Source organism: Halichoerus grypus, chromosome 9, assembly GCF_964656455.1.
Source record: "Halichoerus grypus chromosome 9, mHalGry1.hap1.1, whole genome shotgun sequence".
NCBI classification, from domain to species: Eukaryota; Metazoa; Chordata; class Mammalia; order Carnivora; family Phocidae; genus Halichoerus; species Halichoerus grypus.
In genome coordinates, this window is record NC_135720.1 from 35,909,206 (window position 1) to 36,053,384 (window position 144,179).

At 37.0% G+C, this 144,179-nt stretch overlaps 2 protein-coding genes and 2 long non-coding RNA genes across 14 annotated transcripts; 2 read left to right on the forward strand and 2 right to left on the reverse strand.

The window, feature by feature from the left end:
- Positions 1-21,181: 21,181 nt before the first annotated feature.
- Positions 21,182-23,105, forward strand: LOC144379045 (uncharacterized). The gene is made up of 2 exons (XR_013441122.1): positions 21,182-21,234; positions 22,013-23,105. It is a non-coding gene; the product is annotated as an uncharacterized LOC144379045 (long non-coding RNA).
- LOC144379044 (uncharacterized) lies at positions 22,029-31,320 on the reverse strand. The gene is made up of 2 exons (XR_013441120.1): positions 31,183-31,320; positions 22,029-22,379 (listed from the first exon to the last, which is right to left on the reverse strand). It is a non-coding gene; the product is annotated as an uncharacterized LOC144379044 (long non-coding RNA).
- A 373-nt stretch (positions 31,321-31,693) lies between these two features.
- Positions 31,694-99,786, forward strand: ECHDC1 (ethylmalonyl-CoA decarboxylase 1). Of its 8 annotated transcripts, none has more exons than XM_078054770.1 (6): positions 31,694-31,822; positions 44,228-44,449; positions 47,755-47,897; positions 53,895-53,947; positions 55,451-55,531; positions 85,924-86,873. In XM_078054770.1, the coding sequence occupies exons 2-6, from the start codon at positions 44,230-44,232 to the stop codon at positions 86,330-86,332; spliced, it is 906 nt and encodes a 301-aa protein (XP_077910896.1). In that variant the 5' UTR covers positions 31,694-31,822; positions 44,228-44,229; the 3' UTR covers positions 86,333-86,873. The 8 variants fall into 8 exon arrangements, 7 of the variants coding, with proteins under 7 accessions (XP_077910896.1, XP_035941378.1, XP_035941379.1 ...); XM_036085485.2 differs by lacking the exon at positions 31,694-31,822 and adding an exon at positions 31,993-32,139; XM_036085486.2 differs by lacking the exon at positions 31,694-31,822 and adding an exon at positions 32,042-32,174.
- Positions 87,361-106,745, reverse strand: RNF146 (ring finger protein 146). Of its 4 annotated transcripts, none has more exons than XM_036085483.2 (4): positions 106,628-106,733; positions 104,385-104,496; positions 97,179-97,281; positions 87,361-89,670 (listed from the first exon to the last, which is right to left on the reverse strand). In XM_036085483.2, coding segments are annotated over exons 3-4 (1,083 nt in total). In that variant the 5' UTR covers positions 97,181-97,281; positions 104,385-104,496; positions 106,628-106,733; the 3' UTR covers positions 87,361-88,589. The 4 variants fall into 4 exon arrangements, with proteins under 4 accessions (XP_035941376.1, XP_035941375.1, XP_035941372.1 ...); XM_036085482.2 differs by having other exon boundaries at positions 97,179-97,286; XM_036085479.2 differs by lacking the exon at positions 104,385-104,496 and having other exon boundaries at positions 97,179-97,286; positions 106,628-106,745.
- Between the last annotated feature and the right edge of the window lie 37,434 nt (positions 106,746-144,179).

Consider the following 144,179-nt stretch of genomic DNA (forward strand, 5'->3'; position numbering starts at 1 on the left):
GCTGTTATGCACTTTGTCACGTTGCCTTTGTTGTATTATCTGCTCAAAGGGTTGATGGCCATAGTAACCCAGCAATTTCCCCCAGAGCAGTGTGATATATGCTACATGGTCTAATGAGACTATTAGACCACTAATTAGAAAAGCTTTAATTGATGATTAATTAAATGTGCATGAGAGTCTTCCATGCTTCAAAGCCAAGGACAGCTAAGGAGGGTAGACTGGATTGCTAGTCTGGTGTCACCACCGATGAAAAGGCTCATTTCCTCCAAGATATCAGAGCTCTTCAATTCCCTCCACTTTCCTTTGAAAGGGGCAGAGCTAAGCAACATGCCTCAAGAAGTGTCCCAGCCACCAAGGGAAAAGCTGGCAGGATTATTGAGGATCTCTAGGGGAGAAGAAGGAAATGGAAAGGCAAAGGGCCCTAGGGCAATACTTGTACCAGCCCCCCGCCACCCTTTCCTCACTTGGATATTTAATGCCTGGCACTGTGCCCATCCTTCTATCACAGTCACTGCTAAGGCTCACAATGCGTGGAAGACATTAAGATGAGAGCCATCTCTTGTGGCACAAAATTGGCACAGTCCAATGGCACATTTCCATGACCAGTGACCCAAAGGACACATTCTTCATTTCTAACTCCAAAAAGATCCCATCTGGCCCCGAGTCTAGAAAACTATTTTCACAGACTGTTCCTCCTAATTACAGGGCAGCACTATTACATTTTATGGGGACTGACGAAACCAACCGAGAGGCACTAAGACTCCTAGAGAAAACTCACATTCTTTTTCTCTCTCTTAAATATGTAAATCTTACCAAGTCTTCGAAATGTCAACATCCCAGGAGCAAACTAAAACACTGCCCTCAATCTCCTGAGACTAAAGAGAGAAAAGGGGGGTGGGAAGAGGCCTGTTAAAATACAAAGGGCTGTAAAAACTCTAGTCCAGACTCCTTAAGATTATTGGTCAGGGGCAGGGGCGTCTGGGTGGCTCAGTGGTTAAGCTTTCTGCCTTTGGTTCAGGTAATGATCTCAGCGTCCTGGGACAGAGCCCTGGGTTGGGCTCCCTGTGCCTATGTTTCTCCCTTCCCTCTGTCCTCCCCTCCCCTCTCGTTCTCTTTCCTTCTCCCAGAGAAATAAATAAAATCCTTTTTTTTTTTTTTTTTAAAGATTAGTTGTCAAGGACAGATACAAAAGTCTTCTCCACAGATATTTCTTAAAAGCTCTAGCCATTGGAGCAGGTAACCTTAACTTGTTCCATCTGCCAGAGACAAAATTTCAATTCAACTGTTATTTATAAACTAGTGAATTTTATGTCATTATACCTCATTCCTGGCTAAAATTTGGAGGTGAAAGCTAAGTCTCTGTGTCTGTCTGTGTGTTTATGTATGTCTGTAGATGTATGTTATATATATGTGCCTTTTTTCCCCCCTTCTCTACCTCTGGATGGTATTGCCAAAACGAATTTATGAAAAAGCTCTATTTAATTGGCTTAAAGAAAAATAAGCACTTATCAAATTAAATATTTCTAAACTCTCAGACATATAATAGAAACTAATCCAAATGTGTCTCATGTTCATGTGATCCTAGATAATCTTTGGTAAATAAAAGCTAGTTTAAGTTTGTTAGTTTAATTAAAGTAAGCATGTCTTCAGAGTTATCAGCATTAAATATAATGCAGACATACAACTTTTATTCTATCTGGGTTTATTAGTCAAATAAACTCATTGATACCTGTTATAAAATTCTGGCTAGCTATGTTAATGTCTCATAAAAATTTTCATAAGTAACCCAGATAGGATTTTAGGAACAAGTAAATAAATGTAAGCGTGATAAATGTTTTTAAGTGAAATTTTCAACAATTATGTTTTATGATACATCTACTTAAATTGTTTCCCAAACCTCTTTGGTGATTTACATCCTTAGAGTTCTGCTGGGTTAAATTAAATGATAAAAACTTACTACCTAGATGATCTCTAAATAAGAAAATATTGAAACAGTTATTGTCAAACAAGTCTAACTTGACCTCTTACTACTGAGGGAATAAAGATATTTGGGTCTGACAGTAATAATATGTATGCCATCTTGACAAATTGTGCTATGAAGAAATGTACATTTCTGGAAATTGTGAAATGTATTCATAAATTTGCCAATCTAAAGAGTGCTGGTGCAACAGGTTACAGTTGCTTACTGTGGTGGCCAAGGTCAGGCTGCCCCAAGAGGGGCCACTATGACAAGAGTCAAATTGACTCTTAGTCCAGCTAGAAGGACTTTGAAGAGCAGAGGAAATTCTTCCTCCTCAACAGTTATTTTAAATAAATTTACTTAAGAGACAACCTATGCAAGAAGGCCACTGAGACCTTCTTTTGTCCCCCTGAAAGTAGGAAATATATCTCCCATGTAAAAGGTATCCTCTCTATACTAAGAAGTAAAAAGGCATCCTTATCACCAGAGATAGAGACTTTAAAGTTGAGAAAGCTTTAAAAACAAACCTTGTTACATATTTTTAATCTACTACATCAGCCCAGATTCCACTTAAAATTTCTTACTAATTAAAGCTCCCAAACACCTGTTTTCGTTATCCTATAAATTCCTCACAAATCTATTGTCTCTTTGTCTGAAATGTATAAAACTGTCTGCCTTGGTCCAATTTCATTATTGGGTCCAATTCATTATTGGGCCTCTGTGCTCCTGTTACTAATAAAATGTAAAAGGTTTTTATTTATCTTTAAAGTAATCTGCCTCGAAAACAAAGATTCTGTTTTATCAAAATAATTTTTGTGTATCACTGTCTTTATCAGTTTTACTTATGAAAACTGAGTTTTCCCTATTAAGAGCTAAAGTTTTTTTTTTTGTTTTTTTTTTTACAAACCTCCTTTGTTTTACAGATCTCGGCTGATTTCAGGAACTATCCATCTGGGCCACTTGTTTTTCTCTTCTCATGCTTTAAATTCTCCACTCTTAATTTTTATTTTCACCAATAAAGAGTGAGTCAGTGAAACCCTAGTCTTCCACCCTTGATGACTGTAAAACCAGAACCCCAGGCCTGTGCACTCTCTCTTTCTCGCTATCTCTTTCTCTCTCTCTCTCTCCCCGCCAAAAACCTCACTGTGTGGCCCAGGTATGCCATGTGCTTTCCAGGATTTATGAGTAATAAACTTTTGTTTCCCCAAAGTTTCCTGATGGTTATTGTTGACGGGCATCTCACAACGGTAGTAAGAAACACAGGCCTGGTCCAGCCACACATTGGTTATTGATAGGCTGGGACCAACACCGGACAATTGGTCAATCAGAAGAGGGGAGAGGATCCTGGGAGTTAGTTCAGCTGAATGCTTTAAATGGCAGGGAATATCTAGATAAAAATGTCAATGGTCTCCTACTACTGGATCCCTGGATCTGCCTTCTTCCCTCCTTTCTTGTATTCTGATTTTTTTCTTTTGATTTTCTGAGATATGTTCATTGTCTTCCAACAGATTCCCTGGTTTGCTTATGCTAGTCACAATTGGTTCCTACTGCTCTCAACCAAAAGAATTCTATGAATGATATTACAATTGAGATAACTTGAAGTGAAATAAAAGCACATTCCTTGGAGGTTGCATGGAGGAATTAACATTCTGTTTTTCAGTGAAAGCTTGAACTAGTCATTGTGTACTACTCCATCAGAGCACCTAACCACACACAATATTTTAATTGTTTCACTATCAGATCCCCCACAAGATTGTAAGCTTTATGAAGAAATGAAACATTACTGATTTGCACACTAATGAATCCCATGCACTTAGCACAAGGCCTGACATTTAGGAGTTGTGCCAATATTATTGAGTAAAGCAGTTAATGAGATAGACATCTTGTCATCCTTACCATGTTACATTGGCAATTTTGGCTAAGTTCATTTTGTATTACTACCACATAACTAATATTTTATCTTTATTTATTATAGGGCTTCCATTTATATTGTCTTAACAATTTTCTTCTACTAAACCTTAAACCTAAGTAAATTCCTTTGTTTTATAAGGGTAAATTCATTCTGAACCCATATTGTGAGCATAAGATGATGGCTTTCCTCAGAAGCTGAGTTTTAAACATGAAAAATTAAGAAAATAAAGTATAGACTAACAAAAAACAAATAATGTAACTTGGAAGGAACTATAAACAGCTTACCCGACAAATTATTCCTTCTGGTCTATTCCTTTATGTGAGAAAGAGGGAAGAAGCCTTTCCATCTGAACCTCTTGGTCAGTGGAAAATCAGTTTTCTTTTGAAAGGCATCTGGTGTAGCAAATGCAGTTTGCAAAGCATTTGAATCAGTAATCTCACATCATGGGCTTGGCTGAAAGGCATGACCAAGGTTATTGTCTGGTGAGTGATTTGGATCTGTATTAAAACAGCTGTGGATTGACTGGATCCTGCCTTGCCTATGCATAAATGTCTCTTTCCTTCCAAGATATAACATGTGTAAACATCTGAGCTAAGGATAAGGGTTATGAAAGAGTTCTAGTCAAAGTCCCCTCCCTAGCCAAACTAACAGACAAAACTCACACGTGTCTGTACGTGGCCCTAATTCTTTGTTTTTCTAGGTCATAGTGCCCCACATTCTCAGAAAATAGAGCACAAGTACAAAATAGATTCTTCTCTAGCCAGACCACAACCCACATCCCAGACGAGCACCGGACAGAGTCCCTTGAGAAACCTGTTACCTTCTGCTCTACCTGGCCAAGAGTCCACCCCCTCACCACACGCCCTCGCCATGGGCACAGCTGCAACTCTCTGACATCCTTACAGCCCCTTTAAAGGCCCAGCCTGACGAAACTCAGGGCCAACATCTCTCTTGACGTCTGGCCCCTCTCCTGCCTTAGAGAGTGAATAAGCTCTGTTCTGTTTGTTGTCCTACTTTTGGTGCAATTCTTTACCACCCATGTCACCAGCCACCCTAACAGAAGTTCTGAATCTGAGCACAGGTAAATGTTCACAACTGGTTTTTGGTGGGTGAAGGAAGAGACAAAATCGAACACCCTGATTGTAATAGTTGCTGATTTCCATTTTATACATTTTTTTCCATCATGGACATTTTTCAGATAGGATATCAACTGGCTCCCAAAACTGCTGAATATTTATCAATTTGTCTCATAAATAAACTCCAGCACACCACCGATTTTCCTCTTTGCAGGATGTTCATCGCATATCTCAGGCCATTATGGAGTTTGGTTTCATTTACCAACACAGGCATACATCCCTTCATTTACAAAACTAACGTTTATGAAGTGTCTTGTGATAGGAATAGCCACAAAAAGGTTAACCTTACCCTCTATGGGTTAATAGTCTAATAGAGACACATGTTGTGGGTGTGTGTATGTGTCTGTGTGTTTGATTCCAGTATAATTAACATATGGTGGTATATTAGTTTCAGGTGTATAACATAGTGATTCAACAACTCTATACATGACTCAGTGCTCTTCACAATGCATGTAACCTTAATCCCCTTCACCTGTTTCACTCATTCCTCCCATCTCCCGTCTGGTGACCACCAGTTTGTTCTCTGTATTTAAAAGTTTGGGTGCCAAGTATGCGGAAGTAGAAGTGTATAAATTGCCCCCTTTGTGCTCAGGGCTCAGACCTTTGGAGATCACACTCCTCTGAGTCTGCCGGCGTTAAATAAACCTCCTGTCCTCCAAGATCTCCGAGTGCCGCTTGGTTCTTCCATGGGGCGATCCAGTCCAGGTTCCGTAACAGTGCCAGTAGAATACTCACTTTTGATCTAATGCAATAATTTGATCACGTAATCCCAACTCTCTTTGCCCAGGGAAAGTTTGCATAGTATATCTCAGTGTGGAATAGCAATAAATATTTTGGGTCACTGATTTACTTATTTAAATAACTTACTGAAAAACATTAGCAAATGTAGCTTCAGTTTTCCCACCACATAACAATGTAATTCTGTATTAAGTAAAATTTATATTGCAACCTCAATACCTCCAAAGTTTAAAAAATAAAAACATTTAAATTCTAAAGATGATAGTCTCTGACCTTTAATAAACATCATTTCTTCGTTATCAAGGACTTCATGCTATTGTAGGAAGAGAAAATGTCATATGAGAAGGAATCTAAAATGGATTTACTTTTAGATTCTGTGTCTATTGCCGCAAAAGGTAGTTACAGTTGGCATCTAAAACAAAGGGCCTATTATGTCCAGATTTGTATTAGATATTATGAAATTGAATAAAGCAATTAATAAACAAGCAATTAATGGTAGTAACAGTTGGCATCTAAAACCATGAGGGTTTCAAACATATACCATATGGAACTATCAGTAGACTCCTTTAGGCAAAAGAAACAAAGGGACTGTTCAACAGAGGCAGTGGAAGGAAGATATGACAAGTCATTACAACCATAATATCTGAATAGCCATCAATTTGGCACCTGTTTATCATTACAAATCTGGTGTATAATTTATGAGCAACACTTGTAGTTTAAGTGAGATCCTGGTTTTAAAATTGTAGTAAATACACCCAGAAAAGAAATTACAGAAATGAGACAAACACGATCATGAGCTGCTAGTGGAGTATAAATTGGTCTAACTGCTCTAGAAAACAAGTTGGAAAACAAATATTAAATCCATTTAAAACTTATTCATGACCTTTGGACACTTTTAGCAATGTATCTAAGGAATTTATCAGAGATCTTTTAAAAAGATGGTATGGAACTCTGGAAAACAGTATGGAGGTTCCTCAAAAAGTTGAAAATAGAGCTACCATATGATCCAGCAATTGCACTACTGGGTATTTACCCCAAAGATACAAAAGTAGGGACCCGAAAGGCTACGTGCACCCCGATGTTTATAGCAGCAATGTCCACAATAGCCAAACTGTGGAAAGAGCCAAGATGTCCATCAACAGATGAATGGATAAAGAAGATGTGGTATATATATACAATGGAATATTATGCAGCCATCAAAAGGAATAAGATCTTGCCATTTGCAACGACGTGGATGGAACTGGAGGGTATTATGCTGAGCGAAATAAGTCAAACAGAGAAAGACATGTATCATATGACCTCACTGATATGAGGAATTCTTAATCTCAGGAAACAAACTGAGGGTTGCTGGAGTGGGGGGTGGGGTGGGAGGGATGGGGTGACTGGGTGATGGACACTGGGGAGGGTATGTGTTCTGGTAAGCGCTGTGAATTGTGCAAGACTGTTGAATCTCAGATCTGTACCTCTGAAACAAATAATGCAATATATGTTAAGAAAGAAAAAAAGAAGAAGAAGAATGTAGCAGGAGGGGAAGAATGAAGGGGGGGAAATCGGAGGGGGAGAAGAACCATGAGAGACGATGGACTCTGAAAAACAAACTGAGGGTTCTAGAGGGGAGGGGGTTGGGAGGATGGGTTAGCCTGGTGATGGGTATTGAGGAGGGCACGTTCTGCATGGAGCACTGGGTGTTATGCACAAACAATGAATCATGGAACACTATATCTAAAACTAATGATGTAATGTATGGGGATTAACATAACAATAAAAAAATTTAAAACTAAAAAAAAAATAAATAAAATAAAAAAAAGATGGTATGGATGTTTTTTACAGTACTCTTGAGAGCAAAAATTAACTCTACAAGAGAATGATTACATAAATCATGCCATTTCCACATTACAAGTTATTGTGGAGCCAATAACCATGTTTTGAAAACTTTCAATTATTTTTAAAGTTTTATGATTTAATGTTAAATTTTTGAAAAATGAGTAAGAAAACAAATCAAATGATGGTATTTCAGTTCTTTATGGTTTCCCGTGCCAGACAACAATGGTTGCTATATTTATTGATGGATCAATCTTAATACAATACTATTCTTTTAGGTGATACAGGGCAAATCTATTTCAACTTCTCTACCATTTGAATATTTGAAACAAGTACTAAGAGCTACCAAATGATCTGCGCACTCATCCTCAACCCTAGCAAAATGTCACAACTTGTCCAAGTTAAACATTCCTGGTCCCACCAACCATTTCTTTCTTTCTTTCTTTCTTTCTTTCTTTCTTTCTTTCTTTCTTTCTTTCTTTCTTTCTCTTTCTTTCTTTCTTTCTTTCTTTCTTTCTTTCTTTCTTCTTTTCTTTCTTTCCTTCTTTCTTCCTTCCTTTCTTTCTTTCTTTTTCTTTCCTTCTTCCTTCCTTTCTTTCCTTCTTCCTTCCTTTCTTTCTTTCTTTCTTTCTTTCTTTCTTTCTTTCTTTCTTTCTTTCTCTCTCTCTCTTTTTTTCTCTCCCTCTCTCTTTCTTTCAAGATTTATTTATTTATTTATTTGACAGAGAGAGAGAGAGAGAGAGAGAAAGAGAGCACAAGCAGGGGGAGTGGGGGAGGGAGAAGCAGGCTCTCGCTGAGCAGAGAGCCCAATGCAGGACTCTGTCCAAGGATCCTAGGATCATGACCTGAGCGGAAGGCAGACGACTGAGCCACCCAGGTGCCCCACCAACCATTTCCTATGTGACATTTTCTATTATTTATTTAATGTGTATTTATACATAATGCTTTCTACCTGCAGATCACTATCCTTTGTGCTTTACATTGGTGAGTTGAAGTAGCCCTCAGGGTATTTGCTGATCTGAGTTGTCTAGAGGCTCAGGTTTTAAGGACAGAACAGAAAAAACAAATAAGGCCTGGAAGCATTCCGGGTAGAGTTAAAATTGAGTCCAGCCCTCCCACCCCCACAAAAAGCTGTGGTCTTTGGAGGCCTCTGCCTTCTGTAAAATGATAAATAAGGCAAAATCTGTACATTCAGAAATTGTATCTGACTTAATTTGTGCTGTGAGTGAGGAAAAATTCTCCCTTGATTTGGGCAGCTTTAGGGATTTAATTTAAACTACTTGTACGGCATGGGAAGTGCCAAGCTGAGAAATAAATTTGCGGCTGTCCTCATTGGCAGAATTCTGGGTACCTGGCAGAACATTCTCATTAAAGGATTTACACTTAATCTAAGCTCTCAGAAGTCTAAAAGTCAAGCAGATAAAATCAGGCCAAACATGACCTCACATCTCAGAATTATGAAAGTCACAAAATTAAAATGTTTAAATGTTTGAAGAAGTAGAAATAAAAACGAATCAATTAACCAGATATTTTGCTTCCAAATATTGGCAGATTTGAAAAGTAAACAAATAGAAGTTGTAGAAAAAAATGCAATGATTGAATTAAAACATTCAATGTGTTTTAAATAATGGACTACATGTAGCTTATAAGAAAATTGGGGAACTGGAAGACAGATCCAAATTAACTTCCTAAAAAATTGCACACAAAAATAAAGAACAAATATGAGCCAGATTAAGACACATGAAGGATAAAATGAGAAAAAATATATGTATGTATATTCACATACATATATGTGTGTGTGTATATGTATGTGTACATATATAATATACATATACACACACATATATGTATGTATTTATATGGTGTTCCAGAAGAAAGAAACAAATAGAAAAAAGTAGAGGCAATATTTCAAGAGATAATAGTTAATAAATGTTTATAATTAATTTATAATTAATAAAGGATAAATCCTCATAATCAGAATAAACAAAGGAAAATTCTTCCACAACATATCATAGTAAAAATAAAGAAAAGCAAAGACAAAGAGATGATATTAAAAGCAGTCAGAAGAAAAAGATTACCTACAAAGAAATAATTAGATTCACTACAGACTTCTCAATCTCAACAATGGAAACCAGAACATTTCAAAGTACTAATACAGGTTAATTTCAACCTATCATTATATACACAGATAAATTATTATTCAGGGATATGAACAAAATAAAAACATATTAGAACAACAACAAAAATAGACTCATTCTCCTCCAATAAACTCTCAATAAAGGAAATTCCAAAGTATATTTCAAAAAAGAGAAAACAGTCCCAGAAAAATGAGAAAGAATAATGATGAAGAAATTGATAAAAATAAAGAAGAGGATAAATTTTTCTTAAAAATTTGCATAAAACAATAATATTAATGTCTACCTCTGGGAGCAAGAAAAGAAGATCTAACAAAAAATAGTGGACAATTACATAGTAAGATGGAATTAATCAGAATTATGTGTAATATTTATTATAATTTTCAAAGGAAAAACCAAGAGAAATAGAATTTGTAATTTCCAAGTCAGTGTGAGGGGCATGGAGAGACAGTAGGAGTGTTTTTAAAAACTACAGCAATTCAAAAGAAATTCAGAATGGTGAAAAAAGAGAAACATAAAAATCAAGATATACAGAAAGGAGAAAATAGGAAAAATTTAATATGAAAACTAGTTAAGGACAGAACAAGAAAGGAAATCTTCTGGCCTTTCCTGAGTCATAGATGCAAAAATCATTGTAGAAGTATCAGGAAACTGGGGCACCTGGGTGGCTCAGTGGGTTAAGCAGCTGCCTTTAGCTTGGGTCATGATCCCAAGGTCCTGGGATCAAGCCCCTTGTGGGGCTCCTTGCTCAGCAGGGAGTCTGCTTCTCCCTCTCCCTCTGCTTGCTGCTCCACCTGCTTGTGTGTTCTCTATCTCTCTCTCTCAAATAAATAAAATCTTTTTTTTTTTCAAAGTTAGAACAGGGTGATTTTATTTTTCGGATTCAGGCTAGTAATTAACTTAATAATAACTACCAACACAACAGTAATAGCTACCACTTTTAGAGCCAAAACAATATTCTAAGCATTAACCTGAACACGTACATGTGCACATACACATGCATACATGCACACATACATATACACGCACACTCATGTAAACCTCCCAACAAATACATGAAGCAGGTACTGTTGTTTTTTCTATCTTACAGATGAGGTTACTAAGACACAAATGAGTTAAGAGACTTGCCCAAGTTTACACAGCTGTCAGAGGCAGGGTTCACATCAGTTACTCTGGCTGTAGTGTCTTCCCTATTCATCTTTAGTTTAAAATTGCTCTATAATAATTTTTCCTTTATCCTGAGAAACATGCTTCAGTGAATATTTTCAAGACAGAAGTGCCATTACATCTGGCATTAAATATAATTTAATCTCGAAATCTCGAAAACCTTTGAGCCTTTCATATGGCAGCTTCCATTTCTGTTGTTAAGACCCACTCCTAAAACCACCAATACGTATATGCCCTTTGACCCAGCAAACCTATTTCTACAAACACATCCTGAGAAAAATATCTTTCTGTGATGCCATTCAAAGAATTGCTTATAATAGCAAATAATCATAAAAATCTATAATTGCATAGAACGGTAAGAAATAGGTTAATAATTTCAGTTATAGTCATGTCATAGAATACTAGGCAGCCATTACAAATACCTTCTAAAGCATACTTAATGAAATGTGAAATTCAAACAAATAAATAAAATCTTAAATAAAAAAGAAGTATCAGGAAACTGAATTAATGATGCATTTAAAAAGTATACATCATGAGCAAATTGGATTAATCTCAGGCAGGAATGCAAGAACACTTTAGCATTTGAAAGTTTACTATGAGTTCAGCATGTTAATACATTGAAGGAGAAAAGTTGTCTGATCATCTCATTAAATGGAGAAGAAAGCATTAGTAAAATTCAGCATTTACTATCACAATTCATAGCAACTTAGGAATAGGAGAAAACTTCTTTACTCATAAAGGGAATCTACCATAAACTTACGGAAATTTACCACACCTGCTAGCGAAATGTCTGGTTAAATCACATTAAGATCAGGGTTGAGACAACAATGCTCACTATCATCAGCGTATTGAATAACATAAAGAAAACCATAGGAATCAAAGAAAGAGAGACAAAATTAACCAAATCATCATATTTGAAAATAATGTTTGTATAAGAAAAGAATCCATAGAAAAGTATCTGATTTAATCAGATAAAAGCACAGTAACTGGATATGAAATTATATATATATATATATATATATAGCTCCATTAAAAAGACATATAGCATTCATAACACTGACTGAAAAAATAAAAATACCAAAGAGAAATAAATATAATAAAATGAATTTTTAAAAAAACCTAATAAAATGAATGTATAACCTTAGTGGAGAAAATAAGAACACTTTATTGGAAGATATTAAAGAAATAGATCAAGTACATGCAGAAGAGACTCTGTTACAGTAAAAATGTTTATTTTATTTTTAAGTAAACTCTACCCCCAACATGGGGCTTGAACTCACGAACCTGAGATCAAGAGTTGCATGCTCTACCGACTGAGCGGGCCAGGCATTCCAGTAAAGATGTTTATTATCATATCTTAACCTATACATTTCCTTTCAAAATCATATCCAAGTTTGTTATGCAACTTGACAAAATGGCTTGAAAATGTATATACAGCAGCTAATGGCCAAGAACAGCTACAACAAATTTGAAAAAGAACAGGATTGAAGGATTTGCCCAAATATAAACAATGCTTATTATAAAACAATAATAATTGAAATATTCTGTGGGCTCAGAAGGAAACAAAAGACCAGAGGAACAGGATAGTAAGCCTAGAAACAGAACCACACATAAACAGAAAGTTCTTAAATGACAAATGTCATTTCTAATCGACAGAGAGAATACGGACAATCTAATAAATGGTGCTATATAATTGGTTATAAATATGGAAAAATAAGCTATATCCATATGTCATACCATACACAAAAATCAGTATCATATTAGAACTCCTAAATATGATAAGGAAATGTGTAAGAATTATGACTTTGGGACAAAAAAAAAAGAATAAATAAGGAAGTTTGGCTTATTTAAGGAGTTAAAAAATAAACCACACACAGGGACAAGATATCTGCAGCAGAAGAGGAGTCCAGCTCCTGGTTAAAACCCTATGTGTGATTTTTCAGGCCTGACAAAGGCTCTACCCGACAGGCCTCATGGAGAAAACTGCCTTCCCCATACCAGATGTGTGCAGAACTGTGCATCGTGGCCTCAGTGGCCTCCAAAGGGAGCTGCAGTTGAGCTCTCAGGCCCCGCTGGGTGGTGCTCTTTGAATATTTGCTTTCATTCCTAGTTCTCTGTATCTGAGGCCTTGGGTGGAGGTCTTCGGGTACCTTTGCTGAGACCACCTTGTCAGGGAGAGGAGGGGAAACCGAGAAGACACTTGTCTCCACCCTGCCTTGTACTTTCCTACTCCTAGCCCTTCCCCCTAAGCCTCTGCCCATCCAAGGTTCATAAAACTGATGGAGTCTTTTGTTTGGTTCTCCCTCCACGGGAAGACAACTCTCATGTCTAGGCTGATCTATCTGACCCTTAACTGATGCACCTTTCCACGGGGCAAAACAGAAGGGAAGTAAGGAGTCAGTGCTTTCTCTAGTTGTCACCTCTTGCTCATACCATGGCAGTAAGTCATTAAATGCCCATCTTTCTCATTTTGGGGTTCTTGTTTTAATTGGCTACTCTGATACACGATAGCTCAGCTCACTCTCCTAGCTCCGTTGAGCTCCTGACAATACATAATTGATAAATGGTTAATACCCAGAATATAAAATGTTTTCCTACAAATCAATAAAAGAAAAAATTTTGGAAATGGGGAAAGAATACAGATAGACAGTTCACAGAAAGGAGAAGAATGGGCCATAAGCACATCAAAGATGCTTAAATTTTTCACACCTATGAGATAGACAAAAGTTGAAATTTGATAATGTAAAGTGTTGGCAAGGATGTGAATAAATAAGAACCCCAATATGCTGGTGGTTGAAGTGCAAATTTGTACTCTGACTTTGGAGGACAAGAATCCTAACTGGTACAAGGTACAACATATGCACCAACCCACATCATGAATCTTGTAAAAAGTGTACTCTCCGTTATGTGGCATTTTGGAGGAGTCATTTATGATTAATCAAAAGAAAACATGATAAATGCTAGGCTTGTGCTGTCAGGAAATTTTTTTTTTTTAAGATTTTATTTATCCATTTGTCAGAAAGAGAAAGAGAGAGAGAGCACAAGCAGGGGAAGCGGCAGGCAGAAGGAGAAGCAGGCTCCCCACTGAGCAAGGAGCCTGATGCTGGACTCAATCCCAGGACCCTGGAATCATGACCCGAGCCGGAGGCAGATGCCCAACCCACCAAGCCACCCAGGCGTCCCACTGCCAGGAAATCTTATCACTCCTTGTTTGTTTAGGTTTTATTTTATTTTTTCTCTTCCACGTAAGGCATTGTGGTCATCAGTTTAATTTGCTAGAAAACCCAATTAATGTTACTATGCTTAAACTTTGTTTAAATCTAAGTAGAGGTAATCAGAGATTTTTTATATTTTATTGTAATTTTAAAGAAACCTAAAATTATTGCTCAGAATTCTTTATCTTTTAATAAAGACCATCCTAAAATCATCTACATGTTTAGAGTCACCACTAGTTTTTTTTAATTTATCATAAAGACATGCTTCTTAGATACGGATTTCAAATTTGTTCATCAATATATCACCTAACTTTTGGTGTTCCAGTTTTCAAAGTGTGGGAATGAGCATTACAAGTCTAATAAAAAATACTTTAATTCCTACTGAATAGAATGAAATTTGAGCTACAAAGAATCTATATTCAGAGTTTTTTCCAACTTTTTTTATAAACACCTCAAACAGGTTTTTCATAAACAATATACTAGATGGATATAATTTTAAAAACAGAATTGATGATATAATTAGCAAGGAGGAAAGAATTCAAGGAAATTGCATTTAATAGGATGAAGGAAGTCATTTTTTTATTGAAAAAATTTACAAGGAACAGCATGTGTGTTTATCAGTTAGGGAGTAATCTGAATGTATTAAAAATATTGCATCGAAATATATGATATCAAAACTATTTTTTTAAGATTTTATTTATTTATTTGACAGAAAGAGAGAGAGCACAAGCAGGGGAAGGAGCAGAGGGAGAGGGAGAAACAGACTCTTCGCTGAGCAGGGAGCCCGATGTGGGACTCAATCCCAGGACCCTGAGATCATGACCTTAGCGGAAGGCAGATGCTTAACTAACTGAGCCACCCAGGGGCTGTCCCCAAAACAAACAAACAAACAACAAAACCTCAAAACTATTTTAATTGAAAGGAAAACCACCCAAAACACTATATTAATAGAAAATATAAACATACTTTTCAGTCCTTGATAGACAAAGTAGGCAGAAATTATACCTCTAGATAATCTTATGATATAATTAATAAAATTTATTAATTTCCACAAATTTGTACCCTATAAATGATGCAACTTATTTCTTAATAACAATGGAAAATTTACAAAAATTGATCATTGGGCCACAAAAGAAGTTTCAAATTACAAAAAATATTAATGGCATAGACCATATTCTCTGAATATAATGTAATAAAACTAATGTAATAATAAAAGTATGAACAAAAAAATCACTTAAAAATTTAAAACTCAGGGGGATTTCATCACATTTTCATCCAAGAAGAAATCCTACTTGCACTTAAAAATTAAAGCAGTGATTCTTTATAAACATACATTCTTAAACCCCTAAATAAAAATTAAGCAAAATTAATTCGGTCATATACCAAAAGTAATACAGTTATTTTAAGTGGCTCTAATTAAGAAATACTAGAATAGTTTAATATCAGAATATATATTCATATAATTAACTCAATCAATAAGTCAAAGCCAAAAATATATAATTATCTCACTAGAAACCAAAACAAAATTCAATAAAGTTTAATATCCATTCCTGCTGAAAGTCTCTTCACAATTAAAAGTTATTTTTTGTCCATATTTATTAATATCTATATAGCATTCCCATTTCTGGTACTGGCAAATTATTTTATTGTAGACTACTCCTCTTACCAAGAACAGCTAGAAAGCTGATTAAAATTCCAAAGTGCATCAGATGCGCACTACAACAGTATTGCTGAGTTATTTGGCTCTGAGCTAGGAGGTGAGCTCCTCTGAATTCCCTTCTGAATCCCACCTGGATACTCTTGCATGATGGCTCCAAGTGTTTCTATTCAAACAAGAGGAAATGGAAGGCATGTACTTCATTGAAATAAAGCAGTGCACACTTCTTTCCCTCCATCACTGTGCTCAAGAGAGGGGCAAGAAAAACGTTTACCCCATGATCTGAAGCCATATGAGGATGCAAGAATAACCCAAGCCTGCCACACGGATCAGAAACAGATCACATCACAAGTCCCATACGATGGAAATTAATATTCACTACTGTCAGAAGTACATTAAAAAAAAAAAAAAAAAACTACTTAAATAGTCCAGAAAAAACATCTGGAAAGTTTCCTCTGATCTGGCTAAAATGCACACTATATCCAAATTTCTTTCTTTTTTACCTTTAGGCATTGCTACATAAACCTGCCAGTGTTATTAATGCATCTTCCTCTGTTATTCCTTGCTTTACTAAATATGGGAAGATCAGAGAAGCAGGTCCTTAAAAGAAGCAAGTGTTATTGCTTTTGAAGGAGGAACAGCTCATGCGTTTCCCTTTTCTAATGCTTAGGGTGCTGCAGGCCTTCCACAGGGGAATATGTGCAAAAAAAAAAAAAAAAAGCTAGGTCTATTGAATGTTCAAAAAAACTAATCTATAGAACAGAAATATACTTTCCCCAAATCTTAGGAAATATTTGGTGCTAATAAAGAGCTCTCAAAATCTGTGTTGATAGTAGACTGAAATCTTCATACTGTTCAACTGTGTCCTTTGTCTTCCTAAACCATTTCAGTATGTCAAGTTTTTAAGTTATTTATGTTTTTCCTCACGTCATTGTCTTTCATGTCCAAAGGCCATAAATAAGTTGGAAATGACAAGTGTAGATGGATTCAGAAGTTCTATATTTGTCATCTTCACACAGACTGTCTAATTGGTGGACCCAAATGTTGTTTGTACCCCTGCCCCCATCACACTGTAGGCTGTCCTTACCTGTGCTCCTGTTTCTCGCTCATGGTTCTGAGGCAAGGGGGACTGGTGCCTCTTTGTTTTCTCATAACAGTTCTGTACACTTCTTTCAGTGTACAGTACCCTGGCAAGTAACAGTTTTTAAATTTATTCTTTTTTTTCTTCTTTCTTCCCTCTTTTCTTCCTTCCTTCCTTCCTTCCTTCCTTCCTTCCTTCCTTCCTTCCCTACCCTTTTCCCTTCCCTTCCCTTTTCCCTTTCCTTTCCTTTCCTTTCCTTTCCTTTCCTTTCCTTTCCTTTCCTTTCCTTTCCTTTCCTTTCCTTTCCTTTCCTTTCCTTTCCTCCCCTCCTGCCTGCCTGTCTGCCTGCCACTAACTACATCACCTAGGTCCAATGCTGAGCTTTTTCATTTTTCTTTGGTGTAAGTTCCTCAACATCAATGTTTAAATTCCACCAAAAAAAAAAAAAAAATGATGAACATTGAAAATGGAGACACAACAGGGTTGTTTAGTGACCTCCATATTGCTCCAGTACATAATCTGAAAAGATTTGAAATTGAAAGCATGATAAACTCAGGCACATATTAAATTAGTATAAGTGTGTTCTTTATAAAACCTAACCACAAGTGAAAAATAGAAAACCTGTAAGAAATTTGACAGTAACATACTGAGGAGATGGAAGTTTTTATAGTTAAGACCAAATGACCCCATAAAGATCAGTTGAATATCCAAACCAATTTTTGAAAGGAATTTAATTTAGTTTGATCTATGTTTATAGAAGGAAATATATGTTTTTTTTATACATGAAGTTTGTAAATTAAGGAACATGTAGTTGGTAAAATACAACACAGTATACAGTATCATTAATTTAGAGTTGAATTGGAAAGATGGAGGGACAGGAAGAAAATCAAAAGGAAGAGGAAAAAAATAGATAAACAAAGACAAAAAAAGGCAAGAGAGCAAGAATGTGAGCAAGTAAGTTTGTTGAGCAGTCTAAATCAGGCACTTTATTGAGCTTTATTTTTTTTTTTTAATTTAACTCTCATATAACCCTGAGAAGTGGCATTAACTAGGCACTTTTATAGATATAAATGATCTTATGGGTAAACCTGAGAGTGGGCTCTGGATATGGATATTTCACCCTTCCCATCCTTCTGCCTTTGGGATCTGTCTGCCAAATACAGCCATTCTGCTTTTCTTGGCCTGGCAGAGTTTCAAGAAAAAGGCTCAGCCTCTGTGTACAAAATGTGCTGTAGCTGGATCAGGAGAACCGTGTGATTCTAGGGTCTGTATCAGGAAGCCAGTGTTCAAATACCCCTAAGCCTCATCCTCCAAGGTAGGATTTTCATAATAAAGGAGATATTTGCTCTCTGTCTGCCCCCTTTGCTCTTTCCCTACCCCCTTCCCTCTCTCACTCCCTGTCTCTCGCCCACTTTCTCTCCTGCCCTCCTTCTCTCTCAATTGATTCTGAAATTAGGCTGCAAAAAGAGGTGTTACATGCTCGGGGTCAGCTCACTACTGCAACAACACTGCATAAGAAGAACCACAAGATCTCAGTGGCATACAGCAATCAGTACTTATCGCACTCCTGGATCCTTGGTCAGATGGCGTGGCTCTGCTGTGTGTTCATTTTGAAGTCCAGGCAAAAGAGGCAGCAGCTACACACAGGAAGCTCTCACCATAGTAGAATAGAAGAGCAAAAATTCAAAAAGGCAAACCCCTCCTTCTCAAGGGCATTTCAAGCTCCTGCCTGGTTTACATCTACTCTTACTACATTGGCCAAGGTAAAGGAGCTGGGAAAGGCATTGCTTTTGAATAAGTTTTTTAAGCAAATAGCAAAGAGGTGGGTACAGGGAGAAATAAAGAAGGTCAGTAATCCAATCTACCACCCTCTAAAATCCTCAACAACTGCAGTCAAGAATGATAGAGACATGCAGGCAGCTCAGTAGGCATTGAGGGGTCCTGAAATTTTCCCTACTTCAGCTGTAGAGCTTCATTTCCAATTCTCTGCATGAACCATACTACTGGATCCTTCCATGTCTTTGCATGTCCCCTTCCTTATCTGAAATGCCTTTTTCTCCACTCTTTAGCCTAGTAATATACTACTTCCCTTTAAGACTCAGACTCACAGGATACCCCAATTTTAAGTGTTCTATGATTTCCTACCTTGGGATAATTTGTAATTATAAATCTAATTCCTTTACCACATTTGTAGTTCCTCAAGGCTAAGGACTGTACAAGTAAATCATGTTTTTGCCTGTATCTAGCATAGTGACTTTTTAGAAGAAAACAAAATGTGTAATCAAGAGTTTGTGAAATTACTAAATGCTCTTCATTTTGACTGTGGGCCTCAAAGTTGGTTAGTCTGGAAACTAGGGAATTTTGAAACAGCTTTTTTATTCATGTGACAAATATTTATTCGGTCCTCAAGATGCCCAGTTCTGTTGGGAGAAATAGCCATCAGGATAATACATGACCTTGGGGTACCTGGCTGGATCAGTCGGTAGAGCAGGTGACTTTTGATCTCAGGGTGGTGAATTTGAGCCCCATGCTGGGTGGAGAGATTACTTAAAAATAAAATCTTTTTTTAAAAAAAAAGGATATCACACACCCTTGAGGAGAGGGATGGACAAAGTACTGCACAACCGCAGATGAGGGAACATCCTGCTGCTTAGTGGGTCAGGGGATAAATATAAGCCATCATTTAAAAATGAAATCTTGGTTCTCCCCCCTCTTTTCCACTGCTCTGCTGCTACCTCTCACCCATACATGTTGCACAAATTCCCTCTTCCCTCTCCAGAGCCACGTGACTGAGATACGTGATGCAATCAGATGGGTTAAGAAACACAGAGATTAAATAGTTGAAATGATTCCAACTCCTAGAGTTCAAGAGGTCCCCTTTCTGGAGAACAATGTGTGGCCTGCTCCCCACTCACAGCTCAGGGCCCAAGTTAATCTTTTATAATACCTGGGAAGACACTTCTGGTTCACAAGGCAATTTTTACATACCTTATTCCACCTAATCCTTACAACCACTCTGTGGGAAATCTTTAAGATAAAAGGGATCACAAAGATGCCAACATCTTCGATTGTTGCTGTCATGTAGCTTAATGAACTCACTGGTGAGAATTTTTCCTGTAACATATTTACCATGTCTTAATCTGAAAGATACTTATTTTTTAAACCCCTTCTATGTGTGGTATATATATACCAGCCAAAAAAGTTGAATTGCCATTTCCTACTATGCTCTAGATATTCAAAAGTTGTTTGATTACTTTGGAAGTTAAAGCAGAGCCAGCAATTATTATATGACTGAAACTTTCTTTAAACCTGTTCATGTTTGTCTCTTTGAGTTTTATGATAAAATGTAGTGGAAATTCTTTAAAAATGGAACTTAAACAACAAAATATTAAATATTTTTTTTGCCATTCTTCCATTGCCTCATGCCTCCTGTTTTAAATGGATCCACTGTGGCTATATACCAAGGCTGTTTGTATATGCCATGCTGTAGGTATGCTATTCTCTGGGCTATATGTAGTGCACCTATTTTAATTTTGTATTTAAATTAAAAGAGCTGGAAGTCCTCTGTCCCTTAAGCTGATCATAAGAACACTCCAGAGTAGCATTTAAGACACGTTACATAAGAGAATTTGGATTCCAGAAAAATATTTAATATTGGGCAATTTCGTTACACAAAGAGATCATTTTCAGCTCATTGTTTTTTGGTGCTGGCTAAATGATTTTGGCCTCCTTCAAGTATTGATTCACTTTCTTCCACTTTCTTTTTGCAGGAATTGAGTTATTTTCTCAAAACCATGGCAAGCAAAAGACTGAACTCATAACTCCCTCCTTCCCCCTCCCCACCCCTGTCATGTGGCCCTCTTGCTGTCCTCATAAAGAAGGAAAAGAAAGAAGGCTAGAAGGTAGTCCATAAAAGTCAGGAAGATACACAGCTGGCTCTGCTTCCATGAAAACAGATCTGAAAAATCTACAGGAGCTGTCCAAATTGTGACTTCTAGAGAGTGCACACATGACTTTGCACTCTTACAAATTAATACATCTTTTAAGATTTCTGAAATCTCAAAATAAATTCTCCCTTCTCTCCTACTGACTTTGATAAATAGTAATGCCTTCCAAAACATTTGAGTCATTGCTATGATTCACTCAAATTCAAACCATTTGGCAGAAAAAGATGACAGAAAAGAACAAGTTTCCAGTTAAAGCTGGTTTAGTGCTCACTTGGTTTTCTCTGGTTCTATAAAGCCACATCAGGTTTAACTTCCCACTATCGGCTTCTCAAGTTGGTTTCACAAAGTTTTTCTCTTGTTCTTTGGTACTTAAAAGTGTTCCACTTTTATTTTAATCATTTGGGCAGATGTTACTTGATTTTTGTGGGTGAGTTGACTTTTCCTGAATGACATGAGGATGTGTCAGTAAGTACAGAAGAACTAGTTTGTTTTGTTGTTATTTTACCTTGTTATTTCAGGGCAAGAATAAGAAGTGAGGAGGTGACAGGTGCTTTGAGGAAAGAAAAACTTTATGACTCATCTTATTCATCCATTCATTCATCCCACAAATAAGTATTAAATACCTCTCACCTGGCAATTACTGTAATACAGGGGTGAAGGAGACAGGCATGGTCTCTGCCCTCATGAAACACAGAGTTTGGCTAAGGAGACATTTATTAAATATACACTCACAAGTGCATGAAGTATATTTATTAAATGTGTATTTATTAAATATATAATCACAAGTGCACAGATCTTTATAATGAAGTATAAAGTGTTTTGGGTAAATGTCAAGATCCAATCAGGAAAACAAAAACTACCTGAATTATTTATTTATTTTTTAAAATTGAAATAGAGTTGACACACAATGTTTCATCAGTTTCGGGTGTACAGCATAGTGATTCAACAACTCTGTTATGCTACGCTCACCCCAAGTGTAGTAGCTACCGTCAGTTACCATACAATACTATTATAATACCATGGACTATATTATAGTACCATGGACTATGCTGTGCATTTAGCCCTTGCCTTACTCATTCCATAACTGGAAGCCTATATCTCCCACTCCCCTTCACCTGTTTTGCCCACCCTCCCCTTCCCCTTTGCCCACCATCAGCTGGTTCTCTGTATTTATGAGTCTGTTTCTGCTTTTTCTTTGTTTATTCATTTGTTTTTTTTTTAATGTTCCACATAAAAATGATAGCATATGAAAAACCACCTGAATTTTTAAAACAGCAGGACTTTATTGCGGGGGAATGGTTACACAGGAGATGAAAAACTAAGAAGCCCAACAGGACAGCCAGGCCATCCGGAGGCTAGCAACAATGGCCAACCACTAGTTCCCCCATCTCAGCCTGAAGGGACAAAAGGTAGAGGCAGCACTGTCAGAGCACAGGGGCCAGGTCACCCTTCCGGAGCTGGAGTGCCATTAAGAAACACAACTGCTGCCAGTCAAGGCGCCGCCATCAGGGAGATGGAGCAGAGCACGTCTAGCCACTTCCTCTCAGACTGCAGTTTCTCTCTGCTGTCCCACGCTGGCAATGCACCAACTGGCAGTGGAGTTCATTCGTCTGCAAAACAGAGCCAGACGAAGAAAGGAATTTGAGGACCAACTGGCCCGGGACCTGCACGGGGAATATAAAACAGGAATTAAGAATACTGAACCTAACACTGGGAATATCAGTTTTGAACACTCTGCTCTCTCACTCCTCACCTCTACATCAGCCTGACTGTGTAGCCACGCAGTCAGAAATGTTTGCTGGCTGTCTTAAAATACCCTTTCTTCTTTTTCACTCAGACATAAATCTGAGTAAAGAAAAAAAATGAGGTAGAAGAAGCTCTAAAAATGGTATAAGAAACCAAATGGAGGAAGTTTTTTTTTTTTTTTTAAATATAGCTCAGTATTCAGTATAGATACAAAAGAGAAACGTAATTATTGAAGCACTGTAAAGAAGATAACCCACAGGATTTGGGTTCAAGTTATAACTTTTGCATTTAGAAGCTGTGAGGCCTTTGGCAATTTATTTAACCACCTAATCTCAGTTTCCTCATCTATAAAATGAAATCAGTGACACCTCCCTTGAGATGTGCTGAGATGATTTCCATACAGTGGAGACTCCGAGGTGGCAAGGTGATTGGGGGTGGGGGAGTGAAGGCTGAAACTCAAGTTTGTATGAAAAACAGCAATTGCCCACTTTGGTCCTGTCACCAATTAGAGTTCATGTATGTCACTTTGGTATATAGTAGGTGCTCAGTAAACAGTTACTTTTCTTATGTTTATAAATCATTAAGTAAAACTTTGTGTGTAGTTTATTCATTGGGAATTCAGGTAGATGTTGAAAGGAAAATTATTTGTTTTGTCATCCTAACCTTCATGTTCATCTATTTACTGACAATTAAAATAAACTAAAATGTACAGGGAAAAAATCCCTCTCTATTTCTTCTTTCTCCACAGTAATCATATTTTGACTATTTGCTTCAGTTTGTCATGCCCTCCTCCTAGACAACTGCAATCATATCTTTGTCCACCATTGAATTCTCAGTGCCCAGGACAGGGCCTCTTAGGACCTGAAAGACCCTAAAATCATATTGAAATAAGGCTTCGCTTTAGTAGTTGATTGCTCAACAGGTAATTCTGAAATAATTAACTTGTTGACAGCTACAGTTTAAAATTTAAAGATTGATTCCCAACATGTCTTTATAGATAAAATATTGACCCTACTGTTTCCATACTGGAGCAAATGCTTTATGCAAACAGAATGTTCATTGAGTGAGTAGTCAACTCTCAACTAAATTTCTCAGGTGACAGTCTAATTCTATTGAATGGGAGCTTACTATAAAATTTAAAAAGTTATCATCCCAGTAGGCAAATCTTAAAATTATGGTTAAAACTGAAGAAGAATTTCTTCTTGGTTGAGTTTCTTCTGTATGAATCAGAAAGACCAAAGTTGTAACACTAAATAAAACATTACATTTCTGCTGTAAAAAGTTACCATTTAGATGTGGTGTGCATGTGTGCTAAAACTTTGGATACATTAGCAGTCATCTGGGATATATACACAACATAGTCTCAATATTAGCATAATAACTTTTTCTTTGACTTGCAGTTAGGATATCAAGGGTCATTAGGTTTTAGAGGGCCACTTTTCGAATTTGTGGGTGACTTCATTTTGGGTTTGGTTAAAGGTGGCCACTGTATGCTTGGCTAAAGCCTCTACTTGTAATTTTACATCGATAGACAGTGACTCCCAGGACAAATATGGCTAAGGGATAAAACCATTAAGAAGCCTTCTTTGTGTGATGTCTAATCTTAATATCTTAATTACAAGGAATCACAGGCAAGTGGGAGATGATTTGTCCCAGGAGAAAAGGGCATCCCCAAGTGTATTATCCAATCCAATTATAAGGAGGGTGGGGCCAACTATTATTTCCGTAAGTCCATAGTTAACCCCACGGAGTGGGGTATGTTCTGGATTTTAAGGAGCAACTTTTTATTCCAGCCACATAGAATTGATCAAGGTGACAGCTGAGTTACACAATTGTTGGGGAGTCCATCTCATTGTCCAGCTGTTTAAAACTTTTTTTTTAAAGATTTTATTTATTTATTTGACAGAGAGAGACACAGAGGGATAGGGACCACAAGCAGGGGGACTGGGAGAGGGAGAAGCAGGTTTCCCACGGAGCAGGGAGCCCGATGCGGGGCTCGATCCCAGGACCCTGGGATCATGACCTGAGCGGAAGGCAGACGCTTAACCGACTGAGCCACCCAGGAGCCCCTGTCCAGCTGTTTAAATAATCATGTCCATGGGGTTCCTTTTATTATCTCCACAGAGTAACAAGCAGGAAGATTGTCTATATATGAGTTATTATGGCAATCTCTCTGAAGTTTACCTCAAGTTGTCTAGCTTAGGCAAACATTTATGACAATTAATCAAAACTAGAATCTAACATTCATAAGAATACATTATTGAAAAATAATTTTTCTTTCTAAATTTACCTTTATTTCCAAAGATAGCCAAATCAAGACTAATTTGTCTGTAAAACAAGTCCAGTTTTAACAAACTTGGCCTAATTATTTACATAAGGTCAGCAAGAATAGTGGTTGATCATATAGATCCTTTAAAATCTGCTTTGCTGGAAATTTGTATTGACTGAACTTTCAATAGCCTCTCAAGGCCAGAGCCAAGCCAAATACTTGTCGTTAGACTTGTCGGCAATACCAGTAGATTTGGGTGTATTGCTCTTTTCCAGGTCCCCCAAATATCCTGAGGTTCCTGCACTTGCCAGGAAGTGACATTCTTTACTCACCTGGTAAGGCTGCTGGGAACTCTGTAAGCAAGGTATCAGGCTAACATTTCCAAGGGGGCTCTATTGGCTCCATAAAGTCAACCCTAATTCCTTAAAGCTGTCTGGTCATATCTGAGTCTATGCATGTCCCTCTCAAATATGACATTCCAGTCAAAGTAATATAACCAATGTTTCCAAATGGTGTCCTGTTACAAGGAGAATAGGTTCTCATCAAAATTACGCAAATAATTATAATTGCCACGGAAACCTACTGAGAGTTTCTGAATTCTGGAGGGTTCAGGTAGGGAGAAAGGTTAGATGTTTCGATTTGTTTGCAAAGGAATATTTTATCATATTTGCATAAGTCACAGATATCTTAAGAGAAAACTTCCTTAATCTGAAAGAACATACATTAGAGAACGAGCAATGTTTCAAACAAGAGTCATAAAAACTATAATCATCTTTCTCAATTCATTTAGTCCCATGTTATTAATTTTTGTTCAGCTTAAATGCAGCTTTCCCATTAGTTCTGGAAATTTTTATCCAGTTCAGTTTTATGAGCTTAAAGATATCAAATACCTGTATTTGTCAATAAAAAGTCCTTTGCATGAATCTCCTTGAAGACAAAATTCATTTTGTAAGAGCATCAGAACAATAAGTATAAATGACAAAAAACCTTGGAAGTGGACATGGTTAAAGATCTGATATGAGAGTTCATTATAATGTAGCTGACAAGGAAATCCAGTTATTTCTATGATACATAACACTTCAATAATCAGAATATTAAGTGATGACCTTATATTAGGACATATTAAAACTTCAAAAATTTCATATATTTTCTTGAATAGTTATAGCATTTACCCATACAATATAACCCAAGGGATATCATCACTGGTTTGACAGTGCTTTCCAAGTAACTTTACATACCAAATAAACAAGCCTAATTAGTCACAAAGACTTCATTTGCCATTTAAATCTCAGGAAATTCGTTAAAAACGTCAGAAAGTTTTAAAGCACATGCCTAAATAGAATTACAGATCATTATAAATTTAATATTAGTATTTAACCAAGATGGCAATAAGGAATTCTACAGGAAGTTATATAGTTGTTAGTAAAACTTAGCTCCTTTAACATTGAGAAGTTTTAACTTTCTTAAGTAATCAAAGACCTGATAAAAACAAAATACAGAAGCTTTGGTTTTCTGGGCAGAAAGAAAAGAGAAAAAAAAAAAGAACCCCAAACTTTGTTTACGTTTTCTTATGAAGAGCAGACCAATAATCCAAGAAAAACTTTTGTCTTTTTAACAGAGAGAGAAAAGCAGAATCTCAATCTTATACCAGTGTACTTTTAAAATCCATTCATTTCAACCTTAGTCCTGACCATACATAAAATTCTTTTCTAAAGCTTTCCTTCACAAACTTGCTACAACTTTCTTTTGCATTCAGATTTTGTCCTAAGCCCTTTCTTTCCAAACAACCAGTCTCATTCTAGGACAAAATTACTTTTTTTCCTTCAACAAAATATATTGTAATTTCTTATATCTTTCTTATGTATCTCCTACTGTCCTACATACAGAGTGCTTTCCTTATTTCCATCAGTCTTAATTACATTTACCAGAATTTTAACTCTTAGAATCCTTAGTCTCCAGTGAAAATTAAATAGTAACCAATTGTGAACTGAAAATAACGCCAGAATTCTTTAGATTGGCAAATTTATAAATACATTTAATAATTTCTAAAAACATGTTTTTCCATAGTATAATCTTTTAATAAAGCATAAAGCATGTTTACCAACAGACCCAAGTAGCCTCAGTTTCTCTTCAATAAGAAGCCAAAAACAGATAAACCTTATGTTCAATAATCAGTGTTTCAGTATCTTATCTCATTTGGAAGAGTGAGACAGCCAGTGAGTTCAATCCAATCCATCATCCAAGTAAAACTGCCAAGTTTCAGGCCACTGAAGATTTTGAAAGCTATTTTAACAATTACCCATGAAAACTTTGAGACAGACAAAATTAACCACCATTTTACGTCATATTTTGTTGACAAATTTTAAGAGATAGCACAAGCCTATTTGACCTTTAGTAAACCTTGATGAAAGTTTTATACTTAATGTTGACAACTCCAAAGATATGTCTATCTTAATGAAACCAACAAACTCAAATTAGCTTTAATATAGAATATGTTGCACCTGTATCTGCCAAAATTCAATTAATTTATTCCCCACTGTCAATTTTTACCTGGGGCATTGATGGGGAAATCTGAAGTGGTCAGTTTAAGTCTAAGGAGGGGTGCTTCTCACTCCTTGATAGTGAGGGTAGGAAGAGTAGGAGCTGATGGTGCTGGAGGCACTGAGGATGGTCTAGGAGCCGTTATACGGGCCATACCCATGGTGGTGCAGAAACAGGAGGAGGAACCCGAGGCAGAAGAGGTGAGGTGTGGCCAGCAAGGCTGCAAGTGGATGAAAGGCCACAGGGCGGATAAAGAGGACTCATCATCCTAAAGCTTATCAGCTCAGACAGATGAACAGATAAGTTTGTTTTTTTCCCCACCAACAAAAGGTGAAAATAGGCATTCCATGTCAGACCAGAAGAGACAGGGAACTTCCCTGAAACCAAAGGAGTTTCAACAGCTGCTTGGGAATATTCCTTAAGGTCCCTGTCCTGAGGTAGCCTAACCACAGACAACTGACTCCAATTATCATAGCCATTAACCTGGGAAAAGAATGAGGGAGAAGCCCCCACATACAACAAGAGTTACCTGGGTCTATTAGGAGAAGGAACAGTGAGAAAGTCAGCATCCCCTTCATTAGGGATGGCCTGTGATTCCTTTGGCAACCTGGGTCTATTAGGAGGAGGAGGAGGCCTATTTAGATAATCATCATCCAATGTTGGAAGGGGGTTTAGTAGCTTGGTAGTGGCCAAACACATTCGGCAAGAGGCCCATAGGTCGGGATCCTGATTTAGGGTCATGAATGCCTGCATACAGAGTACCTCAGTCCATTTGCCCTGTTTCCTGTAGAAGAAATCTAACTGATAGATCATACTGAAGCTTAATGGGCCATTGTTCCTTGTCTCCTAAGGAGTATTGAGGTCATACAGTGCTATAGAAGATGAGTCTTATTTTTCCTTAAATCTAGCAATCTGACTTGTTTCCAGCAGGTTAAAAGGCATCCCAAGAGAGAATCCTTGGGGACTGAGAGAGGAAGGTGCTTTACCAAGAAAATCCCCCACCCCCAATTCCCAGGTGGCATCCCACGCAGGGTATGTCAGAGGTTTCTAGTGTCAAAGGGACCAGAGGCATTCCTTGGATGAAAATCGCTATGAACAAACTATCAGTGAGATGTTCAGGTAGTCATGAGGCCTTTTAAGAATGTAGCAACCAGTAAGTATTTGATCCTTATGAGAACTATGCAGACTATAGGTCAACCTTCTGGGCTAAAGGTGAACATTTTTCTGCTCCTATCCCTCATCATGTGCTTTATCTTAATTTATTTTGTGCATCTGTTAATAAGATGTATTCTAGGTATCAAAAAAGCCCAAGAGAGGTTACTTTTTGGGTCTGGGGTTGCTCAAAAAATTTCCCATAAATTAATAGTAATTTCTTCTTTGCTTTATGCCATTTTGGCTTATGAAAGGTTTAATGGTAACTTTTATTATTTTTTTTAAAGATTTTATTTATTTATTTGACAGAGACACAGTGAGAGAGGGAACACAAGCAGGGGGAGTGGGAGAGGGAGAAGCAGGCTTCCCACGGAGAAGGGAGCCCAATGCGGGGCTCGATCCCAGGACCCTCGGATCATGACCTGAGCTGAAGGCAGATGCTTAACGACTGAGCCACCCAGGTGCCCCTAATGGTAACTTTTAGATAGTGGGTGATATCTGTATTGAAAAGTTTTCACTATAACATGATATGGAGTAAAAGGAAGAAAGCAGTTTAACAGTCAAGTGAAGGAGGCGGAGAATACCTGGATATGTATTTTATGAAAAAGCAAATGTTTAAAGAAATTGTCATCCAATATTTGTTTATTGAGCCAGCAGTTAAAAAATAACTAGGTACGACCTGCTAATATTACAGTGCACTACCTTTTAGTTTGTGGTTTGGCACAACCATTATTATAGTAAAAGGTATTTTGACACTAGGTTGTATGTGCAAGTGCACTGAAATGCTATACATACAGATGAGTAATCAGAATGCTACTAGAAAAGAAATGAGAAAGACTAGGTCTTGAAATAGAAAAACTTTCCCTCTTTCTACAGGATATGGGAAGCAAGTACCAGATATTTTGGTCTCAGCCCTCCCAGCTCCCACCTGCTTGTACTCACTAAACTTTAACTTCTTTTTTTGTAGTTTAACCTCAAAATAGGTTCCAATATATGGGCTTGGCCCCAAAACCTGGCCTTTACTGCCCACTTGCTCATACTTACTTACTTTTGTCTTATATTTTCCCCTAAGCTCTTCTTTCCAGCTTTATTTTTGACTCAGGCAAAGGAAACCCAACACTACTCCCCAGGGGATGGGGACTGCCCAGACAAGACCTCCTGCCATCCCACTTGCCCAGACCCCCCAGACCATCTAAGCTAAATCTGACTTGTGCCTACACAGATGCACCATGGAGTGGCCTCTAGAATGACCTACAATGATCTTTACCTCATTATAATACTAAAATCTCCACCCAAGGAGGAGCCTCAGCCTCCTCTGCATAACACATAATGTATACATAGGCATGTTTCCTTAGGCTATGCATGACCGTATGCCTGCCTGTACATAGGATGACAAGGCTTCCGTATCTAAATATTCCTTCTAACCCTAAACAAAAGGAATTCATTCAGCCGCTCTCAGGGAGTCACGGTTTTGGAAGCCATTCCCCACGATCTCATTTGCTGTAAATAAAAGTTTTCTTTGTCAACCTGTGCAGTTTCTGATTCACCAAAGAGAGAACTCATGTTGGTTCCGTTACACTACCTGACACCAGACACCTCATTGCAAATTCCCATTCTCTCCTATTACACTCGCATAGCTATGGGTAAAAAGGCACTACTTAAGCACAATTATAAAAAAGAAATGCTGTTTTATCTGTTAGCATATTAGTCATAGTACTGAAAATGCATAAATGCCCTCTTTTGGGGCCACCTTCCTTGAGTTTTCACTAGTTGCCAACCTCTTTTCCCTCCTCCAAATCCCTAAGGTGCTTTGGACCTCTTTTGATAGCGTGTGTATTCTAAAAACTTTTAAAACATTGTATCTCTGGGGCGCCTGGGTGGCTCAGTCGTTAAGCGTCTGCCTTCGGCTCAGGTCATGATCCCAGGGTCCTGGGATCGAGCCCCGCATCGGACTCCCTGCTCCGCGGGAAGCCTGCTTCTCCCTCTCCCTCTCCCACTCCCCCAGCTTGTGTTCCCTCTCTCGCTGTGTCTCTCTCTGTCAAAAAATAAATAAAAATCCTTAAAAAAAAACAAAACATTGTATCTCCTCAACTTGTTGGTAAATTCTGAGAACTAGCAAGTAACTAAGTAACTTTCTGCTTGGCAGAAAGATAAGGCATGAGATAGTATCATCCGTAAACACACACTTTGTTTGAACTTAAGAAAATCATGAGACTATGGACTCTGAGAAACAAACTGAGGGTTCTAGAGGGGAGGGGGGTGGGGGGATGGGGGAAAAAAAAGATACATACCATCAGGGAATCTACACAAAAATGTTAAAGGCCAAACCTCTTAGCCACAGCTGCCAACCTTGGAAAGCCACAGTCCCATACACCCAATACACAGAACTTGTGCAGTACCATATAACCACGTACAAATTTATGGCATAAACAATACATCTAGTTACCCCCACTCTACAAACTAATTCTCCCAAATCATCATTTAATCAAGTGAATTTCCTGCTCAACAGTGTAATGGCTGCTCATTTCATATTAAATTGGAATTAAATACTTTCAATATTTGGACTTCTTCTCATCGGTCCAAACTTGGTTCCCAATTCTTCCCTACTATCCACATCTCCATAGCCTAAAACTTGCTTATCATCTCCCTTTCTTGGCACTTTCTGTTCCTCCCACCAGACTATTCCCTTATTTACTAAGATCTACCTTCTGTTCCCCCTTTTTGACAAAGCGATCCCAATCCTAGTGGAAAATGGCATTCCTTTCCAGTTGTCTTCCGAAGAGAGTCCTGTTGGCTCCATAGGATAGCTATTGGCACAGAATTCTAAGCCTGCTAAGCTTTATAAAAATCGTATCACACGCAGGGCATATGTTGAGCACTCGTTAGGAAAAAAAAAAAAAGACAAATACTTTCCCCGTTCAATAACGCAGAAAAGATGTTCAAGAAGTAACAGCTTTTGGTACCTTCCTCTCCCCTTCTCTTTCAAAATTCCCTAACCTGGCTTTCTTCTCCCTCCACTCTTCCCACGTACAGAGGGAGCCTGAAAAATAAATGGAGTCTATAAGCTTCGCTGGACCAGCCAGTCCTTAACGCCCTTAACGCGAAGCAGGTCCATTCATCCCGGGTTCGCTCACGACCCAAGGGCAGGCCCGCACAGGCCCGCCACAGCGCGGGAGAACCGGGGCGCTCGGCGACGGGGCAGGATTTCCGGAATCAGGCGTGCCCGCTGGAGAACTGGAAAGGGCGCCGGGAGAAGAGGAGATGCGGGCGACGTAAAGAGGCCGGGAAAGGGGACGAGGACCCGAGACGGGGGAACGCACGGGCGGAACGAAAGGGAGGCCCCGGGTAAGAGGAAGAGAGCCCAGGGGGAGCGGAAGAAGGCAGCGGAAAGCGGAAGAAGGTCTGGGGGGGAGCGGAAGGGGATGCTGCCCGGCTTGAGGTCGGCGGGACTGAGTGGCCGTAGGGACTGTACTCTAAGTGTCATATGAGCGAGGACTCTAGCTTGTCGCTGTGTAATAGACTTTAGCGCTTCTCCACACGAATTCCGAGCGGAGACCCGCCCGGGCTCAGCGGCGCGTTCCGTGTGAGGCCATCGCGGAGGCCCACTGCCCTCTGCTGGGTGTGGGGACGCAGTGCCGAGCGCCGCGGGCGGCCTTTGCGAGGTGAATGAAGGCGGCGGGAAAAGAGTAAAACTTTTGTAAGGAATGTGGCGAACCGCCAGGATTACTATGTTTTTAGAATAGGGAGGCATGACTTCAACGCACTAATTTAAATTCTAAATACTTTCCAGGCCCTGTGCTGGGTAGGTGGGGTTTCCTAGGACTTCTGAATTTGTCCTTCTCACTATTACTTCGCTTAATTAAAACTTACACTATTTGTTTCGTGCAGTCGACTTTTCAACAACAACAAAATGTCCAAATCATTTTTGGTATGGGTTCTTTACTTCCTGAAATTCTTTTGAGCCTCGATAATCCTCTTAATGCCACACACACACACACACACACGTCACAGATATACGGGTTTAAAACCACAGATTACTTAAATTACTTGTTGAAAGGGCTGATAAGTTCCTTGAGGAAAACAATCTATATCGACCCCATTCCCCCCTCCTTTCCTTTCCCCACTTTTGAGAACCTCCTGTTTATCAGCTGTTGCTCTAGGTGCTGTAGGTATAGAGATAAACTGGACGTTGGCAAGTAGAACAGAAGATCCCTTCTGTGAAGACCTGGCACTCTATTGGAGGAAACAACAGCGAAAGACGTAATTATGAAATCTCCTGGGAGTGGGAGGAGTAATAAGTCAATTGATCTTTTCCTGACATCTTATTGCCTGACCTGAAAGAGAAGTAGATAATAGTCGGTTCCATTCCGGGAAGAGAAACCAGCTTGCAGAGAGCTATGGAGTTGAAACTGGGTGAGTAATAGGAGTAAGGAATAGGGTAGGTGGAGAGTTGGTTTGTGGACAGAGTCTTAATACTTGTAGCCAGATTATTATTGATTTATATTATTTGTCGGGCAGTCTTCTAGGCATTGTAAAAACTTTCTTACTTTCCAAAATGCAGTGGGGATCTTCTGTTAAAAAAATTATTACATGAGGCTTAATAAAAATACTGTGCAAGCGGACAGAGTATTTTATGCAGTCTAAGGTATTAACGGAGATGATGTGGAGTTACTCTGAGGAAGAGATAAGTGTAATAGGTGAGGGATCACATATGTAGAAGTGTTGAATGAAGACCAAAAACCTGAAGGATTTGAGAAACTAAAAAGTTCATTTTGGCTATATGAGGAAGAGGGGTGTGTATGGTGGCATGTAAATGAAGCTTGAAAGGTAGGTTACATAATGACAAGCTAAAACGAAATCAAAACTTGAAAAACAAGTGATGTAGTGACAGTCTAGAATATTTCTGACTTTTTTGTTGTTTTCCACCTGCCTCAGGCTAATTGTTTTCTTATTAAGTATGCATCTGTGTTAATTTTCTGGATTTAGTAATTCTGGCATACGGGTTATGTATGGCTTTTAAAAGAAAAGCTAGCTTATTACCTGTGCAAGGAGGGGAACTGTTTGAAAACCTTTGCAGAATTTTAACAAAAATGGGAGAGAGTAACACATGTGATCTCAGATGTCCGTAGGGCTCTCTTCTCTTTCCCTTTTCCAGTGGCTTGGCTAAGAGCTCACTCAGCTGATGTGAGTGTGGCAGGACAGCAAAGCATCCTGCATGACAAATTTTAAACATGTTTTGTCCTGAAGAAAGTTTATAAAATTGTAAATACCTCAGAACTTTTTCATTGCCTTGTCATTCTGGAACAATCCAAAATGCTGATTGTTTAACCTCATGCTTGCATAGAACCTGAATCTCAGCCCCGTTTGTTCACATGTACTTTCAGATACTATAGTAGTTTATTAGTGGCTAATAACTTTGTCATCTCCTTAGCACTGAACTCTTGTCTAATTTGGTCTTTGAATTTAGAATTGGGATGAAAGTATACATAATAGGTGATTACCAAATTTCTAGAATTGGATTTCTAAACTTGAGGTCAGCAAACCTAGGAGGCTTAAGCAGTGCCCTCGAGTTTCTGTGGTACTCTTCTGCGGCACAGACAAGGGAACATGAAGAGAGGAGAGAAAAGAAGGGAGAGTTAGTAGTGGAAGGGGGATAGGAATGGGAAAGGAGAGAAAAAATGGAATTAATATAAGGATACGTGAAGTATTTGTTATAAGATTTATTTAGAAAAATAAGCATATCAAAGATGTCTAACGAGGCAAAAATATTAGTTATATGTTTATTTCATTTTGTAATGATTTAAAGATATGCAGATAATAGATCTGATGGCATCTATACTAATTGCCCTTGTGTTGTTGGATATTGGAGAGGTAATATATGAGGACGGAATAGTCTCCTTACAAGAGAGAAGATATAATAATGATTGAAATAATAATGATTAAAAATGCTAATGATTTTGAAAGCCTTATTCCTTATTTTCTAGCTTAGCTTTTTCTTTTCCTTAAATAGAATATTGTGAAAAACAGGCAAATTTAATTTTTGAAAATAGCCATCAAAGTCCTTACCAAGTTTTTTTTGGCACTTTTTTTTAATGTTGAAGTCATGGTAAATATGGAAAAGATCAGGACCTCAGTTGAATTTTCCACTGAGTTTCTATTCTGTATCTGACATCTCCAGGGGCACAACATGCATAGAGAATATCCAGGCAAAAGCTTGGATGTATTGCCTTTGGCTCTGGCTGTATATACACCTTTCAGTTTTGTGAACTGACCTGATAAGTGATCTTGAGAGCGCATTTTCGCTAGACTAGAAGCAGGCCTAAGGAACCCTGAGCCCTGCTATTTGATCTTCTTCAAATGGGACGGGATAAAGGCAGCCCCAGGTTGCTTTTACCACATAAGCCTCTTAGAGAGACAGACACACAGACAGAAAGAAGGGAGAACAAAACTAAGAAAATCCAAAATAGCAGCAGTTCCAGGGCAGATAGTTTCACTTTGTGGCCTAGTACACAAAGCTACACACTGAATTACTTGTTTTTGGCTCAAAACCAGTATCCTCCTTTGGAAGATGAAGAAGAGAAGGTGAGGCAAAGTAGGTCAAATCTCAGGTTTCCTCTTTAAGTTTGCCACTAATAGTTACTAGGTATTAACCTCGGTATCTACCACTGGGTAAATTGCCTCTCATCCAGAGAAAGTTAGAGAATATAACAGGCTAGACCTGACCTAAGGTTCCTCTTGTGAGAGAAATCTTATATTAAAGAACAAAGAATATTACTAAGCAGATCCTTGTAAAATATGTATTGCCAACTACACATATTATAGATAGGTAGAGTGATGTCTTATTATTTATTACTTCATTTCTTAAAAAGTATTAATATTTTTATTAATGAAACAGTAGAGATTGTGTTGTATGCAAACCCATTTTGTAAACATGAAAAGAAAATCATACCCTTGCACATTTGTAGCCACATATCCTGGACTTGCATTTCATTGAAACCCAACAGTGAAATAATTTTTCCTATTTTGCAAATAGAGATCTTACATTTAGTTTAGAAAATGATGGGTAGGTACTGTAGTCCCTACACAGTAATAACCACATTAGGGGTCATTTAGTTCCACAAATATTAAGTGTGAAACTGTGTGCTAAAGGCTGTGAATAAGATGCAGTCCTGCCCTTAAGAATTTTTTAATATACTGGAGGCAGGAGCTTCATGTCTAATTCTCTATTATCTAGTTTCTGGTTGTACATTGATTTTTAAGAAATATCACTACCTTTAATAAGGACTCTTTAACAGTTGTCAGACCTGCCAGACTATGTGGCCACTGTGTTCTTTGTTTAGTATCTTTACGGCTGTGTGTTTTTTATTTAATATCTTCTATGTAAAGAAATAGAGTATTTAAGAAACTAGTTTTGAAATTGGCCATTTGGAAGATTGAGAGAGATTACTGGTAAAGGCAGAGACAGCCCCCAAAGTTTGGAACTATATCCTTCAGTTTAAAAAAAAAGTTCATTGAGAAATGTACCATACATACATATAGTGAAAAATGCATAAGAAGAATTTAAAGAACAACAACAGAAAATACCTGTGTATCCCTTACCTAGGTTAAGAAAAAACACACCCACATTCTGAAACCTAACTTTTTTAGTATGTGTTAGGTGACTCAGGCAATAGCTTTCTTCATTTTTAATATCTTCATTTATTTTCATTCTGGCCAACTGTAATACAACCTGAATTTCAAATCAGGAAATAAAAAAGTATTATTATACTTTATGGAAGTAGCATATGAACAATAGTGTATAATTATAACCATCTCATAAATATTTTGATTTAATCAGATAGCCTATGTACAAAAATGTTCTTGTCCGTTCAGAAGGCTCATGGTTCTAGCTATGGAGTTACATGAAATAATGTCTAAAGTTTTAAAGGTTTTTATAAATTGATAATTTATTTAAAAATAAATATGTATTTATTTGGAGAAAAAGAGAGTGAGAACTTTGAGAGCATTTCTTTTGTTTTAAAATTTGACAAAAGGTAACCTTTAATTGTAAAAAGGAAATGTGGACCTTATTTTTTTTTTTCCTAGATTTGTTTCATGGAGGGGAGTGGATCTATACAATTTTTATGCTAATAAGTGAGCAGTAACATAATCTTTTGGAGAAATGATACTCTGAAAATATATGAGAGTATTTTAAGGGCGGCTCCCTCTGCCAGTATTTTGGCCACAAGGCACTACAAAGAAAAGCAAACCTGAGTTTATGTTTTCTTTTGGTTACTCTCCAGGAGACCTGGAATATTGCCTGATTTTTGTTGTGTTTCTGCTTAGAATTTTTTTACACTTATCATGCCATGAATTCATAGGGAATAGGTTCCAACAGCTCAGGTTCCTGTCCATTCGTTCTTACAAAATGTGCTTTTCTGGGTGGAGCAGACTGATGCTTCAATTGAACCCAAATACCTTTCTCTTTGGCTTCCTTCTTTTTCTGATCATTTTCCTTCACACGCTTCAAGAAGCTATTTTGGCTCTTCGAATGTTTAATATGCTCAATACATGAATTCTCTTGGCAAGAATCTTGCCCTTATTTGTTTACAGCAATGCCAACAGCATTCTGGGTAATACTGTCAACTCTTCCAGTTTTGCCATGGTAACATCTGTGGGGGCTTTCCTTTTTGAACAGTTCCCATCCCCTTGATGTTTACAATGTCACCTTTCTTATAGATTTGCATGTATGTCGCCAAAGGAAGAACTCCATGTTTTCTAAAAGGCTAGAGAACATAACAGTGGGTGTCTTTCCTTTTTCCCTTTGTTTGATCATTTTGGCGAATTACTGGAAGATGGCTGTTCCCATCACAACTCATTTTGAATGGTACATTTTGGTATATTTCGGTATTTTTCCCATGGACTTTGACTCCTGAACTTGGGTCTAGGGGTGGTGAAAGGGGAGTGAAAAAGAACAGTGGTTGATTTGCATGGTGGTGGAGCATAATGGTCAAGAAAGAATTCTTGAGCCTTGTATGGTGCAACTTAGTTTATTTAACTAGCACAGTCTCAGGACCCTTGGGCAGAAAGAGCTACACTTTTGCTGTATGAAGTTGGTGGTTATATGCTTAGTGCTCAAGAGGGAGGAGACATGCGGAGTGGGCATATTAGATCATAAATGTTTTCTTCGAATTTCCACTGGTAGTCATGAAACTACTGTTGCAAGATTTCTCTGGTGTTTGTCATTCAGTTCAGTATTAACTATCAGTGAGAGATACAGGCAGTCCTGAGACCCTGTAAGAATGTAGCAACCAGTGCAGATTTGATCCTTGTCACAACTATGAAGGCTATAGGTCAACTTTCTGGGCTAAAGATGAACATTTTTCTGCTTCTATCCCTCATCAGTTGGGGATGAGAAAGTTATTCACATAGCTGAAGCTTATGAACATAAATACATCTTGTTGTGAAGATATTGGTTTTGTTAAATTTGTTTCAAGCCCCATTGCTTGTCATTCTCAATAACTCCTGAGATTTTTAGTGTAGGCTTCTTTTGCCAGCTCAAGAGATCTTGAGGCAACTTGATATTTACATATGGGTGATAATCTAGGAAAGCTCCAAAATCCTTGTGTTTTTTCATAACCACTTCATACTTAGTAATAACATTTTATTTTTTAAGTTTTTGTCCCCACTCCCACTTCCCATATACCTAAATTTTCTACCTTTTTTACTTTATTTCCCCTTCAATTTCATGCTCATCATGAGAAGCCACCTTATTTTAAATTTTTTCAATCTTTTTGAAAATAGATACATAGATTTGTACTTCTATGGGTGTACATTTGAGGTATATGATTAGGAATGTGAAATACCTAAAAATAAATTGAAATATCTTGAAATTAATTGAAATATTTAACATTATAGTTCTATGTACTTGAGATCAAGAATGCTTTCAACGAAAGGATTTGTCCTTGTCCAGAACAGTTTTGCTTTCAGTTAAAGGGTTATTAGTTTATTTGACCAGAATAGTTCATTTTCTAGTGATGCTAGATAACTAATGACCATAATTATAGAGGCACTTTCTTTCCATAGACAGAACTTTTACTCTCCTTCAGCAAAGCAGGGAACTATGCCTTTGAATCGGGCTTAAGTTTTGAGAACTGGGGGTATACAAGGGAAAGAAATAAGGTAGATATGGGGAATAACATGCAGTAATATTTGCAGGAAAATTATTTATTTCAAATGAATCATTGTTTACAGCAATACCAATAGCATGTGGTAATAATTGTCAACATTTAGAGATTGCCTCATTTTCTTCAGTTTTACAGTATCCTGTAATTTTCCTCTCTGCCCAATAATTTTATGTAGTACCAATAAAGTACCTTTTATTGCACTAATACAGGGAGTGGGAACATCTATAATATAAATTTCTTGCATTTATTGTGTGTCATTATACATTTCTGTGTTATAATTGGATTCTTTTGTTCATTTTGAAATTTATTTTAAAAATCTTGCAGTGTCTCTTGAGTTAACTGAAAATGTCCTGTAATGTTACAGAATTATGTTTGATAAGCATTCCTTCTAGCTTTCAAGATCTTCAAGAGGCTTTAGATACCTTAAAACCAGTTAATACCATAGAATCTATCATCTTAATTATATCATTTCCTAATCTGATAGGACTGGCAGTGGGATGGGAGAATGGTATACAGGTAAGCATATTACATGAGTTTTGGAAAAGGAGTATAAAATGGGCAAGGTAAAGATATTAAAGGTGATTTTAAGTACTTAGATATTTTATTTTGCAACTGGTAACATTTGACTACTTTGCTTGGTTGCTTATTAGGTCTGTTTATCACCTTGACCCATGAGTATACTATGCATGTTACTCAGAGTCCATAAGTGGGTCCCTTGTGCTTTTATTACTTTTTTGTTTTTAAGATTTTATTTATTTATTTGACAGAGAGAGACACAATGAGAGAGGGAACACAAGCAGGGGGAGTGGGAGAGGGAGAAGCAGGCTTCCACCCAGCAGGGAACCCGATGCGGGGCTCTATCCCAGGACCCTGGGATCATGACCTGAGCCAAAGGCAGATGCTTAACGACTGAGCTACCCAGGTGCCCCTTATTACTCTTTACTTACAGATTAATATCAATAACTATAGCCACAGGCAAATAGTGACATTTTGGAGGGGGAAGAAAGGAGCATGGATGTGTCTGGGTTTTTTTGAGAGAGAGGAGGAGAAAGAAAGAGAATGAGCGAGGGAGTGGGGGGAGGGGCAGAGGGATAGAATCTTTCAAGCAGACTCCTTGCTCCCAACCTGGGACTCAGTCCCACAGTCCATGAGATCATGAGATCATGAGATCATGACCTGAGCCGAAACCAAGAGTCTGAAGCTTAACTGACTGAGCCACACAGGCGCCCCGGACATGTTCTGTTCTAAATAAACACTGGTCTGCTTACTTCCATGCATGTGAGCACTTTGCATCCTTTCTACTTATCCTGCATATTTTCTTTTTGATTTCTAGTCATTTTTATTCCAGAATGGGGAGACAATGCCTAGATCTGTAGCCTAAACTACAATAAGTAGAGCCTCTTTCCCTGGTCCTCTTTTCCCATAAGTTTTAGGAATGAATTGATAAGAACCTAAAAGAATTTACTTCTGGATAGAATCCTTGAAATCTTAACCCTGTTAGGAATAACCCCAGTAGTTGTTAGAAATAATTCTGAAAGCTGTTACATGGACGGATGAATGTCCAAGTTGAATATTGATGAGAGATTCTAAGAACAAATTTTACTAAGTTCCAGAGTGCCAAGCTCCACCTCTAGGTTAAGTAACTTCTGGGTTCAAAGAACTTGTTATAGTTAAGGTGTTCTTAATGTCTTTTAGGGAGTGCGTCAGAGGGCTTCTTACTTAGATTGCCAGTGGTCCAAGATCTCAGCTTTTGTGTTCAGACACTTGAGAGCTTTCCTGTAAATTTTCTTTAAAATACTCAGGGGAAGCAGAAGTGGGTTGTATGTGTTGTGAGATGGTGATTAGATGAAACAAGTTTTCAAAAATGTTGATAATTTTCAAGCTCTCAGATGAAAATTCTCTATACTATTCTCTCTACTTTTGTGAATGTTGGAAAATAAAAAGTGAGCTGGGGGTGTCTGGGTGGCTCAGTCGATTAAGTGTCTGACTCTTGATTTCAGATCAAGTCATGATCTTAGGCTCTTGGGATCGAGCCCTGCGTTGGGCTTCATGCTCAGCACAGAGTCTGCTTGAGAGTCTCTCTCTCCCTCTCCTTTTGCCCCTCCCCCACCACTCAGGCTCTCTCTGTCTTTCAAATAAATAAATGAATAAAATCTTTAAAAAATAAAAAAAAAGAATGAGCTGAAGGAAATATGAGAAAAATGTTAACATTTACTAAAAATGAGGAATGGGTATTTGTTAAATTATTTTTTCTATTTTTTTAAAAATAATCTTGGAACACTTCAGAATTAAATTAAAAAAAAAATTGCCTCTCCATCCATGAGTATTAAAATACAAGAGACTGTTTTCTGATAAACTAAGCAGTTTGTTGGCCTTGATATATAATAGTTAGTGCCCTTCCAGTAGGAAAGAAAGAGGGTTAACTGTTAAGACCGTAAGGAGTTTGATAGTAAGAATACAGTTATGGCAGTTGAAAGCCACAGCACTTATGATAGCAAGTTAGGGCCCCTTTTTGCTTGGGAAAATAGCATTAAGGTCTTATTCTTGGATATTGTTTTCAAAGACAGCAAGCACCTCACTCACTACCATTCTTTTTTGTTAAACCCTCTACCATGTATCACAGTGCATTAGGTCATACTGTATCTAATATGAATTACATTTTATTTAGTTTTTTTAGATAAGATTTAAGGAACATCTTGGTCTCCTCCATATTGTATTCAAAATCACCTTAATGAAGAAATTTTGAAATACTGTTCCCAAGTTCTTAAAGTATATCTGTTTAGGAGATTGCATTCCAATGTGTAATATTTTTAGATACTTACACAGTTACAAGTACTCTGTTGAGACACTTTAACAAAAATGTCCTTTTGAAGGTGAAACAATTTAAAGTGGAAGGGAGATCATATTGTAATCTTTTTTAGATGACCTGTTCTCCATCTGCTTCTGATACCATTTTATAACTCACATATTAGAGATGGCATTCCATTTGGCAACCTGATGATTTATTTTCTTCATTAAGCATCTAAGTACCTTGTTTGTGTTGAGCACTATACTAGGCCGTAGTGACAGAGCGTAAGTACCTCAGAGAACTGTTCTCAGGAAGCTTCCTGTCTGGTGAGAAAGACAAATGAAAAATACAATAAAAATGATGTGTAAAATGTGTTAAAATGTAATCATATAATATATTGCGATGGGATAAATAAAAGGAATAATTTGCTTAGGAAATCACTTATAGGAGGAAATTTAGGAATTTAGATTTTAAAGATGATTAGGTACTTACCAGGTCAGTGAGGAAGGAAAGACATTATATGGGGATGTAATAATATAAAATAGCAAGGTAAATTTGTGGAATTCTCGTTGTTTGGTGTCCATATAGTCTGTGTGTAGAGATGTTATGAGAGACCCAAGATATCAATAAGGGCCCAATCAAAGTGAGCTTTGGCCTTGATCCTTTTGTTAGTAGAAAGCTACTGAAAAAAAACTTACATTTGGAATAACTTGATTGGATTACAGAGATAGCTCCGATTTTAAGGAGTAGTGTGAAACTAATTGGTGACATGTATGTTATGTAATGAGGTTTGAACTATGGTTGGTAGTAGAAAGAATAAGGATGGGAAAGATAAGAAAGAAGCAAGACATTTTACAGGTAGGTTGCATATGAGAGATGAAAGAGGGGAAGGGGATTTGGTTTTCTGTGGCCTACAGGGTTGATGATATCATAGATAGTTAAGGGAAGGAATAAAGAATGAGCGACAGGTTTTAGGAGAAGTATGACTTCAGGTTTAGGCAATGATTTTGAGAAGCCTGTGGTCTATCTACAGGTAAGGAATAAGGAATTAGATTTCTGTTTGAGTTAGGAGTACACAGGTATAAGGTTTCTGTTGGAGATGGAAATGTGGGATTTGTTGTTTTATGGGTTTTAATAAAAGCTACAGGCAAACAAAAGAACTCCAACAAATCAATCATAAAAAGGCAAATAACAGAAAAAATGGGCAAAAAGCTTTAACAGGCACTTTAGAAAATATATGCAAATAACCAATAAGCATATGAAAATGGAGCTTGACTTCATTAGAGGTCATAGAAATGCAAAGTGGAACCACAATGACATACCACTCTTTAGATTGCCTAAAATGAAAAGAAAGTAGAAAAAGATGTTAGCAGGTGATGGCAAAATTGTGAAACAACTAGAACATTCACTGGCTGTGGAAATACCAGTTTATATTGGTACAGCCATTTTGGAAAACTCTTTGGTATCTTTCCAAGTTGAACAAATGAACAGATGCAGTAATGGGAATCCGGCTGTGGTGTGTGTGTGTGTGTGTGTGTGTGTGAGAGAGAGAGAGAGAGAGAGGGAGAGAGGAAAGGAGGGTGTGGGGGAGAGAGAGACAGGTGAATATTGATATGTAGAGTTTGCTGATACTCCCACCATGCTTAATTTCAAGCCACCAATGGTTTGAAAAACCAACTTGCAAAATTCTTCAATGTTTAACAATCAGTATGTCAGCTGCAGCCCAACCAAATAATTCCATTCTTAGATCTAGCCAACACAAATATATCTATCTATTACAATAAATTTGGCGTATTCATATAATAAAATACAACAATGGGAGGAATAGACTATTTAGACTGTAATTATACATAATAACCATAATGGATGTCACAAACAGTTGAAACCAGGCACAGAAGAATATATACTATTCAATTTGTATAAAATTCAAAAACAAACTGATGTAGGATATTAGAAGTCAGAGTAGTTATTATCCTTATTTGGACTTGTGACTGAGAGAGGACACAACAGACCTTTGAGCTTCATGGTTTTTTTGTTTTGTTTTCACGTTCTGTTTCTTGATCTGGGTGTTACTGACTTGAGTGTATTTACCTTGTGAAATTCATTGAGCTATAACTTATGATTTGTATACTGTTTTGAATGTACGTTTTATGTCAACAAAAATGCTTACAGAGGGCAAAAACCCTTATGGGCAGAGATGAGATTATCTGGGATGTATATATAAAGTGAGAAGAGGTGACAAAATCCTGGGGAACACAAGAAACCATGCACACATTCCTGCTTCTTTCCTCATATTCCTCAGGGTTTCCTATCAGAGCATTGCATAAGGTAAGAATAATGCTGAGAATGAAATTTCTGTTAGAGAGTAGGATTCCTCCTGTAGCATTCCTGCATAGAGATGGTTTCCAAGGGGACATTGGACTGAATTTATTCTTAGATTTTGCAACAGTTAGAGTTGGAGGAAGAAGAGCTACTATCATGAGAAAGACTTGCCAGGAGGCAGGAGATGGTGCTAAATACAGAACAGCAACATTTTTCTAAACCTTTCCCATGTATTGGATCCCAGTAAATGCACTGTAACTACATCATCATCTCTCAGTGGTATACTGAAATGGTATACTTTGTGAATTATTTGGTTTGAGAAGGAGGGAAAAGGGAAGGATTTCCATACCTACCGTCTCCTCAGAGTGCTTTTAGAAGTGGGGAGGTAGTCCCAATTAAACAGAAAAGTCTATAAACGTATAATATTAGAAAAGTGTTCATCTGGACTACTGCATATTTCTCTCTGTTTTCCAGAAATGGCAAAAAATCTTTTGACGACATCATCTTTGTCTGTAAGGACAAAATTACTACATCAAACAGGAGCGTCACTTTATAATACATCTCATGGCTTCCATGAGGAAGAAGTAAAAAAAAAACTTCAGCAGTTTCCTGGTGGATCCATTGACCTTCAGAAGGAAGACAGTGGCATTGGCATTCTTACTCTGAACAATCCAAGTAAAATGAATGCCTTCTCAGGTATAGAGATCTTTCTTTTGCTAAAGAATGACACTAAATCTAAGCTGCTATCACATGATTTTTATCTCTGGTGACAGAATTCTTGAAAGTTGTGGTACTCTTAGAACACACATACTCACACAGAATACCCAAAACCATCACTTGAACCAGGAACATTTTTTACTAATTATATTTTAATCTTTTTATTTTTTTAAGATTTATTTAATTGACAGAGAGAGAGACAGCGAGAGAGGGAACACAAGCAGGGGGAGTGGGAGAGGGAGAAGCAGGCTTCCCGCTGAGCAGGGAGCCCGATGCGGGGCTCGATCCTGGGACCCTGGGACCATGACCTGAGCCGAAGGCAGTTGCTTAACCAACTGAGCCACCCAGGCGCTCCTTGATTTTTTTTTAAAATCCATAAATATGGATGTTGATAGAAAGGAAACTTTCAAATTAACCTTATTTTTTCCATTGACATTTACTGTTTAATGACTTCATTTGTTTAAGTTTAGCTAATGTCACTGGGAGACAAGGGGAAGGAGCTTTCAAAGATTTTTGAAAACTAAAGAGAAAAACCTATAAATGAAAAAAGAAATTACTTAGTTAAATTTTTTTTTTCTGTGACTTGAAATAAGACTCATTTTAACCGTGTAATTCCAATAATTGGTGAAAACACTGTGCTTGCCTATGTGTTGCCTCTTTCCTGACACTTAGATACTGGTAAATACCTTCTATTTGCTAGGTAGCATTCTTGGGCATGTATAAATTTCATATTTAAGGAACCCAAAAGTCCAGGACATGTGGTACTTTGTAATTTTGTGCCAAAGTTCAGATTTGAATTACGCTACTATGATGTTATGGAAGAGCTAATGAGTAACACTGCTGACTGTCTAGCACTCCTGCATATTTCAGGGTGATTTTGGCAATTTCTGTTTGTCAGTGATGTACCTCATGGGTAGTTGATAATATTATGCAAGAGCTAAGGAGTAACCTTGCTGACTACCCAGTCAGGATGACTCTGACAATTTCTGTTTGTCAGTTATGTACTTCATGGGGGGTAAATTATATTTTGTAATATTTGAAATACTGGGCTCAAAAATGTCTCAGTAAATTTTCATACCCATAGACAAAATTCAATAGACTTAAACTTTGTAAATTATCAGTGGTGGGTCGTTAAAACACAAGATAACTTTTCTTTCCTCTCAGCATAATTCAGAGATGTCTCTCTCTCTCCATTAGTGTTACCCAATAGCAGTATAATGCAAACACAAATGTGACCCACATATGTAAATTAAAATTTTCTAGTAACCATATTTTTAAAAGTAAAATAAAAAAAAGTAAAAGGGAGCAGTTGAAATTAATTTTAATATACTTTATTTAACCCAGTATATTAAAAAATATTTCAACATTGACTCATATGAAAAATTATTTATAAGGTATTTTCCTTTTTTTCATACGAAATCTTTGAAATCTGGTATTTTACACTTAACTGCACATCTTAGTTTGGACTAGCCACATTTCAAGTGTTTAAAAGCTCCATACCTTAATTGGTTCAGAGAATAAAAGCCAATTTTAATATTAGCCTAGGGTAAGTAAAATTAGAAAAGTAATACTGCTCTCAAAAATTAGACTAGATTAATAGTTTTAATTTATTACTGAATAGCTATAAATAATTTACATTAGTAAAGATTATTATTCAAATGGAAACAAATATTAATTTCATGGCTAATATTTAAAACAAATATGAGCAGAGATGCTTTGATTTGGGTAATGGTGTTTGATTGAGTTAGTCTGGGAGAAGATGAGTGAGCCCCACACGCCAGACAACCCCAAGGCCCTGGTTTGAAAATTACCCAACCAGTTACTCCTTTAAGGTTCCTTCCAACTCTTACACTTAGTTTACAAAGTCAAAAAGATGAGTTCAAGATTAACTACTGGTATAGATGTCTCATACTCAAAACCAGCATTACTTTTTTAGAAGCTTAAATATTAGGGATGACTGAAGGTCCATATTTACTTATACAGATTTATTCTTAGCCTAAATGAATGTTTTTGTTTGTTTGTTTTTTGTAAAAAGCTACTAGACTGTATAAATCTTTGGAGAGCAAGAACTATATTTCTAAAACACCTAGGACATCCTTGGGTAGGGCTACTATTTTAATTAGGTCATAATTAGCAATTAGAAAGGATAGCTGCATTAGTTACTTATGAATCAATAACACTAACATTTATTGTGGAACCACTTCATTATTGGTTACTTCAGAAAATGGCAAGAAGAATAATAGTTCTTGACATCATGGGGTTTATATTCCAAAGTAGTGTACATAGTTTAATGGGGCTTATATAGTAAGTTTTGGAACCTTGTGGTACAGATTCTTTGCCGGTTTTAATCCTCTGTCATGATCTTTATATTGGCTTCTAAAGCATTTTCTTAAGCAGAGGAAAGAGTAAACTTAATCATTGATAGCATTATGAACTTTATGAACTTGGAAGATCACCACTGATAAGAATTATAGTCTCTGCTGTTTCCATTTTAAATTTGTCCGTTATAAAGAAGCTCTAATAGAATTTTGGAATGATACTAAGGTAAAAATTTAATCTATAAATCATAGAATTGATAGTTGGTAAGTATCTGATTAGCAGCCTATGAAGTACTTTCATAGTATGCCTTGGGTTAGAGCATAGTTTGTCAACTGTGGAACAAGATGATATGTACTATCCCTTTCCTGAACGAACATCCTATTATAATAGTTCTCATGTGGGTGAAGTAGGAATCTTACCTTTGTTTTGTGTACCATATACCCAATAGATTGTTAAGATCTCAGTCTCATGGGGCAGTACTATATTTGAGTTAGGAATACAGGCATAACTCTTGTTATGAGCTTGTTGATTTTATAATCCTTGTTGAGCTTGTTGACTAAGACAATGTGTACTACTGTGAAGTCAGGTCTATATTTGACTTTTACCCTAAGAAATAATTTTTTCTTACCACTATACCCCTTATTCATTCCAATTTTCTAATTCCTAGGACATGTATGATATATTCTCATTTTCTACTTAGCCATGTATTTGTATGATTTCTTAATTAAGACAGTGAGAAAGAGAGAGAGATTACTAACATATTGTAAACTTCTAAAGCGGGGACTACAAGTATACCTCTTTTATTTATACCCCATGGTACCAACATAATAGACATTTAATAAACATTCAGGTAATATTTGTAAAATGTAGGATCTAAGAGTCCTATTTGGCTCCTGATAGTTTCTAAATTATTTCTCTTTTTCCAGTATCTTATGTGCTTTGATTTCCCCTCATCTCTTTGGCAGGTGTTATGATGCTACAACTTCTGGAAAAAGTGATTGAATTGGAAAATTGGACAGAGGGGAAAGGTCTCATTGTCCGTGGGGCAAAAAATACTTTCTCCTCAGGATCCGATCTGAATGCTGTGAAATCACTGGGGACTCCAGAGGCAAGTATTATATGAATTATGCACTAGATTCCACATGTTTATCAGAGATCTGTGGCTGAGATATTTATATTTTACATATGGTTATTATGACAGCTACTCTTTAAGAGCTTTCCAAGGATCAGAGGTTTTGGCTTTCTTCTTAAAGATGGGTTTGCAAATAGTGTGAAATAGTGGGGCAAGGGGAGGGGAGGAAGGAAGGACCAGAAGATTAACAATCACTAAAGCCCATTAAAACTAGCAAGAGTTTGAATTCTTTTTTTTTTTTTTTTTTAAAGATTTTATTTATTTATTTGACAGAGAGAGACACAGCGAGAGAGGGAACACAAGCAGGGGGAGTGGGAGAAGGAAAAGTGGGCTTCCCGCGGAGCAGGGAGCCCGATGTGGGGCTCAATCCCAGGACCCTGAGATCATGACCTGAGCCGAAGGCAGACGCTTAACAACTGAGCCACCCAGGCGCCCCCAAGAGTTTGAATTCTTTTAAGTGGAAGACCCTTAGTATCTCATGATGAGGAATTTTATATGAGGTACATATATAAAGTACCCAGCAAAGCTTTGGCACATAGTAAGCTTCAACAGATGGTAACAATTAAAACATTTGCTTCTGAATTACCCTGATAGAAAAGGAATCCTAATCATTTTCCGTTATTAGTCGTCTTCCATTATCCTCCAAGGAACCTAGGAACTTCCACCCATATTCCCTAGGCCAAAAAAAAGGAAGGAAAAGGAAAAAAATATAAGTATTCATAGCCATTTAATTATAGGTGTAGGCTGTATGTAGGTAATAACATTTAAATGATATTCCATAAGTCATACCGTTCTATGTAGTATGTGATCTGTATTTGCATAAAATTGTGAGGAAAGAGCTCTCTTTTGGTAATTTTGAAAGATTTGGATTTGAATGCTGGTTTCAATACCTTCTGGGTAAGTGATTGAGCAGATCACTTAATCTTTCTAATCTTATTTTCCTAATCTAGAAATGAGAATTCTGTATTTCACATAGCTATTGTGAGGATTGAAGATAATGTATATAAAATGCATACTAGGATAGTGTCTGAAAAAGGTAGCTATTATTTTTATTTCAAAGATCTAAGTATTAATAAACACTATTATCCATGAAATGATCCATAATTTGTAGCACCACTAGACTTAAATTTGCTCTGTGTTCAAATGATTAGAGCACTAAGCTGGAGATTTGACTATATGGATTTTTCCAAAGTCATCTCATGATTAACTATATGACCTGCAAGTTATTTGATTATAATTTTTCATCTCTGAAATGATTGAATTCCTAGGCACCTTACTTTGCTCATAAAAGACACTGGATAGATAGAATGAGATAATAGATTATTTTGGGTCTGATATAAGTCGGGTAGGAAAACATCCCTAAAAAAGTGAAAGGTTATTTTGCTTTCTTCTAGTTAAAAGGTTGTTCCTGTCTCTTTAGATCATATGGCCAGGATTTTTTATTTTGTATACGTGTAAAAGCGAAAATTAGAATCATGCTGATTTCTATATGCCTGAGAAAGAACTATGAATATGTGTGAAACTGAGATTTAAAATGGCCTCAGGACTTTTGAGCTTCACACATCTGTATGAGTTGCAGCTGCATGTATAAATGCATCTGCCCCTCACAGCTGAGATACTCTGAGACTCTTAACATTCAGTTATGAACAGCCTTTCTCTAAGTGAAGCTTTTCTTTATCTAATATACTTACTCTTTGTTGTTGCAGATGTATCACTAGCATTTGCTTATCTGGTGAATTTGCTTTTCTGAGGATGATGAGATAACTAGAATAGATGATGATTTTAGTAATTGGATTATAGTCCCTTTTAATTATAATAAGATACTTGAAAGTGATTATTAAATGGCTTTTTTTTTTTAAAGAAAAAAGATAATTATGTTGATGTTTTTGCCAGTGTATTTTTTCAAAGTTTAAAAACTATTTTATTAGTGAAAATTACCTAATATGAGTAGAAGTAGACTAATCCAGTAAAACCCTCATGTCCCTTTTAGGCAGTTAATCCTTGGTTGAAAAAAGTTGAGGCAGGGAGATGGATTAGCATAACACACACATTAGCCCTGAAAGGTTATGGGGCAGAGAAAAGAATAAAATAAGAAAAAAATCTAATGTATTAACCCAATTGTAAGAGTTGGATTTGATGCCACAGATGTTCTGTAGACTATCAAAAGTCTTTTTTCAGAAGGCAGAAATCATCAAATCCAATTATAATCTTCAAGATATGGGAAAACAAACCTACTTATTCTGCAGTGAATGGGTATAATTCCTCAAGGAAAAGTCTGGCATTTTAGAAACCTTTATACTCTTACTCTAGCTTAAAGGTAGTATTTTCCTTTGTTCCCTGACCTTTCAGTTACTTTTCTGCCAATCCATCATCCTTATTTTTCACTGTTGCTTAAATTTCTACAGTGACCTCAAACAGAGTGCTCATCTGTCTTCTTTGCTTTTGCTAAATTTTTGCTTTTGCTGTTGTTCAGTTTTAGCCTCATTAATTTATAGACAAATTATTCTAATTTTCTCTAAACCCTCCCTGTATTTTGAAGAAATTAATAAATCCATACAACAAGCACTTAGAGAAAAAAAGAGAAAGTCTCATTTATGGTTCTAGGATAAGATACTTTTATAGGCTGAGCACTTTTCCACTCAGGATAAATGTGGCTCAGAGTAAATAAGACCTTAATAGTTCCTTTTGGCACTTTGGCTGAGCATTGTGCTTCTCATCTTTGTTACACAAGTAAGAACTGAAGGAGTAGGTTTGGGCCTCAGGGTATCATTTAGCTGGATGAAAATATCACTGTCTGCAGCAGCTCTTAAAACCTTTTTTTTTGTTACTTTCCAGCTTCTAGGCTTCATTCATCAGAGCAGGTATAGCTTTTCATTGGTTCCTTTTTTTTCAACTTATTCTATCACAAGCTGGATTTTATCTCTCATTGACTTATTTTCTTCTTACAGCCCGGGAAAGGGCTTGAGCATTTAACCATTTTTGGCCCAATGGCTTTGGGGGACAGATCTAATCTTTTTTCTCCCTAGGTCTTGTTGGCTAGTACAGTGTAATCTTTACTTTATGATACATTTAAAGCCAAAGCTTATTCATTATCCAATGGCCAATGCTATTACTGATATTAATAATAGCAGTGCTAGATAACATTTCTTATTCTATTACTATATATCAGGCACTAAGTTCTTTACATGTCAGATTTATTTAATCATTACTAACTACCCTAATGAGATAGGTACTGTTATTATAGGTGAGGAGACTGAAGCACAGAGGTTAGGTATCATGCCCAAAGCCAGACTAGCTGGTAAGTAGTAGAGCCTAGATTCAACCTAGACGTTTTAGCTCTAGCGTCTGTGTTGTAACCATTGTTCTATACTGCTTTTAAACATTTTTAATATGACTTATCTTTTGAATGAGAATTATAACAGTATACAGTCTAATACCTGCTTCACTTTCATTTCTATCAATTCTAGATGGTTCTGCCAGAATTTTAAGTACTCTAAGTCTAGCATAATAGAAAATAGGCCTATTAAGATTAATTTATTGAGATAATTTAACAGGCTTCATTGCACAGATTTTTTTTTTTAAGATTTTATTTATTTATTTTAGAGCGAGCATGAGCAGGAGGAGGGGTAGAGGGAGAGGAGAGAGAATCTTAAGCAGAGCTTAGCCCTGCTTAGCACAGAGCCTGATGCAGGACTTCATCTCAAGACCCAGGAAATCATGACCTGAGCCAAATCACGAGTTGGCTGCTCAACTGACTGAGCCACCCAGGCACCCCTATTGCATAGATTTTAATGGAATGTAAATCAGTCTAGTTTTAAACCTTCTAGCTCTTTGTGCTTGTGTTAATTTTCTTATCAATTTATAATATAGAATGATCTTTTGATAAAGGCTTTCAGTTAGGAAATTTATATTTAATTTATGTTGGTTTTTACCTTTCATTGACTGCATTTGTTTTCTAGAATAACATAGTTTTCCATCTAAAATTCATCTGATTCAGTTAACTTCAAAAGCAAATATTATATGCAAAACATTGTATTAGCTTCTGAGGATAAAGAAGGCATTTTGTCAACCTCAAAAGGCTTATTGTGTAGGCCTAGCAAATGCCATCTTCCTTTCTCTGTAAAGCTTTCCCAACTACCCTGACCCAATTGAAATGAATTGCTTCTTATTTGGCACTCATCTCAGTTTATTCAAGCATTTCTTAAAATACTTTGTATAGTATAATGTACTTTGATGCAATATAGTTAGGAAATGCATTCCTAGTTAGGAAACAAGGCTGTTGTCATGATCTAAGTATGAGTAACATAAGTCTGAGCCAGTGTAGCAGCAGTGCAAATAGAAAAAGAAGGGATTTATACTGGAAATATTTCAAAGGACATACTTGGTAACTAATTGTGGGTGAACTGTGAAATGGAAGAATCAAAGAAAATGCCAAAATTCTGAGCCTTAATGACCAGAAGACCTTTTTTTTTTTAATTAACTCAGAACTCACATTTATGTGATCTTTTACAGAGTATCTAGGTACATTTTCATCTTTCCAACCATCCTTTAAGTCAAATAGAACAAGTATTTTTTTTTTTATTCATCATTCCTTCCTTTCAGATGAGGAAACTCAGTTAAGACTTGCTCCAGTTCATGTTATTATTAAGCAGTAGCACTAGGACCCAAACTCAGCTCTTCCCACTCCCAGTTGGTTTTGCCATGCTGAATTTGAAGTCTTGGCAGAATGTCAAATTTCTGGGAGGTTTTGGGAGTCTACATGAGAACAAGAGTTGAAGCAATGGGGGTGGATGAGATTTCCAAGGAAGAAATTGTAGATAAAGAAGAGAAAGAGAATCATGGGTTGGATTTTTGGGGAATACATGCATTTACAGGTATTAAATTACTTATTTAGCTGAATAAGGAGAGACAAAGAAGAAAACTGGAAGGGAAATATCAAAGAAATAGGAAGGGAATCAAGAGTGGAAAGTATTGGTAGAAACTATTAGAGGCTTTTAAAATACAGAAACTGGTCAAAGCAAGATACCTATGTTTTAGAGACAGGAAGATAAGGATAAGGAAAAGTCATTTAACAAATAGAAGATTATTAGAAACCTTTGAGGGGAGTCTTTTGAGAGAAGGCTGAAGACTAGATTACACTAGGTTGAAGGAAGTATGTGAGTTAAAAAAGAAGCAGTGAGTTTAGACTACATTTAGGTGGCAGTTTAGACTACTAGGCAGTTTAGTGTAGTTTAGAGTACAGTTAGGTTAACTACAGGACAATGCAGGGGTTAGAGCCCTGACCCCTGTGCAGTTGAAAATCTGCATATAACTTTTGACTTCCCAATAACTTAACTTCTAATAGTTTACCACTGAGTAGAAGCCTAACTGATAACATAAACAGTTGATTAACACATATTTTGTATGTTATATGTATTATATACTGTATTCTTAGAATAAAGTAAGCTACAGAAAAAAAATGTCAAGAAAATCATAAGGAAGAGAATACACATTTACACATTCACAGTCCTGTACTATAAAAAATCCACATGTAAGTGGATCCATACCATCCAAACCTGTGTTGTTCAAGGGTCAACTGTACTTTTAAGAAATTTGTTTTTATATGTTTATATTCTTAGGGGATCAGAATTTGAGATAATAGGTGGGTACATCTTATGTCTCTTTCTCCCAGATTACCCTGAGTAGAACTTCACACTCTTCTGGGATATGTGATCTGACTCTCATGCCTAAGGCTTTGCTAATACCTCATGTAGATCTGAGCTCAAGGAGCCCTATATGGTCAACAAAATTTAATACTGCATCATTTGCATTTCTGACAGCATCAAAGAGTTTTAAGTGAAAACCTCATTTAAAAAAAAAAAGTTGGGTATATTTTTGGCTTCATTACTTTCTAAATCCTGAAAAAAATTGAAAAATTTCTTACATAATACATTTACATTATACCTTTGTGTTTATGCTTATTCTTCTTTAAAGGATGGAATGGCCTTATGTATGTTCATGCAAAACACCTTAACAAGATTTATGAGGTAATGTATCTTTCATTTTAAAATATGAAATCTAAAAAAACCAAAAAGAGCTCTTCATTGTTCTGTTTTGCACCAGTTAAAAAATTCCTGATTTTCGAATTATATTTATTTTAATGATAACCTATTTATTTGTGCTATCAAAGACAGTCATTTAATTAAACGTTAGTGAAGTACGCATAGGTATTTAAGAGAAAGATAAAAAAAATTTTAAGACATGGCATTTTTCCTAAAGAGCTTATAAAATTATAAAAACTAAGGATTCATATTATTTAGCATACTTACTAGTTGGACATCACTCTATTTTTGGTGCTCTTCATATGTAAGAGCCTAGAAAGAATAATGGAATCAAAACATTATTCTAAAATACTTTTTTTCATTGTTTTAGTTCCTCTTCACCTTCCTTTCCCTATTTACTTGACTTTTTCTTAGATAAATCTTAAAAGTTTTTTTAATCCTTTTTATTTGGAAGCAGAAGGTGTTAATACATTTTTCCATTACTTTAGGCGTGCAGCTTTGCATTTGATTACAACCTACAAAATATTCCATACTTTCAAAGCATATGTATTTACCTTGTGATACTTACATACTTCTTTCAAAGTGGGTCTTTGCAGTCAGGAAAGGTGAAGAGATTTATTTTTACCACAGACCCAATCCTTTATATAGTGTTACTTTATCAATCATTTCAATAGGCAATAAGACTTTTGATAGGAATCTTTATAATAACACTGTTTTGGAGCTCAGTCTTCCTTTGGAGATAGCCTTAGTTTTGCCACCTAACGTGACATCAATAAAAATGGAGTAAAATAAGATCACATTTAATTATTCTTGATTGCCAGTGGCTGAGGAGTTGTAGGAGCTGTATATTATATAAAAAACATTCATTTATTTAGAAGAAAGTTACAATATATAGTTAAAAAATACAGTTAGTAATATATAAAAATATACATAAGGTATTTTTATCAGCTAGTATTTATAATATATACTTTATATATTTTATGTATATTATTCATATATAAGTTTAAAAATAGATGATTTCAGGGAGGTTGTTTGATAAACTTACACAGCATTTAGTATGAGTTACTATATCTTAAGAATTACACTGTTTTTTTTTTTTAAAGATTTTTTATTTATTTATTTGAGAGAGAGAGAATGAGAGAGAGCAAGCACATGAGAGGGGGGAGGGTCAGAGGGAGAAGCAGACTCCCTGCCGAGCAGGGAGCCCGATGCGGGACTCGATCCAGGGACTCCAGGATCATGACCTGAGCCGAAGGCAGTCGCTTAACCAACTGAGCCACCCAGGTGCCCAAGAATTACACTGTTTTATTCCTCATGATACACACGGTCAGGGTTCCACGATCCTTTGAGGTATGTTTGTTATTATGAACATAGTTCAATAATTTTGTTTCTGCTCTGTCTCAAGTTTTTTTAAAGTAATATTTGTAAATTAATATTGAAATGAAAAATATTAACATCCATATTTTCCTTTTTTCCTTCAATAAACAGACTCCCTTTAATAAGTGTTGCGCTGATTCAAGGTCGGGCATTGGGTGGAGGAGCAGAATTTACTACAGCATGTGATTTCAGGTAAGATAAAAATTGCTTTACTCCCTCCATAAATATAATCAATATGCTCAAACTTATTTTTTGCTCGAATATAAATGTTATTTGTATTCTTAAACAAATGATCAATTAGTGAATATTTTCTTCTTGTCAGTTGTTTTATTTTTTTAATTTAAATTCAATTAATTAACAAATAATGTATTATTTGTTTGAGGGGTACAGGCCTGTGATTCATCAGTTTTATATAATATCCAGTGCTCATTACAACACATACCCTCCCCAGTGTCCATCACCCAGTTACCCCATCCCCAAACCTCCCCCACCAGCAACCCTCAGTTTGTTTCCTGAGATTAAGAGTCTCTTATGGTTTGTCTCCCTCTCTGATTTGTCTTGTTTTATTTTTCCCTCCCTTCCCCTATGATCCTGTTTTATTTTGATTAAAACTCTTCACAGTGTAGGGTTTGAGGGAACATACCTTAATATCATAAAAGCCATTGAGTTCCAGTTTCAAAGCATTGTGGTCCAAAAATACGCAGGGAATGATCCCAATCTTTTGGTACCAGTTGAGACCTGATTTGTAACCCAGGATGTGATCTATTCTGGAGAATGTGTATTCTGTTGCTTTAGGATGGAATATTCTGAATATATCTGTGAAGTCCATCTGGTCCAGTGTGTCATTTAAAGCCCATATTTCCTTATTGATATTCTGCTTAGATGATCTGTCCATTGCAGTGAGGGGGTTGGTAAAGTCCCCTACTATTATTGTATTATCGATGTGTTTCTTTGATTTTTTTATTAATTGGCTTATATAATTGGCTGCCCCATGTTAGGGGCATAAATATTTACAATTGTTAGATCTTCTTGTTAAATAGACCCTTTAATTATGATAGTGTCCTTCCTCATCTCTTCCAGTCCTTGGTTTAAAATCTAATTTATCTGATATAAGGATTGCCACCCCAGCTTTCTTTTGATGTCCATTAGCATGATAAATGGTTTTCCATCCCCTCACTTTAAATATGGAGGTGTCTTTGGGTCTAAAATGAGTCTCTTGCAGACAGCATATTGATGGGTCTTGCTTTTTTATTCTGTCTAATACCCTGTGTCTTTTGATTGGGGCATTTAGCCCATTTACATTCAGGGTAACTATTGAAAGATATGAATTGAGTGCCATTGTATTGCCTGTAAGGTGACTGTTACTGTATATTGTCTGTGTTCCTTTCTGGTCTATGTTACTTTTAGGCTCTCTCTTTGCTTAGAGGATCCATTTCAATATTTCTGGTTTGGTGATCACAAATTCTTTTAGTTTCTGTTTGTCCTGGAAGCTTTTTATCTCCTATTTTGAATTACATCCTAGCTGGATAAAGTATTCTTGGCTGCATATTTTTCTTGTTTAGCATCCTGAATTATATATCATGCCAGTCCTTTCTGGCCTGCCAGGTCTCCGTGGATAGGTCTGCTGCTAATCTAATGTTTCTACCCTTGTAGGTTACAGACCTCTTGTTCCGAGCTGCTTTCAGGATTTTCTCTATGTCTCTGAGATTTCTTCTTGTCAGTTATTAAAGTAGATAAATTTTAATCAATCTAGTATAATAACTCTACCATTACTTTATTACTATGCATTTCAAAAAGTTAACAAAGTAAAATGATTTTGAACAAATTAAATCCATGTTAGCAAAATTCCTGGAGAAGGAAGTCAAGTAAATATATGAAACTTTAATATTCAAAAGAATTATACAGAGAAAAATAAAAAACTAAAGAAAAAAAAAAGAGAGAGAGAGTGGAGAAAGAGGCACTGCTATAATTGTCCTCTTACCAGTAAAAGTAGGTTCTCTGAGGTCCATTTCTTATCTTTACTGTGATTGGTGTTAACTCTGTGGAGCTTTTGGGCTGGTTAGGGAATAAAATTAGAGAAAATTATTTGGGACCTATAGCCCTCAGTCCCCAGAATTCTTTTTAATATTGGATAGCTGTACTTTATAGGAATGATATTTTGTAGAATATAATGCTTTACATGTGCTTGAAACTACATTCTTAGTTACCATTCCTAAGACTTCCTAGCTCAGATATAAGGAGAACCAGTATAGTGTTCTTTGATCTGTACAGACTTACACACTTGAGCCTCTTTATAATACGGAAGGTGGTATACATAGCATAATTGGAGATAAAATGGCAGAACAGTAAAAAGCCCAAAAACTGGAGTTAGATACACTTAGATTCAATCCCAATTTGCCACTTTTATCTACAGTTGATCATCAAATAACCTGAGTTTGACTGTGCTGGTCCACTTATACATGGGTTTTTCTCTATAAATACAGAACAGTATTGTAAATGTATTTTCTCTTCCTTATGGTTTCTTTTTTTTTTTTAAGATTTTATTTATTCATTTTAGAGAGAGAGCACGAGCAGGGGTAGGGGCAGAGGGAGAGGGAGAAAGAGAATCCCAAGCAGACTATGCACTAAGTGCAGAGCATGAAGCAGTGCTCGATCCTAGGATCCTAGGACCCTAGAGATCATGACCTGAGCCAAAATCAAGAGTCTGATGCTTAATCGACTGAGCCACCCAGGCGCCCCTCTTCCTTATGGTTTTCTTAATAACATTTCTTTTCCCTCTGGCTTACTTTATTGTAAGAATACAGTACATAATACATATAACATACAAAATATGTGTTAATTGACTGTTATCAATAAGGCTTTCAGTCGACAGTAGGCCATTAGTAGTTACGTTTTGGGACAGTCAAAAGTTCTACACAGATTTTTGACTGCATGGGGGGTGGTAAGTGCCCCTAAACCTGACACCGTTCAAGGGTCAGCTGTATTTGACTTTTAATAACTATTTTATCTAAGTCTCAATTTCTTTATAAAATATAAATAATCTCTGCTGGATGTTTATAGATTTAAGTGATTCAATGAACATGTAGATGCTTAGCATAACACTTAACCAAGGTACACATTGATGTACACATGATACTGATTAGAGTCTTAAGATTACCTTACTGCTCTTATACTTTTACAGAAATGCTAGTATGGTAATATTTTGGAAGAGTTTTAAATTTATTTTTATTTTTTAGAGAGAGAGAGAGCACACAAGTAGGGGGGAGGGGCAGATGGAGAGGGAGAGAGAGAATCTCAAGCAGGCTCCACGCCAGGGCGGAGCCTGACTTGGGACTCAATCTCAGGACTCTGAGATCATGACCTGAGCTAAATCAAGAGTTAGATGTTTAACCAACTGAGCCACCCAGGCGACCTGGTATAGTTTTAAACTTATTAATTCTCCTTTCACTGGGGATGATTTTCAACCTTAAGGCTAATCCTGGCCTCACTCCTTTTTTCCTATTCATTATACACTTGATCCTGGAAGGAGAATGTTGGAGCATACACTAAGAGGAGACTTTCAGTGTTTAAAATTTTGACTCTCCTTTTCAGACACTAAAGAGAAATCCATTCCTCTCTGGCATGTAGGGCAGTAGACTAGAGGAGAAATATTTGATAATTAATTCAGCTTTTTCATTCTCTTTCAGCTATGTTTCTTTGAATCACAAACTTTCATGTTTTTCAAAGTTCAGATTATCAAAGTATATAAGCTAAATCTTGTAATCTACCCACTGTACTAAAATGCTATGAAAATAGTCATGGTGTTATAAAAGATATCCATCAAAAAGAAAAAGAGAAACCTATAATTAAGAATGCTTAAAGGTGTGTATTATTTAATCAAAGGCTTCTCTCTTCTAGCCTTCATTTTAACAAGTCTTAAATCACTTTTATTGTAGTATAATTTGCATTCTACACCGTGTAACCACTTCCACAATCAAGATATAGAACATTTTTATCAGCTCCACATGTTTGCATGTACTGTTGCCCAATCAATTCCCACCTTAGTCCAAGGCAAACACCAGTCACTTTTTCACTCTAAGTTAGATTTGTTTTTTTGGTTTATTTTTAGCATTTTATATAAATAGATTCATTCAGTATATATTTGTGTGTGTGTGCCTGGCTTCTTTCATTCAGTGTAATTATTTTGAGATTCATCAATGATGTACCATGTATCACTACGTCATTCCTTTTTAATGTTGAGTTTTTTTATTGCGTGGATATACTACAGTTTGTTTTCAAGATTCATATGTGTTATTCCATATATCAGTGGTTTGTTCATTTTGTTGCTTAGTAGTATGCCTTTCTATGCATATTATATATTATTATATATTATGGATAAAAGTCCTTTTACATAAGTCAATTATATAGCATTTTTTTTGTAAATATAAGTATTGTGAATGTTCTCTCAGCCTTTTTATTTTGTGTCTTTTGAAGAGCAGAGATTTTTTTTTTTTAAAGATTTTATTTATTCATTTGAGACACAGAGATAGAGAGAGAGAGCATGAGCAGGGGGAGAGGTAGAGGGAGAGGGAGAAGCAGGCTCCCTGCTGAGCCAGGAGCCCAGTGTGGGGCATGTGGGGCTCGATCCCAGGACCCTGGGATCATGACCTGAGCCGAAGGCAGATGCTTAACCATTGAGCCACCCAGACGCCCCTGAAGAGCAGAGACTTTTTATTTCTTATTTTTTTTAAGATTTTATTTATTTATTTGACGGAGAGAGACACAGTGAGAGAGGGAACACAAGCAGGGGAAGTGGGAGAGGGAGAAGCAGGCTTCCTGCTGAGCAGGGAGCCTGATGCGGGGCTTGATCCCAGGACCCTGGGACCATGACCTGAACTGAAGGCAGACGCTTAACGACTGAGCCACGCAGGCACCCCGAGCAGAGATTTTTTTAAAAAACATTTTTAGCTTCTCCATTTGTATTAATTACGGAGTTATGGAAAACTTTTACACAGATAATTCCTATATACCTTTCACTCAGTTTCCCCAAATGTTAATATCATACATAACCACAGTACAGTTATCAAATCAAGAAATTAATATTGTTACAAAACTTTTAACTAATCTAAAGACCTCATTCAGATTTTTTCAGTTGTTATACTAATGTCTTTTTTTCTAGTCCAGGATCTAATCAGGAATCTCTTTTGTTTATATAGTCATCCAGCTTTCTTATGATTAATATTTCTGTGGTATATCTTTCTCTGTCCTTTCATTTTAACCTATGCTGTATTTTTTAAATGTAATGCTAGTTAGTAGACAATATATATTTGGGTGTGCTTTTTTAATCAAGTCTCACAATCTCTGCCTTTTAATTGGAGTGTTCACACCATTTATATTCATCATTATTGATATAATAGGGTTTAAATCTATCATCTTGGTCTCTGTTTTCTATTTGTCCCATCTGTTGTTTATTCTTTCTTACTTTCTCTTCCTCCCTCATTCTAGATTATTTTTTATGATCCCATTTTACCTCTAATATTGACTATACCTCTTTGTGTTATATATAAAATATATATTTTTCTAGTAATACCTTTATACTATATATAAACAAATGTTTTAATAGTAGTGTAAATTTTCTATGCATATTAACATATATTTTTATATATTTATTATATATATTACTGTATAGAGGTATACCTCAGAGATACTGCAGGTTTGGTTCCAGCTATCACAGCAAGACAAATATTGCAGTAAAGCTAGTCGAATGAATTTTTGGTTTCCTAGTACATGTAAAAGTTATGTTTACATTATTTTGTAGTCTACTGTGTGCAGTAGCATTATGTTTGAAAAAAACATAATGCTTAATTAAAAAATACTTAATTAAAAAATACTTCATTGCTAAAAAATGCTAACCATCATCTGAGCTTTAAGTGAGTTGTAATCTTTTTACTGGTGGAGAGTTTTGCCTCAGTGTTGATAGTGGATGAATGAATAGGGTGGTGATTGGCCGAAGGTTGGGGTGGCTGTGGCCACCAATGAAGCTTACTTCATTGATGGATTTTTTTCTTTCATGAACAATTTCTCTGTAGTATGTGACGCTGTTTGATAGCATTTTTTTTTTTTTTGAGGAAATGGTGCCATTTTATTTATTTATTTATTTATTTATTTATTTATTTATTTATTTATTATGTTCAGTTAGCCACCATATAGTAGTACATCATTAGTTTTTGATGTAGTGTTTAATGATTCATTAGTTGTGTATAACACCCAGTGCTCATCACAACACGTGCCCTCCTTAATGCCCATCACCGGGCTACCTCATCCCCCCGCTCCACTTAGACCCTTAGTTTGTTTCCTGGAGTCCATAGTCTCTCATGATTTGTCTTCCTCTCTGACTTCCCCCTCTTCAGTTTTCCCTCCCTTCCCCTATGGTCTTCTGTGCTGTTCCTTATGTTCCACATATGAGTGAAACCATATGATAATTGTCTTTCTCTGCTTTACTTATTTCACTCGGCATAATCACCTCCAGTTCCATCCATGTCGATGCAAATGGTGGGTATTCATCCTTTCTGGCTGAGTAATATTCCATTGTATATATGGACCACATCTTCTTTATCCATTCATCTGTTGAAAGGGCATCTCGGCTCCTTCCACAGTTTGGCTATTGTGGACATTGCTGCTATGAACATTGGGGTGCATATGGCTCTTCTTTTCACTACATCTGTAGTTTGATAGCATTTTACCCACAGAACTTTTTTCAAAATTGGAGTCAGTCCTCTCAAACTCAGCTACTGCTTTATCAACTAAGTTTATATAGTATTTTAAATCCTTATTGTCATTTCAACAGTCTTTATATGCATATGCAGGTATACATTTATATATACATGTACTTATATGTATAAATACTGATAATATATAACTATATGCACATATATATGTTAATGTATTCTTGAGGTATTTAAGGAATAAGGAAGAAGGGCTGATTATTGATTATTAGAATCTGATGCTTGAAAAAATATATCTTAATTTAGGTGGTACAATATATTGTTATATATGTGTTATAAAATTGAAGGTAAAATTGGAAAATCATTTAAATGTTTTTCTTCTGGTATCTGTGTGAAAGTGAGAACTAAACAGATTATTAAAACTCACCCAGTACATTAAAAAAAGGGGCATTGTGTCAGAGAGCCAGGGCCAAGATGATATGCAACAATTTTGTAATCAAAACAAATAAATATAAAATGCTTTTGCAGCTAAGATGGAATTAATATATCTCTAGCCACTCAAAACTATTGCTTTAGCACATAGGAAAGCTTTTTAAAAGGTAGTCAAAGGCTGTACCTCAAATTTGCCCTCAGACCTATATCTCTGATACTGCTTTAGCTATCTGAGTACTCAGGGATCTTAGTTGAGATTTGTTTTGTTTTGTTTATGCTTTTCTTTTTCTTTTTAAGGTTATATTTAATGACTAAAAGTATTCTAAAGTCATCCTTTTACATTCCTTTCTTTCAGAAAAGCTTATTATTCAATATGTATTTTGTAACTTTTATGGTAATAGCCAAAGATATAAATAAGCATCTGTCTCATGTTTTTAATATATATTTCTTCCTCAATATATGTAGAAGGATATTATTTTATCTTTGGAGATATGATATTAGTCAATAATTTCTACTGAAATTTTAATTTTCTTTGTCAAGATTGTTCCCTTGAGCTATAAAGAAATTTGAATTACTAGAACTACAGGATAAAATGTTAGTTACACATTTTCAAAGTTTGATGTGTGGTGCAACAATTTTAAATGTGATTTAATTAAAATACAACACAAAAGAAAATAATCTGGTCTTCCTTTTTGTACTTTAATTTCATCAAGCATCAAGCCTTCATGAGCTTAATGTTTTCTGACCAGTCAAGAAACCAAGATTCATTTAATAGGTTATCAAAATACATTGAGTGTAAAAGTACAAATCAGTGGGCTTTCCTAGAAGAAAAGAGAAGGCACAAGACAGGCTTAAAGCCTTAGAAATGTTCTTTTTTGATACCTGCTTCTGAATAGAGTCATCTGCTGCCTAGTCAAAGCAAAATGCCATGATAACTAATCTTCATATTTAAGGGATATAGATAACTTCTACCAACATAAGACTGTTTCATTAAAGTGAAAACTGGGTTTTTGTATGAATTTAAAAGTACATTAAATTGCAAAAGCCAAGGAAGAAATTAAACCCAAAAGGCCAACTGCATTTATCAACCTACTTCATATGGATCTGGTCTATTCCCCTGAAAATGTTTGCCTGTAAAATGGACATCCTAAATCCTAGCCATAATAATTCTGGGAGTGTATTCAGTAGCTCAAATCATCACTTTACTCCTTGAAAAAAATCATTTTTCCCACAAATTATAGAAAAATCACATGCATATGACTCAGTAGTCAATATCCAGATCAGTTTTGTTGCACTTACCATAGTCCCAAAGGACACTATAGCAGTAATTCAGGCTGAATATGGGACTGGTAAAGGAGAGAGGTCTTCGGCAAGCTCTTGACATTTATTGTGAGATATTTGACTACTGTTAAGTGTACTTGGAATTATTTATTTCAAATATATTTTAAATTAAGGGGAAAAAAAGCAATGCTTATGCATTTCTTAATTTACCAATTTCAAAGGCCCCCTTTATCAAATTCTCTCTCACTTCTATAGGATTGTAATATGGTTTCCTCACTGTGTTTGTCGACTCTAAATGAAACCTTATGGTTAGGGTTTTTTCTTCAAAGTGGTGTGAATGATACACTTAGCCATCATAAACGTTACTCGTTTACTTCTAGATTGCCAGGTATACGACGAATTCTACATAATGCCAGTGTTAAAGAGCTAGGAAGTGACATGGGCATCTGCATGGAAGCCAAGGGTACAGTAGCCTTTGAAACAGGAAGTGAGGAAATGTCCTCCTCCACTGCAGAGAAGGAAGTGATGAGATGATGGTGTCTGAGGAACCCATGACTGTTCCCAGCATCTGGCATCTGGCAGCCTGCTTCTATTCTCTCAATTTTATTTTTAATTACTCAATGCCAGTCTATTTGGGTAAAAAAAAATTGTTGCTGGAGAAACAGAAGCAAAACTACTGTGTCCTAAAGTACGAAATGCAAACCAAACATGGTATGTGACATCAGTTGAATTTGAGTCTCCTCTCATCAACTCTTCTGTACCTCCATAGTTTACCCAGAGCCCCCGGATGTTGATTCCAGAGTCCATACTGCTGATCAGGAACTGTCAGTGAAGGGTTAGATATGTTTGTATATTAGGATTAGTGTTAGAAAGAAAGAGGGAGAGAATAGAGGAAAGGAGAGAGATTTATTGACTGCATTAACTTAATCATCAAAAGGAACCCTAATTATTCAAAAAGGCCTTCCTCAAAGTTGCATATTTCTTTGTTAGCATAAAAAGCCTGTTTTCATAACTATGATGATCTGAATAGGGGACCTTTGAGAGCAAAAAGAAGATAAGAGCTCTTTATAGTTTCTTGAAATTCCACATTTTAGATGTTAGGTGCATGTCATTTTGTGACATTTTATTCTTAAGATGTCTGAGATGACTATAAAGCTATTTGGGCACACATAGCTTCACACACGGACCACTGCAGCTGCTTCCAGGACAACCTGTCTTTTTCCAGGCTTTCCTCGAAAATGAAATTTATTCTATACACCAACAGATTTACCTTTTCCTGCTTTTAACATACAGGCATACCTCACAGATACTGTGTGTTTGGTTCCAGACCATCACAATAAATCGAAGAGCACAATAAAGTGAGCCAAATGAATTTTTTGGTTTCCCGGGGTATATAAAAATTATGTTTACATTATTTTATAGTCCATTAAGTGTGCAGTAGCATTATGACTTAAACATGTACATACCTTAATTTAAAAATACTGTATTGCTAAAAAATGCTAACCGACACCTGAACTTTCAGTGAATCATCATCTTTTGCTGGTGGAGGTTTTGTCTCAACGGCTGCTTGATGATTGGAGTGGTGGTTGCTACAAGTTGGGGTGGCCGTGGCAGTTTCTTAAAATAAGACTCCAATCAAGTTTGCCGCATCACCTGACTCTTCTTTTCACGAATGATTTCTCTTTAGCATGCAAGGCTGTTTGATAGAGGATATTACCTACACTAGAACTTCTTTCAAAATTGGAGTCCGTCCTCTCCAACCCTGCCGCTGCTTAATCAACTAAGTTTGTGTGGTACTCTAAATCCTTTGTTGTCATTTCAACTATCTCTACAGCCTCTTCACCAGGAGTAGATTCCATCTCAGAAACCATTTTCTTTTCTTTCTTTTTTTAAGATTTTATTTATTTATTTATTTGAGCGAGAGAAAGAGCACAGGCTGAAGGGGAGAGGCAGAGGGAGAAGCAGACTGACTCCCCTCTGAGCCGGAAGCCTGACGCGGGGCTCGATCCCAGGACCCTGAGATCATGACCTGAGCCAAAGGCAGATGCTTAATCGACTGAGCCACCCAGGTGCCCCTCAGAAACCGTTTTCTTTGCTCATCCATAAGAAGCAACTCCTCATGTGTTCAGGTTTGATCGTGAGATTGCAGCAATTCAGTCACATCTTTAGGCTCCACTTCTAATTCTAGTTCTCTTGCTAATCCCACCACATTTGCAGTTACTTTCTCCACTGGAGTCTTGAACCTCTCCAAAGTCATCCATGAGGGTTGAAATCAGCTTCTTCCAAACCCCTGTTAATGTTGACATTTTGACCTCTTCCCATGAATCATGAATGTTCTTTATGGTATTAGAGTGGTGAATGCTTTCCAGGTTTTCAATTTACTTTGTTATGACCTATTAGAGGAATCACTATTTATGGCAGCTCTAGACTTATGTATTTCTTAAATAATAAGACTTGAAAGTCAAAATGATACCTTGATCCATAGGCTGCAGATGGATATTGTGTTAGTAGGTATGAAAACAACATTAATCCCATACGTCTCTGTCAGAGCTCTCGGGTGACCAGCTGCATTTACCAATGAGCAGTAATATTTTGAGAGGAATCTTCTTTCCTGAGTAATAGGTTTCAACAGTGGGTTTAAAATATTCATTAAACTGTCTCGTAAACAGATGTGCCATCAGTAAGGTTTTGTTGCTCCATTTATAGAGTACAGGCAGAGCACATTTAGTAGATTTAGCATAATTCTTAAGGGCTCTAAGATTTTTGAAATGGTAAATGAACATTGGCTTCAACTTAGAGTCCAGCTGCATTAGCCCCTAATGAGTGAGTCAGCCTGTCCTTTGAAGCTTTGAAGCTCTCTAGCTATGAAAGTCCTACATGGCATCTTCTAGTAGAAGCTGATTTCATCTATACTGAAAATCTGTTTAGTGTAGCCACCTTCATTAATTATCTTAGCTAGATATTCTAACTTGCTGTAGCTTCTACGTCCGTGCTTGATGCTTCACCTTGCACTTTTTTGCTATAAATTTCTTTCCTTAAATCTCATGAACCAATCGCTGCTAGCTTTAGATTTTTTTCCTCTGCAATTTCCTCCCCTCTCTCAGCCATCCCTAGAATTGAAGAAAGTTAGGCCTTTGCTCTGGATTAGGCTTTGGTTTAAGAGAATGTTGTGTTGGTTTGATCTCTGTCCTGACCACTAAAACTTTATATCAACAATAAGGCTGTTTTGCTTTCTAACTGGTATAAGAAGCCTAGCCTTCATCTTACCTCAGCTTTTGACATGCCTTTCTTGCTAAGCTTAACCATTTAAAGTGAGAGACATGAAACTCTTCCTTTTACTTGAACACTTAGTGACCATTGCAGGATTATTAATTAGCCTAATTTCAGTTTGTCTCTCAGAGAATAAGGAGGCCCAAGGAGAGGGAGAGAGATGGAGGATGGCCAGTGTGTGGATCAGTCAGATCACACAACGTTTATCAGTTAAGTTTGTGGTCTTACATGGGCATGGTTCATGACACCTCAAAACAGTTACAATAGTAACATCACAAAGCACTGATCACAGATTACCATAACAAATATAATAATGATGAAAAAGTTTGAAATATTGCAAGAATTACCAAAATGCAACACGGAGAGATGAAGTCAGCAGAGCTGTTGGAAAAACAGAGCTGATAGGCTTGCTGGATGGCAGGTTTGCTATAAAGCTTCAATTTGTAAAGATCACAATATCTGCAAAGTGCAATAAAGCAAAGCACAATAAAATGAGATATGCCTATATATAAATACGTATGTGTGTGTATAAACATATATATATAAAGTAAAAATATATTCCTAGAAAAATGAAACAGAAAACCAAGACATAACAAATTTCTGGAATTGTAGTGTCTAGCATATATAGAAAAATACGTATTTCTAAAATACTGAAAAATATTTTCTCATTTATAAGCATACATAAACACATATGCAGACATATATAGATTTTTTTTTTTTTTTACTGGTTGGTTTAGAGTTAATATGATGCATTTTAAACTTATCACAGCCCACTTTCAAATAATATTATGCTACTTTACATAAAATACAAGAACACTACAGTATACTCCTATTTCCTTCTCCTGTCCTCATGCTATCGTTGTCATACATTTTGCTTCCACATATTATAACTTCACAAATTGTTATGCATTTAAGCACATCTGAATTTTTAACTTCATGAATGAAGATAATGATTTCCTTAACCAGAAACTCTTCTATATTAAATATGCATTATTCTGTGTCATTCGGAACTTACTTAATTACTTGTAAGATAGCTGGACCTATATTAATATCCAGATGATATTTTCACATTGCACATTGTTCTTCTAGTTTTTTGAGAATGTAATGAAAGCTAAGAACCCTATCTTAGGAAACTTTGCATGAAATCTCATCCATGGACCCTTGGTTTAGAACCCGTTTTCAAAGTAGGTATTTCTACATGTATACTATTTCTTTTATCATTATCTTTTTTGTATATTTCTTCTAACTACTGAGGTAATTTTGGTAAGGCCTTAAACTATTTTGGGTTTGTATGTATAAAACAGAAATGTTGAGTTTAATGACTTATTACAAAATGGGAACCTATGTTGCCATGATATAGGTCAAGAATGGGAACATTGTCAGCACCCTGAAGTCTCCTATAAGCCCCTTCTAAGTCACAACCCCCTTATTTCCATCTAAGGGAAACTATTACCCTAAATTTTATGAGAATTAATTTTTTTCCTTATGAAAGTACTTCTTTTCTTATTTCCTAATTTCCTCAGAAAGGAAATTATCCTATAACTGATATGTTCTATTTTTCCTCTTTTTGAACTCTATATAAATGGCATCATATAGTAATAGAAATAGTATGAGGAAAGATTCACTAAGTTTATTCATGCAAAGTATTAAATTATTTTTCTTCTTTTTTATAATTTATGACTCAGGTTCCAATTTATCAATTGAAATATATCTTTGTATCCACATAAATATATATATTGAAATAGTTTTGGTGTATGAGACAATTTATAAAGATCCTAGCCTCTTTGAAAACTAGTACTTCTTAATTGGGGAAGAACCTTGTACACAGCGAAAAATGGTCATTTCATATGACAGTGCCCTCTGCTGTCCTCAGTGCAGATTGCATTGGGATACTACATTTGATTCTGTGAAGAGGAAGTGGTCATTGGCTTTATGGACTACGTGAGACTAAATTTAAAATGTTCTCTGTGTGAAAGGATTAAATACTTTTCTCACTTTATCCTGAAATACAGGTATTTATATGTAATTTAAATATATACTTTTTAATATATTACATATATAAATATATATTTAAAGAATACTCTAAGCTATATGTGAATGTGCCTTATTACACTTAAAAATCCTCTACATAAAAGTAAGTAATATTGAACTTTATAGATATCCTCTGGATATCTTTAACGTAGAGCCTGGTGTTCATCTGTAAGCATTTATTAAACTTTTGCATTATTCTTCATAGTCATTCCTGATCTGTGTTTGGGTAGTTAGGGTTTAGGACAAAAGGCAAAATCACAGGAAAAATAATCAGAGACTACTTAGTCTTTTAGTACTGCTAACTTGCCTTGCTGGCTGTGTTGTTCTCTAAGTGAAGGGAGTGTCATGTATCTTAGGGTCTCATAAAATATGTACTTTATTGGTTATGAGATGTCTGACGGTGCTTGCTCTCATCAGATAGATCCAGTAATATACCAGATACATTCACCTTGCCAATGAAGACATGTTCTTTTGTGGATCAGCTACTTGGTATATACAGGCCCTCATATTAAATTACATTCAGTTGAGTTACTCATTAAGCATATGTTTAGCACCCATATGTACTAGACACTGCCATTCAAGAAAGTTGTATGTATTGGGATTTTGTTTCATTTTTCCAGTAATATAGTTTTACTGTATTTTACAAAAGTATTGATTCACAGTCAACAAGTTGAAAAACAAATGGTAGAAACTGATCCTTCCCAATAGAAGTTTGAAAAGCACTGTTTTCAGCTGTTAAGCCCTTTTTAACCTACATATCAAAAACAAAAGTTCTTAGAACTTAGAGGCTGATAGAGAGGACTGCATACTGAACTACCTCGCTAGGCACAGTTACAAGGAAGTGATAAGTCAATACAAGTTACTCTAGCTGATCTTTCCCCCAACTTTATCAGTACATTGTTGGTTATCTTCTATGACAAATTGCTTTAATTATTATTCTTTTTTTTTTTTTAATCCACTTGTTCCAAAAGAACACCAAAAACTTTTATCGCATTCCACTAAAAAGACAAGTTTCTTCCTTCGGGATGTATGTTGGCCCTTTTTTAGCCTGTTTAACTTTCTTACCTTGGAGAATTGCCTGGAATTCACTCAACTAGGATTTTCCTTCTTGCTGCTCTTCCGTTACCCATGGGAAATATTTCAGAAGATGAGAGATACGCTGAATACGAATATTCCAAAAAATGAGCTCATGCAGCATTCTAGCTGTCCCCAAACCCTGTAAGCACCAGTTGATCATACACATAATGAATTAATATTTCAGAATAGTTCAGAAACGCTCAGGTCTACTTGGCATATATAGACCCTTATATTAAATTGCATTCAGTGGAGTCATAATTTTCATATAAAACATTCTTAGAGAAAATGACATTTTAAAAACATTTTTAAAAGAAAAACACTAACTTATGAATTCAAAATTGGCATTCCTCAGTGCTCAGAATCTAGTCATTCAAATGTTATGTTTCCCTTGTAGTGATAAAATTGATGTGAGGAAATAAAAAGCTAGAACTGTGATAAAATAATTTGCTTCTAATTTTAATCTATCTTGACTAATTAAAATATTTAGAATGAAATATAAATTAAGAAAACACTTATTTGAGTATTAGTTTTCTATTGCAGCCATAACAAATTGCCACAAATTTAGTAGCTTAAAACAGTATCAGTTTATCTCACAAATGTATAGGTCTGAAGTCTGGCTGGGCTCACTGGTTTCTCTAAACCTGGTCACAAAAGGCCAAAATCAGTATGTTGGCTGGACTGGGCTCTGGAGACTCCGGGAGAAACCACTTCCAGGCTCATCCTGATTACAACTGGCAGATTTCAGTTATATGCACTTGTAGGACTGAGGTCCCTGCTTTCCTTGCTGACTATCAGCTGGGAACCAGTCTTTGCTTCTAGAGAATATCTGCATTCCTTGTCATGTTTTCCGTGTGGCCCCCTACAGCAATGGTGGGTTGAGTTTTTCTCATTTACCTTTCTGCTGCATCTCTGTAACTCCAGCTAGAGAAAGTTCTCAGCTTTTAAGAGCTCATGTGGTTAAATTGGGCTCACTCATATAACCTCCCTAAATTAATGTATGTAATCTTAATTACATCTGCAAAGTCTCTTTTCTTATGTGAAGTACACATGTTGCAACCTTTTTTTTTTTTAAAGATTTATTTATTTTACAGAAAGAGAGTGTGCGAATGGGAGGGGGGCATGGGGCAGAGGGAAAAGGAGAGAGACAGTCTCAAGCAGACTCCCCTCTGAGTGCGGAGCCTGACAGGGGGCTTGATCTCCTGACCCTGAGATCATGACCTGAGCTGGAATCAAGAGTCAGATGCTTAACTGTCTGAGCTACCCAGGCGCCCCTAGTGTTTCCCTTTAAGTAAGAGGCTAGCTTTAGGATTGAGGTTTATATTTGTATATAGATTCATGCTGAAGAATTATCCTTCCGTTCCTATTTTTTCAAGAGTTTTGAGGTATTGAATTTCATTTAAGGACTTTTCACCATTTATGAAGATAAATGGTTGTTCTTCTTAGACCTATTAATATGATTAATTATAATAATTGATTTCTAACATTAATTAAAGTATAAACCCCTTTTACTCAGGGTGTATGATTTCCTTAATATGGTGTTGAAATCTGTTTGATAATATTTAGGGTTTTTACTTTGATATTTGTATTAGTTATCTATTGCTGAGTAATAAACCACCTCAAAACTTAGAGCTTAAAACATAAACATTTATTATTTCTAGGGGTCAGGAATCTATATATGACTTGGTTGGGTGCCTCTGGCTCAGGGTCTCTCATGAGGCTATAATCAAGATGTCAGCCGGGACTCAACTGAGGGAAGATTGATTCAAAGCTCACTCAGTGGCTGTTGGCATGCCTCAGGCCCTCACTGACTATTTGCTGGGAATATCAGTTTCTTGGGCTTGTCTGGGCTTGCCACAGGGCTATTTATAACCTGGAAGCTTGCTTCCCCCAAATTGAAGGTTCTGAGAGAAAGAGAATTGACATAGAAACCCACAATCTTAGAACCTAATCTTGGAAGGGACATCCCATTTCTTTTGCTGTATTGTTTATTAGATGAGAGTTACTAGGTCCAGTCCATACTCAAGGGGAAAAGATCACATGTACAAGGATGTAAACACCAGGGGGCAATGATCACTAGGGGTCATCTTGAAGACTGTCCACTACAGTATACATAAATAAATTGGTCTAATTTTATTTTTTGTGTTATATATAGCAGATTTAGGTATCATTGTTATACTTCACTAAAAAAATTGGGGTGTTTCCTTCATTTTCTATCTCAGAAACAATCTATATGACATCAGAACTACATGTGTAAAGACTTGGTAAACCCTGTGAAACCCTCTGGGTCTGGTACCTTTTTGCTTTTGATAAGTCCACTGGCATTATAATTATTTTGCCCTTATAAGTTCTTTATTGTTTTTGTTTTTTGCTTGGAGGCCCTGAGTTTTCTCTATCTGTAAAGTCTAGTATTTTACTAGGATATGTCTCAGAGTTGATTCTTTAAAGTCACTTTTCCCGGGTACCCAATGAACTCTCAATATTTGTTGTTTCAGTTCCAGTTATTCATATATTACTTATTTGCTTATTTCTCTAACTCCTTTTTCTTTTTTTTTAACCAATTCTCATTCTCTCAGTTGTTTTCCTACTTTTCTTCAGTGCCCTATATTTAATTTTTATTTAAACCTATTCTCGTCTTTTTCTTCTATTTCTTTCTTGAGTTCAGTCAACTCTCATTCACTTTATCTCCCAGCCCCTGTGGTTTTTTTTTTTTTTTGGTGTGTGGGGGGGATGATTTCTACTCCTGATTTTTAAATTTCTGATTCAAGGGGCGCCTGGGTGGCTCAGTCGTTTAAGTGTCCGACTTTTGATTTCCGCTCAGGTCATGATCTCAGGGTTGTGAGATTGAGCCCCGCATGGGGCTCTGTGCTGGGCATGGGGCCTACTTAAGATTCCTTCCCCCTGTGCCCCCCCACCGCTCTCACACCAGTGTGCTGTCTCAAAAAAAAAGCATTTAAATTTCTGATTCAGTATTTTTCTTTTTCATATAAATTATGCTATTTGAAGATATTGAATGCATTTTGGAGTGGTCATTACCAGTTTTTCTTCTATTTCATGGTTTTACATGGGGAGGGAGGTGCTTTTCATCAGCAGAAATGTTTGAATTTACATATTCTGCTTTATTCTTACAGTAGCTTTTTATAGAATTAGCTTGATATTTTCTATTTCTGAGTATTTTGTGGCTAGAATTCCTAATTTGAGAGTGTCAACTTCTCACAGTTTAGTTTTTGAATGGATGCATTAGGAAATGGGAGAGGAGCTAGCATGGCTTGTATCTCTTTTGTTTCTACAGAATCCTTATTCTTCCCCTCTAATTTTTTCTTTTATTTCTCAGAGGGAATCACCCCTTCTCTACTTATCTGGGTCTTTTTTCAGAAGCTGTGCTTATTCAAACTATCAATTTTAGCCTTATTCATTTTCAAGCTCCTTTTCTATAGCCCATGCTGTGGACTACCAAATCCCCAAATTGTACTCAATTTTTTAGAACATAGTTAGTGTTAGATTTTCTCATTCTGGGGGTGATTTTAACTGTACCTCCTCAAAGTCTTCCCTTTCCCTGTCCTGTTTCACATGGATTTTAACTGTACTTCCTCAAAGTCTTCCATTTCCCTGTCCTGTTTTACATGGATTTTAACTGTACTTCCTCAAAGTCTTCCATTCCCTATCCAGTTTTACATGGATGTGTTAAACCTCCTCGTTATCACTTTGTGCCCATTGGCTTGCAGTAGCAGCAGGAAATCATTTTTTAATTTGGTGTTTATTTCTGTACTTAAAGATAATTTCAAGGATGCAGTATTCTCTGTCTCTGAGTAATCCTGTTGGTGTGGCTTTCTTTCACCCCTTGTTAATTTTGTAATTTGGGAGAGGATGTGTGTAAAGATTAGGAATCAATTGGCAGCAATCTTCTAGACCAACCCTTGAAATTTTAGTTTTTAAAACTTAGCAGATTTATCAGTGAAGTTTTCCAAGCATTTAAGAAAGAAATAACATCAATCTTACATACACATTTATTGAATAGAAAAGGAAGTTATACTTCCCAGCTCCTTTAATGAGTATAATGTTTATTCCAAAATCTAGAAATGACATTTTAAGAAAGCAAATTATAGACCAATCCCATAAACATAAATGTAAAAATCCTTAACAAAATATTAACAAATTTAATCTAATGATAAGATGTCATGACTTACGAGGGGCTTACTCCAGAAATTCAAGGTTGGTTTAACATTAGCAAACCAATTAGTGTAATATACCATATTAACAAAAAAGGGAGACAGATCATTACAAGCTGATAGATGCAGAAAAAGCGTTTGACAAAATTCAACATCCATTCATGATAGAAACTCTTAAGACACTAGGAAGGAACTTTCTTAGTCTAATAAAGAACATTTACAAAAATCCTACAGCAAACATCTCATAATGATAAAAATAGTGAAAGCTTTCCCTCTGACATCAGGAACAAGGAGAGTACTATCACCACTTCTGGTCATAATTATACTAGATATCCTAGACAGTTCAGTAAGGCAAGATTAAAGAAGTTACAAGGATTGGATTATAAGAAATCTTATTATTCACATATGACATCATTGTGATCCAAAAGAATATACATAGCTAATCTTTTAGAATTAATAAGTGAATTTTGTAAGTTTGCTGGCTGCGAGGTTAATAAAAGTCAATAGCATTTCTATATGCCAGCAGCAAACAAATAAATAACAAAATTTAAAAAACAATACCATTCAGAGCAGCATTAGGAAAAAAAAAACCTAACACCTAGGAACAAATCAAAAGGTATGTCAGAATTTTACATTGAAAGCTGGAAAACAATACTGAGAGAAATTAAAGAATGCCTAAATAAATGGTGAAATAGAAATATACCATGTCCATGGAATAAAAGACTCAATTATTGTAAAGATTGACCTCTCCCCCAGAATAATCCAGAGTCAAGGTAGTGCCAATGAAAATCACAGCAAGTTGGTGTGTGTTTGTGTGTGTGTGTGTGTGTGTGTGTGTGTGTGAGTGAACAGTCTCAAAATTCATATGGAAATGCAGAGTACCAAGAACTAAGGAAGTCACAAAGAACAATGTTAGAAGGCTTATACTACCAGATAGCAAACCTGTTATAAAACTAATTTAAACAGATGCTTTTTATACATACAAGGGTAGAAAAACTGACCAGTAGAGTTCAGAAACAGATCCAAAATATATGGTTATTTAATCTAAGACAAATGTGACACTGTTAGTGCATTAGGAAAGAATGGGCTCTTTAGTAAGTGTATGTAAATGTGTAAAATCCATTCAAGATGAATTGCAGATATAAAAGTGAAAGGTAAAACAGTGAAGCTGTCTGAAAGAAAACAGGAGAATATCTTTGTGGTCTTAAAATAGTCAAAGATTTCTAAAACAGGACACAATAATCACTAACCATAAAGAAAAAGATTGATAAATTAGACCATATAACATTAATAACTTCTATCAAAAACATAACTAAAAGAATGAAAATTCAACTTGCAGAGGGAGAGAAGATTATCTCAATATTTATATCTGACGAAAGACATAGTTAGAATATATAAAGAACTCCTTCAAAGCAATAAGACAGACAACCCAGTTAAAATAAAGGGGCAGAAAACTCTAACTTTTCAGAGGATATCTGAATGGCCAAAAAAAAAAAAAAAAGTTAAAAAGCACTGAATTTCATTAGCCATTAAGGAAATGGGAATTAAAATCACACCTTTTTATTACACTCCCACAAGAAAAGCTAAGATGAAAAAGATAGAATATATCAAGTTTTAGCAAGGGTGTGAAGCAACTGCAGCTTTCAGAAAGTACTAATGGGCGTGTAAGTTGGTACAGTGGAAAATGCCCAGTATCTACTAACGTAGAATGTCACATACCCTAAGACACAGTAATTCTATTCCTATGTGTCTGTGGTTGACAGAAAATGGCCTTCCAAGTCCTAGAACCTGTGAACATGTTACGTTATATGGCAAGGGGGAATTAGGTTGCATATGGATGTAAGGTTGCTACTCAGCTGACTTTAGAACAGGGGGATTATCCTGGTGGGTAGACCCAGTGTAAGCACAAGGGTCCTAAAATGCTATAAAGGGACACTGAAAAGTTCAGAGTCAGAAAAGGAGGGTTAGTGATAGAAGCAAGATCAGAATTGATGAGTATGAGAAGAATGTAACCCATCAGTGCAGGCTTTGAAGATGGAGGAGTGTGGCCATGGGCCAAGAATTGTGGTCAGGCTTTAGAAACTGGAAAAGGTAGGGAAATGGACTCCCCTGGAGCCTCCAGAAAGGAATGCAGCCCTACTGAAATCTTGATTTTAAACTAGTGAGTCTTTTGTTGGACCTTGTAACCTACAAAAAACTGTAATAGAAAGCAGGAGGCATCACAGTTCTGGACTTCAGACTGTATTCATCAAGACAGTATGGTACTGGCACAAAAACAGACACATAGATCAATGGAACAGAATAGAGAACCCAGAAATGGACCCTCAGCTCTATGGTTAACTAATCTTCGACAAAGCAGGAAAGGATATCCAATGGGAAAAGAACAGTCTCTTCAACAAATGGTATTGGGAAAATTGGACAGCCACATGCAGAAGAATGAAACTGGACCACTTTCTTAGACCATACACAAAAATAAATTCAAAATGGATGAAAGACCTAAATGTGAGACAGGAATCCATCAAAATCCTTGAGAACACAGGCAGCAACCTCTTTGACCTCAGCTGCAGCAACTTCTTGCTAGACACGTCTCCAAAGGCAAGGGAAACAAAAGCAAAAATGAACTATTGGGACTTAATCAGGATAAAAAGCTTTTGCACAGCAAAGGAAACAATAAAACTATAAGGAATGGGAGAAGATATTCGCAAATGACACATTAGTTAAAGGGCTAGTATCCAAGATCTATAAAGAACTTATCAAACCCCACACCCAAAAAACAAAAAATCCAGTCAAGAAATGGGCAGAAGACATGAACAGACATTTCTGCAAAGAAGACATCCAAATGGCCAACAGACATATGAAAAAATGCTCCACATCACTTGGCATCAGGGAAATACAAATCAAAACCACAATGAGATACCACCTCACACCAGTCATAATGGCTAAAATTAACAAGTCAGGAAACAACAGGTGTTAGTGAGGTTGCAGAGAAAGGGAAACCTTCTCTTGCACTGCTGGTGGGAATGCAAGCTGTGCAGCCACTCTAGAAAACATTATGGAGGTTCCTCAAAATGTTAAAAGTAGAACTACCCTGCGACCCAGCAATTGTATTACTTGGTATTTCTCCAAGGGATATACAAAGTGATTTGAAGGGGCAGATACACCCCAGTGTTTAGAGGAGTAATGTCCACAATAGCCAAAATATGGAAAGAGCCTGGATGTCCATCGACAGATGAATGGATAAAGAAGATGTGGGAGGTGGTATGTATATGTGTGTGTATGTATATACATATATATATATATATCATATATATATGATATATATAATGGAATATTACCGAACCATCAAAAAGAATGAAATCTTGCCATTTGCAATGATGTGGATGGAACTAGAGGATATTATGCTAAGCGAAATAAGTCAGTCCAAGAAAGACAAATACCATATGATTTCACTCATATGTGGAACTTAAGAAACAAAACAGATGAACATAGGGGAAGGGAAGGAAAAATAAAATAAGATAAAAACAAAGAGGGAGGCAAATTATAAGAGACTCTTAGCTCTAGGAAAAAAACTGAGGGTTGCTAAAGGGGAGGGGTGTATGCGGATGGGGTAATTTGGGGTAATTGGGTGATGGGCATTAAGGAGAGCACTTGATGTAATGCACACTGGGTATTATATGCAACAGATGAATCACTAAATTCTACCCCTGAAACTAATAACACATTATATGTTAACTAAATTGAATTTAATTAATTAAAAAAAACCCTAATATAGTATAAATCCAATAGAAATGCATACAGATGTTCATCTACAAACAGGTCCTAGAATGTTCATAGTGGCACCATTCATAATAGCCAAAACCAGGAAATAACCCTAAAGGTCCTTCAACAGTGGAAGTGATAAATCAGAGTAGACAGGGTTAATTGAATTATCTTAATGGTTCATGTCATCATACTATGATAGTCTGATGAATTCATTTTCAATATAGAAATTTACCTGCCAAATATGGAACAATTTAAGACCAGTGTTGGCAGTCAGGGTACACTGTCTTTTGTGATACTGGACATAAAACTGAAATATTATTACTTCATGCAGAAGTTTACTATTTGATTATAGAATATTTATTAAAAGTTAAATCATGCATGGAAATGATTCTCACTAACTTCAGGATATTAGCTGCCACTGGAGAGAGAAAGAAGTCAGGAAGAGAAGGAAAAGGGATGAGAATAGAGTTCAGAAATAAATGTGGCAAAATATTAACATTTGTAAAATCTGGGTAGTGGGTATGTGAGTATGTTATTTTCTGGGTATTTGAAATATTTTGTAATTAGGAAAGTTCTTAGCAGAATACATTAATTCCACCAACTATGATACATACCTTTTTTCACATTCAGTCAGGCCTTAATTAGATTTCTATACCCGTGTTATTCTTAAAAGTAACAGCACAGCAAGGGACCAATCATGCCTTTATATTCTGTCTTGTTTGGGGTTCTGGAACTATGCAGGTCTAGGGTCTACACTTAACGAAATCTGGATTCCTCAACAGGTGTTAAGAGTGCTTTTAACATTCACCTAAGAGTAATAATGCTATAGTTCCAGCAAATACTCATTTTTTCTTCCTAATGGAGATTGTTTTCCCCATGAAGTCTTTACTTACTAACAACTAAAACAACAGAACAAAAAGAATCCTTGAATAGTTAGCCAGGAGTTATCTAGAAGGTGAAAGGTGAAAGGGGGTGATGGTGGTAGTGGGAGCTAGCTGCTGTAGTGCAGGAAAATTGACAGCACCGTGGAGTGAAAGGAAAATCAAGCCTAGGTACTTCCATTATGCTTTTAGGTGGTCTGGTAGACAGCACAATGGCCCCCCAAAGATGTCTGCTCACATTCTGTTCTTCCTCAGAACTTGTTATAAGTTGACCCTGGAACAGCACAGGTTTATACTACATGGGTCTACTTATCCCCGGACTTTTTACAGTACTGTAAATGTATTTACTCTTCCTTACGGTTTTCTAAATATTTTCTTGTCTCTAGCTTACTTTTTTGTAAAAATATAGTATATAATACATATACAAAATATGTGTTAATCAGCTATGTTGGGGGGAACCCCCTATGCATGGGGTCAGTGCCCCTAACGCCCATGTTGTTCAAGGGTCAACTGTATTAACTTTTGGCAAAAGGGATCTTGCCAGTGTAATTAAGGTTCTGAAGTTGAAAACGGGGAGATCATCCTGGATTATCTGGGTGGACCCAATCTAATCACATGAGCCTTTAAGAAATAAAGACATGAGGCAGAATGGGAAGTGAGAGAGATTAGAGGCGTGAGGCTTCCGGGATGGAGAAAGGGACCTCAAACTAAGGAATGCAGGTGGCCTTTAGAAGATGACAACCCCCCAGTTGAAAGCCAGCACAGAAACAGGGACCTCAGTTGTAAAATCGCATGGAACTTAATTCTGCCAACAATCTGAAAAAGTTTGGAAGTGGATTGATCTCTGGAGATCCCAGAAAGGAAAGCAGTTTTGCAGTATATTTAAATATACTTGAAAACATGAATTTAATAAGCATAAAATATTCCATCAGTATGGATGTACTAAAGTATCCTCCTTTGGTTGTTTCCAGTTTTTCTCTATTATGATTAATGCTGTGGATAACTACCTTATATAAGACTTTACTACATTTCCGATTATTTCTTTAGAATAAATCTTGTAAGTAGTTCAAGTACTTAATCAAAGGATATGAAAATGTTCAAAGTTTTTCATACATAATGCCAAGTTATCCTTCAGGAAAGATTCTGCCACTTTATATTAATACCAGCAGTAGATGGGTATCTATTTGATAGCATCCTGTCTTTTAATGAGTATAATCTTTTAAAGCCGCTTTTCTAATTTTGATAACCAAAAATTAAATTTTAATTTGCATTTTTAAGGTTTTTGGTAACGTATAAATTTTCATGTTCATTGGTGTGTGTGTGTGTGTGTGTGTGTGTGAATTGTTTGCATTTTCTTTTCCTGTTTTTCTTTGGAAGATCAAGGATTTAGCTCTTTATACACAGGATGAAAAACACATTTTTATTCCTCCCATCAGCCGTATGAAATAAAATTCTCAACTATGCAATTTAGAGTCTGCCTGTCTAATTTGTTTCCATTCTTTAACACTGTTTTCATGAATCTGAATAATAACCTTGAGCCCCAGGTATTAGCGTTTCCAGCTGCTACCCATTAGTCCAAGGTATATTGCAAAGAAAGGGAGCTGTAAGCATGCTTATCCCAAGGGAGCTACTGTAGGTAGCCCTTTTCTTAAAATATGAACTTTATTTATAAATAAAATGCAGAATATCTATATATAAAACATACACTTGCACAGCCAAATGTGCATGCTTGTGTGTGCGCACACATAGACACAGACACACACACACACACACACACACATATCCCAGATCTCAGAGTAATTAAAAAGCAAATTTCATTTCTGATATGGTAGTGCCTGTTCTCTGAATATGAGCTGTCCACCTCAGGAAAGCAATCACATTGCCTATGTTGGCTTGTTTTGCAGTTACCACCATATTATGTGGAAATTCTTACTTTAGATCCTCTAATATCAAAAAAATTCACCTCTGAGCAGGCTTACTAACTGAATATTAAAATCAGAGTTGGTATCCCAAAACATTTTCCCATCTGCTCTTCCCTCATTCTACCATCACCCCCTTCCATACACAAATACAAAAGTTCACTCATTCAACCATCTACTTCCTTACTCAGGCAGTCTCTGTATAGAATAAATGGAGCCTCATGAGGCCAATCACTTAAGAGTAGGAAATCTACTCTCAGAGTAGATTATGGGGAGATTATGGAGAGAATCTGTCGGTTCTTGCCTTCTCTTTTTCATAATTTGTCGTGGGGTGCGATGTCACGTAGAAAGCAGGGAGAAGGTGCCAGGAAAGTACATGTGCAAACAAGTCAGTGCTAATGTTCGAGCATGATTTAAAAGCATTGTTTGTGATCAGAGGTGCTCTTGCTAATTATATACTTTTTATATAACATATTTCCTCATGTCACCACAATTTGTTTTGTCATCTTTGGCTCTTAACATGTACTGTAAAAGGACTAGCAGTTTCTGGCCGTAGACTAAAATTTATTTAAATCGATTCCAAACTTTAGGTTTATGACAGTGTATTACTTAATTTGTAACATGAATGCTTTCTTTAAAATTTAAAAATATTTATGCTTGTACTTATATTACATAATATTCCTTAAGTTAATCTTAGATATATGTCTATTTTTTTTTTATTAAATCAACTTGGGATCTTTTGTTTCAGCCTTATCTATAGAACACAGTATTATTTCTACCTTTACCTGTAAATAAGAATTGTATATATTCTGTAGTCTCTGTTAACAGATATTGAGGAAGGATAGTATACCATCATTTATTGGGCTCCCAGTGTAAGTATAGTTCTTTTACTTTCAGTACTTTAAGGATCAAGTCATTTTAGTCCAGGAAACAACTTTTTAGGCAGACGCCCAACGACTGAGCCACTCACATGCCCCAGTCCAGGAAATAACTTTATACTACTTTCCTAGCAGAAACACCACTGTTACTTGTAGTGACCCACCTATCAATGCAACCAACTTCATACAAGCTAGTATACATAGTTTAATGGGTGTCAGGCACTGTGAGGCTACAAAATGTATACAACTTTTATATTCCAAATAAAAGTATAATACTGTGCTCTACTGTGGATGTGGCTGAGGCAGATATCACAGACTTTTTTTTCTTAAACATACACAGATGCAACCCTCTAAGATTCCTTCTACTTAAACAAATTGTGGCAAATATATTCTAAGCACCTTTCATATTTTAACTCATTTAATATTCATAATTCTGTGGCATCAGTGCTATTACATCTATTTTATAAACAAGCATACTGAAGCCCAGGGATGTTAAGTAGTTTAATCTTCCTCATCCCCTTTATACCGTGTGTCTTTTTCTTTGCTGTATTTTCCTGGGTGTGGTGCGCAGCCAGTCCAGCGGCAGAGCCAGGCAGTCCGGTTCAAGTCTGTCTTATTTACAGTATGTCTCCCAACATAATTATTGGTTTCTCAATTCTTTATTAACCGAGTTCACTAAAAGTACTTTTACTTAAAAATAAAAAATTTTAAAAACTTTTTTTTTTTAAGATTTTATTTGTTTGACAGAGAGAGACACAGCGAGAGAGGGAACACAAGCAGGGGGAGTGGGAGAGGGAGAAGCAGGCTTCCCGCCGAGCAGGGAGCCCAATGCGGGGCTCATGACCCGAGCCGAACACAGACGCCTAACGACTGAGCCACCCCAAAAAACCTTTTCTAACTTTTACTAAAATATTTACTTTTTAAGCAAAACATGATAATTGTTTTAAAATTGTTTTTCTTGGGGGCGCCTCAGTGGCTCAGTCGGTTGAGTCCGACTCTTGGTTTCGGCTCAGGTCATGATCCCCAGGTTGTAAGATCAAGTCCGGCCTCAGGCTCCACGCTCATCAGGGAGTCCGCTTGAGATTCTCTCTCTCTCTCTCTCCCTCTGCCTTTGCCCCTCCCCCCGCTTGCATGAGCATGCTCTAACATTTAAAATCTTTAAAAAGTTTTTCTTGAATACATTTGTTCAAAGACCTGCAACTTATAGCTAACTTATTAGAAAGTACTAGCACACCGAACAGTCCTTTGAGGTATCATCACTGACTTTGCAACACCTGTCGAAGGTGATACTTTTTCTTACTACGGGTAGTTTACTGTTGCATCCACACAGTAATGAGGAGTGTATCGATACTTGATTAATTTCCTCATCCCCTGTCTACCAAGGTGTCACAGATTTCAAACATTGCCAATAATAATTATACTGATAAGGAGAAGATACTTGTAATTCTTTTACTTGTCAAAATAAGGGAGTTTAATATTTTATAAATTGAGTTTGCTGTTAAATCTTCAGAATTTTAAGATTTAGGTCTTCCAGTTTTCTGTATAACCACTTGCAATAAATTACATTACAGGTGGTACACCTGCATCTAAATTCTAGAAGTAATTAGTGTGTAATCCTGGAAGGTCTATCAGGAAGCTGTTTCTATTTTTGGATGTTGGACATTTTCTTTGTAGATTATGGTTATCAACATTTAAAATTTTATATTTAAATTTTAATTTTTAGATTAATAGAGTTTTGTGAAAGGTTACCATCTGAATGTTCCATATTTCTCTCATTGTTAGAGTAAACTACCTTGTGTTCTTTTGTCATTAATAAATTTTTCGGTAGTATTTGCTAATGTATATTAAATGTGTATCAGTACATAAACACACCTTAGGGATGATATGTAAAAAATGGATGTCAGAGTTTGATCACAACAGGTAGTTTTTACAAAGATTTCCTCAAGATATGTTAGAGTTGTAAAAGATGATTCCAAAAAGCATACTTGACCTTGTAAAATATGGCAGAGGAAAAAAAATACATGGTATAGAAATATTCTTCCCTAGAAGCAGAGAATTCCAAATATCAGTGTGCTTACATAGATAATAACTTTTGTTGTCATAAGCTCATCTACACTGTCCCCACATCTTGGGCTTTAACCAGCTTTTAAATGTTCAGCAGATTCTAAGTGAATGTACTTCTGACATATCCTTTTCTGTATTGTAGGCATAGCTCTGAGCCAACATCAGCTGTCGATTCTAGGGTATAATTTAGAACTGTGACACACTCAATTTATGCTGTGAAAACTTTTATAGAATTGTTTTCAGTATTAACGGTATTCCTATCTCCAAGACTATTGGACATTTCTGTAATTTCTATTCCACTTTAATTTTTGACATTGTTTTCTGTTTATTATAACAAGGCAGTACTCCTCTCACAATTTTGGGCTAGATTCGATTCTTAGGAGATTTGTTCTTTCTTCCTTCCCACTTAAATTTATTGAAAACTACTATTTTCATGGCTATTTGCCTCTAAAAGCAATTGTTCATAATTGAGGCAGATTTTCCCTTGTAGGAGTTCACAGCTGTGAAGAGAAAGTTCTCTTTCCCAGTGGGTTAATAAATAGGCTTTTGTGAGAATTTACTGGAATATTTTTCCTGATTAAAGAGTCAAAGACTAAGAGTCTGTTGTTCTTGGTGCTAATAGAACCAAAACACCTGCAGCTGAGCATTTACACTTTGGAAAGCAGAACTAACATAAGGCCTTCTTTTGCACAGTGAGTAGTTTGACAGCTACATTTTTTCTTAAAAAAATTAAAATTCAGACATGACCTTTGTTCCAAATTAGAGGTTTTAACAGTGAAACCTCATGCAGTCAAAATAAAATTCATAGGCAGTATTTCCTACACAGGATAGCTTTGTGCATTCTGTTAATGGTGTAATGGATATTTAACTGGCAAATATGAAGCCTTTTACTATGTCCACTGATTTATGTTAACACTCCCCTTTCTTGTTCCACTTTGCTTCTAAATCACCCTACTCATAAAAACCTTGCTTTGGAAAAATGCATCCCTGCTATAGGCAATCATTATTGTTAGTCCAACCCATGCCACTGTCCGCTTTCTTAATGGCATCCCAGTTTCCGTCTTAGTCTCGCTGTTAGGTGTACTGTGAGGGGAGCACGCATAATAAGCTAACCTTCCTGGGTTTAAGTTCTGGCTCTGCCATAGTGGCATGGCCTTGAGTGAGCGATTTATTTAGTCTCTGTGGCTTCAGTTTCCCTCTGTAAAATGGCGAATTACTATACCTCCTCATATGCTTGTTCTGAGGACTAGTTAACATTAGTTAATACCCCCAACACACATCTCCTCATTCTCTAGTCCCTTGCCCCATTTTCTTTTTTTCTTTTTTTTTAAAGATTTTATTTATTTGACAGAGACAGCGAGAGAGGGAACACAAGCAGGGGGAGTGGGAGAGGGAGAAGCAGGCTTCCCGCCGAGCAGGGAGCCCGATGCAGGGCTCCATCCCAGGACTCTGGGATCATGACCTGAGCCGAAGGCAGACGCTTAACGACTGAGCCACCCAGGCACCCCCCCATTTTTTCTATAGCACTTATCACCACTGGTCCTATATTGTTCAGTGTCTTTTTCTCCTATCAGGAATGTCAACTGAGCTCAGGGTTTTATTTTGGTCATTCCTGTAGTCCCACACCTAGACAACCTGGCATAGGTAGAGCTTAGTAAGTATTTGCTTGAAGACTGTATAGATGCTGGGTTACGAACCAATTTTTTCCTGACAACTATTGACTTTAACTTTACTATGCGTTTTTTTTTTTCTCTACAGTATGACCCTAACATTTCCTACTCCCGTATTTTCACTCAATCCAGATTTTCTAATTAGGCCACTACTCACTTTAGAAAGATAATTTGGGCTTCTAGAAATAAACATAAAAACTAAATTGTTTGCCAAAGCAAAGGATAAACAAGCACAATAAAAATGCTGATATTGTTTTCAAAGGCAAATATTAAGGACTGTGTAGTAAACTGAATTGTATACTTAGCCAGATTCTTTGAACTTTCAGGTTTTAATGTAACAAATCTACCTATAAAGATCTATGGAGATTTCAGATTAGATAATGAGTAGTACTTTATGACTAAAGCACATATACTTAGTTAGATGAAGTTTTTTCTTTTCTCTTTTGCAGATTAATGACTGCCGACAGTGAGATCAGATTTGTCCACAAAGAGATGGGTATAATACCAAGCTGGGGCGGTACTACCCGACTAGTTGACATCATTGGCAGTAGGCAGGCTCTCAAAGTGTTAAGTGGGGCCCTCAAACTGGATTCAAAAAAAGCTTTAAACATAGGAATGGTTGAAGAGGTCTTGCAGTCTTCAGATGAAACTGCATGTCTGGGAGAGGCACAAGAGTGGCTAAAGCAGTTTATCAGAGGGCCACCGGAAGTAATTAGAGCTTTGAAAAGATCTGTTTCTTCAGGCAAAGAGCTTTGTTTAGAGGAAGCATTACAGACTGAAAAAGATCTTGTAGGAACAGTTTGGGGTGGACCTGCAAATAAAGAGGCTATTGCTAGGAAAGGAAAATTTAATAAATAGTTTTAAAAAAATACAATGTGTAAAACTCCAATGATTAACCTTTATAAAAGTTAAATGCCAGAATTACTTTGAAGGTTACACTAGTATTTGTTTTTAATTGTTTTTTGAATAGCTGAACTCATATTATCAAGTAATCTGAAACATTTAGCTAAAATATGCAACACTTTTGGCTTAAAAGTTATCAATCCCCACAGTAGTTCTTACCCTATAACCAACCCCAATTTTTAAAAGGAAAAACCTTTCCACAAAACCTATTCCTGGGTTGTTGTCTTACCTGGAAATAATTTACAAAAATAACTTAATGAAACTTGCACTAAAGAACAAAAATGGAGAGGGGTCACGGACAAGATAAGAAAAGGTATGATCAATCATTTTCTTCTGCTCTAAGCAGCTGGGGGGTAGATTTGGGGAGGGGGCGCCTGGCTGGGTCAGTTGGTATGGAGCATGTGACTCTTGATCTTGGGGTTGTGAGTTCAAGCCTCACACTGGATGTAGAGATTACTTAAAAATAAATGAAAAATAAAAAATCTTTAAAAAAGAATTGGTGAATGGCTCTTCTTTTATTCCTTTATTTTTTTATGGTTCTTTTGAATAAAAATGCTTCCCACCTTACCTTCCTACAAATTTGGTCTTATTTGATATTTTAATAGTTTTCTTTACTCTCTACTAAACAATAGCCATCATGTGGAAAGTCTACTGACTCTACAAAATTGGCCATTATGTGTGTGCCCTGGGATTTCCAAACTAGTAGTAAGTACTACTTTACTACTGTTTACATAGTAATAAAATTTAACTTTACATCAAAACTTCCTAAGATGTCAGAGGGACTCATGAAGCATCCTGTAACATTTGCATATGTTAAAGTAGCTAACCTTTCTTTTCCGTAACTAGCTATATTTTAAAAGTAGACAATACAAATGCACAACTCAAACTTTCATGATCATCTCTATAATACAGGCTTTAAAAAACATATAAGTCAAAGAATTAACTCCCAATTCTAACCTATCACAACAAGAGATAAAAGATAATTTCAAAGTAGTGACAGTTTTTATTTGCTATGGTAACATTCAAGTCACATTTGAAAAACATACTAAAAATAACTTGCGTATGCTTTGAATTAAAATATATTAAGACAAACTCACATTACCATTTTTCAGATCCAAATTCTGGATTACCAGGTTAACCCAAGACTTCCTATTTTGTCACAGATTCTACATTTTGTGTAAAGTAAATTTGTGTCTACTAATGCTGTTTAAAATAAGCCTACCCATTTAATTCATTAGTATCAGACCACTAATGAAGACTGGCAATGAACATCTAAATACATATATGGTCTCTACTATTAGTTATGTAAGAAATTTAAGTCTCACGAGCTTTAGGTTTATTTCCATACATACTTATTCCATGCAATTGCTTGTAGATTCTGTTTAAATAGTCTCTGAAAAAAATCAAACTTTCCTGAGCAGGTGACTAAGCTGAATACAACCAATTCAAACCGCTACCTGTTTATTGACCTTTGGCCACAAATGTCAAAATGTTTCCATCCTCTTTCCAGACTCAAACAACAGACAAATTATTTTTGATAAACTCTAGTATTTATTAAATTATAAATTCTGTAATCAAAAAGAAAAATGCAGATCAAGAGAAACCTCAAACTACAAGGACTAGACAGCAAAGCCTATGGGAAACACCATGAAGTATGTTACAGACAAGATTCTGAAACATTGAGTTATTAGCTGTTTTCTTCACATCTCCATTTCAGTAACTTTACTATTTAATAGTTGTTATTCATCTATTTTAAAATCCCAGATTCACATCTGTTCTCACATTAAGCTTCCTGTTCATACCGATACAAGACATCTCATAGGTGCCAAATTTTAGTAATGGTTTTACGTCAATCCATGCAGAAAAATAAGACACAATGCAAGAGTCAGATGAGGACTGTTAATGTACAGGTAATACACACACGCTGGCCAAAAGAACTGAAGAAATTTAAAAAAACTGTAAAATAAACAGACATCAAGAAAACGGGGTTATTACTGAACAGCTCTCAACTATTAACGCCAAGTTCCTTATATTAAATAAATTCCTCAACAGAGACATGTTAGACATTTTAATTTACAGGTCTGTCTTCCCCATACCCTTTTCCCACCCCAACTCCCAAAAATGCACTACCAGGGATGAGTATAATGTTATGTGGGCAGAAATTTACAGATAACCATTTTAACTTTGAGCATGGAGCTGAAGACTTTTTTATTTAAACTTCAGTTACTGTGCACTGTCCATCAGGCCTTCTAGATCTGACACCAGCATCCACTGTTCCACCCCCTGCTACTGATCGATCAGTTCCTGATCGATCTGATAGATCAGATACTGTCTGGTTTGCGTTAGGAACCAAAAGTCTCTGTTGGGACAAGGAGTGTTGTGCAACAAGCGCAGATACATCCTCACCATCACTACTGGCGTCTGATTCGGTTTCTTCAATGGACGCGTCTGGTGCCGGTAGCCTGCCTGAAGATGGCGACTCATGATCTTCTTCTCCTTCCCCCCTATGACTCCTTTCAGCGATGCTGTCTCCACTGAGTTGCAAATGAGCAAAAGAGTCTTCCAGAGAAGTGCTTGCATCAGGGGATGGTGTCGCAGGGCTTGTTAACTGACCATCTACTGATGTCAGGGGCCTTACGGAAGACACTAGAGGCTGAACGGAAGAAGCTCCACTCTGTGCGGAGACACTGTCTGCTCCGTCAGCAGAGCTCTCTCGCGCGAGGTTTACAGTATTAGCATCACAGTCCAGCCTAAGTCCAGCTACTCCCTTCTTTGGTATATCTACTATATCCCGCTTAATCTTCCTGCGACGTCCATGTTCATTTCTCCTGTACTGAACCATATTTTCAAGATCAGCAACATACAGAAACCCGGCAATTAACATTTCAGTGCTCTTTTTACCTTTGGAAAAAGCATCTTCCAGCTCTCTACTAGTGCGCTCATCGTACTGCCACCACCCATTTCTTCCTTCATAATACCATGCATATTCACCATTTCCTCTACTCGCAGCCTTGAGTTCTTCTGGTGACAATAAGGTTGGCTTGTCAAGGAAATCTTCAGGAATTTCTTGTCGACAGAGGGCACATCGCTTTCCAAGCCATGAAGCTCCCTTTACACACAGATAGCAGAAAACATGCTTACAAGGCAGACTGACTGGGTGAACACATGTTTGCAGACAAATGGCACATTCAGGGACAGTTAGAGAAGGTGCAGTATTCGCACAGGACTCATTCGCTTTCCTGTTCGTAGGAAGCATGTTTATTGAATGATCAATTTCACCACAGCCAGCCATCCTAAGAAAATAAGAGAAAATACATATAATATTAAAACTGTATTTCAATTCTTCCAATATCTTAATTCAACAACTCAGATTATTATTAAGCACCTATTATATATGTGTGCTACACAGTGGACTATGTGAAAGCAAAAATGAAAGCCCACCTGCTTATGGGGAAGATCGACATTAACAAAATAAACACACACATAAATGTAACTGTGCAATTCTGATAAGTGCTAGGAATGAGAAGTACATGGTAGTAAGCCCTAGATCTAGATTTCTAATGGTCTATTTTAGATTTCTTCCTGGATGTCTTGAGGGCAAAAAAAAAAAACTTAAGTCATAATGTTTCTTCTTTACTCCCTAAAAGCTACCCACCCCCAGTGACACCATTATCCATCTGCTTTTTCAAGCCAGAAATCCACCACTGAAATAGCCCTTCTCCTACTCCTTGTATCCAAAACATCAGCAGCAGGTCTTACCAATTTTATCCTAAGTATCTCCTGAATCCACCTACATTTCTACCCTTCCCTAGCCACCAAGTAAATGCTGTTTATTGAATTACTTAATATGCCTCTTAATTGGTCTAGCCTTACCTCTTGCTTCAAAAGTTGATTTTAGGATAAAGACTAGGATCTGTAAGCCCTGCAATGGTCCTGCCTCCCACCTCCCACACCAGCCTCATCTCTATCAGACTTCCCTTTCCTTTTTTTTTTTTTTTTTAAAGATTTTATTTATTTATTTGACAGAGAGAGACACAGTGAGAGAGGAACACAAGCAGGGGGAGTGGGAGAGGGAGAAGCAGGCTTCCCGCCGAGCAGGGAGCCCGATGCGGGGCTCCATCCCAGGACCCTGGGTCATGACCTGAGCCGAAGGCAGCCGCTTAACCAACTGAGCCACCCAGGCGCCCCAAGACTTCCCTTTCCCTTGATCAGGCTTCCAACTACACTGGCCACTCCCTTCAATAGGTTTTCTCTGTATGAACATTTCTTCACTTCCTGCCTTCCACATCCCCCATGGACAAATTACTACCCATCTTATATCCCTCTTGAGAAAGTCTCCATGACTAGGTCAAATCACCCTATTTTTTTTTTTTTAATTTCTTACTACCATGTACTTCTCATTCCTAGCACTTATCAGAATTGCACTGTTACATTTATGTGTGTGTTTATTTTGTTAATGTCAGTCTTCCCCATAAACAGGTGGGCTTTGTAAAGGCAAGAAACAGATCACTTTGGCTCATCTCCGTACTCTCATACAAGACCTGGCAGATAGAGAACAGTCAAATATTTAGCTAAGAAAATGAGTATGTTTTTCAATGAAGAATATAATATCATCAAAAAAATAGATGTTTTGAGTTTTATTTTACTTTATTTTTTTAAAAGATTTTATTTATTAATAAATAAAGGGGGAGAGAGCACGCATAAGCAAGGGGAGCGGCAGGCAGACGGAGAAGCAGGCTCCTCACTGAGCAGGAGCCCGATGCGGGGCTCAATCCCACCTGAGCTGAAGGCAGACGCTTAACCGACTGAGCCACCCAGGCGTCCCTTTATTTTACTTTAAATAACATTAACCATCTGGTTGACAAACTTTTTTTTAAAGAATTTACCTACACATACCTTGGGAATGTATAAAAATTCTGTCAGTGCACTTAAAGATCAGCCCTGAAGCAGCACACTGAAGACTATAATGATAAATTGCAGATGGCCAAGGGAGAAAGGATAACGTGAAATAAGGCAGCTATTATACAAGGAAACCACTGCTAGATAAGAAATCTAAAAACCTGAGTCTCCCTCTCCCTTACTCTTCTGCACCCAGTTAAATCCATAGTCTCTAAATTTCCTTACCTATAAATCAGAGTTTATAAAACTTAGGTGAGAATAGCCAAAATACACAAAAAACAAAACAAAACAAAAATACCAAATGAAAACACTTTGTAATCACTAAAGCTCCACAAATGTTACAATCAGGTAAAAACAAGGGAGAAATGACATGAATATTGAGGCTGCCCTAAAGCAGAAGAAGAAAGGGAAAGAAACGGACAAAATTTGTCCAACTGGATGGTATCGGGCTTAAACACTCACATAAATTTGTTCATTTCTGCCTTATTGAGTCAGATGAACATTTATTTAAAAAGTACCATATCCATATACAATACTGAGTATTGATGGATCTAAAGATACACACCTACTTTGTTAAATAAGGAAACATACATGCAAGCAAAACAGATAATCACAATATGGCCTAATTCCTATAGTAATGTGTTAGGATACTTATTAAAAGTAATAGAGAGAGGTGAGAAGATGGACATAGGCTAAAAGTATGGGGTGCAGAGGTGGCTGGGGAGTGGAAGAGATTGAGGTCAGAGCCATATACATGGCCTTGAGTCAAATAAGCAATGGAACAGCAAGAGATGAAGGTATAAAGGTAATCAGAAGCCAAATCATTGAAGTCTTTTTGTGCCTGCTAACGAAGCATCTGATTTGATTTTATCCCATAGTACCAGGAAACCACAGATATTTTAAAAGGGCAGAAAATGATAGAGGAAGTGCACCAGTGATATGTAAATAGAGGTAAAGGTCTCACAGAGACTGGCAACCATTAATTAACTGCTGCTTAAAATGAATGACAATCTCTCTGTACCAGTTGATTCTGTTTTAAACAAGGAATATTTAGAATTTAATCACCATAAGGATTTCTGCCATTTTCTAAGATCAAGCATTCAAAAATGGGTACAGTGGTTACAAAAGGTGTAGTCAGTAAAAAATGTTTATTATGCTCATCAAAACTTGAAAAACAGTCCTCTTAGGTTTTCATCACAGCACCTCCAGTCCAACAACCCATTCTCTTACTGCTTTTTTCTGTGTCCCTGGTTCCTCAATAGACAAGGTTCAAAATGATAGCAAGTTTTGGAAAAGATTGTACTTACCTAGAAAAGGAAGTGGCACAGTCTCAGTGGAAAGAACTGATTACTATGCAGTGCTTGATTTCCAAACTCTTTTTCAACCTTTAATTCCATTTCCAATCAATTCCTTTACCAGAACTCTAAGTCACACAAACTAGTAAAGTACAACTTTTTCCCAGCCTATGCTACGTTCTACCAGATATGAACTCTTCATGTGTCAGGCACTTAGAGGAGCCTCAAAGTATTTTGACATAAACCCTTGCCTTCAAAGATCTTGTAACTTAACAATCTAAGTTATAAGTGAAAGTGCTTGCTTCTCAACTGGTTAATCAATGCTGTCCACCTATTTCCCCTAAAAAGAACTGGCCATGCACAATACATTTTGTTAGGCTCCCCACAACTCATATGTATTTCTTAAATACAAAATCTTAGTACTTCCCAAAGTGACGAGAGACAGAATACCACGTATTTCAATTTACATTTGGCAAAAGATTCAGAATACTTTTGTCTGCTCCAGGTAACTTTACACTGTGGTAACAGTCTATGTATATTTCAATTCTGCCAAATATAAGCAGCTCGTAGTATACCTATAAGAGGTTTTTAAAAAATCACACACACAGTGCTTCTGGGTCTTCAGCTTTCTCATCAGTAAAATGGGGATAATTCACGTTCGAATAAAAATTATTGTAAAGTGAATAAATTAAATGAAAGCATAAACCTGTATATGAAAGCCTCTTTTAATTCATCAGGTTCTATTGCTACATTTATTTTTATTTTTATTTATCTATTTATTTTTTAAAAAGATTTTATTTATTTGACAGAGACACAGCGAGAGAGGGAACACAAGCAGGGGGAGTGGGAGAGGGAGAAGCAGGCTTCCCACTGAGCAGGGAGTCCGATGCGGGGCTCAATCCCAGGACTCTGGGATCATGACCTGAGCCGAAGGCAGACGCTTAACGACTGAGCCACCTAGGCGCCCCCTATTTCTACATTTAAACCTCAGTATAACTTTAACTTTTGGGAACAAAAAGAACTAAATTAGCTACAGAATGGGAGAACAAGTAATATGTATATTCTTACATCCCTTTCCATTTAGGTTAAAGAAATTAGCTGTCAATGAAATTCTTGAAAATCTTTTGTATCTCCATATTTATTTAAAGCTCCCATTAAGAAGAAGAAAATAAGAAAGCCATCCATCCATTTTGATACTATTCATGAAGACAAAAATGGAGAAGGGCTAATGCTCATCAGTACTTGGGGAAAAGTAAAATCTAAGCTGAAAAAAGTCTGATGAATCACCTGTACGTGGTTCTTAAAAGACATGAAAATGAATGAATGCCCAAATTAAACCTGTAGAGAGAGCAGACAAAAGGCCCAAACACAGAACCTTGGATTATTTCAATATTTACTAATGAGGCAAAACAGCTTACAAAAGATGTTAAGAAGTGGTCAGAGAGAGATGGGGAATAAAGAGACACCACCACCAAAAAAGCTACAAGGAAGACATTTGAAAAAAAGAAGAGTCAAGCAAGGAGAGGACTTAACAAAAGTTAACTATTAAACTCATGAAAATTTCCACTTTTATAGTGAAATGTATGGTGCAAAAGTTGTGAGCACCACACATAATCAGCTATTTTGATTTCCCAGAGACTATCAAGCCTCCTATCAGTAACTTTTTACTCAGTCAAGACAACTTTCTTTCCCTATTCCCCCAAAGACTATTACACAACTTCTCCAACTTCTTAGTTTAGAGATATCCTGGACTCCTTTATCATTAAAAAATTAGGTAAGAGTGAATCCCTGAAATTTATCTTTATCTTCACTCTACCTTATCATCATTCCTCTTGGCTCAGGATGGGATACTGCTAGTTGTTTTGAAAAGCTAACCCCTCAATTTCTGGTGTTAGTACCATCCCAATTCCCTCAAGATTTTGGTTAATATTCTCTATCCTTAAATTACAAAATCAACTACCATGCTTAGTCTAATGATCTCTTTCAGTCTCAATATATTTGATCCTATTGCACTGAATGATATGACCACCAACTCTTTTTCTAAAACTTTATACTATGCATTTCCATGATGGTACTCTCTCGCAATTCTCCTTTCTATTATATTGTTTTCTCTTTTCTCTATTTGCCCTTAAGTACCAGTATTCTTCACAAAGGCCCTGTGTGTGGCCCTATTTTCACAGTACATTCTATGTCTAGACAATTTACTGAGTATTTCAGATTAATAAATATACCACTGTGACTCCCAAAATCTAATATCCAGAACCATGCCAACTGTGTTTCCAATATATATTCAAAGAATTAACCTCAATATTCTCCAAGAACCCGAAATCAAACAGGACTAAAACCAAAATTATCTGCTCCTAAACCTTCATTCCTCTTTCCTTTTTTTTCGAACTTGCATAAAACTTAGAGCCATCCTCAATACTCCCTTATTCCTTGGCCATTTCTCTTTTCCGGACAGAAACTTCTTTAGAATGTGTCCCCTTCATTCCCAAAGCCTGTGATCCCAATTCTGGCTTCTTGGACACACTCTTGTACTAACCTCCTAAGTGGCCTCCCTGACTTCAGTCCTTTCTCCTCCTCATCCCTTTTTCTCAGTTCGTGTCTAATTAGTCTTCTCTCCAAGCTTCAATGGTTTTCTACTGCCTACATTATCTAATCCAAATTCCTAAGCACTGGCTTCCAAGTACATTGACATAGCCTTTAGAGTAAAACAGACTTAGCTAAAATCCTGGCTCCATCATTTATTCTCACTACACTGACCTAGAAGAGCATTTCCCAGATTTCTCCAAAAGTAAGAATCAGCTGATGTGCTCTACCCTGGAAATTTGCACATATCTGCGTTACAGTCTAAAAAATCTGTGTTTTTAACAAGTGCCCCACGGGATTATTCTCAGAGAAATTTGGGAAACACTGACCTCGGGCAAATGACTTCATCTCTCTAATTCTGTTTCTTCACCAGTAAATGAGCTAACTACCATTTTTCACAGTGATTAATTTCAATAATCCAAATAAAATACCCAGTAAGTACCTAGCAATACAGCAGGTACTAAATATTCACTCCCTTTACCAACTCTGAAGTCTCTTTCTCCCTACCCCACTTTGCTACATGGGACTGCTCCCTGACTCCCCTAAGATGCCCTGATATTTAGGCAACTGTGCCCCTCCCTCATTACCTTGGCTTAAAAAATACTTCCTAATTTTCTCAGCTTGGTAAAATTCTATTTATTCTTTAAGATCAAGCTAAAAGTTCTTCTCACTATGAACCTTCAGATGGACTAAATCCTCTCAGTTCCAAAAGCATCTTATTGTTACCTCAATATGGCATTTCTTCCACTGTTTAATTAATAATTAATTATGTTTCACTTCCTAGACCATAGTCTACTCCCTTGACGGCCAGCACCTATAATATTTAACCTACATATATATATATGTATGTGTGTGTGTATATATATATATATATATATATATATATATACATGGTTTTTTAAATATGGTTTTTAAAAGTCTATATATATATAGAGAGAGAGACTTTATACATATAACGGCAGATAACATATGAACAAGATTAAATAAAAGATATATTTGCCCCAATTTTAAAGAAAAATACATATAGGTTTCATTTTACTTTTATCAAATTCTCAACACTAAGAATGACATTGCCATACTTCTAGTATATAATTAAAGCATCATATTGAAAAGAAGATAGCAATAGTTACATGTCAAACTGAGAGAACATGTGAAATAGTATCTACAGGTTGGATAATGTTCATATTAACTTGGAAGAATACGGTGTTCATCATGTAAAAATATCTATCAAGAATAGAATGACGTTCATAATGGGCACAATCATGGTAATGTAGTATTTTAAAGCATATTTCACAAAAACTAAATGATAGGAAAACACAACTGGTAAAACTGGGGGCTAGAGTGAATTCAGTATTAATTAAAATGCAATATACTCAATTTTTTAAAAATCAATTAATCTAGGGGTGCCTGGGTGGTGCAGCTGGTTAAGTGTCTGACTCTTGGTTTCAGCTCAGGCCGTGAGATCAAGCCCCACGTCAGGCTCTGAACTCAGCGCAGAGTCTGCTTAGGACTCTCTCTCTCTCTCTTTCTCTGCCCTTCCCTCCCCTGCACACTCTCTAAATAGATCTTTATTTTAAAAAATCAATTAATTTAAAAAACACTTTAATTTAGTGAAACAAGCTTTTAATAATAAGTGTTTTTAAGTCCCATTAAGTCCCTCTTAGTTATAAAAGGTGATATTGTCTGCCTAGTTTGGTTTTTAAGTAAGTTACTATGTAAAGAGAAAGTAGAACCTAGAAGATCTAAAAATCTTTCCAGTTTTTTACCCTACGAGAAAATTCTTTTGTCTTCAGTTTCATTGACTTTTATAGAAATTTTTCCTGGTAAGATTTCTGGATATCTACGTTAACAGTAATTTAACGTGAATAAAATTACTAACTCAATAAAACATCTAAAACAATACAAAACGCTCATTTTGTATAATTAGATCTAAATAAAACATATAACTTGGCTTACTGCATTTTATCAGTTCATTTAATTTACTGCATCTTTGGGACAAACCATGATGCCATACTTACATTTCTATTACAAATCCCACAGTTGTCTGGCACAAAAACAAAAGCTCATCTTCACCGGCAGTCAAACAGTGTGTGGTATTTTGTCTTCCACTGCTGGTTCATTCTGTGCTGCAAAAGAAGTTATTTCATCAACTTCTATACAGACTAATTAAGATCAATAAAATCAGTCAATTATGTATGACCCTTTGACAAAATTCAGTGGCAAATTTTAGCTTAGAAATGACAAAATTTCAAGACAAGGATACCTGCTTTCACCACTGCTATTCAACACAGTACTGGAAGTGCTAGCTAGAGCAATTAGACTAGAAAAAGATATGAAAGTCATACAAAAAGGTAAGGAAGAAGTAAAACTATCTCTATTTTCTATATAGAAAATCCCAAGAATCCCCAAGAAAACTACTAGGGGTAATAAATTCAGCAAAGTTGCAGGTTACAAGCTCAATGTACAAGTCAGCTGTGTTTCTACATCTAACAGTCAACAATCCAAAAAGGCAATCAAGAAAGCATTTTCTCAAAAATTTCATTTATAATAGCATCTAAAAGAATAAAATGCCTAGGAATCAACTTAACCAAGGAGGGGAAAGACCTGTACACTGAAAACTATAAAACACTGCAGAAAGAAATTAAAGGAGAGCTAATTAAATGGAAAGACAACTGTTCATGGATTGGAAGACTGAAGATGACAATACTAAACAAACTGATCTATAGATTCAACATAATCCTTACGCAAATTCCAACAGCCTTTTTTGCAGAAATGGAAAAGCCAATCCTCAAATTCGTATGAAACTGTGAAGGGCCTAAAATAATCCAAAACAATCTTGAAAAAGAACAAAGTTGAAGAACTCACTGAACATTGCGATTTCAAAATTTACTCAAAATTTACTACAAAGCTACAGTAATCAAGTCAGTGTGGTATTGGTACAAGAATAGACAAATACACCAAAAGAAGAGACAGTCCAGAAATAAACCCTTACTTGTAGAGCCAACTGATTTTTAAAAAGGGGTGCCAAGTCCATTCAATGGGAGAAAGTATAGTCTCTTCAACAAATGCTAGGACAAGTGAACTGCCACATGCAAAAGAATGAAGTTGGATCCCTACTTCACACCATATACAAAAACTAACTCAAGACAGACCAACAAACCTAAAAAGAGGTAAAACCATAGAACCCTTAGAAGAAAACAGAGGGGTTTATCTCTATGATGTTGGGTTTGGCAATGGATTCCTAGATATGAATGACACCAAAAGAAAAAACAAATTGTGGACTTCATCAAAATTAAAACTTCCGGGCATCAAAGGACATTGTCAAGCAAGTTAAACGTCAAAATGGGAGAGAATCTTTATAAATCATATACAGATAAGGGTTTAATATCCACAATACATAAAAGAATGCCTACAACAACAAAAGGACAAAAAATTTTTTTTGAATGGACAAAAGACTTGAGTAGGTACTTCTTCGAAGATGTAGAAATTGACATTAAACACATGAAAAGATGCTCAACATTATTAGTTATCAGGGAAATGTAAATCAAAACCACAAGAATTGCTGCTTCACATTTATTAGGATGCTATAATTTAAAAAAAAAAAAAAGGAAAATAATAAGCATTGGCGAGAATGTGGAAAAACTGGAACCCTTGTACACTGTCGATGGGAATGAAAGATAGTCCAGCCACTGTGAAGTTTGGTGGTTCCTCAAAAAAATTAAACAGAATTACCATATAATCCATCAATTCCACTCCCAGGTATATACCCAAAAGAATTAAAACAGGGACGGAAACAGATACTTGTACACCAATGTTCTTTGCAGAATTATTCACAAAAGTCAAAAGGCAGACACAATCCAAGCGCCCATCAGAAGAATGGATAAACAAAATGTGGTATACAAATACAATGGAATATTATACAGCCATAGAAAGAAAGGAAATTCTGATACATACTATAACATGGATGAGCCTTGAAAGTGTTACGCTAAGTGAGATAAGCCAGACACAAAAGGAAAATTTTGTGATTCCACTTAAATGAAATATTGGAAATAGGCATATTCAGAGACAGAAGTAGATAAGTTACCAGGGGCTAAGGAGAGGAGCAAACAGAGTTATTGCTTAAAGGATACAGAATTTCTGTTTAAAATGATGAAGTTGTGGAAATAAATAGTGGTGATGGTTGCACGACATTGTAAATGTAATTAATGACACTGACTTGTACATTTAAAATGGTTAAAATGGTGAATTTTATGTTATTTATATTTTACCACAATAAAAATGTTTTTAAAGTGAAAAATGTTTTTAAAGTTAATACATATATGGACAAATTAGCCCATATGCAATGTATTCCATAGCCACTGCCTTTCTACAAGGAAGTAGTGTGCGCAAAGACGAGGCCATCACATTAACTAGAACCTCCTGCTATTTTTATGTATATCCAAGTTTACAATCATTAAGCCAAACTTCTCTCAAGATGCCTCTTATTCAGGGAACCCAGAAGCACCAACCAAAACATCACTTCAGCCATTAATCCTTTCTTCTCTTTCAGTATCCTCTCCTGCCACTTCAGGATGCCCAGTCAGTGCAGAACTCAGAATCCAGCAAACATGATGACTAAAGAGATCGTAAGCCTCACAGTAACAGCAAGAGGGAAGACTTTCTTTGGAGGCTCATCACTGACTATATAATCCCCTACATCTCTTCTAGATTAACCTTTAAGGCAGTGACTTAATTTTCACTGTTCATCATCCTCTCCATCCTAACTCCTGACACATCACTATGAGCCAATTTAAATATGACCCATCCCAACTCCTAACTCTGAGGTTCTTAAAACTTGCCCCACTGAGGCTGCTTATTAGAGATATACTTTCTCAGGCCCTAACCCTGGAGATTCTAGGCCAGTAGACGTGGATGGTGTGTAAGCCCAGGAATCTCACCTTAAGTGAAAGCGATGCAGGTAATCCGTCGAATCCAATTTGAGAAAAACTGTACTATGTTTTCAATTCCTAAAATCCTAAATTCAGTGAACTTTCACCTCCCTGTCCATCCAGCAACAAAATACGATGTATACATTTGGAACTAGAAGCCACCTAGAGTGCTGCCTCTCTAAAATCTTAATCTCACTCTTAGATTACAAGCTCTGGTCCTTCCAGCTAATTTACTCATTCCCACATCTACTCTTTAATTTCACAAGGATCTCTGGTTTCTTGACAGCCTCCTTTTCTTTAGTCAGTTCCCAGTCTCATTTCTTTTCCTGCCCAATCTGGAGCCCAACCATTTTAACTTCTTTCTTAACAGAAGACCTGGCTTTCACATCTGTCTCTCATCTACACATTCTCCACAAACCCCCATGTCTGCATGAATCTTACAAGTGACATCTCAGCTTCCATGCTTTAATCAAGGAATGCAGATGGAAAAAAACAAAATCCTTTTTCTCATCTCCTCTCCAACCAAATTCTGTCAACTTTTATCCCTAACACCTTTGGAATCTATCCTCTACTCTCCTGCCATTGCTAGTGTCCTAGTTTAGACATACATCACCTCTCACCTGAACTACTGTCCAGTGTATCCTGCTTCAGTAATACCCCTCAAATTTATTCACTAAGCCTCTGAGTGATACACTAAAAAGGCAAAATGGGCCTCCCATATGCAAAGCCCCATACTGGTTCTCTAGCCCATACAATAAAGGCAAAGCTCCTAAGGACAGCATTCAAAGGCTTTAATGACCTGAAACCTACATCTCTCTCTAGTCTTACTTATCTCCTACCACCACTCTCACAGATTCATGATCTAGTTATACCAAATTATTCATACTTCTCTAAACCTCTCTTTATAGTTCTGTACTTCCTCCTCCTGGTATAATCCATCTCTTTTACAGCTTATGAATGCTACCATACTACTACTTTCTCTACTTCCCCAAAATTGTTCCCTCCACTATATATTGTACATTCTTCTATTACTGAAGTTATCCCATACACTGAAATTATTTATTTGCTTTTGACTGTTCTATTAAACCATCAACCTCCTGAAGATACAGACTGTCTTTTATCTCTAAGTGGCTAGTAAACTGCCAGTTTTTGCTGACTTGAAGTGTTATTTCTTGGATGAAGGAAAAACTTCCTAAAGTAACTGTTGAGAAAAATACTGAAATAAACTCATTCACATAACACATTTGAGTTCTGTGAACAAGGCACCCAGCCATGAAAGATATAAAGATATCCAAGTTCTAATAATTTCTTTAAAGAGCTTAAAATATAACAGAGGGAAGTTAATACATTTACAAATATAAGATTCAAGCCATCTTTATATCTTTTGACAAGCTCATCATTTACCTAAGGTTTTGTTCACTGGCAATGAATTCTCCAGAATGCAGATAAAAAAACAAGAATAAAACCAGTTTTAGTAAATCTTGCAAGCTACAGTGACTTTTCCAATTCCTATATACCATGGTTAATTTTCAAAGTGGACTCTAAATGGATAATTATGGTTGGGGGGAGGAAAATAAACTAAAATCTATGTAGTATTCTAGATCCTAGCTATGCAAACTGTGTCCCCAACCAACTAAATCAGCATTTACCTGGGAGTCCCTTACAAATGAAAAATCTGGAGCCCCATTCCACCGACAGAATCAGATCTCCAGATGGTTCGTATGCATACCAAAAAGTTCATGAAGCTCCTGATAACCTCAAACAACCCTGTGAGATATGACTACACCCATTTTATAAATGAGGAAACCCAAACCCAAAGGATTTAATCCCAAATCACAAAGCTATCAATATTGGGAGATGGGATTCAAACCCAAGTGTTTCTTTAAAAAAAATCTTTTCTTCAGCGTACTGCATCTCAGAGAAAAGGTCTAGAATAGCATCATCAAACAGAAATATGATGCAAGCCACATTTATAATTTCAAATTTTCTATTAGCCACATTAAGAATAAAAGGAAACAGGTAAAACTAATTTAAATATTTTATTTAACCCCAAATATTTAAAACAGTACCATTTCCAAATGTATTTAATATAAAGAAATTATTAATGTGATATTTTATATTCTCGTGTGTGTGTATAGTCTTTGAAATTTGGTGTGTATTTTACACATATAGCACAACTCAGTAGAGACTAGCCACATATCACGTGCTCAACAGCTCTACGTGGCTAGTGGCTACCATACTGGACAATGCTGGTTTAGAACGTCTTGCATATTAACAATTTTTAAAAATACAAAACTGGCAATTTACTACCAGAATTGTTGAATAAAGAAAATGAACTTCATGTTACTTTATCCACACCTGTGCTGGCACAGATTAAAAAGAAAACTGCATGTTGTGTTGTAATCAAAATTGACTGGTTTCAGTGATACCAATTCTGCCAAACTGATCCATCCACTATAACCTCTGACAATTATAAAGCCAAGTGGGCACAACACAGGGAATAGCATGTAATATTCAAAATGGTCATATGTAGTAGTCCTCAGAAAATTTCTACATTTGAAACCAAAGATTTTTTTTTAAATGAGGGGAAAGGGAGGCTTTTACTTTCATCCAAAGATGTAAGACAAAATTTCTAACTATAAGCCAGAATTAATTTGACAAACCATAAATAATTCAAACATGCGTAATTCTCACTTCAATGATTTATAAATTATATACCAAACTAAAATTTACCACAGTATTTTGATACGCAAATACCAATTAGTGAATGGGTTAAGGTTCTTTCTTTAGGTGAAAATTTATACAGAAAAGAACTATTAGGAAGGTAACATAAAAAGAGAAAAGATTTGAAACTACATTACATATTTCTGCCTCTTAACAATTCTGGGGGAAAAAGGTGACAGACTAAATTTCAAAATATATAAAAGAGTTTAGAGATTGTCAGTGAATTTAAGTCATTTACCCACTCAACCAATTAGTAAATAAGTATAACTGAAAATGAAGTAATACCGTACTATTTATAATTTGTGACCACTCAACAAATTCACACTTCTATTATTTGCATATGCTGTTATCTTCTCTGAAAATACCTAGACTTAATTACAATTCCACTTTTCAAGTCAGTCACAAAGTCAAAAAACCATCATTTTTTTCCACATAATAGATTCAAATAAATGATTATCTTTTTAAAAGAACTAATCACAGAAAAAGATAAGTATATAACAGTTAAAATTTCAAATTATAAAGATTTGAAGACTTCCTATATTTTTCCAATTATGTCATGACAGCTGTTTAATAGTTACTTTTTTTTAATTCAAAATACACAAAACAGGAAATGCTCTATATAAAAGCTAGCACTGACAGAAAAGAAAAATACTTCAAACTTTCCAACTTGTGGTATACAAACTCAAAAAAAAAAAAAAAAAAAAAAAAAGGAAAAAGCAAAGACCAGTGAAAGAATAGAGAGACAGGGTGTAATTTAGCAGATACATCTTAATATTTCTTGAGAAAGAGTCTCAAATTGAGAGAGGTAACTAAATGCCCTAATGTTTCCATTTTTAGCTTTCCCTCTCATCCCCTGCTAAAACTCAAGCTTACAGAAAGCACAGGTCATACTGGGAAACAAAAGTCTTCAGTCAAACCTCATTTCAACTAAATGGGGGCCAATACTTGACACTACACTATTTTATTTTACTTTTTATTTTTTTAAGTAGGTTCCACACCCAGCATGGAGCCCAAAATGGAGCTTGAACTCAGGACCCTAATATCAAGACCTGAGTTGAGATCAGATGTCGGACACTTAACCAACTGAGCTGCCCAGGAGCCCCAACACTATACTATCTTAAAGAATTACTTCCCTTATTGTTTAGTACTTCCCTTAAACCTTAAAAAACCTTAAAAAAACTGTATGGCAATCTATGACCTTCACAATCTTCATATTCAGGCATTAAACCTTTACATCCCCCCACCAACTGTGGCCTTTGCATTTTATTTTAAACAAAACATGAAATGTGAACGTGAACAAATACTTTTAATCTTATCAAACAGAAGTTTCAGAGCCTGCAGCCATTTTGTAAATGAGAAAGGCTCTGTTACTAGTATGTGTGACCCTGGTCAAGTCATAACTCCCGTGTTACTTCACCCTATTCAATATTTCTGTAATTCTAAATACTTTAACAGGAATTTAACAACAGGTTTTATTTAATTAATCCAAAAGTTAATAAGCCATAAACACTAAATATTCCATAAATAGGCACAGGTGGCTGTAGAAGAATGTTAATAAAATGGTTTCCATACCCACAAAGATTATTCCTAATCCAACCTGTTGTTTCACAAATTCATGTTCCTTAGGCACAATCAAGAACCAGGTACGGGAATGGAATAAATGGTCAGCACCCTGTTACTGACACTGGAAAAAAAAAAAAAAAACATTGAAATACCAGCTGACTGTGTCAGGCATTTCATGCTAGTAAATGGCTAATACATAAAATAATATTCTCTAAGCAGACTAATACTGTGAAAAGAAAAGACTGAATACTTTTTCTTCTATACTAAGTCAAAAAATCATTTCTGGATCCTTTAAAAAAAAAAATCTGTCCTATTCTTCTAACAATTCAAATTGGTGGAAACTGTAACAAAATACTTTACCAGTTGACACGTGTCTCCTAAAAGAAAAAAGCCATTTCCTTTTTCGACCTCCTGTCTGATGACTAGCTATTTGGAAAAATAGTTTCCCTGATGACCAAGTTTTTAACAACCAGTAAGTAACAAAAACCTTCAAATATTTACCATTATTTTTATTTTGCCCAGAACTTACATTGGCCCATTTAAAACATAAATTCTAAATCAAAGAGTGGGCTTAACAAAATATTCCAATTTAAGATACACAAGGCTAAAACAAACACATCCAAAAATCTATTTCTAGTGTAGCTTTCACTTTTCTGGTTTTCTCTTTAAAAGAGATTTACTTGACCTATTTTCATGTGTTTTTAGAGCACTCAGACACTCAAGACAAACAGTATTTGCTGGTCATGAAAACAGCAGTGTCAACATCATAAATCCTGTTATTTCTGTGGGTCATTTTCTTCATGTGTCCTATATTCCACGTCTTTTTAAAAGTCTAAACATAGATTCATTTGTTAAAAAGACAAAAAGTCTTAAGTCCTCCAATTTCTGTAATTATACACTGCTTTCAATGCCAGTGTTATACTTTCACATCCTATTTAAAAGTACACACACTGGAAGGGAGGGAGTGCGCCCAAGGACCTGAAATGTCAAACTATAAAGACAACGCTATTTGTCATTTCTTGGCGTTCTTCTTCCCTCAATTCCACACTGTTTCAATATTACAAAAATATTACTAAAAATATTACTTAAACAAAATGTAAGTACTTTCGAAACTTGAAAAGTGTCACTAAACTGGCACTTAGGGAAGAAAAATAAAAACATATACGAAATGGTTAACAAGAGAAGGCTCTAGTTGTCAAAATGTGTGTGTAAACTCAAAACAATTTTGCAGCCTTCTCTAGACTCCTACAGAAAATAAAACAGCGACAACAATGGAAGACCCGTACGTACTCTTTTAGATGGGATTGGTGCGCGGGGGGGGGGGGGGGGGGGGGGGGCGAGGTAGGGAGAGAACTCTACTCAGCTACCAGAACAAAGCAACAGCCTCCGCTTTTAAGATGCACTGAGGTGTGGTGTTTTTTTTTTTTTTTTTTTTTTTTTGGCTCAACGGGTATCAAGAGATCTCTTTATTGTTCCGATGATTTACTAATCATCAAAACAACGAGAATACGCAGCGCTGGGCTTAACCAGGGCAAGGTGGAGGGACTGCTCTTCCTATTAGGCAAGACCCAGACACTGAGCAGAGGAGGAGGGAGAGGGAAGAGAAGGCAGCAGCCAAAGACACTCCCGGAAAAAGACAAAATGAAGGGACTGTACGCCCTGGCTGCGATCTGACCCAAGGCCCGGGCAGAGGCCTCCACACGGGAAGACAGGGAGCAGGATACCCTTCAAACCATAGCCGCCCCTAAATCTTGAGGCCGGAAGTTCCCCGAGTAGAGGCCTGACACCACCGCCAAGGGGAGAGGAGAGGGACCTGGTTGCCACCAAAGGCAGAGACGAGGACCCCGGCGGAAGAGGCTGCGCAGTAATGGCCGCTGCTCCGCCTCTCGCACCCCGACCGTGACCAGCTCCGGGCCGTCGCCCAGGTCAGGGGCTGCGGCGGCCGCGGACAACGCAGCGCCCATCACAGTCTTCTTGCCCGCGACAACAGCCAAGGTGGGGGCGGAGGGAAGGGCTGAACTGCCCTATCCCGCCTGGGCGCAGAGAGCCGCGGCCGCGCCAGCCCAAGGGCGTCCACCTACGTACCGGCCCCTGACCCCGCCGCCGCCCCTCTCAGGCCCGGAGCGCAGGGCCCACCCGAAGCGCGTCGTGGCTGGAGGTGACACCGCGAGCCATCACGCCTTTCCCTGGGTTAGGATGTCGCAGTGGCTGACTCTGACCCTTCCCCGCGAGAACCTCACCCCGACTCCCACCTCTCTAGCCACAGCCGCGGCCGTCTCGCAGCCTTTCCTCTTCGGCCTGGGAGCCCGCAGCGGCCGGGAACGCGCGCGGCGGTCACATGACCGCCCGTCGCGTCGCGGGGGGGGCGGGGCCGCGCGGGGCGGAAGGAGAGCCTTGTACTGGGGCGCTCGCGCCAGCCCCTCCGCGCTGTGTTTCCTCGCGACCCAATCCTGAAGCGAGCGGTTGGGTACCTACATTTTCCTGCCTTTGGAAACCTGCAGTTTCTCGTTGGATCGTTCTAACTGCTTTGTATTATGCTTTACTTGTAATTAGGTGCCGAAGATTGAAAGAGTGCAGGTCCACTAGAGAGAGATTTGGGGCAAAGGAAGTAAGACGCGTGTAGAACCAGCAGGTGGTGCTGCTCAGAAGCCCCGCTTCGAGACTCAAAAGAAGCCTTTGGGCGCCTAGCTGGATTTTGGGGTACAGAGTCCTTGGCAGAGTACTGCTTGTTCTCTTAACAACCACAACAAGGGGGTCCTTTGAGAGTTCTATCTAGTTTATTCACCGTCTGAAGGGTTGAGCAATTTAATCGGAAAAAAATAGATCTTAATTTCCTTTTGGACCCATTTTTCTTAGACTAGAGCATAGGAAGCTGGAAGAAGAGATTAATCAGCAGAAGAATCTAAAACTAAAGGAATGGCTTATCTTGTTGCATTCGTGTGGTTTAAACGCCAAAACCTTGGCAGTATCCTCCATTACATTTTAGCATATACATTGTCTTTCTTGGAACTGACTATATTTTCTCAATTTATAGTAAAGTGAGGAAGGTGGAATAGCATGCGTTTTGTCTTTAAAAGAGTATATATTCCAACATTCCATGGCAGTATCTTACTTTCAGTACTGTTGCATTTTGAGATGTCATAAGCTGTTTACTTAAGGCTGGAAATTTTTAGTGTCCATATAGACATGTTTACATTTTCTTTTATTCTTCTGAAATCAATATATTTCAAGGTTCTTATTCATATATATCAATATATAACTAGTTCTTGAAGAGTGCCATCTAGCTCAATGATGCTTAATGTAAGCAAAACAAGATTTTTTTACAACTTCTCTAAGTGTAATACTGTTGAAGAGTATGTTCTCCAGCTTTAAGCTTAATCCTGTCTTTATGTTCTCCTTAGCCATCCAGTCTTACCCCTCTATCCTACACACCCCATGAACAAATAATACTAAAAATTTGATATATACTTGAAGATTCCAGCTTTAAGATATAATATTAATATTAACTGTGAATGCCATCATTCTAAGTGCTTTACACATATTAGCTCACAATAAACTATGAGGTAGGTACTATTGTTATTCCCATTTTACAAAAACAGACACAACTGGGATTTGAATCTAGGCAGGGACTGTAAGAGTTCACCTAATTCAATGCTTATTTTATTAAGTAAGAAATAGATATAACAAGGTTAAATGACTCACTTAAAGACTTTGTTGTTCAAGATAGAATGGGGTCAGAACACAAGCATGTTTATTGATCCATAAATACTTTTAATTTAGAAAAAGTTATTCACGAGTCTTCCATTGCTCTATGTGTATATTTAGAACAGTTTCTGCAAATAAATATGATTGATACTCTATCCATCTACACACAAGAAAAGAATTAACAAGAATCTCACTACAATGCCCTTTCAGGCTTCAAATTGTCTCTCAGCCACACCTATAATCTTATATCAATGAAAAGCTCCATCTTTCCATATCCAAATCCATCTTTAATTCCTCTTTCTCTTATGTCCCTTATCCACTTTGCAAATAATCTGTTGATTTTTCCTTCAAAACACAGAAAATGGCTACTTACCACTTCTACTACAACCTACATCATCTCTTGTTTGGATTATTGCAGTAGCCCAGGGACTGGTTTTCTTGCTTCTGTTCTTGCTTTCCTTTGAGTCTATTCTCAACACAGAGGACAAAGTAAACTTACTAAAAGAAAGTCAGATCATACCACTCCTCTCTCTGTTCAGAGTCTCTCATGGCCTCCTAAAACAAAGTAAAAACAAAAGTCTTTAAACAGGTACTGTGTTTACACTTAATGGAGTTATTATTTTTTTTAGTTTTTTTTTTTTTTTCTTATTTTAGAGAGAGGGAGCATGAGTGGGGGAGGGGTGGAGGGTGAGGGAGAGAAGCAGACTCTCCGCTGAGTGCAGAGCCCAATGCAGGGCTCAGTCTCAGGACCCTAAGAGCATGCCCTGAGCTGAAATCAAGAGTCGGATGCTTAATCGACTGAGCCACCCAGGCACCCCAATGGGGTTATTTTTATTTTTATTTTTTTTAAGATTTTATTTATTTGACAGAGACACAGTGAGAGAGGGAACACAAGCAGGGGGAGTGGGAGAGGGAGAAGCAGGCTTCCCACTGAGCAGGGAGCCCGATGCGGGGCTCCATCCCAAGACCCTGGGATCATGACCTGAGCCAAAGGCAGACGCTTAACAACTGAGCTACCCAGGGGCCCCTGGGGTTATTTTTAAATGAATAAATATTTTAAATAGTTCTCAGTTTTACTTTCTGATGAACACATATAAACAGCAGTTAATTTTGAGTCTTCTATAATTTTCAAGAGTATAAAGGGATCCTAAGACCAAAAAGTTTGAGAACACTGGCCTCAGCCAATTTCATGTACCCACTCTAAGCTAGGTTTCTTCCTGCATGCCCGCAATCATCTGATAAGTGTTATCAATTGTGTGGACACAACTTTCTCATATGTCTGGAAACAGGAGAAACCAGATTCAGAAATGCACCTGTCATTATAGCTAGCAGATGAATACAAATAAAGCCAAGGGGAAGTTTTGAAATGCAAACTTTTCCATCTCAATTGAAGATTTTGTTCCAAGAGCTAATACATAGCTTGGTCTCTGTCCTACCATTTGATGTCATTTTACTTATAGTAATCAAATAAAATATACTTTCCCAGTAGAATTCCCTTGTAAGTAATAGTATAGTAGACAGTTTTACTTGTGTTTTTCCTTTACCTAATGTGATAATCAGTGCTCTCTCTTTGACTAGTTCTCAATGTTCCTACTGCAGCCCCAGAAGTAACAACCAAATTCTGACAATTGTATTCCTGGGAAATAATGCAACACAAAACAGTCACTGGGTCAAAATTTTACAGTTTGACTGTAAAGTCAAGCATGCCTTTCCTAACTGTTGTATGAACACATGATGTATGTATTGATTTTTAGATGTCTTATATTGACAATATTAGCTATTATCTCCCAAATCCCTGCTTGTTTTGTTGGATGACATGACCACTCATTGAGTATGGTATTGAAAGATAAGTGCTCTGTTTTATTTTTTGACAGAATCATTTGTTGTTTTAAAGCTTGATTATTATTTTAATAAAACTGAAACTTGCACTGTATTACATAAAAGGAAGTAGTTTACATTCATACAGGCAGCAAATATGTTTTGCAATATCACATTTTCCTCAAAATGGCTAGGGTTTAGGGAATCAATGTTAAATGGACTTATAATCATGTGTATTTGGGCTTTTGTTTATTTATGGAATATATGCATATCAGTTATTAGCTTAATAAAATTATAACCTAAAAACTTGAAATACTTTGCATAGCAGTGTATCAGTCAGGGTCCTATTTGGAACATAGAAACCACCTTAGATATTTCAAACAGAGGGAACTTAATGCAGTGAATTGGTTGCAAGTTTTGAAAAAATGGAGGAGCCAAGGAAGGAAGATGAGGATTCCGTGAAATCAGTAACTAGAAAGTCACTAAGCTCTCCTGAGGTCAAAGGAGCAGAGGGCTTTCTGGTGTTCTCAGGACCACTCATGTGTCCCTTAAGCTGCTGGTTGCATGGCTGCAATAGTAAGCCAGGAGCTCATAAGCTCACGGAGGCTGCAGGGATCCAGGAACTTATGGCAATTAGGATTTACTTACCCCTGCCACTACCAGAGCCAGGACCAAGAAAAGAATCAACTTCCCCCTTCCACCTCCTATTTGCATATGAGTGTTTTCCACTGGTAGAACTACACAGGAAACCAACAGTCAGCGGGTTCTGGAAAATGACTCTCCAGCTCCCTTAGATACCAAGCAGAATAGAGAAGTGCCAGTGTGAGACTAGGCATCAACAGAGAAGGTATTTGCTGCTACTATAACTAGTATTGAGTTTCCCCTTTTGTTCTTCCTCGTCCTATGGACCTTCCATAAGGGGTCCACGAGATGCTGAGAAACACTACACCATTCTAATAAATGGAGCATGAAACTGGACTAAGTCAGTGAGTATATACCAACCCAGGCTAATGACTATAAGATGTGGGCATTTGACCCAAGACAGTGCTATCCTGAAATTCTGGGACTTTTGCAGAGAGCTATGGGATGCAGACCCTCTTCCTCCTCTGGATGGCATCAAGTGCAGAGGTTACACCTTGGGCTGCCTCCTTCGTATTGTTACCATGAGGAAAACCAGCCTGAAGATGAAACTGACAGGGACAGAACAACCGGACTGAGAGAATGCCAGAAGCCTTATGGAAGCACACTTCAGGACTGCCTTTTCTCTGAAATTCTCAATTATGTAAGCTCATATAGCCCCTATATTGTTTTAGTCAGCTTGAGTTCACTTTTTGGGTAGTATTTGCAACAAGAAACATCCTGATACATGATACAGTTCCTAGACCTGGCAATAAAGAGTCCCATACTCTAGCTACAAACTTGTATCTCTGGCTCCTACGCTCTCTCATTCCTACTAAGCCATTAGAAATAGGCAAACTGAAAAAAAAAAAAAAAAAACCCATCTGTTTTGTACAACCGATAACAACTTTCAACTTTTTTTTTTTTTTTTAAAGATTTTATTTATTTTTTTGACAGAGACACAGAGAGAGAGGGAACACAAGCAGGGGGAGTGGGAGAGGGAGAAGCAGGCTCTCCGCTGAGCAGGGAGCCCGATGTGGGGCTCGATCCCAGGACCCTGGGATCATGACCTGAGCCGAAGGCAGACGCTTAACGACTGAGCCACCCAGGCGCCCCACAACTTTCAACTTTTGATAGAGTACATAGCTTTTTTGAAAAGATAATGACAAGGAGAAATTGCATGATATTTTAAGGTTGATCAATAGATATACAATAAACTTTATATCCACAAGAGAAGAATATACCTTATATTCAATACCTGTGTAATAATTATGAAACAAAAAGGAAGAAAAGAAACTCATGTACTTAGACTACAAAGAATATTTCAATAAACTTCTCAGGTCATATTTTCTGATAACAATGTAGTTAAACTGGATATTAATAAAGCTTAAATGGGGAAAAATTGCCTATCATTTCAAAGTTTAAAGTCTCTAAATCTTGGGCCAGCAATAAAATCAATATAATTTGAGACAATCTTAAAATAAGAAAAACAAGAACACAATGTGTCAGCATTTTTTTGAACATGGGCAAAACTTACCAGAAAAAATTTCATAGTCTTACAATTTTCTATTACTAAAAATAAAGATTAAAAACAAGAATTTTTTAAAAAAGACACAAGAACAGAGGAATAAAATCCTAAATATAAAAATCAAAGTAGAGTTGATAATCCAAAAGTTTTGTTTGATTTAAAAATAAAAGTAAAAAGATATAAACTGCGAATACATATTATTAAGAATGAGAAAGAAAAACAGCCATAGATATGGAGGAAGATAGCATTACTAAATAACACTATACTAATAAATTTGAAAATTCCAAGTCACATGAGTAACCTGGAACATATTAACCTTCTTTGTACACAGAGAAATTTTTCGTACACTTTGGACTAACTGTGCCTTCTACGTGGAATCCTGTTATGGTCTGAATGTTTGTGTCCCTGCAAGATTTAAGTTGAAATCCTAAATTCCCAAAGGTGAAGGTATTAGTAGATGGGGACTTTGGGAGAAGATGGAGTCATGAGGGTAAAGCCCTCCTTAATGGGATTAGTGCTCTGGTAAAAGATGCCCCGCAGAACTCCCCAGCCCTTCTGCTTGTGAGGATGCAAGGAGAGGTCTGCAACTTCGAAGAGAGCTCACCCAACCATGCTGGCACCCTGATTTCACTTTAGAGCCCTCAGAACTGTGAGTATTAAATTTCTGTTGTTAATAAGCTACTAGTCTGTGGTATTTTGTTATAGTAGCCCCAGTGGACTAAGATAAATCTCTCTGGATCTGTGGTGGTTCCTTCTTGTCAATGATGTCTCAGCTTAAATATCAACTCCTCAGAGAGGTGGTTTATTTTTGTTTTTGTTTTTGTTTTCTGACTACCCATAATTCCTCCACATCCCTCAGCCTGTCACTTCCTATCACATCATACTTTAAAAAAAAAAAAAAATTATTTAGGGGCGCCTGGGTGACTCAGTTGGTTAAGTGTCTGCCTTCAGCTCAGGTCATGATCAGGGTCCTGGGATCCAGCCCCCCGTTGGGCTCCCAGCTCAACGGGGAGCCTGTTTCTCCTTCTCCGCCATTCCCCCTGCCCCACCTTGTGCTCTCTGGCTCTCTCCCTCTCTGTGTCAAATAAATAAAATCTTTAAAAAGAAAAAAGAAAAGAAAAGATTTATTTATTTATTTATTTGAGAGAGAGGGAGAGAGAGAGTGTGTGTGTAGGAAGAGGCAGAAGTAGAAGGAGAGAGAGAACCCCAAGCCTACTCCCCGTGCATGGAGCACAGAGCCCAAGACGGGGCTCGATCTCATGATGCTGAGATCCTGACCTGAGCCGAAACCAAGAGTGGCCACTTAACTGACTGAGCCACCCGGGCGCCCCTCATATCACACTCTTAATCTCACCAGAGCATTTTTCATTACTTGATATTGTAAAGAATTATTTCATGGTTTATTATCTGTCTTTGCTTCTGAGAATGTAAGTTGCTTGAAAAGAGGGGCCTTGAATGTCTTTACTGCCCAAAGCTCATAGAACAGAGGCACATAGTTGGTATCAATAAATGTTATTTATTCTCTACAGAAAACTTAGTATTATGAGTTATCTGAATAAAAATCAAAAGTGAATTACTAAAAGAGCAAAAATAGCTCCATTGAAAACTTCTGATAAGTGAATAAAAAATGTTTTAGGAAAATAAAAATGACTAGCATCATAAGACATATATCCAACAATTATGGAATTACTTAAAAAAACACTTTCAGGGATGTCTGGGTGGCTCAGTGGTTTAGCATCTGCCTTCAGTTCAGGTCATGATCCCAGGGTCCTGGGACTGAGCCCCGAGTTGGTCTCCCTGCTCACTGGGGAGTCTGCTTCTCTCTCTCCCTCTGCCCTTACCCCCCTCCATGCTCTCTCCCTCTCTCAAAAAAATAAATAAAATCTTAAAAAATAAATAGTTCCAAGGCATGACAGTTTTACTGTTGAGCCCTTGCAAGCTTTCAACAAATAAAAACTCTCCATGTTACATAAAATGTTTGCTAGCCCAGAAAGTGATGACCAATTATTCAATTATATATTTAGAACACCTAAAAGAATAAATTTTAAAATTCTTAGAACTAGAAAAAACTTAAGTCAAATATTTAGAAGCAAAACAAATACAAAAAAATTAAATATTTTTATTAAAATATTAAAATATTTATTGTATTAAATATTAATGTTGTTTTAAAATTTGTTTGTTTTAAAAATTATTTGAAGCAATAAGGACTTAATTTGCAATTAAAATTCCAAGTCAAAATCTGAATGTTGTTGGAGATGGACAAGTTATTCTCAAATTTACCCAAACATAGGGGAAATAACAGCTGCTAGTATACAAGTATACAGTGTTTGGTAAAGGAAGAATATGAATTTAAAAAGAAAGGCTATGTTTTCAACAGTTTTGGGGAAAATTGCCTACTTGGAGGGAAAAAATATATTACATTCACCTCTTACATGATAAAGCAAATATTATAAACTGGTCACCGTTGTACCATAACTGGGCCACAAATATAAACTGTTTGTTGCATGGTATCCTAAAAATCAGAAAAATTTTCAACAAAATATAAATGTTTAAGAAAAACTGTGAAGAAAAAGTAAATCAGAAAATATAGCAATACTGGACTGTCATCCCCAGATGGCCAGAATTGGCATGAACAGAGGAGTGGTGGCCCCCTGGGTTCTGCAAATTGGCACAGTTCTTCCTACCTCCTGTTCAATGTCAGCTTGTCTCATGCATTTATATGAATGGCTCCACTCCTGTAGGCATTTGAAATTAAAAACTCCAGATGGACCAAGAGTTAGATTTAAAAGATAAAATCATGAAATAAATTAGAAGAAAACACAGGTGGGTATTGAACTGGTTCTTATGAATTGGCCTAAGCCAATTTGATTTTGTACAGCTCTTCAGTTATTTTTGTTAATTAATAGTAGTCTCCAAGGGTTAGAGGTGGTTGAGAATTAACTACTTCCCCACAACCTCTTTCACGTTATAAAGAAAGTAATTCTCAGACCAAATTCTTCCACACATGCAACCATTTATCAAATTAGTAGTAGTAGGCAAAACACCTCATTAAGGATCAAGTCTTGGTGCCAGCCCTGAGCAAACAGGATATAGGATTCCCTCGATTTTTGTATACTGCTCAAACAAGAACAGAAAGTGTCTCTGAAATTTTTATCTGATGTCATTAATTCCATCAATAAGAATCCATCTCACCAACAGAAACCCTTTTCTACCATTACTATATTCATTAGCAAAATATCTGGTGGTGATCAGAGAGAAACTAGCTGAAGCACTTATATGTAGTCTTTGGAGTGTGGCCTTTCTGACTGAAAGCTAGCTAATCACCCTTTAGATGGGAAATCCTGATTACAGCAAATGACTGCACATAATGTGTAGCCTAAGCCAAGTAGCACCTACCTGATAGCACACTGTGCATGCCAACACCTTTATAGTGAATTATGGACATAATATTGTCTTTTGCAGGAGAGTACTTTCCAAGCATGAAAGAAATAGAAGAAATTACAAAGAAAAAAAACAATATTTGATGCCCTCAAAATGGCAAGCTTCTGTACAACAAAAAGACCTTAAATTAAATGGGGAATGAAAAACTGTTGGGAATATTAGTAGCAATTATTTCCTAAGTGAAATATACATTATGTTTATTATATATACACATATACATATGTGTACACATTTATATATTATATATGTACCTGTGTTTCTGTTTTCTTCTTTGTCTTTTTATACGTTCCCTTGTTATGGGAGAATGGTCACATGGTTTTTCCTAGATGTGCAGGTATACGTGCTTGCTCTGCAGTAAGCGGAGTCTTTCTCTCTGGCATGCTCATCTTGCTTCTGTGTTATGAGGCTGCTGCCGATTCTCTCCAGTGTTTCTCTGCTGGCCACAGACCTTCTACTGATCCCCACTGGGGAAACCCCATCCTAACCGTAGGCAAAGAAAACTCTCATGCAGTCCAAATAACTGGAGTGTTTTGTTTTGTTATGGGGAGGGCATTTTTGGTTTTGTTTTGTTTTTGCCATGCACCAGTTATCTGCCACTCACCCAAGAGGTACCTTCCTTGACCTGGGAGGATTCTCAACTACCATCACGGAGATGGAAGCTTGAGAAAGTAGCTTATCTTTCTTCCTTGTCGCTGTTGCACCTCACACAGCTGAGCTGCCCAGCAGCCGCTGCAAGCAGGAGTAGTTCTAGAATAACATCCAGATGAGAGCAGAATGCCTCCAGCCCTACTCATTTTCTACTCTAGTATTAACCACTTCCTAGAATGATTAATCTTGAGAAAATCTTTCTATATGTATATAAATCACAGTCTTGCATCAAGGTGCAATTGATAATCACAATGTCAATATTTTACACTGGTACATTTCCCAAAACCTGTGTTATTTGGTCATGCAGTGGACATCTGTTGTTTATGGCTGCCAAAAATCCATTTCCTCTTCTTTTGAAATGGTGCCCTGAACTATCGTTGGGAAAACTACTTCTTCGCTATTGGATACAACAAGGAACTATCAATCAAGATGTCCCCATTTCCCTTGGCCAAGGGATGGACATGTGACCCAAGCTATACCAATCAGATGCTTTCCTCTCCTTGGAATTTAAAGCTCACATGGAATGTGGAGAAAGGTGGAAAAAGCAGTTGGAGCTGATCAATCCCATTGGGCTGTGACTGCCTGTTTCTTTCCATTTTCCCCATGGATACCTTTGGCTCCTTACTTTTCCAAGACTGACTCTGAGATTGTGTAAAGATGTCCCATATTCTTCAATCCTCCAACATATTCCTCTGTGCTTGTTAAGATGAGATGATTTTTGTTTCTTGTGCTTAAAGAATCCCAACTGATAAAAGTTCTACTCATGATTGCATTTTTATATAAGAATGACTTTTCTCCAAATTTCCTGTTACTCGGTTACATCTATCTACGAGGAGAATTCCAAATTGATTTTACTGACACCATCCTCCCATCTGGTCTACTTTTCTCCTAGATGCTGGATCTATTCGCAGGATGGGGAGGATGGGGCTAAGATCAGATCATGCCTGGAATATGGTTATTGAGGTCAAATGACTGTCATGACTCATTTTCAAATTCTAATACTTTCATTTTTGCTTTTTATTGCCACAAATCAAACACACTCTTTGAGTCTCTGGTGGGAAGAGAAGAAAACAGATGAAAGCAATGACTGTGATGTGGAGGTGCTCCTTCCCCCTCTTGTTGCCACCTGGCAGCAGTGAATAGGCCAATGCAGGTGTAATCAGGGCTGAGGTTTCTGAGTCTGGAGTAAAAAGATTGAATTTATCTTTGAGGAAGATATTCCTTTGCTTTGTATTAGACTTCTTAAAAATGTCTCTTTAATCATCCAGGTCTAAGGCAAAAACCTACCCATGAATTAATAGAAAAATATATATATATAGGTCTCTGGCCCTGGTTCCTGTACAAAGCTCCTAAAATCCTTATAATTTCCTAGGTGACAAGAACACTAGGAACATCTTTTGTTCTGATATTTGATGTTTAACCCCCGTTTCTGACACAGAGTTCCTAAATCCCTTGGAATTTCCTGGGTGATAGCGGTGTCTTTTATTCTAATGAGATGACTCTCCATGGGCTTTGGGATGGGGACTGGTCACCAGAAAGACCAAGACATGATTAGAAGCTTGGAACTTTCAGCCCCATCCCCTATCCTTCAGGAAGGGGTGAGGGGGCTGGAATTGAGTAAATTATGATCATGCCTACATGCTGAAGCCTTCATAAGAATCCCAAAAGTATCAGGTAGAGGGAGCTTCCAGGCCGTTGAAGAAGTGGAAGTGTCGGGAAAGTTGTGTTCCTGGAGAGGGCATGGAATCTCTGTGCCCCCTCCCACATAACTTTCCCTATGCATCTCTTCCATCTGGAAGCTCATTTGCATTCTTTATCATATCCTTTTATAATAAACTGGTAAACAGAAAGTAAACTCTCTTCCCGAGTTTTGTGAGCTGCCCTAGCAAATTAATTGAACCTGAGGAGGGTGTAATGGTATAGGAGTGCTGACAATACTGACTCCGTCTTTGGCCCTCCATTTTGTTCATGTTTGCTCCATGATGTCTCTTGGGGCTACACATTCCAGGCCCCTGGGAGATTAATATACATACCTTAGAAATGCCCACCAAGGCCAGGATGGGGGGAGCGTTGTTTTGGCCTCCCGTGAATCTGTTAGAGATAACATAGTCTTTCCCCTTCCTGACGCACAGGTGGTGCGCAAGATGTAACTGAAGAGTAGCTGTCAGTTAGGTGCCTGCAACCCTCTGAGGTGCGTGCAGACCCTTTGATCTCACCACAATGCCCTTCTGCATATTCCCCCACTCTATAAAATCTGTGGACTAAGGTCCGGGTTTTGCAAGGAGTAACTATGCAGCTGCCATGCATCATTCTCTGCCCAATGCTCCCTGTCAGTAAGTTCTCCTGAATAAAACTCTGTGTAAACTGTATGGAGTGGCCAGCTTCATTTCTGGTCTCAAAGTGCCTTTTCAGTGTGGGTGATACTTTACTGTCTCTCTTCCACCTTCTAACAAATGGGAACCTCTAAGTCATAGCTGATTGGCCAGAAGTACAGGCAACAACCTGGGCTTGCTATTGACAGCTGAGGCTGGGGGGCCCTCTTGTGAGACAGCCCTAACCTGAGGGATCTGAGGCTTTCTCCAAGGAGATAGTGTCAGAATTAAGTTAAATTGTAGGTCATCCAGCTGCTGTCACAGAATTCCTTGGTGTGCCCCCCCCCATAGCTGGTGTTAGAGAGTTGTTAATGTCGTAGTCATGTGAGAGTAAAGGAGAGACCCAGGAGTAGTGTAGATTTTCTTTATACTACCCACTATTCTTGGAAAAGCCATTTTCATATTTATGTATTACATGCTTTACTCTTCTATATGAATTTTAGGATTATTTCTAAATTCCATGAAAAATCCTGTTGGGATTATATTGGATAATACTGGGTCACTAGATTAATTTAGTATAGCCCAGTAAAATACAAGATGCCCAGTTAAATTTGAAGTCCAGATAAATAACAAATTATATAAATATAAATAAATAAATACCTATATCTATGTGTGTATATATCTAGATAGATAGATGATAGATAGATAGATGTATCCATGCAATAATTTTTTAATGTAAGTATGTCCCATACAATATTTGGGAGATAGTTATATAAAAGAGTTATTCATTATTTATTTGAAATTGAAGTTTAACTGAGTATTCTCTATTTTGTGTTTGCTAAATCTGGCAACCCTAATTTGGGAAGAAATAACATCTTTAAAATATTGAGTCATCCTTTTCACAAACACTCTAAACTCTCCATCTATTTAGTGTTTAGATCACTAAATAATTAAGGTTGTATATTTTGCTTATTTTGTTAGATTTATTCCTAAGTGACTTAAAAATTTTAAAGTTATTGTGAATGAGATGTAATGTTATTGCAGGAGTCCTGTTGATGTTTGTACAGTGATCTCATATTGAATAATCTTCTTGAACTTTATTAATTTGTCTACAAAGTGTCTTGAATTTTTGTATTCACAATAATATCACTGAGAAAGAATGAAATTTCTGTCTTTCTGGTTGATATCCTTTTATTTCTTTTATTTTTTCCTGTACAGAATGGGACCCCCCCCAATACAATGCTGAATAGGGGTGGTAATAGCAGGTATCTGTCTTGTTCCTAATTTAAAAGGAATATATCTATAATCTTATCAAAATATTATGTTTTTAAAGGTTTTAAAGATAGTTTTGATCAGGTTAAAAGTTTTCTATTTCTAGTTGGCTAAGAGTTAATAATAATAAAATATTATCATGAGTGGATATTTACATTTACCAAAAATATTTTCTCTACGTATAGAGATCATCATATGGCTTTTCCCCTTTAATTTATTATTGTGACAAATATAGTAACTGATTTCCAGATATAAAAACATCTTTTGGTTCCTGGGATATTCCCAACTTAGTCATGGCCCACGCCAACAGAGAGAAACACACACAAGCATTGGTGGATTCCATTGTTAGTTAACACTTTAGCTAGAAGGTTTATATCCCATGTGATATCAGCCTATAATTTTTCTTATAGTATTTATGTCTGGTTCTTTTTTAAAAATTATTTATTTATTTATTTTTGCAAGAGAGAGAGAGAGAGAGAGAGAATGAGCAGAGGGAAGAGGCAGAGGGAGAGGAAGAAGCAGGCTTCCCGCTGAGCAGGGAGCCCGGTGCGGGACTCAATCCCAGGACCCTGGGATCATGACCTGAGCCAAAGGCAGACACTTAACCGACTGAGCCACCCAAGCACCCCTTTATGTCTGATTCTGGATGAAAGGCTTTATCAGCCTCATAGGGGAATTTCTTCTTTTTCTAGCCTCTAAAATAGTTTGTGTGACTTTAGATTGATCTTTTCCTTGAAGCAATCATTCTTAAACTGCAGCGTGCATCACCATACAGAGTTCGTGACCTCACACCCAGAAATTCTAATTTAATAAGTATGAAGACTAGTTCTAGTATAGCTCGCTTTTGGGTCTATTTAGTAAGGTATAGTTCTCTAAGAAATTATCTGCTTTTCCCAAGTTTTCCCTTATGTTCACAGAATTATTCAAGATATTCTCTTACAATGTTTTAAATTTTTACTGCATTATGTACTCTTTTTCAGTCCTGATATTATTTGTTTGTGACTTCTCTCCAGTGGTGTGCTAGAGCTGGCTTAGACTGGCTGCCCAGAGCCAAATCTGTGCATCTCTTCCCAATCTGCGTACGGTGACATCATGTTGGTATATTAAAATCAGCAATAGTGGCAATATTTACACTATGGAAGTCAGAAATCTCACAAATTGAGGCATACCCCCACACCAGAGAGAGCTGATTTAACACAACACTCTTTCTCTCCACATCCTCCTCTGCCTCTTTCTCTATCTTCCTGTCTCTCCCATCTGTCTTGTTACATATTTTTCAAAATGGTCTTTTTGATTTACCAGCAGCAGGGAGGGGTAGAAGGAGAAGCAGACTCCCTGCTGAGCAGGGAACCCAACGCCAACCCACCGCAGGGCCCTGAGATCATGACCTGAGCTGAAGGCAGATTCTTAACCCACTGAGCCACCCAGGTGGCTTCCTGTTCTTATTTTTCTAAGTTCTTGGTTGAATAGCTCATTAATTCTTAGTTTTTCTTGTTTTGTAATAAATGCATTTTAAGACTATACATTGCACAGCTTTACTATATTGGGCTTTAGTTATAATTCGCAACTTAATGTTTAATAAACTCTGGAAAACAGTATGGAGGTTCCTCAAAAAGTTGAAAATAGAGCTACCGTACGACCCAGCAATTGTACTACTGGGTATTTACCCCAAAGATACAAATGTAGTGATCTGAAGGTGTATGTGCACCCCAATGTTTATAGCAGCAATGTCCACAATAGCCAAACTATGGAAAGAGCCAAGATGTCCATCAACAGATGAATGGATAAAGAAGATGTGGTACACACACACACACACACACACACACACACACACACGCACACACACACAGGAATATTATGCAGCCATCAAAAAAATGAAATCTTGCCATTTGCAATGATGTGGATGGAATTAGAGGGTATTATGCTAAATGAAATCAGTCAATCAGAGAAAGACATGTGTCATATGATCTCACTGATATGAGGAATTCTTAATATCAGAAAACAAACTGAGAGTTGCTGGAGTGGTGGGGGGTGGGAGGGATAGTGTGGCTGGGTGATAGACATTGGGGAGGGTATGTGCTATGGTGAGCACTGTGAATTGTGTCAGACTGTTGAATCACAGACCTGTACCTCTGAAACAAATAATACATTATATGTTAAAAAAAAATAAGAAGATAGTAGGAAGGGAAAAATGAAGGGGGGTAAATTGGAGGGGGAGACGAACCATGAGAGACTATGGACTCTGAGAAACAAACTGAGGGTTCTAGAGGGGAGGGGGTGGGGGGATGGGTTAGCCTGGTGATGGGTATTAAAGAAGGCACGTATTGAATGAAGCACTGGGTGTTATACGCAAACAATGAATCATGGAACACTACATCAGAAACTAATGATGTAATGTATGGTGATTAACATAACATAACGAAATAAAATTAAAAAAAAATAATAAGCACTGTCTATTGTGTTTCTTATTTGACTTGTGACTTACCAGATATTTGTTACAATAACTTTGATTTATTTACTTTTTTAGGCTGTAAATTATTGGTTTCTGATTTCATTCTGGTAGCAGAGTAGTTATGGAAAGTGGTATATGTTAATTGATTTGCATTTACTGAGAATACTTTGTGGTCCAGAACCTGATCAGCCTTTGAAAATATCTCATTTGAGCTTGAAAAGAATGTGCATTCCCTAATTGTTCTCTAAATTATTAATTTTGTTGTTCATATCTTTAAAAAAAATTTTTTTTTAATATTAACTATCAGTCACTATGGCTTAACTACCAGTTTCTGAGAGAAGTGTGTTAAAATTTTCCATTATGTAAATACTTTGTCACACTTCAATCTTCCGGCTTGCCTTAGAGCCCGAGCACCTGCATATATATATCTGACTGAATACTCTATAGGCCGGGACATCAGCTTCACCTTCCCTCTCTATTAATTGCTTTATTTCTATGTTTATGGCTCCTCTTGTTTTTCTTTCAAGCTAGGAGTTGCATTACACCATTTAGAAAATATTTCATCCAGAATTTTCATTATGGTCAGAGGGAAGCCATCTCAGCTTGCTATTTGTTCATGCTCTTCTACTTTTCCCTTCTAACAGTAATTTCTTTTTACTGAGATGAAAATTCCAACTTCTAGCTTTATTGATTCTTTTCTTCTACATCTTTCTTATTTTTTGTTCTAATCTCTTGGATTCACTCCTCATTTTCTTGTCATTATTTTGTACTTAATTTTATAAAAGTGCTTAAGACTTGATTTCTCTGTGAAGAAATTTTTTTAGGAGAGGTATGTGTCTTAAACATAATTTTCTTAGTTTAATTTGTAACATTGTTATTTTTTTCTTCTGTATCTTTTAAAAAATTTACTGAGGTTTTACTTGTGCAAAATTAGGCACTCAAAAAATTTTCCTATATAAAAGTATGCTTGAAAAGACCATGTAACTGTTGTAGAATTTAGTCAACATGTAATTATTATATAAATCTTATTAATGAGAATATTTAGTTATAATACTCTATTTACAGTTTTTCTTCTAATTGACCATAATGAACCGAGAATGACATGGTACATTTATTTACTCCTTTTGTGCTTCTGAAAATTTTTTCTTCAAATATTTTGTGCTATATTCTTAATGGTATTTATTCAAACGGTATTTATTCAAATGGTAGTTAAATAAATTGGTTAAAAAGTGGTGTGATATATAAGAGATGCAATGGTATATAAAGTTATATGAATTTTTTTTAAAAGATTTTATTTATTTATTTGACACAGAGAGAGAGCACAAGCAGGGGAAGTGGCAGAAGGAGAAGGAGAAGCAGGCTCCCTGCTGAGGGAGGCAGGGAGCCCCACATGGGGTTCAATCCCAGGAGCCCAAGATCATGACCTGAGGTGAAGGCAGACACTTAACTGACTGAGCCACCCAGGTGCCCCTAAAGTTACATGACTGTTAAATAATCACTGTGGCTTTTATACTTTATTACTATATATCACTCATTTCCTGTAATATTTTGCTTGAATTATAATTTGTTACTTCAGGATTCCATGAACAAATAAATAATTGCAACATTTATATTCTATGTTGCCCGTTTATATATAATGGTTAAGATGATCAGTTCTGGAAACAGAAAGATCGTATATACATCTCTTATCTGTGATACAATCACTGTTTATCTCTCTAATTGAATATTTCCTCAATGGTAAAATGAAAATGGGTGTGGAGTTTACTTTATAAGATTGTATTAAAATTAAATATTATATCATTATATGATTATTATATGTAAAGTGCATAACTATGATATTATATATAACCCTATAATATCTATCATCTATGTATCTATATATGTAATATAGCACTTGGAAAATAGTGAACATTCAATACATGTTAGATCAAAAAAATGAAGAGAATTATCCCTCAAGTAGCATTCAAATACTAACAAATAAACTTAAAAACAAAAAACAGGAAGCTAAACATATCCCAGTTTAATACCATTGAGTCTGTGACTCACATTGTTAGTGGAAATAAGTTAGGGCTTTTTAAATTTAGGCGGAGTATAATTCTATTAATAAATAACATTTGTTTTGTGGTTCAGTTTTTAAAGTAATCTAAATTTTGAAAGTTTTGATTTAATTATGTAAGCATTAAAAATATATCTTTCAATTTTGAGCAGGATAATATTATGGTGAAGATAGCTGTAAAGAACAATCTATTCTGCACTGATGGGCAAGAGATCTGACATGGGGTCGAGAGTGGAGCCAGAAAGATCAGATAGAAGTTTATTTTAATCTAAAGATATATGATGGCAAGAGACCTGAGAGATAGAATTGAAAAAAATTAGGAAACTTTCCAGAGAATAACATACATCTTGGTGAAAATCAACAGTTTCCAGGGTTTCAAAGTAAGTCTTTAAAAACAAAGTCCTTCACACATCTATAAATTCTCAGAATTTTTAAAGGGGAAATTAGTTTCTACTTCTATTTGAAAAATAAATATTTTTTCCATTTTTGAGCACATCATTATTTGTTAAAAAATACACTTTAAAATTTTAGATGAGAACTTTCTCTTCTGGTCAAGATGAACTAATAGAGGTCAGATTTTACCCACATCCGTTGCCTTAAACAACTTTAAAAAGAGACACATAAGAAATGAAAGTTTTCGGATACTGGATAGCAAACAGCACAGAATTGTGACCCCTGGGAGAAGAGAAGTAAATAGTATGAGCCCTATGATTTACTAGTAGCTTAGAGAGAGTTTTCATGCTGCAGTCAAGTTATAGGAACCTAAACAGAACCCAAGAGTTGCTAAGTTGGAGAGTAAAAAAATCAAAGATTAGGGAGGCTGAGTTGGCTAAAATTTGCTGGTGAGATCACTGGAGAGGAAACAACTGCACAGAAAAAGTTCCTGAGATTTTTAGAGGGATCTCATGTGTCTTTAGCTGAAAAGTTATCTACATATAATAAGTAAAAGGTTTTGAAAACTACCTGAGGATCACATAAAGCACCACCGTGAAGGAGTAGAAGAATAATTCCTAGAAATCACGCAGGTTTGGGAATGGTTCATGCTCCTACCTGAAAATGTGTGAAGATCACATAATAAAAAGCTCATCTGATAGAATTCTCAAAAGAGTATTACCTTCATGGGACTACATTAGCCCTAGACTGAGGGCTGCTCTGGACACTGTTCTGATGAGCTCCTATTCACCCTGTTGGTGAAGGAGGGGTGAATAGTATAAGATTGTCAGACACAGGGCACCTGACAATGGACAGAAGAGACTGGCAGCAGTTTATGGGCCACATATACTCACAGCTTAAGAGTGGACACCAAATTCTATGCAGGGCTACATGGGGTTACCCTTGGGAGCAAATAACCCCAATGCGGCTATGGGAGGCAGGCTTTGTAGTTATAAGACGTGTCCCGCGGTTCTTATGGGATGTTGTGATTGGCTTGTTTGAATAATTTTATGGCCTGGCAATGAGATGAGACATGTTAATTCAAGGACCAAGTACAGTGCAGCTGGTCCAGCTGATAGGGGAACTAGCCAGATGGACAGCCTTTCCCAATGGGTAAAGTGTATATCTGATGAGAGCAGGGGAACACATAGCTAGGCCTGTGGGGACCTATGAGGCTCAAAGGTAACGAGGCAGTATTTGAAATTTTAGTTTTTACACTACAGCCACACTATAAGAAAGTTAAAAAAAAGAAACCTCAGAATGATCTAACTGATTATGAGTAACTCTCCTGTGGTGTAACTTACCTATAGGTTACATGTTACAACATGCCAGAACAAAACTTAACACAGTCTAAAGGCATATAACAAATTGGAGCAACTGATACTATAAAATCCACAATCAAAATCAGAATTAAAAGTTTTCTGCAAATGAGTAAAAAACTGTGACCCATAGCTATTAGAAAAATCAATCAATAGAAATTGATCCAGAAATAACAGAGATGTTGAAGTTAGCAATGACATATAAATATCTCCTATAAATATGACCTACATGTTCAAGAAGGTAGAGCAAAACATGAAATGATGAGGAGAGAATCTTCTTTTAAATAGAAGCTATAAAAATGGCTGACATGGAACTTCTAGAGAGGAAAAATACAGTATCAGAAAAGAATAGTGCACTGTGTGGAATTAAGAACAGTCTAGATACACTAGAAGAAAAGATCAGTGAACTTGAAGACATGGCAATAGAAACTATCCATAATGAAGTACAGGGGGAAAAATAGATTGAAAAAACAAAGAATCAATGTCCAGTAGGACAATATCTAGCATTCTAATATATGTGTAATTGAAATCCCAGAGGAAAGGGATGGGGTGGGTGAGGGTGTCAGAAAAACATTTGAAGACATAATGGGTAAACATTTTCCAAATTTGATGAAAACTATAAACCCACTGATCTATAAAAATTACTCAGAAAACTATGTCAAATCACATCATAATCAAATTATAGAAAATCAGAAAAAACGAGAAAATCTAACAGCAGCCAGAGAAGAAGTCACATTACAATGGAACATATCTAAGAATAACAGCAGAAACAATGGAAGCCAGAAAACAGTGGAGGGAGTACCATCTTCAAAGCACTGAAAGACAACATGGTCAAACTAGAATTCTTTCGCTAGTGAAAATATGTTTAAAATTCAAAAGCAAAATAGAGGCACCTGAGTGGCTCAGTTGGTTATGTGTCTGCCTTCAGTTCAGGTCATGACCTTGGGGTCCTGGGATGGAGGCTCACATCGAGCTCCCTGCTCAGCATGGAGTCTGCTTCCCCTCTTCCTCTGCCCCTCCCCCACCAATTGTGCCCCCCAAAATAAATAAATAAAAATCTTAAAAAAAAAACAAAAGCAAAATAAAACTTTATTTCAGACTAATAAAAGTTGAAAGAATTCATGCCACCAGATATGTACCACAAGAAATGTTAAACAAAACAAAACAAAACTCTTTGGGGAGATGGAAAATAATATCAGAATTCAATTTGGATTTAAGTTAAAGGATGAAAAGCACCTGAAATAATAAATAAATCGAAGATGAATATTTTATTCTTAACTCATTTCTTAATCTTCTTAATATGTAATGACTGTTTAAAGCAAAAATAGTAACAATGTGCTAAGCAGTTTAAAGCATTCATAGAATAAAATGTATGACAAAATAGCACAAAGGATAAGGGGGAAATGGAAGTAGACAATTTTATGGTTCATATACACGAGTTAAAAAAAAGTTATCTGAAGGTGGACTATAATGTTGATGTATATTGTAAAGCCTAAAGTCATCACTAAACAATTAAATAAAAAGGAGGAGGTAATAAGTTAGTAGTAGGAATAAAATAGAATAAAAAATAATACACAATCCAAAACAAGGCAGGAAAAACGGATCAAACTGCAGATGGGAAACTAAGAAAACAAATAGCAAGGTAATAGATTTAAATCCATTAGTATCAATAATTGTATTTAATGTGAATGGCCTAATACACCAGTTAAAATGCAGAGATAGACTGGATTGTTTTTTAAAAGAAAGACCCAACTATATGCTGTCTACAAGACATGGAATTTAAATAAAAAAGAGCAGATAGGGGGCGCCTGGGTGGCTCAGATGGTTAAGCGTCTGCCTTCAGCTCAGGTCATGATCTCCAGGTCCTAGAATCGAACCCCCACATCCAGCTCCCAGCTCAGCGGGGACTCTGCTTCTCCTCCTTCTGCCTCTCCACCTGCTTATGCTCTCTCCATCTCTCTCTCAAATAAATAAATAAAATCTTAAAAAAAGAAAAGAAAAGAGCAAATAAGTTAAAAGTAAAAGCATGGCAAAAGATAGACCATGCATGGAAAAATAAATACCATGCAAAGGCTAATCAAAAGAACGGTGGAGGACTTTCACTTCTGGCCATGGTGAAGAAACAGGGATGGAGTTTACCTACACATAAGGAAGTGTATAAGTAATACAAAACAATAATTTCAAAACACTGCACATACAGTTACAAGGAGAGTGATTTCTGACAGATGGGAAACAAATGAGGTGAGTACTAAGATATCCTTACTACAGTGCTTTGAGAGAGTTTCCAGGTCAAGAGGAGGGAGGAAATTGTCAAATTCCTTGAAAGACATTAATTACCAAAGCTCATTCATGAACAAATAAATAATCTAACTACTCCTATATCTGTTAAAGAGATTGAAATTGTAGTTATAAAACTTCCCACAAAGAAAACTCCAGGCTCAGATTGCTTACCTAGTGAACTCTAACAAAAATCTAAGGGAAAAACAATATTAATTCCATGCACACTGTTCCAAAAGTTAATGAGTAAGGAATACTTCCCAACTTGTTCTATGAAGCTACTGTTAAACCAATTCCAAAACCAGGCAAAGGCATTCCCAGAAACATAACAAAACAAACAAATAAGAAAAATTACTGATCAATATTCCTCATAAGTATCTTTATAAAAGTTCCAAACAAAATTTTAGCAAATTGAGCCCCCAAATATATTAAATGGATAATTCATCATAACCAAATGGGCTTTATCCCAGGAACATAAGGCTGGTTTAACAGAAAATATATCAATGTGTTCCCTCTATTAGAAGCTAAAAAGGAAAAGTCATATTGAAAACTTATCTCAACAAACACAGAAAAAAAACACTTAACAAAATTCTACATCTATTCCTCATAAAATACTCAGCAAAGAAAGAACACAAGAATACTCCCTCACCTTGAAAAAGGAAATCTATAAAAACCCACCGTTAACATAATACTTAATGGTAAAAGAACAAATGTTTGCCCTCTAACTACGTCAGGAACAAGACATAGATGTCTGATCTTCCTAAATGCGTCATTGGAGGAGGAATGGCTTCATTGTGATGGTGTTGCATATCTGGAGTGAAATTTCCTGTGTATAACTGTGTGTACACGTGCAAGAGCCTGTGTGGTTATTGCTCAGCGATAGGATGAATAGAAAGGTCATAGACTGCATGATGCCTTCCTAGCAGCCAAGAAAATGGAACTTTTCCATGCTTCTTTTTATATAATAACTTTTGGCCAACTGAACAATTTGTAACAAGTGACTGTAGTTTGGATCCCAAATTCCACCCAGCATTCATTCAAACTCCACCTAGTATTAATTCAAAACCATTTTGTTTTAAGAGAAAATGACATTTTTAGGGGGGGTTAGAGAACATTGACAAGAACACTGGTCTGGAATCAAAGATTCTGGTTGTGATCCTGGTTCTGCTGTTTATTCAAGTACCATATCCCTTCTTGGCCTCCATTTCTCATCCAGTAGGTAACGAGCTGGACGGAAAGTCCCCCTAATTCTCTCTAGCTTGCAATTTAATAAATGTTTAGAATAGTATCTCTCAAACTTTAGCGTGCATCAAAGTCCCACAGGAAGTTTGTTAAGACACAGATTTCTGATTCCTGCATCCAGAGATTCTGACTCAGCAGATGGGGTGCAGCCAGATAATTCGCATTTCTGACAAGTTCCAAGGTCTAGCTGCTGCCGCGGTCCCTCAGGCTACACTCAGAGTAGCCTGGGTTAACAATCCAGAGATTACACTAGTTGTAGTTCTGTCTCAAGATACAAGATGATGTATTCTTGGAATAAATTAGCCATAAATACTCTAGTGAGGCTGTATGTTATTTAAATAGCCTGTCATAAAAAATACTTATGTTGCTGTCAAAAGCTAGTATTGATTGTTTTATGGTACCGTCAGTTTTTGGTTGGTTAATGAAGCACATGATTGGTTTATGTGTGGGCATTAGCAGATTTAATCCCTCTTATTGAATATCTTTTACATACACAGTGTTTTGATTTGCATTTTGGCTTGTATTTTGAACATGGGTTTAGGGTCTTCTGCCTTCAGGAGCTTGTAATCAAGTGGAAGAGACAGGCATAAACACAAACAATTCTTCAATAAAGCATCAAGTAAACATGTTAAAATTATTTTTTTTTAAAATACACGATACGCCCCTTAAAAACAAAGGTGTATGTGGGAGAGATTAATTCTCATTGGAGGTTACAGAGAAGATGGAAGAGATAACATGTGATGACCTGGAGATTAGACTCTGGTAATGAACAGGAAATGCCACACTAAGGGGATGCGAGGGTCTATTTTAAATACTCCTCTATATTCAAAGACAACTAGCCTACTGGGAACTTTCTTTTGAGGTACTATATACATTTTTCAAGTGAATTACTTTTAAGTACACTTAGAATAATCAAGAAATCATTGTTCTCTAAAGAATATGCTAAGAGAAAGAATGTCACTTTTAATCCACTGCTTTCCATTAACAACAGTATCTTCTCAATTTTTATGCTCGTGAAGAATGGATGAGCAAACAGATCAGAAATCAGACACTGGTCGGCTCAACGGGGAGCCTGCTTCTCCCTCTGACCTTCTCCCTTCTCATGCTGTTTCTCTCTTGCTCGCTCTCTGATAGACAAATAAATAAAATCTTTCAAAAAAAAAGAACTTAGGATCTTAAAAACACGGCTGTAGGGTCTGAACAAGAAAGTCACTAGGCAGTTAAGACAATATGTACAATGGGACGCGTAAGAACATGCAGACAATCTTTGGGGCCAAGTAATTGTAGCATGTTTAGCTAGTTCTAAACAAAGTGTGTGGCTCTAACCACAAGTCTGTCCTCTTATTTCTTTCCTTTTCCATAATTATCCAACCCTCAGATTCACTAGTTACCTCAGAGACATTTTCTGCTCTTCAAGTTAGCTTCCCATGGCACTTCCTTCTGGAAAGTGTCCAAGGTTTGAATCCCTGCTGGCTTCTCAGACATTTGTGCGTTACTGACCTGTCTCTGCTTGAATGGTATGGCGGATGAAGGATAGCCTCAGATTCCTTGATACTCCTTTTATCAGGAGACAGGGTCTATTTGTCCTCTTCTTGAATTGGGACTGGCATGAGGCTATTTTGACTAATAGAGACTATGTGAAAGAGACTATGGAAATTCTATACCTTGTTTTTTGAGGGTAGCAGCTTCTGCTTTGGGCTCCTAAAGCCCCAAGACACAAAATAAGAAGTCAGACTACCCTGCTGGAGAGACCACATGGAAAGCCTGAGAATACATGAAGAGAGCGAGAGAGCGAGAGAGAGAGATCGATCTCGTTGAGCCCATCCTTCTAGTTGACTGTGGCAAGGTACCATGTATAAGAGGGAAGCTTACCTTAGATCTTTCCACCCAGCACAGCCACCAGCTAAAAATTGGTGAGTCAGCCCTGTAAACAAAACCCTCGCCCGGGTAAGTATGCCCAAATTCCTGACTCACAAAATAATGACATATAATAAAATGGTTATTGTTTTAAGCCATTAAGTTGGGAGTCATTTTTACACAGCCGTAGATAATGAAAACAAGTGGATATTCTGCATCTTGGACTTAACTTCCCTTATGGGATAGTTCACGTCAGTTTCTCTCTTCTCTCTATCCCTGAAGATAGATAGTTCCCTTCAAATCACACCAACAAAGCCATTCCTGCAATAGTTAAAGACGTGTCTGCCTGAATTCTGGTTCCCAGAATCCTTCAGTTGGCACATCCCATTCTTCTTGAGTCTTGATTATTTATATGTACATCCTCTCCCGCCTTGGTTTGTCTATCAGTCTGTCTTTGTAAAGTGTGCATGCCTTATTTTTATGTATGGATATCTCTCTGGGATTGTGTTACAGTATGAGATTTTATATCAATATCACATTGCCTCTGTGGGCTGTGTGTGTGTTTCTCTCTGCTGATACCTTTCTGCCCGAGCCTTAATCTTTCTGTATGGGTCAGTTTTTACATGTTTAATTAACTTTCCATTTTTCCTTCTCAGTCTCTCTCTTTCTACTTATTTCTCTCACTCTCTCCCAGGACAGGCAGCAGAGTGAAGTGGATTAGAGTATCGACACTGGAGTCAGATTGCTGGGACCTAGACCTCAGCTCTTCCACATACTGTGTGATGACCTTGGGACAAACTTAACATCTCAGTGTTGCAGCCTTCCCATCTGAAGTATGAAGATTATAATAGTCCCCAACTCATAGAACTGTAGGTGGATACATAAATACGCATACACGTATATCTCTATGTGGATGTGTGTACAGTTGACCCTTGACTAACACAGGAGTTAGGGGCACCCCCATGGAGTTGATAATCCACAGAAGTTTTGACTCCCCCAAAACCTAACTCCTAATAGCTTACTGTTGGCTGGAAGCCTTACTAATAACATAAATGGTTGACTAACACATATTCTGTATGTTATATGTACTATATACTACACACTATACAATAAGGTAAGCTAGAGAAAAGAAAATGTTATTAAGAAAATCATAAGGAAAATACATTTATAGTACTGTATTGTAAAAAAAAATTGCTTATAAGTGGGCCCACATAGTTTAAACTCATCTGAAATATGATAATAATAATAGTCCCCAACTCATAGAGTGGTGGGTGGATAAATACACACCTCCAGACACATGTGTATCTAAATGTACATGTGTATATGTATATGTGCATATATGTGTGTGTATTCAGATGATACTTGGCCCAAAATCAACACTAAGCATTAGACATGATTGCAAATTTGATTTTCACTGTGTCTCCTTGTCTCCATTCTGCTCTTTTCCTCCTTTTCTTCACCTTTCTCTAGAAAGTAACTGGAATGGAAATTTTATAATTTTTTGGAGTAAATCAATAGAATTCTACATTCCCATTAATAATTTAAAAAATGAATAGATTCTGATTCATTTCTCTCTCTTAAAAAATTCCAACTTTGGTCAACTGTACTTCAATAATAAATAAAAATTCCACAATTAGATGTAAGAATCTTTAAACTTGTATGAACACTCGCTCATTTTTTTTTCTCTCTCTCCTCTGGTACAAAGATTGACTATATAAAAAGATTCTTCATCCAGGCTTAGTTTTGGGAGGATTTCAACATTGTATTTTTGTGGTGACGTCTGACAGATGACATTCTTTTGAGGGACAGTTCTGTGGGTGGACTTGGAGCCCTGTGCCTTTTCTGATAAACCATGTCCAAGTTTATCATTTTCTCTTCTATTCAGGACAGCATATTGTTTTAGGCCAAGTTTCTCAGAAGCATACCAACCCCCAGATACATGAGTTGTAAAGGAAGTGCTCATGGGAGACACCAGGAAGGGAGTAGGGCTAGCAGGACAGGGAAGCAAAGGAAGCCAGGGAGGAGCCTTAGCCTGCTTCCCAGAGAATGTCAAGTCCTCTGAAAGGTAAAGTTCACCTCAGAATTTGTCCCAATTGGAGGGGAAAGAGCTGGGCATTCATATTTTTGTGTCAGTAAGTAATTGGCCAAGGGCTGGGGGGATGGGAGGTGCAGAGGCTCACAGGCACCTTCAGCTCCTTGGCTCGAAGTCTGTGGGCAAAACAGCTCCAGCAGCCCTCAGGCAGGTTTACAAAAGTGTCTCAGGCACGGGAAACTGGCAGAGGGCCACTCAGGGATGGTCAAGGGCATCCAAGGAGGTCTATACGGAACACTAAGTGTCTCCAGCCCTACACATATCAAAATGCAAAAACGAGAGTGCCAAATTTTATTAGGAATAAAATTTGAATCAGTTCAGATTTACTCTTAAATTTCAGTTACTCGTAGGTATTGGTGCTTTAACACTTAGCAAGTGGCGTCCTCCACATCTGGTTGCCATACCATTGAGTCACGACAACACAGCTTATATCTAACTAGATTAGACACTAATTCCATTCTTTCTTAAGAATAGTAACTACAATCTATCTGTGCCTTAATTCAAACTTATTTTCCTTCCATTGTAATTGTACGTAAAAGCTGGCACAAGTAATAATGATACAAGAAAGAGAAGAGGAGTCATTCCAAGGTTAACCTATATCACAGGTTCATTAACATTCTCAGGTCAAGAGGACTTCTAAATGAGATGGCAAGAGCTAACTTCCGACTGTGTTGAGCTATCTGACATGACCCAGGCCACCAAGAAACGATAGGAGTCAAGAGAGGGGCCCTCTCTTTCCAGTTCCCTGACTTCAGAGGTGCCACATGGGCCATTAAACCCACCCCCAGGCTTTTCAAAGCCTCTCCCTGACTCATTCTAAGGCACAGAAAAAGCTGAGCTGTGAGGTAGTGAAGTTATTATTTGGCAGCCTGAATCTCTGTCTTCTGATCCTCTTTTTGGCCCCTCTGGGACACCTGTAAATCTATTGCCTTTGTGGTTATGCTCCTACCAAAAGAGAAGGAAACTGAATTTTAACTATGTTTAACCTCTATGGTATTATGGGTGAAATTGTTAAATAGATACTTTCTCAACTGTTGTATTCAGTGTTGACCTAGACCATGTCATGCATCATATTCATGTTTTAGTCAATATGAAAGTTATTAACCCAGCTAGAGATAACCCCTCTTGCCCATGTTTGTGGAATATAATACCAATGCTCTCTGAGAGCTGTCTCTTTTCCTTTCTTTTTTTCTTTTCTTTCCTTTCCTTTCTTTTCCCATCTTTCTTCCTTTCTCTTCTTTCTTTTTTCTCCTCTTTCTCTCCCTCCTTCCCTTCCTTCCTATCCATCCATCATCTATCCAAGAAAGAGACAGGAAGAGAGAGAGAGAGAGAAGAGAGATCATGTCAAGGTTAAGAAGTAAAGCAGGCTGAAAGTATTTTATAGAACAAATTAGAGGAGTCAATTCTCTATAGAAATCAACTGATCGTGAAATTTGAGCATGTAGATATAAAAGAAAAAGATTACTCTGAAAATAGTAATGAGGGCTTTTAAATAAGACATAAATCCCAACGTAGGTGGCCTGCTAAAAACTATCACAGTCATAGAAGAGAATATAAGAGGATTCCAGATTGAAGCAGTACAGAGACTGTATATCCTCATTTACACCGACTGAGGGGGTCTCATAAACTCCTTAGTAAGAAAGGAATTAAAAGCCAATTTTAGAACTCCAGTATACTAGGATATCAGAACCCCACATACATATGTATTTAGTTGTAATAAAGTGTATGAGTGTGTGAGTGTGTGTGTGTGTGTATATATATGTATATATGTATGAACTGCAAAAGATTTTTATGGAAAGAGATATGGCTAGCCATGGCTAGGACACAGCATCATAAGAACCTTAATTTTATTCTTAACAGATACCCATACCCACAAATAAAACAAAAACGAAAACCATGCACTGAAATCAAAACCAAAGAACACCTTATTACTATGTGGTGTTGGCTTCAAACTCCTTTGGAGAGCTCCGGTGGTTGGGCTAGCCTTGACCATACATTGATTCTTTCGATTTGACTAATTGGGCCTAAGTAGCCTAGGATCAAACTCGTGTGGAAGACTTACTTGCTTTCTTTGCCTCTGCTTCAAAGTTTAAATCTGAATTCGGAATGTCAGCACTCTTTGAGTCAAGGAAAGTACACCGTCTAGCAACAAACAGTGGAAGAAAGCAGAGAAAACCAAGAAAGTGTTTGGCCCAGGCATAGGGCAGAACTGGTCGGATTCCCTTCCTCTGTGTTTTTTGGGTTGGCTGGGAGAGGAACTCAAGGGAGCTCCGTTGGCTCTTCTTACACAGCTGGGTGGAAGAACTAGCCAGGGTTATGCAATATCCATCAGATAAAAGCCCAGCTCAGTTATATGAGGCCAGAAATATAATGCGTCTGCAAACTGTTTTCTTTCCATAAAACCAAAAAATTGGATCTCTTCTCTTAGTCAAGAACATCCTTTGTTCCTACAGAGAAATGAAAAATTCCTTAGATAGATGTTACTCTCACATTATTCCTAAGGAAACATTAAAATTCTAAAATATACACAGAAACCTTTATTCTCTTTTTGCTTCTCATTCTGCTATTGGAACGGATGTTCAGGACTTCCAAGGCTTTAGTATGTCAGCTCCAAGTCTAGCAGACCACTGTTGAGTTTATTTGCTCAGTAGCTTTCCTCCTTCCTCATGTACAGCGCCTACGCATTCCTGTTTTCATCCACCTGGCTCACTTGGGGACTGATGGTGATTGGTCCATGGATGGAAATATTCCCGAAACTGCCCAAATCAGATCCCTTTCCAGGAATTGAATCTCTTTCTCTCTTCTCTGGTCAGGAACGGTTAGGCGTGATTGGATAGCTGGGATGCATTCCACAGATTCACCATAATGAGAAATCCAAGAAAATAAAGCTGACTTCCCCACCCCCCTGAAATAGAAGTGCGAAGTATGGAGAATGTCCTGAGAATATCACTATAAATAGAAGATCCTTTCAGTGTCTGGTTTATCCCTTTCAGAGGCTAGTTCAACACCTGTTCTTCCGAAGTCTTGGTTGTTTGGTATTTTTCTAAGTTCTGAGCATGAAATGAATATTTTTCCAATAAAACTTCCCCTTTTGCTTAGCCTAGGTCAATGTGGGTTTCTGTCACATATATCTGATACATCAAGACTTTCATTCGTTCTATTTTTTTTTTTTTTTTTTTTTTGCATAAAAAACTGCTATACCAGTTCTAACCGAAGCTCCAATTTCAGATTCTATACTAGGAACTCTAGTTGATGAGGCCAGCACACATAAAGGACCCCTTCTGTCTAGACTGGGTTAGCCTGAGTGGCCTAGAACAACACTGACCCAAAGTTGCAGACTTTGCCTACTTCACTCAAATTCGTTTCCTGGCTTTTACCACATGACAGAGACTGTTGGTCGCCTACTCCAGTTTCCATTTTCCTTTTCTTCCTTATAATGGAAACTCTGAAGTTTAGTTGGAAATAAGCTGCCTGGAAAAAAAAGTCTTCATTTTCTAATTTTCCTTGCAGCTAGGCATGGCATGCAGTCGAGGTGAATGAGAAGTCAGGAGAAGGTTTTTTTGGTTTGTTTGTTCGTTTTTGTTTTTACAGATTCTGAAAACTCTTCTTAAGGGGCCACTGGCATATGTTCTTGGCCTCCTTTCTTTTTCAGGTCTCCTTCCTTTCAGCTCGTTGTTAAATAGTTCAGCTGGAACTTGAGCAGTTCCCGTGGACCACGCGGTAGAAGGCACGAGTGGAGGTTCATGGAACCTAGGTTTGGAACCACGGAGCCCCTACCAGCCCTGGAACACATATCTTCAGGCTTTTTTTTTTCTTTTTACATGACACAGAAATAAACTATCTTGTTTTAAGTCACTATTATTTTTTTATACGCAGCCAAACTAATTCTAAGTGATGAGCCATTCCAGTTGGAGAAAATTCCAGTGAGATCACATCTACTAGCAAGAAGGCCCCCTAAAGAGAAGGGACCTCAGTGACCAGACTGTTGCAGATGCATCTTTATTGCACCCACTAGGACTGTGGCCCAATATAGTGCTCTGAGCCCTGAACAAAATTAGACTAGGGTTCTTCTTCACTGTAAGTAGAATTTAAGGTAGGCTGATGAAAGATGTTTGAGTTTTCCCTAAAACCAACATATTTATGTTTATGTGTGGTAAAGAGTACCAACTACTCAATTTCATAAATGGGTCTAGTCATTCTCAACACATTAATTTCTTAATAATGTTTAGGGTCATCTTCTAAAATTGCCATCTGAATACTGTCACCACCCTGCTAAATGTCCTTCAATGACTGACAGCTCTGATCATATTTAGCAAAGATTGTATCCATTTGTTTCCTTACTTGTTTGGGGTTTTTGTTTGTTTTATTCTTCCAGTACTAACCACAAGCTCTGTGAAGGCTGAAACCACCCCTATTTTATTGTCAGCCGAGCCCAGCACCGTGCAGCCTGCAGTAGATGGTTAATGAAGATTAACGGAGATGGAAGAAGGAAGCAAAAGTTTATGAAATTGAGAAATCCTTGAGGTAACATTTTCCTATAATGGCACCTGGACTGAACTGATGATTCAACATAGTCAAGATTCAGGTGTGTCAAAAATATTAAATCAGACAGCTCTTTTGAGAAAATCTTTTAAGTGTCCTTTTTGTAGGAAGTGGGTGTCATGATAGACACGACAGACAGAATTTTAAGAGACCCCCAATGACCCATAACCTTGTATAACCTGCACCCTATGAGTGGGTGATACTGTGACTATAATGGAATTTCACTCTTATGATTAGGTGACTGACCAGTTGACTGATAAATCTCAAAATGGACATTATCCTCAGTGAGCTTGACCTAATGGAATGAACTCTTGAAAGAGATAAAAAAAACATCAGCATATTCACTCCAACTGGCCCGGAAGAAAGCAAAATCGATGTTGTGGACTGACTATGGGAGCTACATGGCAAAGAACTGCAGGTCGCCCCTGGTCACCCACCAACAGGCGGAAAAACAGTGGGTACCTCAGTCTTACACCTGTAAAGAGCAGACTTCTTCCAACAATCTGGATAAGCTTGGAAGAGAACGCTGAGCTCCGAATGATAACGGCATCATGGCTAGCACCTTGAATGCAAGTTCATGAGGTTCTGAGCAGAGAGAGGATCCAGCTAAGCCACGCGCAGACTCCTGGCCATGGAGAATGCGAGATAATAAATTTGTTGCCCCTAAGGTTGTGGCAATATTGCCATACAGCAATGGAAAATCGGTACAAACCCTTTCACATATATTATTTTATTCTTAGAGCAATACACAGATTTATGTTTCTCTCAGTGTCTGCAAATAGTGAAACTGATTTCAGAGAGTTTAAACACCCTGCCAGCATTTATCCACCGAGGAAGTGCATAGAATAGGGAGTTTGAAGAAGGGCATAATGGAAATGGAATGGAAGTACCTGTCTCGTGTGTTCAAGTGATAGAGCTGACCGGGAACTGATAAGTGTAAACCCCGCCACAAGGGGGCGTGTTTGCTCCTAGCCGACTGACGACGTTGATTGAATCTCTTCATTCCAATCAAAGTATAATAACCTAAGCTAAATCTTTTTAACTTTTAATTGCTTAGAGATCAACTATCAGAGCTCTGTCGGTGCTTTTAGGCTGACAGATTTGTATTTATTTGTACTTTTGTCTTTTTACTCCTATTCTCATTTTCCCATTATTTTATTGGAAGTGGTTTTTTTGTTTTGTTTTGTTTTGTTTTGTTTTGAAATCTCTCCCAATCCTGTACAGCATGAGATTTAACAGGCAGAAAGGAAGCAGACAAGGAAGGAAAAAGGAAGAAAGGAAGGAAGGAAGGAGGGGCACCTGGGTGGCTCAGTCGGTTGAGCGTCTCTGGTGGTCAGACCAGCCCTACATTGGGCTCCCTGCTCAGCGTGGAGTCTGCTTGTCCTTCTCCCTCTCCCTCTGCTCCTCCCCCTACTCTCTCTCTCAAATAATAAATAAATAAAATCTTTAAAAAAAAAAAGGAAGGAAGGAAAGGAAAGGAGGAAGGAAGAAAAAGAGAGAGTGAAGATGAGGTGGGAAGACAGAGTGAAAGAAAGTATAGATGAGAGGAAGAAAGAGTAAGATAAGCAGGAAGAAAAAGAGAAAGTACAGAATTATGCCTTGCAACTGGGGAAACTCTGACTCAGAGAGGTTAAATGACTTGCCTAAAGTCAGTTTCCAAGATAGAACGCCAAGTTCCCAAGTCTCCTGGCTTTAAAATTTATGCATTGTTTTTTTCAGGCTGACATAAATATTTGATTCTCTTCATCCTAGGACTTTTCTATTTTTAAAGCAGTGTGTATACTTTCCTTGGGCAAATCATGAGTCAAGTACCTATTCCACCTACTCTCAATGAAAGAGTCACCAGCACCCCCTCTGTTACCAATTAGGCTTTGTAGTAGGTTTGGCTCTTTTTGCTTTGCTAATAGGAGGCCGATTAAGATAAAACATGATGGATTTGGATGAGTTTTAATCCACATATGCTCCGGAAATCACATTTTAACTTCAGGATAAAACCAATGCCAAGAAAAAAAATACAATTTTAGAAAGGAGAAAAGAAGAACAAATTAGAAGGTAATAGAAGAGAGGTGGAAGGTTATAAAACAAAGTAAAGAAAAATAGGTTTTTTTTTTCATAGTAAATCTTAAAATCCATTTGTATTTATACTGTATTTTTCTAAGTCCTAAACAGTTCCTGCCTGTGACTCATTTATTATGGATGCAGTTTGATTTGTACTATGCTTTAGACCATATGGGCTATCAGAGTATCTAGAACACACTGATCCATCCAACTTGTCATTATTTTATTGTACATTTAGAGATGGGATTGCTTGGTTCATATTATATTTTCTCCAGGGATCAAGATTTTTTTTTCTTCAAAGCTTTGATATACAATAACACTTATAGTTCATTGAGGAGAAAGGTTTTGCTTGGAGAGAGGATAAATGCTAAGACCTTACCCATAGTGCTCCCCACTGCAATCAGTTGCCATGCAGTTCCTTCAGTTGCTCTCATCAAAAAATACTGGAGTCATTCTTAACTCCTTTGTTTCCTCCACACCCCACTTACAGCCTATAACCTAGGAGCAAATCTAGTAGCTCCATTTTCAAAATAATTCCGGGATCTGACCTTCTACACTAGCTCTGCTGCTACCACTCTATTCTAAGACACCATCTTTTCTTAGCTGCTTCCTTTCTTCCTTTTCCCCTAACATTCATTCCCAGCCTAGAAGCCAGGTTGATTCTGTTGAAATATTAGTCAGATCAGGGTACTTCTCGGCTCCCCATTTATCTCAGAGCAAAATCCCTGAACTCAAGTGTCACTTCCCTAAAATCTTCTCAGTCCGTTCTATTTAAATTTGCCAACTGCCACCCCATTCCCCTCCAGAGTGAAACTTCACAGCACATGGCTTTTTTTTTTTTTTTTTTGGCATGTGTTTATTTTATTCACTGATGTACTTCAAGGACCGAGAAAAATACCAAGTACAGAGTAGTCAGTATGTGCTGAATATTTATTCAAGGAATAAATGAATGATTTTTGACTTGAGCCTCCTCTGAGGAATACAGCATACCCAGTTATCAGACCTTTTATTAACCTTGGTTGATTTAAACTTTTCTACTGATATTTCGGTATTATTTGAGTATATGTGTTTGCAAGAGATGAGGCTGGAGACACAGAGACCAGACGATGAATTCTTTAATATGCTCTGCTAAAAAGTTTGGATTTTATCCTTGGGGCTCATCAAGAAAAAAAATCTGCCCATGAGAAGCAGTAACACACAACAAGCTTTATTGGGCAGTGCTTGGGCAGGGCTGCATGAGAGGGAAAATCTCTCACAGAATGAGAGTGTCCAGAGGCTTCTGAGCAAAGAAGCCCATAAGTACTTACCTATATAGTAAATGTTTAATAAATGGTAGCTGTTACTAATTTTTTAATGGCAATGGAGAGCTTTGGGGGGATATTTCAATTGGGAGGATACCTGGCCAGCAGCGTGGATGATGAGTACAGCTCCAGTGACATCTGGCAGACACAATGAGGAACGTTTTGTAGAAAACCACATGGAAGGCAAGTGTACAACAGTGACCATAGGATAGTAATAACAAAATTATGGATTTAAGGAACATTATGGAGAAAATGGATGATTTAATCACTGGATAAATGTGAAGGTTGGATGCAATCTATGACTTGACAAAATGGATGGGATGTGGTAGTTTTGCCAAGATAGGAAAAAAAGAAGATAAGCAAATTTCAAAGTAGGAGGAAGATGGTGAGTTCAATTTGGGACAGAATAGTTTGACATGTTATAGGACATCCAAATCAAGAAGGTTTGTTTGTTTTTCTTGAACTATCCATTAGCTACATGCATCTGGAGTGGACCAGGGTTGGATATTTAGATGTTGGAGTATCAGCATTTAATGGTAGTTAAAATCCTATAAATGAATGGGATATTCTCTATGGGAGATAAAGGAGGAAAATCAAGAGTAGTTGATGTCATAGCAATCATATGAGGAAGGAATTTCAAGAAGAAAGATGGTAACATGGGTAGTAGAGAGGTCCTGTAATGTAAGAGCTGAAACATGTCTACTGTTTTTAGCAACTAGAAAGATGTTTGTAGGATCGGATTTAATGGAGATAAAGAAGCACAGACACAGTGGTTAAGACAGTCTTAAGAAATGGGAAAGAGGAGGTAAGTACATATTGGTCTTTGGAGCAACATGGCTCTAAGAAGAAAAGGAAAAATAAGGCGATCACTAGGAGATAAAGAGATAAGATGGGAGATGCCAAAAGAAAAAGAGACATTAAAGATACAGAAGAGAGGAAATACACTTGATATAAGTGAGGTTCCCAAAGAAATGGACAGATGTGATTCAAAGAACAGATGGAAGGATTGACATTCAAAATGCAGGACAACCATTTGGCTAACACAGAAAGAGAAGGGATAAGTCTAGCTCTAACTATACTTACATTTGTTCGTGTTGTACGAAGAGACAGTAAGTGGAGAATGTTCTTGTGTGGTGTCTCTATTTTCTCACTAAAGTACAGTTCATTTGCTGAGTGTGATGGAGAAAATCAGACTGAATGTTTGAAAATATTATTGTGGGGAATGAGAGAAGAAGTGGATCAAAAGTTTTACTGTGTAGTGTTAATAGCTCAACTGGTGGGGCAGACCTTCAGTTGGGAGTGGCCTCAGGCCTTGTGGTTGTGGCATTTGTTCTCAGGAGTGCTTGGCAGTCAGATATGAAACTGGAAAAGGAGTAACTGGTTGATCCAGGGCCAGAGTTTTACTAATTAGATGCAGAAGAAGAGTAAAGGGCAACGACACTGAGAGTAATGGCAAGAGAGTTTCTTAAGTAATAAACCCCAAGCTTTAGGTGGACCAGCATTGATAGTGATCATTTAATGCCTACTCTTAGCAAGGAGAAATTCGGTGTGTTTTATATAACTTATTACTTAATCCTCAGGTCAATTATGTGACATGAGTATGGCTACTGTCATTTATAAAGGAGAAAAATGAAGCTGAGCTGAATAAGTGAATGAAATCAGAAGGAGGATGAGAAATTAAGATAAATTAAAGGACCAAGGATGATAGTCCTTAATGAGATTGAAGAATATTGCCTGTAGACCAACATGTTGAGGGAGCAGAAAATTTAGGACATTGTGGACAGAGAGTGGCAATCCAGAAATTATAAATCCAAAGCTGGGGAAGTTTTGAATGTGGTATGGTCCAGGGTGTCCATATAGAGGGACATAGACAATGAGGTTGGAGTGCTGGAGATATTACCTGCACAGAAAAGATAGTCATCCAAGATGCAGTAGAAAGAGGGGTGAAAAGTTGAGCTGATGACTGGTCTGGTCCAGGATTCTGCTGGATGTCCTGAGTTTCAACGAGAAGTTAAACTTTAAAAACAACAACGGAAATTTCATTCTTCTGGCTCTTCTTCCTCCATGCACACCTCCCCTCACCCTGATCTCCCATCACCCACCAAAATTTGTTCCTTTCCCTCTTTAATCTGTGTTGCTTCAAGTCTGAATTGAATTTCCTCCACTCCTCCCTTTCATCTCTCCCAACCCCATACCTAGAATCCAACACATTGCCACACTCTTTGTAAATTGAGCCCTCCATTTCCTTGCTCTAGCTGAAGTTTGAATGATTCTTTCAAGACAGGGGTGGACAGGAGAGAGGAGCTGGTGATTAATTAGGCAAACCTGAATCCTCTCCCCTCTTGTGAAAAATCCCACCTCATTGTGCTGGGATTTCCTGGCCTCACATTTCCCAAGAAAGCTCAGGGTTGAACTTGAGCAGGCAGTGGCTTGAGGATGCAAGTAAATTGTCACTTTTCAAGATTCCAAACTAACTGTTAAAAGGGATTTTATTATGGGCCTCTGAGAAAATGCCAGACACTCAGATTAGCTCCTTCCCAGGATCTGAGCCTAAGGTGAAAATAGCATTCCTGAGGGACAGCAAGCTGTCCACAGCGCCTCAGCCTCACTACCTCCTTTAGGCACCTCATCAGATGCTCAGCTTCTATTCAGCTTGTGATCAAGTGAAGCTTTTAGGGCTTGATTTTTTTTCCCCCTATGCCAATAGCCATTAATTCCTTTGTTCCTGTGTAGTTCCTGGAACTTTAATGTGGACTGATGCTTTCTTTTCTTATTGATTCTATCATTTAGGTCCCAGTCGATCATTCTAGACTATTTGGCTCTTTTCCATTTTT

Coding starts and splice junctions, on each gene's coding strand:
- ECHDC1 (XM_036085484.2), top strand. Junction 44,450..47,754: donor TAAAATGAATGCCTTCTCAG/GTATAGAGATCT, acceptor TCTCTTTGGCAG/GTGTTATGATGCTACAACTT. Junction 55,532..85,923: donor ACTACAGCATGTGATTTCAG/GTAAGATAAAAA, acceptor TCTCTTTTGCAG/ATTAATGACTGCCGACAGTG.